The sequence below is a fragment of the Oryza brachyantha genome, chromosome 4, assembly GCF_000231095.2.
Source record: "Oryza brachyantha chromosome 4, ObraRS2, whole genome shotgun sequence".
Taxonomy (NCBI): domain Eukaryota; kingdom Viridiplantae; phylum Streptophyta; class Magnoliopsida; order Poales; family Poaceae; genus Oryza; species Oryza brachyantha.
The window spans coordinates 10,320,370-10,460,001 of NC_023166.2; the positions used below are offsets into that span (position 1 = coordinate 10,320,370).

A 139,632-nucleotide genomic window follows, 5' to 3' on the forward strand; every position below is an offset into this window, starting at 1 on the left:
AAGAGGTGAGGGAAAGGAGAGGGAGATGAATAAGAAAAAAGGGGCTTAATGACGAAGAAGATAACCAACCCCCAAACTTTAGATCTTGGATCCATCCCTAGCCTGCAAAGGTCATGAACACATTGTGCATGCGGCAGCAAGCATGAATGGAATTCGGTCATGCACGATCTTAGTTGAAACATTACGAATGTGTTTCGTTGGTACCTACGTCACGAGCAGTTGTGCCTTATATAGCAAAACGAGGGGGTATCAATTACTTCACTTGTTTATACACTCAAATAGTTATAACAAAAATCATATAATTTCTCAATCTTATCCCAAAATGTCACCTACCATCTTAGAGCTAGTGTCGTCACCTTTAAATTGTTACGTCTAAAACTTATTGGAATAAATCATCATGTAGTGAAAATTTAGTTTGGTTACTCTAAAAGTTATCTAATATCGTTCTGAATGAGAACTTGAGTATGTCGGTAGCATTGAGTGTTTTGTATGGGAATTAAATTATTTTAACATAAACGAAAAGGGTCATAAATTATCAGATAAGAGATCAGGTCAAATTTTATCATAAAAATCATGGATAGCATAAGTATACCCCATGTGCCCAAATTAGGGTGTGGTTTCTCTCATGAATCCGAAAAGACAGTCACAAGTAGTTCTGACTAGTGGATGGGCACCAAGTTCATCATCATATTCCTATCACCAACTCATTCATCAGCAAACTACACAACAATGACGGTGGCTTGTTGCCTCTTCCTCCAGTCCTGCCTCCTTCTCCATTATGGTCGAGCCCTGAAGGATGATAACGTTTCCCATGCAGTAGACCAGGTTGCTTTCATCGCTGGCTACTCACCCCCTCCTTTGCGCGATCGCCAAGGGATCATTGTTGCTCCCATGCAATCAACCAAATTTGTCTCCGATGGGTCATCATCTCCTTCTCCACCCTCATCTCATTACAACGCCTATGGGATCCCCATTGTCAAACAAGTAACTACCGTTGTCGCTGCCAACGACGAGTTCTTGACAATGTCGGTCTACTAGCTAAGCGGTTGCTTGCATGGACTTGAAATGGGTTGAAATGGTTTGGAGAGGTGGATTGAATACATAAATAATATATAGGTTGGGTTGGTTTAGGCTAAAATAAAATATGGGTTGGATTGGTTTGGATTCTAAGAAAAACATAATGGATTAAAGTGGGTTGGAGTTTTGTATCTTACTACTTAGGTTTGGTCTGGTTGTGGGTTGGATTTGAAATGATTGACAGGCCTGGCAACACCTCGCCTAGTGGAGGTGGTAGGTAGAGGTTAGGGGCTAAGAATGTTGTATAGAGTCTCACGTTGCTAGAGGGGGACCATGTTATGGAATCACGCCGCTGAGGGAGGGCATTGCGTCGCGTCATGTCGAGGGAGGACGGAATAAGACAAAGTCTCACACCAAGAGGAATGATGCCATGGGAGAGTGCAAACGCTATCGTTGTTGGCGGATATGGGAACATCATCGTTGTTAAGTCGAAACAGAGCCAGAGAGTAGTGCTGCCACTATTGTTGCTAGACAGGTGTTGGTTTCCTTGACATGTGTGTGTGGGTCGAGGGGGGCTAATTCCATTAGTGGTATGAGGACAAAGGGCTGTCATTTTTTTATTTTGGCTTGGATCTTTACATATTACATAAGGCCTTATTTTTATTAATTTCTTTTGCATCAATTCAAAAGTTTATATTTAGTTTCATTGAAGACTTCTTTCTAATTTCTATAGCGATTGCTTATTTTCACTATAGTAATTTATGCATGCTAACACAAACAATTCAAAACACCTAATGAAAACCTAAGCACTCCTAAGCTCTAGGTGGCGGGCCACTAATTAGCACCTAGCGTACTTTTGCAACCTTGAGTGGAGTCACCACTTTTAGGGTTATATGCTTCTCTTTAATATATTAGTCAAAATTTTGGATGTATATAAAATATACCCATTAGATGATTTTATAAGATATTGCAAGCGGCTTTTTAGTCAATATAATATATATTTACACGTTCAACTTACATGCTTCTTTAATTTGAAACACAAATGTAAAAATCTTTATCCCACGAGATAAATATTTCCCCAAACCATCACGCATGGAGCCCCATAAAAATTAAGATAAAAGGACCCGATGATATGTAGAATATAAAGACCGCTTCGCTAAATACACATTGGTCCACAACATACATAAATGGGCGACTGTTTGGCTTTTTCATATTTTATGAAAAAAACCAAATGATATATCTGTAAGCGAAAAGTAATTTGGAAATAAAACTTTTATATACAGGTTCTTAACGATTTAAAAGCTAAAACTAAAAAAATAAAATCCAGTGAAAAGCCCTAAAATTAACTTAAAATATAAAGTAAAAAATAAATAAAATTTGGGGTTATAAGCATGAACTGGAAAAAAATGTTGGGACGAAAAAAAACACAATGATAAAAAAGAAACAATGCACCACACTGACCGCCCGGTCCCGCGCATGTTCATCTGGTTGGTCCATACGCGTATTTGCACGCCCCCTCCCAGCTCTCTCCAACCAACCGCAACTCCCCCCGGTCCGCTCTAGTACGCCACGGTCGGCAGCCGGAAAAACCAGCCGGATCGAGCTATCCACCGTTCCACCAAGGCATCATCAGGCTCCCCACACCACACAGCTGCTGCACACGGGAGAGCGAGCGCACGGAACGCTGGACAAAGATCCAACCGCCGTTCGGTCCACCGTGACCAGCAACGAACACGTCCCCCCGTTCCGTGCGTGTGCGTGTGCGAGTGCGAGTGCGAGTGCTTTAACCCATTCATCGTCAAGCGAAACGCCCTCGGCCCCAAACCGGAAGTCCGTAGCGAAATCTCTCCTCCTCCTCTGTCATCACTCTCTCTCCCCCCTCCTCGTCGTCTCCTCGTCCAGATCCAGGCAGGGCGCAGCGCACCGGGCCGGCGGGGGGGCGGGCATGGCGAGCGACAGCGACGTCGACGAGGACGAGCTCCTCCAGAGGGCGCTGCAGGAGCAGGCGGCGCGGGACCTCAGCCACCAGCGCCCCGCGGGGGCCGGCAAGCCCGTCGTCAACCTCGTGCGGCCCCCCGCGCCCGCGTCCCGTGGCGCCGGGGCCAACGGCCGCGCGGGCGGGGGCCGGGGCCCGGCCAAGGCGCGCCAGCCCAGCCGCGGCGGGGGCGGCGACGACGACGACGACGACTCTGAGGTCGAGATGCTGTCCATTTCGTCCGGGGACGAGGACGTCGCGCCCTCCCGCGAGCGCGGGCCCCCGCCGCCCCGCGGCGGCGGGCGCCCCGGGGCGCGGCGGGCGGCGTCGAGGGACGATGGGGATTTCGACGACGACGAGCCCAGGAGCTGGAAGCGCGTCGACGAGGCCGAGGTATGGGGGATCGCGGAGATCTCGATCTCGGGCGCTCGTCTTCCTTGCTGGTTTTGGGGTCGCATGCTTTGATGATCCGATAAATTTGGTTGGTCTCGCTGGTTTCTGACGCAGCCAGTTGAGTAACTGGTTTCTGGCAGGGTCGAATTGTGGTTAGTGCATTTAGCTAGTCGTGTGGGCCTTGAGCTTTATGCCAGCTTGATCATGCAGTTTGTTTCTCTTCTAATGGAGATTAGCTGTGGTGCTGCAGAGTAGAGCTCCTTGTTGGGGGACGAATTATGGTTAATTGCTAAAACTTGGTCATTGGTGTGAACTGTAGGTGCTAGTGTGTTTCAATCACACACATTGTATAATGCATCTTGGTAGTACATATGATATATGGAGGTATAATAAGGGATTGTTGGACTTATAGCCAGGGGTGAAGCTAGGCCTAGCCGCGTAGGAAGTTAGGGCTTGAGCCTTCCTTAATGCCCATATAAATTCTGTAAAAACCATATTGTTTCTGAAAAAGTGACTCTATTAGCAACCTTAGGCGTGCGATTTTCCTGGCTCTGCCCCTGTTTATAGCCAGCATTTTTACAAGTTCGCTAGTGTGACAGTGACACACAATGCCTGATGATCACATTAAGTTGCATTTTTACTATTATTGTTTTGTGCAGCATGCATTTCTGTCAGCATGAGCTTTCAGTAAAGTTCATTTTGACTTCCTTCTACCTGCAAATTAACATTATTCTAACCTCTCTCAGCTTGTTTGAATAGCATGATTTTCATTTTCTATTGTTACATGTCTTCACGAATCATTTCATACCTGCATTCTCCATATAATATATGTTAGATGCACCACATATAAACTTCTACTTTAACATGTTATCTTGTACTGAATATGCCTAATGTCTGTCTGCCTTTGCTCCACCAGCTTGCTCGCAGGGTTCGGGAATTGCGTGAAGCAAGGGCAGCTCCTACAGTTGATCAGAAAGATGCTGCTACAGCAGCTCAGAAGGCACTTACAAGCATACAGACTTTACCTAGAGGAGTAGAGGTTTTGGACCCTTTGGGCCTTGGGTAACTATCTGCATCATAAAACTCACTCAATACATGACATTCATCATCTTCTTTTATATATGTTTCCACATTAATGTACCACCTGCTACTTGATAAACATTGTATAAAATGCAATCTCCTCATGCATTGATAGTATGTAGATAGCATTAGCAGACACATTGGTTCTAAAGGTTTTGAAAGTGAGCAGTACATGCCGCCGAACCTTACCAAAACATCAAACTTTCTATTATCAATATATTTTGGTAGCAAAGAATGTTAACCTCATAGACATTAATAATGTCGCTCTCTGCATTGCCTAGTACATGGCTGGTATGCTCTTTATCACATGAGGATTAAAATTACTAATTTAATTCCCTCTCTACATTCTTTTTTTAAATAATATTTATTCCCTTACCAGAGTCATGGATAATAAGTCTCTGCGATTAATCACTGATGCCTCCGTAAGTTCTCCTGTTTCAAGGGAGAAGGCTCAGGGTTTGGACCCCAATATGCGAGGTACGATTTTGTTCATACATTATTTCGTTCTTTTATCTGTTCTTCCATAACAAAGTGCATGTTTCTATTTGCAGAGAAAGTTATATATTCTTCTCCAAATTTCGACCCGAAGGTTTTTCTTTCATGGGTTCACAAAGACACAAGTGCTGCTGACTTAGAGTCGGGTGCTCTTACCTTGAAAACTGATCTCAAAGGGAGAACACAGCAGAAAAAACAATTAGTCAAGGAGAACTTTGATTGTTTTGTTTCGTGCAAAACCACGATAGATGGTATCTGTTCCTTCTTTTTCTTCTGCTCTATTGCAGATAAATTCTTACTATCTTAACTTTCTCAGTTGTTTTTAATACCAGCTATTTTTCTGCAGACATTGAGTCGAAGCTGAGACAGATAGAGGAAGATCCTGAAGGTGCAGGGACTGCTCACTTGTACTCAGTTACCCAGAGAATTAGTGGTGTAGCAAATCGTGCATTTGAGCCTCTATTTGAGAGGCAGGTATACCAACTAAATTTTCCCTAGAACTTCATTTCACTAACCGTGATTAGCATTACTGTAGTTCTTGAGTGCAGTAATGTAAACCCTTGTGCAGGCCCAAGCTGAGAAGATCAGATCTGTTCAAGGAATGCTTCAGAGATTTCGGACATTATTTAACCTGCCGAGTGCAATTCGCGGGAACATTAGAAAAGGAGAATATGACCTAGCTGTCAGAGAATACCAAAAGGCTAAATCTATTGTTCTTCCTTCTCATGTATGTCAACTTCATTTAATCTGCGCCTTTTATTTAAATGCATTAGAAGTGATGGGAATGGTTGGGATGGGTGCCAATTGGTCATAAGTCATAACCCAGTATCTGGGGTACATTATTACAGTTTTAGGCTACTTCTAGTGTAGTAACACAGGGAAACATGTACGTTCTTTTTTTATTTGATGGTTTTGATCTTTCAAGGTTCAAGTCGTAACTTTGACCATTATTTCTATAGATATATTGATACATACATATAGTATCATGAGAGTAGCTTGGGATGGAGAAATCTAGCATTATAGTTTCATATAGCCAAGCTAGAGTTTTCATATATTGATGGTAAACCTTTCAAAAGTTTAACAACATAGGTTATAGGACGTCAAAAGAAAGGAAGAAGTATTATCTTACCTATTGAGTACCTTAATTGTACATAAATATCTACAGTTGGCATGGGTTTATCAGGGCTTTAGTGGGGTTGCTTTAATATCTCCATTCCTCTTTATTTGCTTGTTTATGTGGGAACCCTTAACCCGTATGGGGAAATCATGAGAAAAGCATGAAACAATTTTCTGATTGATATTTTTGAGTCTGAAAGGATTTTAACACTTGCTAACTAGATAAAATGGGATGAAATAGATATGTGGATTAGATTCTCTTTCTTCCTTTCATGCTGACAGCATGGATTATATACCTGATGCATGCTATATGAATTTCTTCATTTTCCAAGATCAACTGTTGTCTGCATCTTTAATCTTTTCTTGTGAATCGAATTTGCATATTTTTCTCTCTGTGTCAATTGCATACATATATGCATTAGATAATTAGTAAAACATTATCCGAACTAATAACATTACATGATTGATTCGCACAAAGCTTGTAAAAATTGAAAGTCTTGCGATATACAAATCTACTCAATACCTTTTTGCTCATGCTTGTCACTTGCTTGATTTTCCTATCTGTTTATTGTATGATTTACAACATATTGAGTGTTCTGATGCAGGAGTAATAGGGACTAAACATTTAACTATTGTCCTGTGCCATCACTTCTATTTAGGCACAAAGCACCACAACATATTGTTATTTTAAATGCGTTCAATATTTTTACTATATTTGTTTATGATGAATGACTGACACAGGTGGGGATACTAAAACGTGTACTTGAGGAAGTGGAAAAGGTTATGCAGGAATTCAGAGGCATGCTATACAAGTCCATGGAGGATCCTCATCTTGACCTCGCTGAGGTTAGTCAAATCTGTCCAATTTCGGTGTTGGGGATTGGAGTTCCCTACTATTGTTGATAGTTAATTATCATGTAACTTGCAAATTTTGTTAGTCCCAGGAAGTTACTAGATAACTTTATGTAGGATGTTGCTGGCTATAAATTGAACAACCTGATCACTTAGTCATTAGTACTTGTGCTATTTATAGATACAATTTTTCCAATGATTCCGTTCTATCTGCCTCCTGATTTTCTTGCCAACTGCCAGCTTGAGAACATTGTCCGGCTGCTGTTGGAGTTGGAACCTGAGACAGATCCAGTGTGGCATTATCTTAATATTCAGGTTACAGCTCTTGACTAAAAGCTTCGTGCTATAGCCTTCCTGATATTATCTCACTAAATTTATCTGTGCTCTGTCATGTCTGTACTTGCTTGTACTTATATGTTTTATCTTCATATTTTCTATCAGAATAGCAGAATTCACGGATTGTTTGAAAAGTGTACCATAGATCACGAAGCACGAATGGAGGTTTTGCAGAATAAAATTCGTGAGAAAATGCTATCTGATTCAAAATGGAGGCAGTTACAACAAGATTCAAATAAATCAGTGAGTAGTTTGGGTTCAGCAGAGCAGTTATTTGAGCCCCCTATCTTTTCGCTTATGCTTACGCTTATAATCCAAATTCTGAATTTAAAAGTTAAATTTGGAGTTGATTTGATGTTTTTTCATCATAGTTTATTTTCCGATTTTGCTTTAGATCGCTAAGAACACGTATGTAAAGATTTTACCCACACATTATTTTTTAATTGGTAATAAGTGAAATAATGAGGCTATAATTATCTACTTATGGTGTTACAATTTTACATGGTATTTGCGCCTCTTCTTGCTTAACATGGCACATGTTCCTTATGTTCTCCAGTTGGAAGTTGATTCTGCTACCGGTGACTCTTTTCAAGATGATCAACTGTCAGCAAACATTATGGCTGATGAAGCTGATAACTTAAGGGCAGCCTACATTCGCAGGTTAACTGCTGTACTTATCCAGCATGTTCCTGCATTCTGGAGATTAGCATTATCTGTCTTCAGTGGAAAATTTGCAAAGGTATGATCAGGCAGAACCATATTACTTGCATCATATATATGTGTAAACTATGTTTTTAGCAAATTGCCTTAAGCTGTTACATTTGCCCGCCATTGTTGTTAGACCTTTCTCCAAAACATATAGTAAACTATGAACCCTTGCATCCCACCTCTTGTCCTATATCGTAGAGTGTACTAAATGAGATCTTATATAATTTTTTAGATAATGCCATTCTAAAATACAATGCATGCTTCAAACCATCTCATGAAAAATGATCATGCCATCTTATGTGATTATGAGAAAGACTTGCTTTGATTTATTGACTATCTTTTGTTTTCAGGCAGCTGCTGGAAATGTACTTTCTGATTCTGACATGAATACAAAACAGAGTGTAAATAAGACTGATGATAAAGGTGGAGAAGCAAAGTACACAAACCATACTCTTGATGAAGTTGCTAGTATGGTTCGTGCTACTGTATCTGCTTTTGACACCAAGGTATAATAACTGCATTTTTGAAATTTTAACATTCGATCAGAATCCTTAGTGATTTGATTGTATTAGTCATTGCAATATGTCCGTATATCAACAGGTTCAGTGTACTTTCCGTGATTTTGAGGAATGTAATATTCTTCGTCCGTTCATGGGTGATACTATAAAAGAAATAGCTAAGGCTTGCCATACTCTTGAAGGGAAAGATTCATCTCCAACTGCTGGTATATTTAGTGCCCTTTCTTAGAATTTCAGATACATGTCACTTGGTGTTACACACTGAATGTGCTTTTAACAATAATTCCAGTTAAAATGTTGCGCACCCTTCATTTTGAAATGACGAAACTTTACATTCTACGACTCTGTTCATGGATGCGGGCTACCACTAAGGAGATATCAAAATATGAGACTTGGTTTACTTTAACCACCCTCGAGAGGAACAAATCTCTCTATGCAATTTCAAGCATGCCCTTGGAGTTCCGTGATATCACAATTTCGGCAATGGACCGAATTGATTTGTAAGCATCTCTTTTGTTCAATATTGCATTTTGTTAGAGTATGATATCCCCATGCATGCTTTATTATTTCTGAGCTCTCTAAACCTCCAAAGTTGCCCTTTTCTTATATGTTTCCTTGTAATGGTCTGTTAATATTTGCATCTGGAAATCTATTTTCGGTTAATTATTGTTTTTCCTGCCTGATTAGATGCCTAGAGGTATGTTCATTTTTGTAAGCATAATAGGACTGATGACAATAAAGTGTGGGCAAAGTATTTTTCATTAGTCATATATATATCTATACTCCTATAAAAAGTAGTGGTGGTGCCCTGGTGGGTGGTGAATCTGTCACCCATCCCACCATCAACTCTCTCTTATTTTTAAAAGAAAACATGATCGTAGGACCCACATGTCAACCACTCCCATTAACTGTCTACTTCCTCGGCCCCAAAATAAGTGACTTCTTTGGGCGCGTTCGAGAGAGCCTATCCGGTATAATAACTACCTATTTTTCCGCGCGCACGCTTCCCAAACTGCAAAACGGTACGTCTTTTGCTAAAAAAGTTTATTTAAAAGATTTTTTAAAAAATCAGATAATTCATTTTTATAGTTTATAATAGCTAATACTTAATTAATCATATGCTAATGGTGTTTCTCGTTTTGCGTGCGCCATTAAGTCCAACTCCAACCTCTCCTCTCGAACGCGCCCTTTGGCTAATTTCAGACAAATTAGTACTCAAGTAAAATGACCGTCGTAGCCTAGCTAGTTAGCACTTTGTTGATGGAAGAATGTGCAATAATTGTGCATGCCCTTATTAATCTGATTTCTTTCATTCTAAGCCCCAAAGTTAGTCACTTATTTTGGGATAAATTGTTTGGCCAATTATGGTCACTTATTTTGGGATGGAGGTAGTACTCTCTTAAAAAGAAAAAAAAAGTCTGTGGGACCAATGGAACCACATGTCAGTAACAAATATATGCAGCAATTAAGAGATAGTATATGCAAAAACAATAGTAATAACATGTCAATGAAAATTTTCTTTAATAGAATCCTGTTGCAATGCTAGTATATGATAACAACTTTATACACTTGTTTTATCTGTCGCATCAATCTCATTGCTGCAGCTATCATTGTTTGTGTTATTAAGGGCTCTTTTGTGTCCTTTTCCCCCAAAACACAGGACTGCACTTCATTTCATTAAGAAGAAAAACTGTACAACAGAGTGATCCAAAGAACCCCTCTAGGACCATCCAGAAAAAACAAAAGAACCTCAAAAAAGTGTCACACAATGAAACACCCCCTAAGAGAACTAGCCGTCCAAGGGGAGTGATCTACACAGAAATTTGTGGAGCGCCTTAGCTCGAGCAATACACCATAGAGAGCTCTCTCTAAGCCACTTTTGCAAAACAGCCCAGATGCTAGGTGTAGCACAGTAATATTTTGCTTTTGCTGCTACAAAAATTGCATCCAACTAATTGTTAGTTTGTTACACTGAAGTAGAAACAAAGAAGTGTTTTTGAAAGCCATGGCAACAGCATCCATATAATTGTTACATCGAAATAGAAACAAATAAGTGTTTTTGAGTTTTGAAAAGCCATGACAACGACAAGCGTGCCATTCTCTTATATAAATGAATACTTCTGGTTTGTTCGCACATATTATATCTTGGATATGAAATCAGTGAATCATTGAGATTTTATGGTTGGCCTCTAGGCCTATTCCCTGTAAGAGGCTGAATACCATCTTCAACATGTTAACAAAAGTGATAATAGATATTGAATTATATATTGAAATAAGTTCCTGTGAACTGTGCAATTTTTCATTCAAGATCAATGCAAATATTGATGTGTTGATGTTTTTGAAACAGCCTCATTCTTGTGCCCCATTTTTTATGGTTTTGATCTGGCTCCTAATCCGTGTTTTTCTATTACAGCATGATTCTCAATCTGAGGAATGAGACTGCCAAGTCTTATGACATTTCTCAACAGCTCCTGGAAATTCAGGAATCTGTCAGACTTGCATTCCTGAATTCCTTTCTGGATTTTGCAAGTATGGATTTGCTTTGTAGCATAGTTACTGAAGATCTTCCTAATTTTGTATCTAATTGTTGCATCATCCTTTATTAACAAGCTGTGTAAATTCATCAGGTTATCTTGAGAGGTTTGGAGGGGAACTAGCTCAGGGCAGATCAAATAAAGAAAACAACCATACTCAAAATGGATATGCAAATGGTATCGACAGAGAAACATATGCTAGCATGGATGGAGATTTGTACAAGAAGCTGTTGGTTGTTCTGAGTAACATTGGGTATTGTAAAGCTGAACTTTCAGATGAACTGTATACCAAATACAGGCACATTTGGTCCCTAGTCAGGTACCTGATGAACTTCTCTTGTTTTCTGCTAACAGTGTCACTGCCAAATTTGACCTTTTCTTCTTGTATTTGCTTTAAGCCCTGAATAGTTTGTCTAAAAGCTTATTATTTCATCTCGAAGCAACGCTTCCATATATTTGCTTCTCAGTGACAGTGTTTTTCTCAGGGATAATGATGAGCGTAGTGCTGACATGCGAGATCTGATGACTTCTTTCTCAGCAATTGAGGAGAAAGTCCTGGAACAGTATACTTTTGCAAAGGTATGGTGGAAAATCCAGAACTTACTGATTAATCATTAACAGCCAAAAGATTTAAAAACTATAACCATGTTAGCTTTCTTCCTTTCATGACTTTGTATGCAAAGTTATCTGTGATATTTACTGTTGAAAATTTGAAGCACTTGATATAGGCCACTACTTTTATTCAGTAGGGGTATGTTAAAGAAAGTAGTCGATGATAGTGACTAGTGATGGTCACCTCATCTTCTGAAGTTGTATGGATATATCTACATAGACTTGCACATGTGTCTTTGCACTTACTAGTTGACCTGATTTTTATCATAGATGTTTTTCAGACTCAAGGATATCCTGTTGTATTTTGTTTAAGTCTGGAATTTATTGCATATATTTATTCAAGATCCATCACAAAACAATGGTATTCTAGTTCTAGAAAAAAAACAATAGCTAGATACAAATATGCATAGTTCTGACTTTTGTGGCTGATTCTTATTATTGGCACCCTGGTTAATGCTCTAGTTTTTGGATCTGTTAGTACTGTGGAATATGTCAGACGTTTATCAACTCCATAGATTATCAATATTTTTTTGATGATTTGGACAACTGTAAATCTCACACATTTGTTTGAGATGCCTATTGTTCTGATGGAAGTGTTAGGAATTTCATATATCTATATCTATCTATATCTATACTCCTATAAAGATGAGTAGTGGTGGTGGTTGTCGGTGGTGAATCTGCCACCTACACCACCACCAATTCCCTCCTATTTTTTGAAAGGAAAAATAACTAATACCTATATCAAACCATTTTTATTAACTCTACTTTAATAACATGCTAATGATATTTTTTAATAAAATATCGTTGCAACGCAAGGACAATATGCTAGTCATGCTTGATATTGATAACATGATATTTAAGGCTATAAGGTCTTAGTCTTTGCACATTTTATCTGCCTTTGCTTTACCCTGACTTTTTTTTTTCCTGTAGTCAAACTTGATCAGAAATGCAGCGACAAACTATCTGTTGGATTCTGGGATTCACTGGGGAGCAGCACCAGTAGTAAAGGTATTTATCATAAAGGAATTCAACCCTACTGATGTTATGTCTTCCAAATGTGTATCCTAGAAAAAATATTGAAATGACCAATAGTATATATTACTGATAAATAGTCTGTAGATGAGTTCAGAACATGTCTTATATACTCACGTTCCTATTTGCTACAAGACCAGTTACCAACTTACCATAATATGTTTGGTCTACACTGCTATGTGCTGGCCATGGCTGGTACTTAGCTTGCATATATTAATGGCAGCCTCATATAGTAGTTTTATGATTGCCTTTTGTTGCCTTATGTGATATTATTATCCTGTTCCTTTTGTTGCCTTATGCGATATTATTATCCTGTTAATTCTTCCGTGGCATGTACATTTTAATACGAATCATTCCCCTTGTAGGGCATCCGAGATGCAGCTCTTGATTTACTACACATCCTTGTAGCCGTACATGCAGAGGTTTACATTTCTGTTCTACCCCTGATTATTAAAAATTTTCATGTGATATTACTGTCTTCTTCACACTGGATATACATTAATTACTGATAAATCATAAATCTGCTTCATTTGCTCTTCATAAACTTCCTTCTTTGATGTAATTCTCTTACCCGTGGTTTCAGGTATACTCTGGTGCAAGGCCTTTGTTGGAGAAGGCGATGAAAATTTTGGTCGAGGGTTTGATTGACATCTTTCTTAGTATTTTCCATGAGAATAAAATCAAAGGACTTAGACTGTTGGATGCAAATGGTTTTTGTCAGCTCATGCTCGAGGTAGTAATTTAGTTCATTTTAGCTTTTAGTTGCATTAGCATCTTCTGAGTCTTGCTTTTAAATGGTTCAACTATGAACTTAATAGTCGTTACTTTTGTATCATGCGTGCAGCTTGAATATTTTGAGACTATACTGCGGACATACCTATCAACTGAGGCAGAGCAGGCTCTGAGATCCTTGCAAGAGAATTTGTTGGAGAAGGCCTGTGAAAGTGTGGCTGAAGCCTTGGAGAATCCTGGACATCATCGTCGGCCAACTCGTGGCAGTGAGGATGCTGCATCAGATGATAGACAATCTATATCACCTGATGATTTGCTTGTAAGTTCTAAAAGATGTAAAACATATGGATTCATTCTGGCATCAACGCAATTGAATAACACATCTAGTAGGCTGCATTACATTAAATCTGCTGAATATACATGCCATATGTGCACCCTAGGTATGTATGATCATATGACCCTGGATTTTGGAAAGCACTAAGTTAGGACTTCTGTTACTCTGTTCATCTAACAAAAACTATCTTTATTGAAAGTTCCATTCTGTTTTTAGTTAATTTAGTAAGGGAACGTGCTAATCAGGAAATATTTGTTTCCCCCCTTTTTCCAGGCTCTTGCTCAGCAATGCAGTAGCGATTTGCTTCAAGGGGAGCTGGAGAAAACCCGGTTAAATATAGCGTGCTTCATGGAGTCAACTCTCCAATCAACACCTGCACCGGCAGGATCAAAACCCGCTGCTTATCATTCATACCAGGCACCTGCGGCACATCAACCAGTTCAAGTGTCCTCCCCTAGTTTTAGAAGGCAACAGACAAGTACAAATTCACCTGTAATCTCGAGGCGACGTAGATGAAGAAAATGTTGAGAACCATTCCTTCATCCACATGCCTCTTGCCCAAATTCTCTATTTTCTTTGTTTATCTTGCATTTGCTTTCGTTTGTTACATGTAATTAGCATCATGTTGTCATGTATTATGAATTTTGATCCATTCTTTTGGTGTTGTAAGATAAAAGGGATGTACAGGGGCTGCTGTACGGGACTATCTACTTGTATAATTTCCATGAGCCTGGTATTATTGTTGTCATGTTTTCTGAAGATACCATCTAAACTTAACCTTCTGCAACCGAGCGTCATATTTGTTGGTGGCTCATTGCCTTGTTAACCCACGAACTCAGTCCCACTTTTTGAAAGTCATTTCTGTTTGTGCTGTTCATTCATATATGCAGTATTCAGCGTCCGTGGAGACAGTCTAGAATGCAGGAATTATGGGACTATTTCTGTGTGTTTTGGGTACTGCAACGATTGATTATAAAGTCTGCAATTTTTTACAGCTACACTTAAGTTGTCTGCTCCCTCTTAAAGTGTATTTGTCTAAGACCGGATACTGAAATGCCAGCTACAGCATGCAATTGATCTTATTTAATTCGTTAAACTGAATGCCTTTTTTTATTGCAATGTAACATGATTTTTCCTTTTCTGATCTATCATTGTACATTGTTTATTCTCTAGGGCATGTTCATTTTAAAGGAAAAAAAGAGATGATTTCAGGAGGAAATGAACTATTTTCTATGAAAATCCTGCAATACGATGGAGCCATAAACGTAGAAGTTCCCCTTGTTTTTTCCGTTTGAATCGATTACATCGTTGAATGTTAATCTCTTCTTACCTTGCTGTCAAATTCTGAAAGCCCTGCACGTACACGGCAACTACATTACCATTACACCACCTCCAAGATTCGGTCATTGCACCCACGTTCTCTATGCATGGCTGCACCTGCATTTGTCGTGCGCCCTCGCACATCACATGCCTCGCGATCCATGAGGCCCTCGTCTCCATTTTTTTAATTTCCCCCCACGACGCAATCTGTTTGAAGATCTTAAAGATTATGCTGTATCTATTTTATAATATAAGATTTTATAGTGCCCATGCGTTGCAGCGGGGAAAAAATTTACACCAAGAATTCATATTATGTAAATGATGAAAAATAGCTTAAATAACCAATTACAAACGCATTTGTCACGTTATAGGAGCATTGCATATAAGCATAAAAGTTTCACGAACTACAAATAAATTGTGCTAAGATAGGGTGTCATTATAGAGTTACAACCGAAATTAGATAGAACAATACAAACACATACTTAAACAAATGACGCAGTGAATCATAATCTACCAAGCATGCTACATTTTAAATAAAAATGTTCACTTCTTTCAACATTTAAGTTTAGCTTTTAAGTTTAGCTTCTAGACATGAGAAAATTAAAATGCAAAACATGGCTGCATGGAAGAAATGTACAATTTTGTTCCATAAAGGTTTGCCCTATCTGCACACGCATTTTTCGAAGAAAAACGTTGTGCTAAGGCCTTTACTAACTATTCATGCACTCGGTCCAAACTCACATTATATGCACTCAGTTTTTTTTACCTGATAATAATAAAGATTAACATAAATTAACAAGGACAGATCGTCTTACCTTGTTCACGCTTTGCTCTAAGCATGGTTGCTACAATAATAGGTTGCTCATCAGAGCATATTGCCTATTTAGTCAAATGGTTGATAAATACTTTGTCCTTAATGACTAACTTCACAGGTTTGAAGCTACATAAACATAGATATGTCTTAAGAAAGTGAGAAAAATATACATGTAGGCAAAATACATAATGCATGCACTGACTGTAGGTAAAATAGTTAATGGCACTGAAATGCAATAGTGTTATGTATGGAAAAAAATACTCATGGTTCAAAAGGATGATTACAGTGGAGAAATATGGTAAAATCATCAAAGGTTGCCATACTGACTATACAAGTTGATCAATAACTCTAAAATATAAATAACGATTCCATAAGTGTACATATATTTTAGCCTTATGATCACAAATTCAAATAGAATTGCAAACAAAGTCTATAGTGTTGTAGGCGTTCTTACAAAAGAAAAATAAAGAAATGCCATCAAGAAAATAAAGAAATGCCACCTAATAATGCACGGAAAGTATGTAAGAAAATGCAGCAGTTTTAGTTTTCAAATAAACTATGATGGACAACAATAAAAGCAAGAGATGGGTTAATGGCATTTCTCAGCTATGACTAATTCAGCATGGCAGCATCTCATAACCAACACCAGAGGACCTAATCATACAAACAAAAAAAAACATCCATCCACTCTCACGTTTTGTGTAGCTTTTAGGCTAGCATAAAACTAAACCTATGAAAAAATCATTTTTTATGCAAGATTGTCAACTACAAAAGAAAAACTACAAACTAATCATAATTAAATCCTGTTGCAACGAACGGGAAATATGCTAGTGGTAGTAATTAGTGAAAGTTGCATAAAGAAACATGTTGCTGTGTGTGAAGAGGATAATCTAAGTACAATACCAAATATATATGTGCATTGGACAAAATCAACCTTAGCATTCAGCTCTCCATCAGTACAGCCACGCCAAGTGAAATTAACTAATTATGTCCTTTCATCTAGTAAAAAACATTGCAGTAGACTGTGCGGTGTGTAGGTGTGAAGTCAAATAGGATGATGAATTGCAACTTGAGAGGGGAAACGACATATATGCTAAAACTGAATAGTGCGGACACTAATAGAGCCATCAGGGTAGATGAACATAACAACACATGAACAATTTCCTTTAGTCCCATCAATTTTGGCTGTCCATCAAGGATACTGAAAAATCAAGAAAAAAATACATGAATTTGAGTATAGGTAAACTAAACCAGCAGTCTGGAAATAGTGGCAACAAAGAAAGTGGACAGTATAATCACAAGTTTATAGTGGCCTCAACAAACCAAGTTTGCAAACTCAAACAATGAGCCCTTTGTGCTCATCTCCGCTTGATGCAAGCTCAACGAGCAACCTCGTGCACACCCTGGTGGACCACATCACGAATCCCATGCCAATCCTCGCTACTGGAAAGGAGGAAGAGGAAAGGGCCAGACAGGTCGACGTCCGCATGGAGGGAGGGGTCGGCGGAGCGGAGCGGGTGGAGGATGGAGAGCGTCTTGCTCCGGATCTGGCGCGTGTTGATGCCGAGCTCCTCGAGGAGCGGTGGCTTGTCGTCGAAGGAGGCGCTGGAGCACGGGCAACGGGTGGTCGCAGGGGCACGCGATGGCAACCGGGAGGTGCGTGGCCAAGAGGTCGCCGGAGCGTGGCGGCGGCTGGGGTGCGTGGCCGGGAGGTCGTAAGGGCATGGAAGGAGCGGTGGGCGGTGAGCAGCCGGGAGGTCGCCTGAGTGCGCGCGGTGGGCGGGGCGTGTCGCCGGGACGCGCAGATGAGAAGGCGCCGTCTTGAGGCTGGGATGCTTCCACCGACATGGCAATACCTGTCCACATGTTAGGGAGAGAGGGCTGACACCCCTGGCCCACACGTCAGCGCCTGCTATTGGTGGTGGCAGACTCACTGCCACCAGCCACCACCACTAGCGGGAGCAGAGATGAGCTAATAATCAATATTAATTATATAATTAATAGATAAATTTAAATATGGCTAAAAAACATCTCACGTGAAAATAACGGAGAGAGAGTAAGAACCAGTTATTGACAAATTAACTTCTTATAAAATCGGAAAAAAAGAAACCAAGTTTTTTAGCTTTTGGTTCTTAGTTTCATTTCTTGAATTTGAGTAATGTTTAAAGACTTCTGACTTCTATAGTCTCTGCTTAGAGCAAGTTCAATAACATAGCCTACTATTAGCTCTAAATTATCTATAGCCAATCTAACAGTCAACTCATACGATAGGTACCTACGAAATATATATTAAACTATTAATATCTAGTTCTACTTATCATACATACTGTGTTTCTTGGAGTTTATACTGTAGCTGTTCTTCTCTCTCATCTCTTATCGTCTTAAAATATATTTATAATTATAATTGCTTATAGTTTGCTATCTTTTATGTCACGGTCTCAAAAAAAAAAAAAGGCCTCAGAACTGTCGCATGTGGTCATGTGCCTGCTGGTTGATGCTCGAGCAAATCAAGAAGGCATCGGGATTTAGAGCCGATTTGGCCTCTCAACTCTTGCCTCCCGCCAGCGCGCGACGGCGGGAGCGCAACGTTATCCTCGTAGATGTGGCCACAGTTTCTGCAGCCGGACGCGAGCCTACCACCATCTCCCACATGTGATGGCCACGCCCAGTTATCAACTCCTCTCCTGACGTCTCGTCTCGTCTCGTCCCGCATGGGAGCGCGCGGAGGCGGCGGGAGGAGGAGCTAGCGCGGCAGCAGCATGGTTCAGCAGCTGAGCCGGCAGCACCGCGACCCCACTCTATAGCCTGCCTGCCAGTGCCAGACATGGCGGCCTCCGCCGTCGTCCTCCTCCTCCCCTTCCTCCCGGTCGTGGCGCAGTGCTGCCGCCGCTGCGGCACCGTCGCGCCGACGAGCACGAGCGGGCGAGCGCCGGCGCTCCGCACCTCCTCGCGCGGCCGCCTCGAGCCGTACGCGTGCTCTATCCGCGGGCGACGACCGCGCCTCCCCGCGGCGAGAGCGGCGGCGTCGTCGGTGCCTCCCGAGCAGGCGCAGGCGGCGGTGGGGTGCCGCAAGGGCCTCGGCGACGCCAAGGCCGCGCTGCGCGCAGCTCTGGAAGGTTTCTCTTCTCTCTCTCTCTCTCTCTCTCTCCCTCGATTTGCTGCACTGCAGCTTCTTGGTTGTGAGTTCGCTGTTCTGATCCTTGGAGGTCAGGCGTCAACAGAGGCATATTCGGGATGACGTCCGAGAAAAGATCGGAGATCCATGCGCTGGTGGAGCTCCTCGAGGCCCGGAATCCGACGCCGGAACCAACCGACAAGCTGCACGACAAGGTATCCATGCCAGTTACTTTTACCAATGCACTTAGGAGGTGTTTGGATTGAGAAAATTTTTGAGAGAAGTGTTCTGTCAAATGTTTAACCGGATGTCGGAATAGGTTTTCGGACGCGAATGAAAAAATGATTTTCACGGCTAGTCTAGAAACTGCGAGACGAATCTTTTGAGCCTAATTAATTCGTCATTAGCACATGTTGGTTACTATAGCACTTATGGCTAATCATGAGCTAATTAGGCTCAAAAGATTCGTCTCAAGATTTCTTTCATAACTGTGTAATTAGTTTTTTGGTTCATCTATGTTTAATGCTTTATTCAGGTGTCAAAAAATTCGATGTGATGTTTTTGGAGAAAAATTTTGGGAACTAAACAAGGCCTTAATTCTAATCAGTTTGACAGTGTCCAAAGTCTGCCGTCTCGTCTTTTCGCTTACTCTTATGAGCTAAAATTTAGATTTTTAATCTTAAATTTAGAGTTGGTTTTAAGTTTTTTCATCAAAGTTTATTTTCTAGCTTTGGCTTTTAGACAGTTAAGAATACATATATAAAAATTTTATTCGCAAATTATTTTTCGTTTATAAATATACTGTGAAAAAGCCAAACAATGTCCTAATCACTTGATGTTGATCAGGGTTCATCTTATGAATTCATGATAATACTGCTCCAGTTAAGTTCAGTAATAGCAGGGATAGTTCGATACTGGTGTGATAGCTTGATGGAATAGGTGGAAAATAGATGCACTAGTTCAAGATTAAGAAATGTAGCAGTATGGAGTTTGTCTCTTTTGTAATGTTACTGATTGTATGTTGTTGAGAGGATGGAAGGTGGATGGGTGCTGGAGGCTCATCTATAGCACGATTTCGATACTGGGGAAAAGGAGGACAAAGTTAGGACTGAGAGATTTCATCAGCTTGGGTGATTTCTTCCAGATGATTGATGTCAAAGAGGTTAGTGAAGGTTACTGAAAAATTTTGTCATGCTAAATTGTTAGTATTGGCGGCTTGGAGCTGCGCCGGTCTGTTCTATTGCTTGTTCATAGTTTTTCATCAGTGCCTTTTCCTATGTTTTATGCAAATTTGATTTAGTACGATTTGATTTTAGTACTCCTCGATTATTGGACAATAGCAAAATGATCAAAAGTTATGTTAGCTAATGGTTACTACTACAGAAGTACAGCATTAATGCTCTGTTTTCTAGAAAAACAGAGTACTACAAGCCTATAACCATGAAGTAAATAGTAGTGAAAATGAACCATGAATATTGTTACACAATTTTTATACTGGCAAACCAAGTAAGTTTTGATTTTTGATATATCTTGAAATAAATGGAGATTTAGCATCACCTTCTCTACACCCAAAGGAAAAGGCGATAAATGTGATAAAATTCAGTGCAAGGGCGTTGAAGATATTATCTGGCCAACTTACTATTGAAGCTTCATACAGGATCACTAGTAAATCAGTAAGACTTCTATCTGCTTCTCATCAATCGTTACACTGTTTTTGCAACCCGACCAATTAAATTTTGAAGTACATTAATTTTTATTCTAATTCTTATTTTCAGAGGGTTGATATCACTCTTGAGAGTTCGACCATTACTCCTGATCAGGTACAATTCTTCACTGAGAAATTAGCTTCATATACATAATTAGTAGTGTTGGCTGGGTAGAGTTTCGAGTCAAAACTTTTAGAACAAATCTGTTTCAAATAATCTTGAGCAGAGGCACATTGTTTTCATTCACAGGAATGCGCGTGCAACAGTGTGTGGTTTCTATTTTCTTTGAGGGACATGACTAACCATTTTACTTGCAACATGTAAGCAGCTGTAATTTCTCTAATGTTCACTCTGGACTGTCATGTGCAGCTGATGAATATCTTCCAGAAGAACTATGATACGCTCCTTGCTATATTCAACCCAGAAGGCTGGCTCGAGATAACGTATCCTTTTTGGCATACACTGCTTGTGTGAAACATTTTTGTTGTTCTATTTTGGGAGTGGATTTTACAATAGCTGCTACAGATCACTAGTTTCAGTACGTTTCAAAATTTTCTCTAGTAGTGGCACGAACACTTTTAATCACCAATATGATTTCAGTTAGCATATATGTAGCACCAGATTAACCCAATGCGCATCCAGAGTTTTCCTCAAATTTCTGGCAGATATGTAGATGATTCTCTGCGGATAGGAAGAGATGACAAAGCAAACATCTTTGTGCTGGAAAGGGCAGACCCCTCGGAAGTTTGACAGCATTTGAAACAAAATGCCTGCATATACTGGTAGTTTTCTGACGACGAGTACATGGACATTCCGGCAAAGATACCTTGCACATATCCTTCCTGTAGCACACGGTGGTTTTTGAAAGCTCGGTGCGGATCGTCTGCTCAACTTTTCGTTTGTTGTTAGATTATACTACTTCCATTTTTTTTTGTACGGAGCAACAAGGCATTTTCCCTTTCCGACAAAATTGTGCAAGCTGGGAAGGCTCGTGAAAAAGTTCAGTTACATAGAGAATCGGTACAATAAGAACTGGTGTACTTTGAAATACACCATTGTTCAATTATTCTTCCTTGTAACACATAATGGAATGATTGTACAGCTTGGCAACACACTTTAAATATTTTTTCTTTTAATGATCTCTGGTTGATGCCTTGCATCTTCTTTCTTCCATCGCCATGCGTTTTTCATAGGAGGGAAAGAACTGGATGAAGAAACAACCTAATGTGCGTCATGTAATTTTGGTGGAGCTTAAACCTTTGATAGCACAAATTCTCTTTTTTTTCATTACTATTTTGCACCGCATGCAACAAATGTTTTAAAAGAAGTATTCATGATGAATATGTTCGATTTAGATGATCCTGCGCCGCATGTATTGTTTGTATGGCTGTACTGTAGCTCATATATTTTCGTTTTTGCATGAGCACGACTGCATGTTTCAGCTTGAGTGTCGTATGTTCTGGTCACGTTTGTGTTCGGAGCGCGTCTTTAGCAGTAGACCGTGCCAATACTCATGTAATTTGCTTTATATATGAAAATTAAACCAAGAAAAGCTGCAAGTAATGCACGCAGCACCAAAAACTTTCCCGGGTCGAACACTTTGGTGATTTCACTGTTCATCATCATCTACCTCCGACCGTGTGCGAGATTGAGTGAATTGAGGGGGGGGGGGGGGGGGGGGGGGGGCTGACAGAATATATTTTAGCAAGAAACATCTTTATATATGATCTAAAGGCACATCATTGGTTTTCTACCGTCAACGGATATCTGGCAAAAAGCGAAAGGGCCTATAGCCTAGTAGTTACAAAGGCCTCAGTAGTATCTCCTCGTTGGAGCGAATTTTTCAGAATTTTCTAATGGCTTTGTGCTTTCAGTGAGATCTGAATGAAAGCAAGATATCTAGCAAAAATGCTCCACGAAATAAGCGAGGGTGGCCTGCATAGAGTAGCTGGGCTGCCAGGGGAGCCCGTATTTCTTGCGGAGATGATGAGTTTTGGCCCAGCCCAGATTGCTTTCTTACCAAGGCCAGCGATCCAATTTCACTTTCATTCGCAGGCCGAAATTTATGGGCCGCACGGTGAATGCGCTACCGCAGGTAAATTCTAGGGCCCAAAATAGGTTCACGCGCCGCTGCAGTGCTGCCGGGCTGCCGGCTCCTCACCGGCGAACGCCGGGGGAGAGTCTCCGGTGGCGTCAATCCACGGCGGCGCCGCCTGAGCGATCACGAGGAGCAGTACGCCGGTAGCAGTGCGGAAATCGATAACAGACTTAGGCCGCGTTCGGCAGATGCTGCTAGTTACCTTATCTCCCTCGTTTTCCACTCGCACGCTTTCCGAACTACTAAACGACATATTTTTTAAAAAAATTTCTATATGAAAGTTGTTTTAAAAAATCATATTAATCTATTTTATATTTTTTTAATAATTAATAATTAATTAATCATGTATTAATCTATTACTATTTTTTCATGTCGAAAATAAGTTAACTTATCCATTCCTACCGAACGCAGCCTTAATCGGCTGTGGAGGTCCAGTCAAAAAGAGGACGGCCATGTACCCATGCTCTCGTTGCAAGATTGAACTTGAGATCCTAGCTAGATCCAACCAAACCCATTCTCAAGCCACATAGCGAGAGCATTATTAGGAGGCACATACGTGTGGTGTGATCTGCTGCTACGTCCTCTCACTTGTCTTCCCAAACAAAACAAGATACAAACAACAGAAACATGAATAATGGAGAAGGCAAACAAATAGCTCTACGTTTGCGATGGTTTGTTCAGATTTTTTAAAGATTATTTCTTGCCTTTTGCATGCGTATTTTCTGAACGGCTAAATATCATGCTTTTTTACAAAAAAGTTTTTAGTTCATTATATTACATTTCTAAAGTAAATTTTTTAATTTTATAGTAATTAATTTCATCCTAATATCATTAATAACTATAAAAAATCAAATAATTTTTTTTGTTTCATGTTTCATCTGTAAAACGAAATCAGATAATCTTATATCTATCAAAAACACATTCTCTTCTAGTTTCAGAAACGATGCGGCAGCTAGCACGGCGGATACATAGAACAACGTGCGGCGCATATTTTCATCCATGATCTATCTAGCGGTGACCGCGATCTTCATGCCCTTGTCGCAGTGCCCAGGGAAGCCGCAGATGAAGAAGGCGACGCCGCGGGAGAGCGTGACGCGGTCGTCGCCGGAGCTGTACGTCGTCGCGTTGGCCGGCACCTTGCACAGCGCGTAGTCCACGTCGCTCACCGCCACCACGTTGTGCGAGCTCGGATCGTACGTGAACACTGCGCACACATACATACGCACGCCGCCGCCGCCATTGCACCGGCGCCGGCCAAACGACCGATCAGTTTCAGTTAAGAAAAAGAGGAGAAGCACAGACGAAGCAGAAGGAAAGATAAGCTAGGCTGCAGAGGAGCGTACCCAGCACGTCGCCGGACTTGAAGGGCTTGTAGTTGGGCCACCCGACGACGCCGAAGGTCCAGCCGCTGCTGTCGCCGACGGGCCACTCCCTCTGCGACGCCGCCGCCGGCTGGACGCCGCGCCGCAGCGCAAGGACGACGTCCAGGAGCAGCCCGAGGTGGACGAAGCGGCAAGCTTTGTCGGCGCCACCACGGCCGCATGCCCGCGACATTTCCGACGTACTGTCCTACACTACTCCTAGCTACTGCGCACTGGCGCAATTCGAGGTGTCCTGTCCCGGGCGAAGAACGAGGAAGAGCCTTGGGTCAAAGGGCTCTCCTTTTGTAGCAACAACTGGCTTCATATTTTTTTTATTTTATTTTTGGTCTCATATTTGGAAAAATGTTCTAAATGACCAAAGTATATACTACCTTCATTCCGAAATAATATCGTTTTTCAGTTTCTACCTCCGTTCTAAAATAAAATTGTTTTTTATACAATGCTTTGACTCTTCGTCTTATTTAAAAATTTTTTACGATTAATATTTTATAGTTACTAGATGATAAAACATGAATAGTACTTTATGCGTGACTAATTTTTTTAATTTTTTTTATAAAGTTTTCAAATAAGAAGAATGATCAAACTTTGGACACAGAAATCGAAAAATAAAGTTATTATGGAACGGAGATAGTACGGACGAGGCATCTATGGAAAATAATGAATATTTGCTATGTTGTTAAAATATTAAGAATACTATATTTTTAACTATGAACATGGATAGGCGTACTGTCCAGGCTCATAGCTAAAATTATTATCTTTTGGGGACAAATACAATATCATATACGGTCGAAATGCAAAAGCTGTAATGTCCAAATTCTGCTTTATAATTTTACAAGACCAAAACCGCCAAATACTCAACCATTACATTTAGTAGGCTATTGGTGCATATATAGTCCAAATACAAAAAATTATCTGCAAAAGAACATAGCACATAGAATCAATCATTCCTTTCTAACTTTTAAGTGGTATCTGTATGTTCCTTTACAAATTTCCTTTTTTTTCCTTGTCTTGCTTGCACTGGATGTTCCACAGCCATCTGTGTTGCAAAACCAGAATGAGACTGGGAACAGAAATTGACAAAAAGGTCATGTTGGTTTTGAACGGAAGATTTTAGATTTCTGTTGGTGTGCCTTTTAAGCTCATAAAAGTGTACTGTTTCATGTAAAACTTTCCTATAAGAGTTTCATGTCTAACCTTTATAAAGTAAAAAAGATCACCTTATGTAGTTAATTTAGTCATTTATACCCATAAAGAGCTATTAAAAAATAAGATAATCCTTCACTCATTCAATCTCAGTTATCTCAAACACTGCCTTCTAACCCACAGATCCTACAAACATACAGTCCAAGGAGAAGACAGTAAATATTTGTCAGGATTTGCTAAAAGCTTACTTCAGGGGCTGTTTGTTTTGAGAGACTAATCCATAAGTCCCTCCACTTTAATTCCTTTTAGCCCCTAAAATACCAAATATGAGGGACTAAAACTATCTATGTCCATAAGTCCCTAGGGAAGGTGCTAAAAGAGACTAAAAGCCTATAGTACAGCTACTCTAGTCTATAGCTATGTGTGTGCTGTGTAGTATTGAATATGTCATTTAATAAAATTTTAGTCTCTTTTAGTCCCTCCAAATAAACAGGATAGAACTAAAACGAACTTATGTTTTAGTCATAGGACTAATTTTTAGTCCTATTACTTATTAAAACAAACGACACCTTAGAGGTGCAATTACGTCAAGGAGATCAGAAAACGTCTGTACTAAAGTGAAGCAGAAAAGTGAAGCACACTCCACCTAAAATTCCATCCTAGTGCCAGTTTATATCCAGCTACCGAGCTACATGATCATGCTTGATATGCTCATATGCTGATATGCATCGCATGACCCCAGTAGACGCAGACCCGGCGGCGCTGGTCTGCGGCATTGCCGTCAAGCGCACGGCGAGCGGCGGCGACGGCGACCCGCACGGTGAGCAGAGCAAGCGGGCAGCGGCGACGTCGCAGGTGGGACAGGACGCCGGTCAACAAGTTCAGAAGGCCGTGTTCTCCGACGAGGGCAAGCAACCCGGCGCTGAAGACGACCACGGCGATGGCTCGGCCCCGGCGCTTCGCGCCGCCAAGAAGATGAAGCGGGACGAAGGGCTCCCCGTCGACATCATCAACAAGGAGCTCCGGGACAACGACTGCCTCGCCATTATCCCGCTCGCCGGCGCAGGCGGCGGGGATGTTCCCCCGAGCCTGCGGCTGCGGCGGCGGCGCCTGCTCGAGATCAAGAAACGGGGCGTGGAGATCGAGGAGCAGAGGCTGGCGCTGGAGCGGCGGCGGCTGAGGTGGGTCGAGGCGTGCGGGAAGGGGGACACGGAGCTGGAGAAGATGCGGCTGGAGAACGGTAGATTGAGGGTGGAGAACGAGCGGTTGTGGATGCGGCTGTTCAGGCGTGGTGAACTGGAGCTCGGCGCCGGCGTCAAGTCGGAGAGGGAGCAGGGTCGTCGCGACGGCGCTGCAGAAATGGAGAGAGAAACGAAGCCTCTAGCGTAATGTCATCTTTTCCCTGTGTTAGCTCCATTTCACATTTCTAAATCTTGAATATACAAATATTGCACTATCAAGATTCTTTGACAATAAAGGACGAGACCGAAACAGTCTAATTTATTCTTAATTTCTATAAAATACAAATAGAAACATGGCTTGGAAAGTACTACCTTAAATGGAAATCCAATTTATTCCTTCTATAAAAATCATCCGAACATGTGAAAAGCATTTTTTTTAAAAGTTTAAGGTGGTTACGGTTTGGCATTTTTAGAGAAAATAATTTATGAATAATATTTTTTTATATGTGTGCTTAGTAGTTTAAAAGTACGGATTGAAAAATAAAATACGATAAATAACTAAAAATTAAATCGAAATTTTAGATTAAAAATTTAAATTTTAACTTATAAGCATAAAAAAACGAAAAGAAAAGATGAATCTCTCAGCCTTCTCGGCCAGCCCAGCGGCTAGCGCCGACATGTCATTCTCCTGGCCCATTCGTCTCTGTAAGTCGCAACCGGCCTGCCAACTAGTGTGCCCCTCGCCAAATCTCCTCAGCTGGTCACAATTTTTCTTTCTTTGCCTATAGATCTATGTGGGGTTCATTTGGAACAAAGTAGTTTTGAGGTAATTTTGAAGGATTCGATTACTGTAGAAAAAATCCTATATGAATTCTTTCAAACAAAGAAATGCCTCTTCTAAATTTCTTTGAAATTCCTTAGTAATACCTCAAAACATAGACACTTTTCTCTCTCTTTTCTAATTCCTACATTTTTCCTGCACTCGATTCAAATGATTATTTCCTGCAGTTTTTATGTATTTATTCAATCCATAGAATTTGGGTTGATATGCTCTTCCAATTCTATATTTTGTTATGTTAGTATGTTCTGATAATCATGCATTTCAAAGGAGTACTTGTTCTACATTAAAAGCTGTGGAATTCATGCCCTCAATATATATGTAGTTCTTTTAGGAGTAAATCTCACGACTCCGATTCTTGATCACCACTTAATTAACCCCTTTAGAGCAAGTATAATAGCACTCTGCAAGTCAGCTAAATCCTGAGGTGAAGGAAAGATGGGAGGAGATAGCGGAGAAACGGCCTGCAAGCTTATAACCAGCTCCGACAAAGAACCAAGAAATTCTACGAGAGAGACAAATGTATCATGTATTAATGATGAATAGCTAACTACTATATAGTTAGATTGAGAGAAGACAGTAAAAAGTCTTACAACCGACTTACCGGTTATATTATTAGCCTCGCTCATACGGTAACTCATCATTCTCTTGTAACCTTTTTGTCCAGAGCTAGCACAGGTAATCTTGTCCATTAGCTCTGTCTACAGTTGGCTTGCCTAGCTAGCTGTGTTTCAGGGCCGTGAAAGATGCAACTCATCTAGGCATCTAGCCTACGTACGCAGATATGGTTCCTCTTGGTTCTCCAGTATACTAGCCTTTTTCTATTTATGAACTCGAGTGAATTCGTCCAGACAATGGAGCCTCTCGATCTGTCTCTGGCCTAGATAAAAGATGGATCGAGTAGCTAGGCTGTACCGGTGTTTGGTTTGGTACCTGACGATTTAAGGCGATCGCTAGCAAGCCGACCAATCCTCTCACTCTGTTTTTGTCGCCATGGATGATAAGGTGATATGCCAATAGATGACCATCACTGTCACTGATGGTATTGTCTAGCAATTATTGTTTCCCTGCTTAAATTTTCCACCCCCACACTCTCTCTGTTGGTACCATGGGAGTGATAGATGTTTTCTGCCAGTGTTACTAAACTTAACTGTAATATATATTAATCTATATATATAAATCTATATAGAACGGAAAAATATGGGAAGCAGCTACATACTCCATCCGTACTAAAACAATTTTATTTTTCACTCATCACATACGTAACAATACAAAAGCTAAAAGATAAAAATATCTTTCACTTTATCAAATCTCAATTAACTATCCCATACTTTATTTATTCACAATACATCTATTTCTTATTTTTACAAACCCGCAGTTATTACTCTAAAATAAATATATTTTGAGACGAACTAAAATGATTAAAAATAATCTTATTTTGGAACGGACGTGGTACTTAAATTGTTAGGGTAGGTAAGTGAAGACCTAAAAACACATGTGAAATGTGTGCCTAACGCAAACGTTTAAGCTGATTAGCCCGCCAGTGTCAAGAAACGTGCTGGACCTGCTGGTAGCTTATAGCGATCGGGGTGAGCTCATCGATCGGCTTGTCGTGTCTGCAAGGAGGCGAGGCCACACCGCCACAGCTAGCCCACATCAAGCGGCGCGGCGCCGAGGCATGCATGCATGCAGATGCAGCTAGCTAGTGCCCGCCTCGACAGCTATCCCAGTAGCGGATCCACGGGGACGCCCGCCACCTGTGCCGCCGCCTGGCTGCCCCGCCACCTGGCCGCCTCACGGCGCGCGACGCGTAGGCGTTGCACTCGTGAACGAGCCCGACGAGACCAGACGGCGTACGGCTCCGCGTCTCCCTCTCTCGATCTCCGGGCGTGCTGGCTCTGGCTGGCTACTACTTCTGCTGTCGCGATCGCAGCGGGCTAGCCGCAGTACCCTCTCGCGCTCTTCTGCGACGAACCAATTAAGCTGCGGCCTGCGCCTGGGCGTGTGTCTGCGTGCGCGGGGAGAGTAGTGAGCTGGAGGAGGGGGGGGGGGGGGGGAGGATCGATCGAGCGGGCGAGAGAGAGAGAGAGGGAGAGAGGGATGGGGAGCGCGGCGGAGGCGGCGAGGCCGGTGGCGGCGATGGTGGCGCTGCAGTTCCTCTTCTCGGTGCTGCAGATCGTCATCAAGCTGGCGCTCAACGACGGCATGGACGCGCGCGTCCTCGTCGCCTACCGCTTCATGTTCGCCGCCACCTTCCTCTGCCCCATCGCCTTCGTCGTCGAGAGGTACTGAACTACTGATACCATCACGCACACTGCTCGCTGGCTCTCAGGCATGCGAACTCCTTATCCTTGTCGTTCTTGTTTTGGGGGCGCTCAATGCATATCCATGGTGGTAACCGGTAGTCTGGTCCTGATGATTGTTCATCTCGACTCCAATACCTTCCATGACTATTACTTTATTGCTGATTTAGTTTACTTGATGGTAGATCATGCCCAAGCTTAATAGAGTTTAATTACGGTGCACTTGATGATTGTTAACATCCTCTACGATGTCTCAGAGCAGTATTTGTTCAGTTAACAATCAATGGTTTTCAGGGGCAGTCGGGCAGAGCTTGAACGAAATAAAGGGAGGTGACACTCAATTGTCTTTTAGTACTTTGAACCGGGTTTAGGCTGCCACGAGTGTCTGAATTTAAATTGAGGGGGTATATTTATAGTGAAAATAGATGAACCATAGTTAGAAAAATTTCTAAACATTTCTGAACTAGATAGGGTCATACTGACAAACCAAGTGAACTAAGATTAATCTGAAGTCTGAATCTCTCCATGTAAAAGTCTTATGATCTTTTCTGGATTGCTTATTTAATTTGTGCTTTGCCTTCTTGCTTACTTAGATCTTTGTACCAACTATTATGTTACAATTTCTAGTCATCTGCATTTTCTTAATCACTCTGCCATCTAATATTGTACATCACTTATCCTGAATTTGCAGCACTGATTAAGTAGCATGCAGATTTAGTTTGTATCTGAAGAGATCCAGCTAGACTTTCTTTCCATGTTCTGCATCATGTAGGGGGTTCAACAATCCATTTTCAGGTCTAAATATAGAATTGATGTTCATTTCATCACTAACAAACATAACATCTGATTTGTTGGCAGTTAATGTAGTGGTTGAAAAACCTACTACGTAAGTATACAAGAAATAAAAAGGGATCGCCTTATGACTTGACAACCCATGTAGCACCACTAAAATAAGGCAATATTTTCATTTTTATCATCACGATGAATAAGAGGAAATGAAACAAAGCCATTTTAGAAATTCTATAATGACCTATAAACTACTCTTAGAATAGAACATTAATTATGTATTCAACTTTTTCACGGCGAGCTAAATACATATTGATCCTAATGACTTTAATTAGGTGGTGTTAGATTTTACAATTAGTAATTCAGTGTTTTGATGCCAGGAAGAAACGACCGCCACTAACCATGAAGGTGGTGCTGCAACTATTCTTGTGTGGATTGTTTGGGTAAGTACTTGCTAATTGCTATTAGAAATCCTATGTTAAAATTTTTGAAGTTATTTTTTTTCGTTAACAATAGGTCAATATCCCTTGTATTTTCTTTATTATAATTGCCTCTATCTAACTGGTGTTTTTCAAGACAAGTACAGGTTAATCCAAAGCTTCTCTATTAGATACTTTCTGTCAGCTAGTAAAGTCTGTCTCTGTATTTTTGTTATGTACCTGAAGGTATAAAATAAAAGTTGTGTTGATTGATCAGAAACACAAATCAAATATCCATGAATGTTCAATTTTGCCTTTTAATGCTTCCTTGCAATAAATACATTATGTTTGTGTATTGCCGAAATGCTCAAGCTTCAAGTTAATCCAACTAATAGCCTAACTGTGTCAGTATCAATAGAATAGGATATTTATCATTTTATTGCACTGTGCCCCTCATACTGCATAACGGAATAAATACATATATCAATTCTGAAAAGTTTCTTGTACTCTCTAAATATTTTTCCTGTGATTCCGATAATCAAAATTCAGATGCAGAGTTCTTTAAACATTTGTGTAAAATGGCTATATTAATGAGTTTCAGGGTCTATGTTTTCCATTGGTATTCACTATTTCTTTGACCAGGAATCGGATGAAGATCTTATAGATCACTTTCACTATGTCAAGGATTGGTCAGTTTGGAGAGACCAAATTCGCTCAACAATATTATCTAGATGAAAAATCTTGAAACAAATGAAAAAAAAAGTACATGAATAAACTTGGAAACCATTTCCTTTCATATAAATGATGCAACTACCAATTATTTTGTTCCATCTTTGTTATTTTAAAACTTGGTCATATAACATGAATTTTTTGGATGTCACTTGGCCGCCACCACTTATGATCATAATTTGACATTGTTTGAGATGATGGCCTGTGTAAATTCTAAAGGAGCACTTCATGTAAATTTTGGGTATTATTGTGTCCAACTGTATACCATGAGGATCATGTTGATCTCGAGGTTGTCACCTTCGAGGTGGCCTCGAAGATATTATTACCTAGCGTAATTGATCCTCAAAAGGTTTTTAGCCCATAGTTACGGATAATATGGTCACGAGACACATCACACCATAGGAATTGCCGACACTCAAACTACCCATGAATCATCTTGAGTTCACAATTCACATGATTCACATGGGTTGTCATGAAGATGTTAATTGTTGGATACACTTGTCAATAGGGCACCACGCTACAACTTGTGCTCTACTAACCATAGATTTTGGCAAAAGTTTCCCAAACAGCCGATTGTTGTTGTATGTTTCCCTAGTCCTAGCCAGGATTTCTCAGGACCATGATGCTGAAATGTATCAAATTTCCTTCCTGCCTCAATAAAATTTAGGCCATCGTCCTTTTGCTACCCTGATGAAATAAACACCATTTCACCAAAACAAAACAACATCTGCTTAAACTTTGAAGGTACGTCGAACCGAAACAAGCTTAACATGGTTTTGGTATGGCTAGTATGGCCCAATAGAGAAATTCCAAAAGCCCGAGCACCTAATTAAGGGAAAAAAAAGGCCCAATACGACAAAAATAGGCTCGAGATTCAGTCTAAACTTGGCTTGACAGCCTGGTTAGGCTACCTAATTGAAATCGGCTAGTTTTGGCTGAAGGCGAAATTCTTTCTCCGCCTATCATAGAAAAAGTAATAATATGGAAGTTGGGTTATACTGTCATGCCACAAGATGGAACATGGAAGGGTTCCTTTGGTGTGCAATGCTTCGAAGTAAATTGCATTTCAATATTTGGGATTTCCATATATTTTAGTATATTACCCTAGTTATATTTATGAGTTTGAAGCTTCTACAGTTGCTATTGTCATGGCTAAGGTATCAATATTATTCCGTTAGATGATTTGTTGATTGCTCAACTTAAAAATCAATTACCATCTTTAGTAAAGTAAGTGCATGAGATCCTACCTGAAATTAGTGTGGAACACAAATTATTGAGGATGGTATTAACCATGGCTTGGTAGCTTGGCATTATGAAGCCACGTTCGTTTTCAAATAGTTTGTTTCGACATTTTCAATTTTATGTATTTTCTTCCAATTAGAGAGGATGAATGAATTGTCCTAGCCATATAGTTCGGAATGATTCTTTTTGGGCTCTCTTATATAGACGTAAATCTCTGACTAACATGTGCTACTTACTGTTTTTCTGTTTACATACTTGCAGATTTTCTATAAACCAGAATCTCTATGTGTTTGCCATAAAGTTGACTTCTGCGACATTTGTTACTGCTATCAGCAACCTAACACCAGCAACCACCTTTCTTCTTGCTATATTGACCAGGTACAGATTTTGCACTTACATCTTATATTTTTCATTTCAAAACATACAAAGATAGTTTATATCTCTTATTATTACTGCATAACAGTACTATCATGTGAAATATATTACTTCAAGAACTGACTAAAAGTAAGTCGAATTTCAGTTACAATAGTTATGTATTTTTGTAGCAGTCAGAACATTTTGTATTTTCCATCTTATTTGTAAACTCCATTTCAAAAGGGTTAACATTAGCTCCATTCTGAACAAAACAACAGGCTGGAGACCTTAAAACTAAAGAAGCCTGCTGGACAGGCAAAACTTCTGGGAACACTTATAGGCATGGGTGGTGCAATGTTGCTTACATTCTACAAGGGACCTGCGATCATGCTAGGACTCCCCCGTCTCAAACTTGCCCACATCACTGAAAATCACCAGTCACACCCAATATCGACAGGAAATCAAATTATTGGATCATTTCTTGGGATCATCAGCTGTTTCACCTATGCAACATGGCTAGTCATCCAGGTCATGATCTTACGCCCACTTTCTTGTTTCAACGGTGCACCCACTCAACTGTTGCGATACGATGTTGTTTGGTATTGATGCTTCATTCACATTTACAGGCGAAAGTGAGCAAGGTTTACCCATGCCACTACTCAATTGCTGCGATGGTGTGCCTCTTCGGCGCACTTCAGTCCACTGTCATGGCAGTTTGTGTCCACAGAGACCTGGAACATTGGAGGTTAGGACTTAACATCAGGCTCTACTCGTCAGCTTACGCGGTAAGTGGTTCAATTCTGCGTTTCATATTTCAGGATAATAACAAGATCGGCTCTTATAATTTCTTCCCAACCAAAAGGGTTTTATCATGCTTCATTGCTTCTTGATTCACACCAGGGACTCGTAGCGTCAGGATCGGCATTCCCTCTGCTGTCGTGGTGCCTGCGAAAGAAAGGGCCCCTCTTCATCTCCGTGTTCAGCCCGCTGATGCTCATCTTCGTCGCGCTGCTAAGCTCGGTTGTTCTCGAGGAGGCTTTGCACCTCGGAAGGTGATATATGCTTTCCCCTCCTTGATACATTTCTGAATCCAAGCATAGCGTTTCAATTTGTACCGTGGACACAGTTTTTTTTTTCTCATGAGAGAGTTCTAATGTTATTTCTGATGTGCAGTGTGCTTGGTTCTGTCCTGATTGTGGGTGGTCTGTACCTGGTGCTGTGGGGCAAAGCAAAAGAGGCAGCTGGTCTGTCTCAAGATGAAAATCTGGGCAAGGAATCCATTCCTGTGACTGCTACCGGTGAGAGTGAAATACAGTGAGGAAAGTAGTATGGATTCGGTCTACAGATTGCTGTATGACAAAAATGTAGGAAATATGTTCATGAATTTCTGATAGAATATACTCCGTTTGGATTAGGCATTGATGTTTCTACATCAATCCACATCTCATCTAGTTCTATGGACGTAGTAGTCCATGAATAATCTGTTTCTGGGACATGTTCGATTGCCATATATTTGCCTTTAGCACCTCTAATCCTACCGCTGTGAATTTAGATAGAAGTAAAAATGCTCTTCATGGTCATCAGCATTTCAGAAACCAGATTGGGATTCCGTGAAACACTAATCTGATAAAATGCATGGGGTTGACGGTTTTCACAAATGCATGGTTAGGACTTCGAACAATCTACAGAGAGAAAGAGCTAGTGATTATAATACTAAAAGAACTACAACTAGTTGCACACTTGTACTCTACCAGAGAGCCCAAAAGAACAGCATCATGGCGAGAGGAAGGGCGAGCTGCTGCACCGTCCTGGCTCGAAGCAGGGTGCCCATCCCCACGACCTGCAAAAGGCGCCACCACCAATCGATCATGGAGCAAATTGCAAAACAAGTCGGTCAGTCAGTCAGAGCGAGGCAAGAAAAGGTGCGATAGATGCGATGCAAAGGGAAAGGTGAAAGCGAGCTCGCAAAGATGCAGCAAAAGCTGTGAGAAAAAAAAAAGGAATCAGATTGTTGCTAGAGATTGGAGATGGCGATGGCATCTTGAGAGGTGAACAGTTGTTAGGCTACCTGCTGTTCTTGGCCCGGGGTGGGCATGGGCAGGACGGTGGCCGAGTCGGTGACGCCGGCTGGGAGCGGCACCGCCGGGCTGCTGCTGATGAAGGCGGTGCTTGTCCCGCCCGACGCGGCGGCAGGAGCCGGAGCGCCCGCATTGCCGCCGGACGGCTCGCGGCCAGGGCTACGCCGCTCCGACGGCAGCGTCGGCATGTCGTCGCCGCCGCCGTCCGAGCCAGGCAACGGCGCGAGCGCCGGCACCGGCACCGGCGCCGGCGCGGGTGTGGGAGCCGGTGCACCGAACGGCGCCGGCCGCGGTGAGTAGTCCGGCACCACGACGGTCATCGGAACCTTCTCCTCGCCGTAGCCCCCGCCACCGCCGGCGGCGGCACGCAGCTAACCAAAAACACAGCACGGTCAGCAACGACAAACACCAACCAGACAGTCAGTGGTAGTACTGCCAAGCCGCACTTGCCACCGTCGCGAAAAAAAAGAACCCCACCCACTCACCTGCAGTGAGACGGACGCGCCGCGCAGGTCGAAGAGCGCGCGCGACGGCTGCAGCACGACGGCGAGGGAGCAGCACAGCAGCAGCATCTTCATCTTCCTCACCGCGCTCTGGCTCGGTGGCCGCCCGTGATATCTTTGTAGCTGGTGCGTGTGCCGTGCGCGGTGGACAGCGTCGCAGTGGTGTGTGCGCGCACCGGACGGACAGTGCAGTTGCGCTGCTGTGTTTGGTGTGCGGAACGAACGGAAAGGCTGCGACGACAAGAAAGTAAAGCGGCCACCTTTCGCCGCTTTCCTCGGTCTCGGGGCGTGGCGGCAAGGAATCCCCGATAATTGAAGCATCGATTGGTGGCGCGGCCACCGGAGCACGTGGCCTCCAACACGCACACGCACGACTCCAAAATGGTCAATGCCTCGTTCGAACGGTTGGGTTCATCGCCATGAGCCCCTGGCTAGCTCTGGCTGATGATGAAAGTGGTAGGTCTCCTCTCTGTTTATTTGTTCCACAGATTCGGAACGGAGCTCTATGGGAAGAGCAATCGATGGCGTCGCGACAGGGTTTGCGAAACCGTGGAACTCGTGAAAACCACGGTACCGCGCACCTATGGATCCCGCACGGATACCGCCAAAACCACGAAACCACGACAAATTTGAATCTAAAAATTTTGAATTTAAAATCCGCGGTTACCGCGTGGTTTCGGCTCAAACCCGCGCGGTATCGGCCGAAAACCACGGCTAGTGTAATCCGACAATTAGGTGCAAATTAATTTTGAAAAAAACTGTAAAAATACAAGAAAAATAGAAAACTAGTACGTAGCTATATTTATGACATTTAGGACATGTTATATGGGAAAAAAGAAAATTTAAACATATTTATTTTCTAAATTCTTAACAAAATTTGGCATCACAAGTATACTTACAATCAAATATTATGTATAAAACTAATACATGTTTACAAACATGTAACCACATTAGTATATATATAATTTACCTTAGTTTGGGTACTGGAAACAAAAAGCCTACAACAAAATATTACTAACTATCTACATCACAAATAGCTAACGCAATAAAAATATGTCTCATGTATCACGTATCAACTATATAGTCTACTAAGTATTGCAAACATTCAAATATGTGTCTCATATATCAAATACATACTTAACTAGGTGCTATGAAGTGTGAACAATACCATTTTTTTATTTTACCTAACTATTTTTCGGTATTGGATTTTTATTCATTCGTAAAAAAATAGTTTTTTCATCAATTTTTTTACCAAACATCATTACAAATCAATCTCTACATCCTATATTTTTTTCACAAATTTCCTTAATTTTTTTAAATTTGGATCAAATTTGCGGATGGTTACCGCGGTATACCGAAGCCGTGCCCCGGCGGAGAGTGCGGTTACCGCGGTAACCGTCGCGGTTTCGCGAACCCTGATCCTGACCATCCTCCAACAGGCCTATCGTTTGGCTTTTTGAAAAAAAAGAGAGAAACCTATATATTTACCAATGAAAAAAATTATGAATAAAATTGTTCTATATGTGTCATTAGCGCTTTAAAAGCAAAGACCGAAAAATAAACTATGATTAAAGGACTCTAAAATTAAATTTAAATTAACATTTAAAATTTTAATACTTTGGTTTATAAGCGAGAAAATAATGCTGCAGATAGTTGGCGTCACGATAATAATGTGATATACTGACGCATATGTACTCGCCTAGACTAAACTGGACTAATTGGATGGCCATTGTTGGACTTGCATACTTCGACGGGGGCAGGCCAGCAACGAGCAAAGTCTCTGGGACATCCACACCTGGAAGGGTGGAACAGGCTCCTCTGACTTAAATCACAATGGCTAACACACAGGTCTTATGTTGGCATGGCTTTCTGATCTTGGAGAAATCAAGTGAAGCGGTCGGCCTTAGTCGAATCCATCGAGATCTATTGGACTGAAAACCACATTAATGAAAACGGATTCATCTCTTAGGGCGTGTTTGATTATAAGATTGGAGTGAGTTGGGTTAGAGCCATCTCGTTTCGCTAGTGTTTGATTTGTGGATTAGATAGGTTGGGTAGGAACTAATAAAAAGTAATCTGTCCACATCCGAGGGGTACCGGTCCGCCAAAATTGAGTTCATCGAAGCATTGAAAGATCGGTCATAAACCCCTCGTCAAACACCAGGTTTCCCCCAACAAAACTCTTTTCCGACTACACAACGTCGACAACAAGTCATCCCATAGATCAGAATTATATACTACATGCAAATTTGGTTGAATTGCATCATTGGTTATGGGTCCTATAATTAGATGTAAATCCATTTAGGAGTTAAGGTGCCAAGAGTTGGGTGGCAGTGGAAGGATGCCACCGATCCAATAGATGTTTCTCTTCCGAATGGTCCAATAAAATCAGAATACTTGTGTTTCTTTTTCTATGTGGGAAAGAATACCTGTTTCACCAAAACGCTGGCAACGCATGGAACCAGATCATGCATACGCACACATGTAAAAAAGAAAGCATATTTCCCGTCTATTATTCCTGTCGGTAACACAAGATACTAAACAGACAGTGTCATCTATAAGAAACAAACGGCAACCACCGTAGTGCATTTTTACAATGTCGTTGGACCCACCCAGCACTATCAACGGCCGTCTCCATCGTCCCAGGCATCGTTTGAAATAGCCAAAAATTTTGATTGACAGATTATATGATTTTTATAGCTACTCGAGGGTAAATTAGTTAACTGTTATAAACTTGAAATGTTATATTAGAAAAAAAATTCCAAAAGAAATTTTATCCTATTTTTTTCACAAAACATATCCATTTACGAGCTTAGCGTGTAAACAAAAATCCAAAATCAAGAAACAGAGAACAACATGTAATCAGAGTATCAGACACCAAAACAACAGAGCAAGAGGACTCAATGATTGATCGTTGCACTACCAAGAGGGAGAAAATCTTGTTGGATTTCTACTCGTTATGTCACATAAAAAAAGAAAAATCAGTGAGCCAGTGACAGTGATACACACATCTCTCTATCAGAAAGAAAGAATCGTGTAGCATTGGGTTCTTTCAACTTGTTTTGCTAGCTCCCACATGTCCACGAGCTGGCAGCTCACCTGGATCGTGCATATTCTACTGCACCACACAGGAATTTCACTTCGTCCTAGATCTGGCACACCCACCGAGGCGTCCGGCGTCGTGCGAATTTTGAGGAGCTAGCTAGCTGCGACTGCGAGGGTGATGGGCGGCGCCGGCGCAGAGGACGTGGAGGCGGTGGTCGTGGGCGCCGGGATCGCGGGGCTCGCCACCGCGCTAGCGCTGCGGCGCGCGGGCGTCGCGCGGGACGTCGGCGGCGGCGGTGTCGTGGTGCTGGAGCGGCACGCCGAGCTGCGCGCCGCGGGCGCCGCGCTCACCATCTTCCCCAACGGCTGGTTCGCGCTCCGCGCGCTCGGCGTCGCGCGCAAGCTCACCCCTCGCTACGAACCCTACGAAACGTACGTACGCGCGCGAAAGGTCGGATTCGTGAATCGCTCCGCTGAATTCTGCGTGCGTGCGTGTGCAGGTCCGTGGTGACCAACCTCGAGTCCGGAGCGACGCAGGTGTTTCTCTTCGGTGGGCACAAGAGCAGGTTCGATTGTCACTTTTCTGCATGTGGTTTGATTCAATTCGTAGTAAATTTTTCTGTTGGATTCTTCGTCTGCAACTGAAACTGATTCGAACTGAGTTCTAAATTTGTAATGAGTGATCTGAACCTGTCGATTTTTGTGGCTCACCTCGACTGGGAATTGAAGGAGCGGCGAGGTCAGGGTGAGGCCGGTGCACCGCAGGGCGCTGCTGGAGGCGATGGCGGAGGAGCTGCCGCCGGGGACCATCCGGTTCTCGTCCAGGCTCACCTCCATCAGCACCGAGCCTGCCGCCGATGGCTCGTCGCCGGAGCTCGCCGTCGTGAGGCTAGACGACGGCAGCGTGATCCGGTCCAAGGTGCTGATCGGGTGCGACGGCGTGAACTCGGTGGTGGCGCGGTGGCTGGGCCTCTCGGAGCCGGCCAGCTCCGGCCGCTCCTGCGTCCGCGGCCTCGCCGTGTACCCCGGCGGCCACTCCGTGAAGAAGGAGCTCAGGCAGTTCCTCTCCCACGGCCTCCGGGCCGGCATGGTGCCCATCAGCGACACCGACATCTACTGGTTCGTCGTCAACAACACCATCCCCGCAGGCAAGCCCCCAGTGAAACTCACCAGTGCAACGCGTCGTGCAAATTCCTCTCTAAAAACGATGATTTTATTGGAAATGTACACCGATTGCTCTCTATCACAATTACAAATTTGCCACGGTTTTAAAAAGATGTTGCAAAATATCACTAAAAAATTATAAAAATATCACTATAACTGTCATTCGAGTGGTATTCTTGCAATTTAGAAAAAAGAACGGTGACACATTTACAAAAGCTCCAAATGATAATCTCCATCTTTTCATTTCTATCCATGCTTATAAGCAAAATTTTAAATTTCAACCTTAAATTTAAAGATAAAATATAGTTTTTTCACCAAAATTTATTTTTCAAACATAGTTTTTAAATCTCTAAAAACACGTATATAAAAAATTATTTATAAATTATTTTTATTTATAAATATACCATCAAACCATCCCCGAATCATATTTGTTCTGATTTTTTTTTGTGTGTGAAGAGAAAGAGGCCGGTGGCGATCCCGAGATGATCCTGCGCGAGGTGACCGACAACCTGGGGAGGCACCTGCCGGAGGAATTCCTCGACGTGGTTCGCCACTCGGACCGGGACAACCTCACGTGGGCCCCGCTGCTGTACCGGGCCCCGTGGGCCATACTGACGGGCCGGGCCGCGCGCGGGCCCGTCACCGTGGCCGGCGACGCGTTCCACCCCATGACCCCCGACATGGCGCAGGGCGGGTGCGCCGCGCTGGAGGACGCCGTCGTGCTCGCCCGCGCGCTGTCGCGGCGCGCCGGCGCCGCGGCCGACGGCGTGGCCGCCTACGTGGCCGAGCGCCGGGGCCGCGCGGCCTGGATCGTCGCCGGCGCGTACCTGTCCGGCTACGTCCAGCAGGGGAGCACCAGCGGCCCCGGCGTCCGCGCCTACGCCGTCAAGCTGTTCCGCGACTGGATCTTCTACAGGTTCATCTTCCCTTTGCTCGCCGACACCATGTGGTTCAACTGCGGCGACCTCACGGCCCCGGCGCCGCCGACGCCGCGCGACGCCGAGGAGGAAGCCGGCAAGAAGAGCCACGCACACTATCAGTAGTACACTTGACTACTCTAGTACAATCACTGCAGGTGGAGCCGGATCATCAGCAAAGCCATGCCATGTGTTGATAACTTTGATGGTCGCTAATTGCAGAAGTTAACCGTGGCACCATCAATCTATTTCAGGTGTACAACGTGATGAATAAGTTTGTTGTGTTTGGGAAGTGAGGTTAGATGAGATGCAGATGTGATGTCACCGCAGTGAGCTACATCTGCAAGCCTCTAAATTTGTTGGGGATAGCTTGATTGTTCGTGAGATCAGCCAAAGATGCTCCTCCTCCTGTGCAAGCAAGAGCAGTGCATTTCCAATGTGGCAACAAAGTGTCACCTGAAATACCAGAAATAATATATTTTTTTAAAAAAAGGAGAGGATGGAATCCACTAGCTTAGGTTTTCTATTTGCTTAGGTTTTCTATTTGCAAAACCGGACTTTTACACTAGTAGCCCATAGATTTATGATTTAGTGGTACTACTACTGCATAATTTTCTCTGTGGCTTGCAACAAAACGTTGCCTTCAGTGTCATTCAATATTTAATCTGGAAGAACGACCTGAACATCTGAGATATATATATATATATATATATATATATATATATATATATATATATATATATATATAACCAATCCGATTCATCACCGGCCTTTGCTCTTCTCACGTGCCAATTAATTAACCTACCTGAAAAGTGGTAATCTGTCCATGCATTGCCCAATTATTTGGTCATTAGGACCTGTCTCTGAACATGTTTTCAACACGAGACAATTGTACGACAAGTACCTAAGCACGCGTACTACACAAGATCAAAATTAGAAGGCCGTGTGTTGGTACAGTCCCATAACCAAACCATCCCAGAGAGAAACCTAGCTGTTTCAGGCAACTTGCACACCTGAAACACCTAAGCTTCTGTCAGGTTTTATTTCCATCTCTATCTTTCGCCTCTGGATGGCACCAGAAACCACCAAGAAATGCTTGCACACAATCTACAAAAGGGAGAAAGGACACCGGAGAAGATACAGCTCGTTGGATCGACATGCAGATATATGGCGGCGATGTGGAGTGCAAGAATCGGCCATGGAAGAAAAAGAACAGCAACAACACGGCCTAAGGCTGGGCATCAGGGAGAGATATTGGCCGGCTACCCTGATATCAGGGGGGTGTCATCAGGGGAGGCAGCTAGACTGTTAGCTAGCAAGTTAGGGCATAAAAAACTTTTGGGTAGTACAAGACAAAGCTTGAGATTTTTTATCTGTCAGGTTCTAGGGGTGCTTGCATATAAAGGCTTCAGGTGAGGTCCATTTTAAGCCAAGGCAGGGCTTGCAATTGGTGCAACTCTCGATAAGAGACGCAATTAAACAGTGCTTCCCAAAGGATCAAAGAACTTGAAGAGGAACAGTTCATGTGCCAATCCAAAGGTAATATCAATCATCAACTGAAACGAAGAGCACTAAAAGTTTTCAAAATCAGTTTATTTGCTCTTGTGTATGCATGCATGTATATATGCTACGATCATCTGCCAGTTTATTGCCTTCAATGGTGCTGAAAAGTTTGTGTTTTGTGTGATGCGAAGCAGGCATGGAGATGGATACGCCGGTGCTGAACGTTGAGGAGGAATACATCAGCACGCTGCACACGCGATCCAACGCGCGGTTCTTCGCGGGGAAGCAGCAGTCGATCGGGAGGGAATCAATGGAGGCGCGGTTTGATCCGCAGCAGCAGGACGTCGTCCCCGCGGACGTGCAGAGGATGATTCACCGGAGAACGTCCTCCGAGATCGAGCTGGCAATGGCGGGATACTTTGACGCCAGCGACGAGGCGTCGGAGATCTGCAGGCAGCTGCTGGTGAACATCAAGAACGCCCAAAGCAACTACCTGTCCATGGACAGCTTCCTTGCAAGCATCTCGGACAGCGTCGCCGTCGCCGCCGCCGCCTATGCCGGTGCCGACGCGACGACTTCTCGGCTTGCACTCAAGCCTTTCGCCGCCAGAAGCAACCCGTTCAGCGCCGCCACGCGAAGCAACTTCCGGCGCATCCATGACAGGTACTCGTCGATCCTCCACGCCATCAAGTCGAGCCACGGGAAGGTGGCGAGGAAGCTGAGGCTCGCCAGAGCGGTCAAGAAGGTCTCCCGGACGTGCCTCGTCGTGGCCTGCGGCGCCGTGGCCGCCGCCTCCATCGCCGTGGCGGCGCACCTGCTGTTCCTCAGCCTCCTCGTCGGGCCCGCGGCGGCGGCGCTGTGCCCCATGGCGCTGAAGCGGAGGGTGACGTCGGCCCTCGCCGGCCGCGCCGCGAGGCGGTCCAGGACCGGGTCGCTGCTGCGGCTGCAGGAGCAGCTCGACACGGCGGCCAAGGGCACGTACGTGCTGGGCAGGGACCTCGACACGGTGAGCCACCTAGTGGCGCGGCTCTCCGACGGCATCGAGAGGGAGAACGCCATGGCGTGGTGCTGCGCGGAGAGGGTGGCCGCCGACGGCGGCGGCGGCGGCAGGTTCCCGGTGCAGGAGATGGTGAACGAGCTGAGGAGGAGCTGCTCGAGCTCGAGGAAGCTGGCCGAGGAGCTGGAGGAGCACGTGTGCCTGTGCCTCGCCACCATCCATAGGGCTAGAGTTCTGGTGATCAGAGAGATCTCCAAGCAAGCTTAACATGAAACTTACTGCAAGTTTTAATCATAGCATAGAATTCCATGTTTAATTAGGAGTAGCTGATGGATGATTATATATAGCATGTAAATATATTGCTTTTTCTTCCTTATGTTCCTTATGTTTGTTCATTCACATGGTCAGAAATAATTTTGGAAAATTGCTGAAGATTCAGGGTTTATGCAATGATCAGAGAGTTTGGTTTTATTGGCCATGACTTCCTACCATTCTTCCAAAATTTAGCAGACAGCATTTTAAATTTTTTTTAGCAGAGAGTTTGGTTTATGCAATGATCAAAGATACTTTTAGCATGATTTATAATTTTATATATTTGCAAAAATATTAAATAAAATCAATCTTTAAATATAAATCTAAACATCAACACCGCTAAATAAAAAATATCAAAGGGACTACCCTATTTGTCCCATAATTTCATCGTCATAAATTGTAGATGATCCCTCACGCCATATATTTGGCCATATCCTTCTTGCTTCTCCCATCTCTGCGTTTCTTCTTTCTCATTTCACTATACCACTCATCTATGTATGGAGCTAATCAGCTAAGAGCATGACATTGGAGGAGGTACCGCTGGAATCTGATTGTGTTGGTGGCATGTTGGATTATTGTGCGCGACCGTCGCTGACGGCTTGTGCGATGTCGGTGTCGGTGTGTTGTCCTGGGGAACTTCGGCTGGAACATGGCGAAGCTCGTCGATGGAACGGGGAAGATGAAGAACGATGCCGATTCACCACCAAGGCCCTATGGGCGCAGAGGTGTGGCTTGCTCTGTTCTTGGGCACCTTGCTGTTGATTTGGTGTTCTTTTTCTTACATTTTTTTTTCTAGAATTGATTATTTGTTCATTTTTCTTAAGTTTTTTTATATATGGTTTTGTTGATATATTGCTGATGCTGAAGTGATTAAATAATTATGTGCAGGTGAAACTATAGATTTGGATGAAATCTTCAGAATTTCTTGACTAGAGAAAAAAAAATGATGTTTCGAGAAATAGAGACTAGAGAGGAATGAATAACCATGGGCACCTCGTCGGAAATCCTCAATCCCAGTAACACCGCTGCCTCGCCGTCGCCGTCGCCTCTCTCCCGGACACACTCCGCTCATCCCCCACTCAGGCATGGCGGCGCCAACGCCGATGGCGCCCTGCCGCCAAATGGATCTCATTCGACTCAACGGCGACTTCTCCAAGTGCATCAGGGAGGACGACGCGGGGTCGCTGACGCCAGAGGCCATTGCCGACCGTGTTGGTCCGCCGCTCGGAGCAACGTGGTGGCCGTGGCTCACCGGCCTTATTTTGTAAAGGGAATTAACTGGGCCGAATTTAGTTGAGGACCGAATTCTTTCATGAGAATACAATGGGCTAAATTTACACTTGGACCGAATTCATTGATGCCAAAAAATTAGGCCAAATTCACGCGAGGGCCGAATAAGTTGACGGGAATTCGGTGGACCAAGCTATCGTGTCGGCTTAATTTGTTGATGGCAATTTAGAAGGCCCAATTCATAAGTTGGCCAACATGGTATATGGGACTTCTGTTGTTCACATTCAATCTGGGCCCAAATCTGTAGACGACAAATTGGTGGGTCGAAACTTATATTGGCCCGTGATTGTGGGAGCGAGTTAGGGCCAAATTCTGGAGGATAAGTGGGCCAAAACCATTGGTTGGGTCAATTCATTGTCCGAAATTAGGTTGGCCAAATTCCGTCGTGGACTTTGGTGGGTTAAATTTACTGTGGTAAACTATGGGCCAAATTTATATACTCTTTGTCCAAAATTAAGTAGGCCAAATTTGAAAAAAGTCAACTGTAGGTCTCTGAACTTGAAGCTAAGTTTGTTTTCGTCCCTTAACCGGAATATCATAAATGTCTACCCCTAAACTTGAGTAATCCGTCTAAAGTAGATTACTCGGTAGCATTGACTCATTTTTTAACTGGTTTTACTGATATGGCATTCGGTGGGTCCAACATATCAAGTTGTTTTATTTTTTTTCTCTTTCATTTCTTTCTTCCCTCTCTTCCTTACTCTCCTCTCTCTTATTCCTCTCTTCCCTGTTACTCTCACGTCTTGGGGCGGTGGGCGCCGGGACACGGACGGACGGCGGTGGGCGAGCGGCGGCGGACTAGAGCGTCGTCGTCGTCAGATTCATCAAACTCGTGAGATAGATCGAATTCGATATATTTTAGGTGCTCATAAATTAAATCAAAAAGAATCAGAACAAGATGTGATGACAACAATTTTATTAAAATGGCGACAATGGGTTAATTAAGCAAAATAAAAAGGATTACAAGTGATACAAATGGTTACAGCGAATCAATACCAAAGCAAGCAAATAGCACAAGAATAGCTTATTCAGGCCGAATTACTCATGCAAACTCGATCAATGGCCATTGCACGAGATTAAACTCAATCAAATACACGACGAGTACGCATATAATTTAGCAAGTGAAGTCGGAGGGACAGGTCTTGCCGCACTTGTTGAGGATGAGGCTGAGGTCGACGGGGATGTCGAGGTTGACGCTGAGCACGTTGGCCTTGATGGCGGTGCACAGGCAGACAACGGCGTCGACGTCGGTGATGCCGGACAGCAGCGGGCAGCAGTCGTAGGGCCCGTGGCCAGCGTTCACGCCGAGCGCGCCGTTGAGCATGTTGGCACACACCCTCAGCTCGAGCACGTCAATGGGGCAGTTGCCATGGCCGCTGTGGACGGCGGTGGGCGAGCGGCGGGCGGCGACGGGGGCTAGGGTGCGAACAGCGGCGGATGGGTGGACCGGGACATCAAGAAGGTGACAAGCGAGATGACGCTGCTCATCACCACTGCCACGGAGCTCTTCCTCGGCTCCCTTCCCGCCGGCGCCCACAGGGCCGCTTCCTGGCACGGCCGTCGCGCGGTGCGTGCCGTGCACGTGCGGGCTGCGGTGTGCGAGCACCGCCCCACCGTCGACTTCCTCGATTGCCTCGCCGTCGCCGAGGACGCGCCACCGGCACGCGCGCGCCAATCCCATCGGGGGCGATGGAGGAGAGGAAAAGATGGCACCCCTAGCCCGCCGGCCGTCGCCGCCGACAGTGCCCCAGTCCGCCACCGTCCGCACCCCAGCCCCGTCGTCGCCCGCTACTCGCCCACCGCCGTCCGCCCCTGCCCTCGCCGCAGCTGGTCGACTGCCGTCGACCCCAGCCTGCCTGCCACCGCTCGCTCACCGCCCCAAGACAGAGAAGAGAGAGGAGAGGAAGAAAGAGAAGGAATGATAAAATAACCTGAAATGTGGGACCACCGGATGCCACGTCAGCAAAATCAGGCAAAAAACGAGTCAATACTGTCGAGGAAACTATTTTAGACGGATTATGCAAGTTTAGGGATAGACATTTCTGGTATTCCGGTTAAGGGACGAAAAACAAACTCAGCTAGTTCAGGGACCTTTATTGGACTTTTTCCGCCAAATTTTGTTGTGGACATGGTGGGCTAAATTTTGCCATGGTAAACCATGGGCCGAATTTTATTGGCCATGTTAAGCAGTCTGATTTCATTTTGTGGCCATTGCTGGGCTGAATTCTTTGACTGGAATGAGGTAGGCCAAATTTATTCGTTGGCCACAAAAATTTTACGCGCCGAATTGATAGCGATTCCGATGAGGGGATTTTGACTAATAACAATCATAATCTGGTGTTTTGTGAAAAAAAAAAGACTAAGGGAAGAATTTGTGACCGGACTGATATCGCCGCCGTCGTCGCCGCATATCCGTCGCCACACTCACCGTCGCACGCCTCCTACTCACCCACCTCTCCACACTCCACAGGGTTCAGCGCCGCTGCTTTCTTGTGCCGCCCATCGAGGTGAGGGGAGGACGGTGGCGCCCAGGAGGCAGCTCTCCTCGCTGCCATACTGCGGCGACAGCAATGCACCAGCACCGTCCGCATCTGAGCTTCTGCTCTGCCCGCCCCCTCGTCGGCGCCAGTGCCGATCTCTTCGCCACCGCCTTTGGCGAGAACCCTAGGAAGGATGGCATGGACGACGCTGACGTCGGTGTGGCGGAAAAGTTCTGGTCCGGTGGCCGGTGCCGGCTGCCATTGCTGATCGTTTTCGGAGCACCGGTGGTGGCTCTCCGGCTTTGCGGGAGGATCTTCGAGTTGCGGAGACGCGATGCGGGGACGAGCAAGGAGAGCATGAAGGATCGCCGGCTACGGCGACATCGGCGTCGAGGCGGAAGGACGACGGCGGCAGCCGGCAGCCATCGACGGGAATTTCGTCAAACGTGAGTGCATTGCCCTAAAACCAGAAATGTATATTCTTAAACTCATATATACCGTTTAAAAAAGATTCTTCGGTAGTATTGGCTTAAGGTTTGACCGGTTTTACTGACGGTGTCATGAGGTGGTCCTCGTATGTCAGATATTTTTTTCTCTTTCCTTCTTTTCTTTTCTCGCCCGGCCACCGCCCAGAGTCGTCGCACACCGCCGTATCAACCTGGCCGCCTCCTTAGTAGCCGCCGCTCGGCTTGGCTCGACCGCGCCCACGCCAGCCACTCCCCGGCCGCCACTCGCTCGTTGTTGGCACGCCCGACCCGGCCTCCAAGGCCAAGCCTGCCGCGCCTCGGAGGGGCTCCTGGGGCCCCAAGAACCATGCCGCAATCCTCGCCTCCCCCAAGCTCATAAGGCCCCCCACGCTCAACTTCGACGACAACAGGATGCCCTTCAAGGCTGCGCCCTCGCCGGCCAGGACCACCGCCTTCGTCATGAAGCGCAGTAGCGTGTTGCCTAGGATGACTAGGAGCAAGAGCTTCGTGACACCAAAAGATGACCAGGGTGTTTCATTCAGTAATCTCAGAAAGGGAGCAGGGTAGGGAACATCTTTGGAGTAGAGCACCAACATGACACCAAAAGATGATATCTCTATCTCCTCCAATCAGTCATAACACAAAAGCCTGAACCAATCCATGAAGAAGCCACATCACATAACATCAGAAAGAATTCATATCTACAAAAAAAAAAAGTACACTCAACACTCATATCATCATCAAAAAACACCAAATCGATTATGTGCAGAGATCATCATCATCATCATCACTGATGTTACAAGTTACGACGTTGAATTCCTCACGATTAGTTCATGCATCGATCATCAGTAAGCTCTGAACTCCATTGGCATGTCGTTGAAGCTCCAGAGACCACCGATGTTCACTGCATCCTGAACGGCTTCGGCACCGAAGAGAGCATCGATGCTGTCATACGTGCTCCCTTCAAAGTAGCCCAGCTGCATCATGTAGTTCGGCTCATAGTACGTGAAATCATCGGCAATAGCTGCCTCTGCCTGATGAAGTGATGAGCAAATGCTCCGTTCGTGTCTTTGCATCTTGCTCCGTCAAGATCGTTCAGCTCGAACGCGTCGAGCCATGCAGCCGCCATTGGTAGAGGATCTGTCTCTGGCAGCAGCTCGAGCTTGACGTCGTCAATGGCAGCAGCGGAGTCGGTGCTGCTGCCAGCCGAGCTAATGGAGTTGGACTTGGACCTGTCGCTGCTGAACTTCACGTCGCCGCTCCCAGCCTAGTCGTCCCCTCGATCGCCGTCGCCCTCGCTCGGCTTTGCCCGCGCCCGCGCACTCCACCGCCTCTAGACCGGCCGTCACCTCTTTTGCCGCAAGATCGGCCGCCGCCGCCCTCGCTCGGCTGTGCTGTCTAGCTGCCTCGGCCGCCTCCAACCCGGCCGCCACAAGCCGCCACCACCCGCTTGGCCGTCACCGCCTCCGCCCGCGCCCTCCACCGCCCACGCTCCGTCCTGCAACCTGCTGCTTCCCGCGCCGAGAGATTAGAGGAAGAAGAGAGAGAGGACAGCACGCGAGAGGGAAGAAAAGAAGGAACAAAATTTTTTCTGTAAAAAAAACTGACACGTGGGACCTACCACATGACAATACTGGAGGGACCTGAACGATGGCACATATTTATGATTTTAAGGTTAAGGGATTTCGGATAGACTCCCTGTTAAGTTGAGGGATCACATGTAAACGTATTCCTTTGTGTGACAAATTGTGGATGGGCCAAATTAATCGGAGGCCTACTCAGGAAACTTAACTGGGTCAATTTCAAGTATGGTCTTAATTCGTTAATGGGCATTGGGTGGGCCAAATTCTATGGCTTACCAAATTTATCAACGAGAATAAAGTGGGCCAAATTCATGTCAACCAAATTTAACTGGGCCAATTTCAAGTGTGGTCTCAATTCGTTAATGGGCTAAATTCTACGAGAATAAAGTGGGCGAAATTCATGTAAACGAGGGTAATTGGGCTGAATTTAGATATGGACTGAATTTGTCATCGAGTATTCAATCGGCTGAATGTAACGTCGAGTGGAATTGGGTGGGCCAAATAAAAAATTAGACTTGACAGGAAATAGATATGGCCAAATTTCTGTGTCGCCCGAATTCATCTACTGGACTTTAATGCACTAAATTTAGTAGAGGGCCGTAATTTTGTTGATAGGAGTTTCTCGAATAAGTAGGCCAAATTCATCGCTCGGCCGAATTTGTAATGGGGTTGTGAGCTAAACTTCTCTTGGGCTGCATTCGTTGATACGCAGTAGGTGGGCAAAATTCATTTGTGAGCTAAATTCGTTGATGGGTATTAAACGAGCAGAATTGGTACATGGGCTTATATGGGCCGAACTTGTTTGTTCACCGGGGTGAGATGTGAGTTTAGTGGATTGAATTAATTGTGGCCTGGATTTTTCGACGTCACTTAAGCAGGCCGGATTCTTTCGTGGCCGTCGGTGGGCCTAATTCTTTGATTGGGTTGAGATGCGCTGAATCCTTTGACGGGCCAATTCGTTGAGAAGAATTAAGTGAGCTGAATTAATGTTTCGTTAGATGAGAATTTAAAGAATTTACCATCAAATTTGCGTGCCGTGACATTTTTATCACCTAATCCGTGTGTTCTCTATACTATATAATTTGGACTGTTAACTGTTTGGTATCACTTTCTATATTTTTCATGTATTTTTTATTTCTTAATTTTATTTATACATTTTATGTAGGCTTGTGGACATTTTTTCCCCCCCGGCTCACCTGTTAGATCCAAAGAGAGAGATTTCTCCGTCCAAGCATCCGCGCCGGTCTTAGCCCTTCGCCGCTGTGACGCGCTACAGCATCGCCCCCACCACCGACGAGCATGATGTGCGCCATCGACGCCTCCGCTCCCAGCTGGACGCGCGACCGCCCCCGTCGCCGAGTGTGCCAGCCCACCACCCTGCAGCTACTGTGTGCCACTGCCCACGTACGCCGCCCGAAGAATGTGCACTGCGTGAGTAGTATCATGGCAAGGAGGAACCAACCCTTGGATAAATATTAAGAGACATAATCCTTGTATGGCTTCGGTCCAATCTCTCCCAGCTCTCCTCTCCTTTTCTGTCAGTCGAACATTACAGATTGATTTCAGGTTAACGGTTGCACAGTGCTGCTCTAACAACATAGTTGCAATTTTCTGACAGCATGCATGCATCCGTAAAGAAATGGCGGCATGGTGGTGGCGCACGGTGGCGGGGTGGTGGGTGGCGATCGGCGATGGGGGTGACGCTGAAGAGAGCGTCGTAGCGGCAAAGGGCAAAGACTGGTGCGGCGCCTGGACGGATCGATCGATCCAAACAGACTCTCTCTTTGGATCTAACAGGTGGGCCCGGGGCAAAAATACATGAAAAACGGAAAAAATGGTACCAAATAGAGTAATTAGTAGTGATATATTATAGGAAACATGTGGATTAAGTGGTAAAAATGTCAAGACACGTGAATTTGATGTTAAATTCTCCTCGTTTGATAGGCTGAAATGTTATTGGGAATTTGTTTGGTAAGAATTCATTAGTGTAAATTAAGGAGGCCAGAATTTTTTTGTCGGTCGAATTTGTTGGCTCGTATGATATGGGTTGTATTCCCTTGTGGACCTTCTCTTTTGACGGGAAATAAGTGGGATGAATTCATTTGTGGCCGTAGGTGTCCGGAAGATAAAATTAGTCTGAATTCAGTTGACATGAAATATCCAGGCCCAATTACTGGTTGGTCCGAATTCGTCCACTAGAATTTAGTAGTGGACTGAAATGGCTGATGGGAGTTACAAAGGTTGATTTTATTATGGGGTTAAATTTGCGCACGTTAAATTAGCAGGCTGAATCCTTTCATTAACGTCGCTGCTCCGAATTCCTTGATTGGGTTAGATGCGATGAATTCTTTCATGGGCCTAATTTGTTCATAAGAATTAAGTAGGCTAAACCCGTCGTGTCATTTGATGGGCTAAGTATGTCATTGGAAAATCTTTGGGCCGAAATATTAGTGGGCCAAAATCGCTGATATGAATTTGGTAGGCCAAATTTATCTCCAGGTCGAATTTAATGACGGGGAGTATGTGGGGTGGATTCCCTAATGGGCCTTATCTCATGGCCCAAAATAAGTGGGATCAATTCATTTGTGACCATGGGTGGGCCGAAATAAGACCCTGTAAGGGGATGTCAATTTTCTCTATGGGGATGGGGCACATTTTGGCTCAGCGGTATTCAGTGTCGGGGCCTATGTTTTGGTGGAGACGGGGATGGGAGAGGGTTTACACCCACGGGGACCTTGGTATGTATATCAAACTTTAAAACCTAGTACATTGAAGGTCCAATAATAAAAAAGCCTACTCAAATAACAAACCTACCCCTGGTCCTATTCTTTCTCACTCTCTTTGGTTCCTCAATCTCATGTCTCATTGTATTCACAGGCACGTGGCAAATCGACGGTGGCACGGAGGGGTGATGCGGTAGGAGGCGACGGTGCGGGGACCCAGTGCGATAGCGCGCTGGCCAGCGTCCTCCGTGCCCTCTCCGATGACAGTGAGTCTCGTACTTCATTTTCTATCTCTCGGTGCATTGCTGCGTCGGAGCCCGTATGGGATGGGATCTACTGAGGTCAGGGCTGGGGAAGAAGTTAGCCCCATTTTCATTTTTGGGGCCGGGGCTAGGGAAGGATTTCGGGGTCAGGGCCTTTCTTGCCTAACCCGACCTTGACCTGTCCTGTTGCCAATACTACCATATCACCCATTATTGGGAAAAACATTATCGCAAGCAGCCAAAAAATGGTCTTTGCAGGCGGGGCGGTTGCCCACCTGTACGAAAACGATTGTGAAGATCGCCAATCTTCGCAGGCGGGTTGGCCGTCCGCCTGCGAAGATAATTTTCGCAGGCGGACGTTGGCTAGTCTGGCCCGCTTGCAAAAATAGGAAACTGTCGCGTGCAAAAAAAAAAAGAAATCCGCATGTGAAAATAGGTAGAAATTTTTGAAATTTAATAATGGTTTGCCCGTAAATGTAATAATAATTTGCCCGTTAATAGAAATTCTTATAGGTAGATTATTATGTGAATATATTGGAAGATTATCAAGCATTTGGTACTGAGAAATTTACATATATTACATAACTCAAAAGTATTGCATATATATATATATATATATATATATATAATTTTTGTAGATGGTGACTTCAAATACGCCATGTAGTTACACATCCTGCAAAAATTGAACATACCATCCCAATTTCATTCACATATCTCCCACATTTCCCAAATCACATTCACAATTAACACATAGCCCCCACATGCACATATAACCCCCAATTTCATTCACATATCACCCTCATTCCCAAATTCACATTCACAATTAACATCACATATTACCCACCCCTCGTTCCCATTCACACCAACATGCACACACATATAAAAAACAAACACCCACATGCACAAACGTCCGTGGACGACGACCGGCCAATGACGTCTTCGCTCGTGCACACACACCAGCCGATGAAGTGTGGCCTTGGAGGGGCCAGCGGCAGGGGAAGGGCGGCGACACGGTGGAGCTAGCGGCGGTGATGTGGCCAACGGCGATGGAGGCCGGGGCCGGCGTTGGAGCTCGCGCGCACAGGGTGAAGCGGCCGGCAGAGGCGGCGGTGGAGGGGACGGCGGTGGAGGCTGGCGACGGTGGCGGGGACAACGGTGGAGACCGACGGAAGTGGATGGGCCAGCCTCGCGGTGGAGCTGGTGGCGGCGATGTGGCCAGTGGCGGTGGAAGACGGGGTCGGCGTTGGAGCTCACGTGTGCGCGGTGAAGCGGTCGGCAAAGACGGCGGTGGAGGGTTTGGCGGTGGAGGCCGGCGATGGTGGCGGGGACGGTGGTGGAGACCGACGGCAGTGGATGGGCCAGCCGCACGGTGGAGCTGGCGGCAGCGATGTGGCCAGTGGCGGCGGAAGACAGGGCCGGCGTTGGAGCTCACGTGCACGTAGTGGAGCAGCCGGCAGAGGCGGCGGTGGAGGGGCTGGCGGTGGATGGGCTGGCGGCGGCGACCGAAAGTAGAACGTCGGCGTGTACGGAGGACGGCGGCGGAGGACGACGGTCGGAGGGCGATGGTGCAGGCGGGTGGCGGTGAAAAAATTTGGCAGCCTGACGGCGCCAAAACTTTTAGGGTTCCTACCCGGACTTAGAAATTTTGGGCCCGCAAGTGGGGCCGTATATAGGGAAACTATCTTTGCAGGCGGGCGGTCCGCCTATGAAGATGATTTTCGCAAGCGCACCGCTCGCCTGCGAAGACCGTTTTTACTATCTTCGCAAGCGGTCCGTCCGCCTGCGAAGATGTAACCCCTACACGGGCATAACTATTTTCGCAAACGGTCCATCCGCCTGCAAAGATTCTTACAGATGTGAATATATTTATTTCAAAATCTTTGTTAGTTTATTTTGTAATTTGATAATGTCTACAATAGTTGTCACAAAAATCGTAATTGTACGTACAAATATACAAACCTTAATATTATTATTTTTGTAATTTGATATGTCTATAGTAGGAGATAGATGTGATAGCAAAGTAAAAAAAATTGAGAATTCATGTTACCACACTAAACCACTACAACAAATACACATACATCTAACATCAACATATGAAAAGAAAGTAAATTAAAAAACATGGAGCTTTCCCTTCACAATTTTGCATGCATAAATCCATCAGAAATTGAGGTCTAAAAGCTTAAAAATTACATACCTAGTATGGAAATGAGTAGATCTGAGCACCGTAGAAAAATCCTCCGAAGATTTGAAGTTCAAAACCTTCTCCTATATTTAAGTCACTTTAGGAGAGAGAAACTTTAGGGAGAATGAACCTGGCTCGGGGAGGAAGAAGACTATATAGGAGGATCTTTGCAGGCGGGCCATATAAGTGGCACATGTAAAGATCGATCTTTACAGGTGCACGATACCTACCGCCTACGAAGATCGATCTTCGCAAGTGCTGCTTATATGGCCCACCTGCAAAGATCGACCTTCGCAGGCGGACCGTCCCCTCCACCCTGGGTGCATTTTTTGCTGGCGCGGTTTTGGCTCTGAAGAACATGCCCGCCTATAAGAATTGAACCACTACGACAACGAAAATGAGTTTTCTAGTAGTGGCACTTAGTTAGGTGGAGCATTTTGCTAAGCACACCATCGGCCCCATTTGTCAGTCAAACACCTTCTTAATTTACTTGTCAAAAAAGTAAAAAGAAAAAGAGAGAAAATGACGAGACCCGCCGTCCCTTTCACCGTTGTGCTCTATTGCACTGACTGAAAAAGTCCCATGTCTTCCAATTGTTCATAATGCTAATCATCATCTCATTTATCTCAATAATATATCATCATCGTAACCATCAGCAAAGCCATGCCATGTGTTGATAACTTTGATGGTTGCTAATTGCAGAAGTTAACGTGGGACCATCAATCCATTTCAGGTGTACAACGTGATGAATAAGTTTGTTGTGTTTGGGAAGTGAGGTTAGATGAGATGCAGATGTGATGTCACTGCAGTGATCTACATCTACAAGCCTCTAAATTTATTGGGGATAGCTTGATTGTTTGTGAGATCAGCCAAAGATCTCCTCCTGTGCAAGCAAGAGCAGTGCATTTCCAATCACGGCCGTGTGTTTGTACAGTCCGATAACCAATCCAAACCATCCCAGAGAGAAACATAGCTGTTTCAGGCGACTTGCACACCTGAAACACCTGAAACCACCAAGTTTTTTTCGCCTCTGGATGACACCAAAAACCACCAAGTTTTGTCAGGTTCTAGGGGTGCTTGCATATAAAGGCTTCAGGTGAGGTCCATTTCAAGCCAAGGCAATTGGTGCAACTCTCGATAAGAGACGCAATTAAAGAGTGATTCCCAAAGGATCAAAGAACTTGAGGAAGGTTTGATCCGCAGCAGCAGGACGTGCAGAGGTTGATGGACCGGAGAACGTCCTCGGAGATCGAGCTGGCAATGGCAGGATACTTCGACGCCAGCGACGAGGCGTCGGAGATCTGCAGGCGGCTGCTGGTGAACATCAAGAACGCCCAAAGCAACTACCTGTCCATGGACAGCTTCCTTGCAAGCATCTCGGACAGCGCCGCCGCTGCCGATGCCGGTGCCGACGCGACGACTTCACTCAAGCCGTTCGCCGCCAGAAGCAACCCGTTCAACGCTGCCACGCGAAGCAACTTCCGGCGCATCCACGACAGGCACTCGTCGATCCTCCACGCCATCAAGTCGAGCCACGGGAAGGTGGCGAGGAAGCTGAGGCTCGCCAGAGCGGTCAGGCGGTCCAGGACCGGGTCGCTGCTGCGGCTGCAGGAGCAGCTCGACACGGCGGCCAAGGGCACGTACGTGCTGGGCAGGGACCTCGACACGGTGAGCCACCTGGTGGCGCGGCTCTCCGACGGCATCGAGCGGGAGAACGCCATGGCGAGGTGCTGCGCGGAGAGGTTCCCGGTGCAGGAGATGGTGAACCAGCTGAGCAGGAGCTACTCGCGCTGGAGGAAGCTGGCCGAGGAGCTGGAGGAGCACGTGTGCCTGTGCCTCGCCACCATCCAGAGGGCTAGAGTTCTGGTGATCACAGAGATCTCCAAGCAAGCTTAACATGAAACTTGCTGCAAGTTTTAATGATAGCATAGAATTCCATGCTTAATTAGGAGTAGTTGATGGATGATCATTCACGTGGTCAGAAATAATTTTGGAAAATTGCTGAAGATTCAGGGTTTATGCAATGATCAGAGAGTTTGGTTTTATTGGCCATGACTTCCTACAGCTTATGACTCACTCAAGCTGATTAAACACAAATTCATACATCTCTAGACCACTGCATCCTGGTCAAACTGAATCTCTCGCACATCTAGTACTAGTGCACTGATCAATCAATATTTGAACTAGCTAACTAAATTGAAGTGGTGTAATGTAGATCGGCAATCAAGTTAAATGACCATCAATACTTAGGGAAACACTGGGCTTGTGGGCTGCACTTGTGTTCCTTCACATATTTGTTCCTCTCTTTTGACAGAGTTTGCCTGGGCTAAATTTTAACTAGCAGGGCAGCTCATTGGATCACTCGTTGGAGGGCTAGATAAGATCTTGACTGACGTGAAACTAAACTCTCTGTTTTTTTTCTATTTGCCACCATTTACTTCTAATTTTATGTTTAATTATTTATTTAATTTAAAGATTTAAATAATTATTAATTATATTATTGTGATTTGTTTTATCATCAAAGATACTTTTAGCATGATTTATAATTTTACATATTTGTAAAAAATTAAATAAAATAAATCTTTAAAGATAAATCTAAACATCAACATCGCTAAATAAAACAAATTGAAGGGAGTACTCTATCTATACCATAATTTAAGAGTTTTCGTTATAGAAATGTATAGCCAAAATCCTTTATATTTTAGGACAAATGTATTTACTAGTACACCTAAAAGTGCATGTATTTTTTTCTTATGAAAATTTCTCTTAAATGACCCATCCAATTATCGATACAATTACACCATTATGTTAGTAACAATTAAATCTTTATAAAAAAGATCTCACAATCAATACAGCTGTAGAACTTAAACCACAAATGGGCCAGCTTGCCCAGCTAACAAACTAAATAACATACATGACACTTAACTGTGGATTGGCCAGCATTGCCTGGTTGATTAGTGCAACAACTATCAGCACGAAAAACTTACCTGTGGAATTTCAGCCACATCATGTGTGCCATCAACAGTGGGAACCATTGATGGTTGCTAATTGCAGAAGTTAACCGTGGCACCATCAATCCATTTCAGGTGTACAACGTGATGAATAAGTTTGTTGTGTTTGGGAGGTGAGGTTGGATGAGATGCAGATTTGTGGTGTCACTACAGTGATCTACATCTGCAAGCCTCTAAATTTGTTGGGGATAGCTTGTTTGTTTGTGAGATCAGCCAAAGATGCTCCTCCTCCTGTGCAAGCAAGAGCTGTGTATTTCCAGTGTGGCAACAAAGTGTCACCTGGAATATCAGAAATAATATTTTTACAAAAGGAGAGGATGGAATCTACTAGCTTAGGTTTTCTATTTGCAAAACCAGAGTATTACACTAGTAGCACATAGATTTTGCACATGATTTAGCACTACTACTACTGCATAAACTTCTCTGTGGTTTAAAACAAAACGTTGCCTTCAGTGTCTTCTACTGTAATATTTAATCTGATATATCACTCTGTTGTTAATCTGAAAACCTGTCTGATTCATCACCGGCCTGCCTTGCTCTTCTCACGTGCCAATTAATTAACCTACCTGAAAAGTGATAATCTGTCCATGCATTGCCCAATTATTTGGTGATTAGGACTTGTCTCTGAACATGTTTTCAACACGAGACAATTGTACCACAAGTACCTAAGCACGCGTACTACACAAGATCAAAATTAGAAGGCCGTGTGATGGTACATTCCATAACCAAACCAAAGCATCCCAGAGAGAAACATAGCTGTTTCAGGCGACTTGCACACCTGAAACACCTAGGTTTCTGTCATGTTTTTTTCGCCTCTCTTTCGCATCTGGATGGCACCAGAATCCACCAAGTTTTGTCAGGTTCTAGGGGTGCTTGCATATAAAGGCTTCAGGTGAGGTCCATTTCAAGCCAAGGCAATTGGTGCAACTCTCGATAAGAGACGCAATCAAAGAACTTGAGGAACAGATAAAGTTTTGATCCGCAGCAGCAGGACGTGCAGAGGATGATGCACCGGAGAACGTCCTCCGAGATCGAGCTGGCAATGGCGGGATACTTCGACGCCAGCGACGAGGCGTCGGAGATCTGCAGGCAGCTGCTGGTGAACATCAAGAACGCCCAAAGCAACTACCTGTCCATGGACAGCTTCCTTGCAAGCATCTCAGACAGCGCCGCCTCCGCCGCCATTGCCGGTGCCGACGCGACGACTTCACTCAAGTCGTTCGCCGCCAGAAGCAACCCATTCAGCGCCGCCACGCGAAGCAACTTCCGGCGCATCCACGACAGGCACTCGTCGATCCTCCACGCCATCAAGTCGAGCCACGGGAAGGTGGCGAGGAAGCTGAGGCTCGCCAGAGCGGTCAGGCGGTCCAGGACCGGGTCGCTGCTGCGGCTGCAGGAGCAGCTCGACACGGCGGCCAAGGGCACGTACGTGCTGGGCAGGGACCTCGACACGGTGAGCCACCTGGTGGCGCGGCTCTCCGACGGCATCGAGCGGGAGAACGCCATGGCGAGGTGCTGCGCGGAGAGGTTCCCGGTGCAGGAGATGGTGAACCAGCTGCGGAGGAGCTGCTCGAGCTCGAGGAAGCTGGCCGAGGAGCTGGAGGAGCACGTGTGCCTGTGCCTCGCCACCATCCATAGGGCTAGAGTTCTTGTGATCTCCATGCAAGCTTAACATGAAACTCACTGCAAGTTTTAATCATAGCATAGAATTTCATGTTTAATTAGGAGTAGTTGATGGATCATCATTCACGTGGTCAGAAATAATTTTGGAAAATTGCTGAAGATTCATGGTTTATGCAATGATCAGAGAGTTTGGTTTTATTCGCCATGACTTCCTACCATTCTTCCCAAAAAAATAAAATCAAAGATTTAAAAAATTATTAATTATATTATTGTGATTTGTTTTATCATCAAAGATACTTTTAGCATGATTTATAATTTTACATATTTGTAGAAATGTTAAATAAAATGAATCTTTAAATATAAATCTAAACATCAACATTGCTAAATAAAAAAAATGATGGGAGTACTCTATCTATCCCATAATTTAAGAGTTTAGTTATAGAAATCCATAGCCACAATCCTTTATATTTTAGGACAAATGTATTATTTCATAGTGAGTATATTTCATCGTCACAAATTATGATCCCTTTATGCAGCTTGAACATTTAATTTAAAGACTATTGATCTTTCTGATCACGTAACTGAAAAGTTCAATTCTTTTCTCTTCTTTGAGAAATACTATTGTAGATGATCTCTCATACAGTATATTTGGCCATATCCTTCTTGCTTCTCCCATCTCTGTGTTTCTTCTTTCTCATTTCACTATAGCACTCATCTATGTATGGAGCTAATCAGCTAAGAGCACGGCATGGGAGGAGGTAGCGCTTGAATCTGATTGTGTTGGTGGCATGTTGGATTGTTGGGCGCGACCATTGCTGACGGCTTGCGCGATGTCGGTGTCAGTGTGTCATCCTGGGCAACGTCGGCTGGAACATGGAGAAGGTCACCGATGGAACGGGAAAGATGAAGAACGATGCCAATTCACCACCAAGGCCCTATGGCTGCAGAGGTGTGGCTTGCTCTGTTTGTGGGCATGCACCTTGCCGTTGATTTGGTGTTCTTTTTCTTATTTTTTTCTAGAATTGATTATTTGTTGGTTTTTCTTAAGTTTTTTTATAGATGGTTTTGTTGATATCCTTGGTGATGCTGCAGTGATATCATGGTGCTCTATTATCTTGTCATGATACCTTAGTACATTTATGTATCAACTAGTACCTAGATATTACGTATAGAGGGATTTATGGTTCTTGAGAAGGTACTACGTACTAAAAAATACCAAATAAATCTGCCTAAGCTTCTCAGGGGACCTCTTAGGCTCAAACCGGGGAGGCTGCACTATCGGCACCTCGTCCCTTTAGGGATCCCTCATATCCCTGTGGAACCTATACGTGGGCCTCTCCCTTCTTGGGAAGTAGATTGGTCCCCGTTGCTGTGAATATTGGTCAGGGGCTCCATCGGCTACCTGTCGGATCAGCCCTGACAGCGTGTTTACCAGTATCCCAACTGGTTGATCAGTGTGTGGTGGACCGCCGAATCGACCATGTCCTGCAGATTTGGCGGGTTTTCCGGGGGTGGGTTGCTGCCCTGTCCTGGCTCCAGAGTCAGCGTTGGGAGTTGGGATTTCTGCACCGGGCCGCCCCTGGTCATGCCGAATGACTCAAGGCATAGCTTCTGGTAACTGTCCATGTGTTGCTGCACCAGAGCCTTCTGTTCGTCAGTGTGTTTGTCGAGAGTGACCGGGAGGATGTTTTCGGAGCTAACTTCCTTTGCGACCATCTCTTCCGTCTTGAATGCTTGAACGCGTGACTGGCTTGTGGTTGAACTACGTCTTCTTAGCACTGGTCCCACTAGGCATACCAAAAATGTGTTAACGCTGAAAATAATAACAACGTGTCACGCATGTAGACCTGGGACTTACTCTAAGACCACTCCAGTACAGGACCTAATTCTTAGCAGAAAGCTTGGTCTGCCAGTCAGTTTGATCCTGTAACTGACAAGATATAACATGGAAAATAGTCAAACCCGAAACTGCTATCGGCTAGATAGCTGATACCGTCCCAGGACCCTAGCCGATGAGCTAGACAATTGACTTTACAGGAATTTCGTGATGGTATATATAAATATGCTCAATCGACCGAATCGTAAGTAGGGTAACCACCGAGCAGACCAATCAACTAATTAATCTTAAAAGAAAGGATTCGACCAAGACAGTTTTAAGATTAATTAGACCGATCTAGCGTTTATCACACATACAATCACCAGCTGATAGGAGACTAAACATGGAATTTAAGGTAGACCGGATTGCTATACCAATTACTAGCATAAAACAATAATAATTAATCGCATACATAGTCACGCTAAACCTAGAAGATCGGACTCAACCAAGACAGTACAGATCTAAGCATAACTATGTATGAAATCAGTAAACTATTGCGGTATACGAATAACAAGATATCAAACCGGCGTAATCTGTCAACCTAATTAACCTCAGCCGATCGGACAGATTCCTATAAGCAGATCGAACTAAACACGCATAGATTAGACCTAACCAAGGCAGTATGTGATCTAGCATAATACAATTATGGGAATATGAAGATCGATGAACTTAATGAATAAACCAACAGATTACTTGGGATAATGCTGGCTAGAACTCCAACGATAAGCCCTCATGAGAACTCGATCCAATATGATAACATAAATCTAGCCTACTAGATTGATTGGACCAAACCGAGACAGAATTAAGTTGACTAGATTCGTGCTAGCAGATCGAACATAGGAACTCGCGAGGATTTGATCGAGAACTATTACTACTTCAAGCTAAAAACAGATTAAAGCAATAATAAAACTCAACCCATCGATCAACCAGGCAGTAGATCGGACTTAACCGAGACAGTTCTGTTCTAGCTAATCGACTGGTTTTGACGAGCATGAACTTATGTTGCGAAGCTGACAAACCTCGCGCCGAAATCCCAGGCAAGTCAAGAAGGCCAGCGATGCGCTGAAGATATGTTTTTAATCTAATTGATGATTTACAATGACCCCGGGCACACATATTTATACCCTCGGATCTAACTAACCTAACCAAATAAGGATTCGTATTAGCAACTAACTTATTACATCCGGACTTTAATTAACTCTAAAATCCTAAACAAACTCTCAGATAACAGCTAACTAATTTACACGGACTCGCAACTAATATCAAATCCATCTCTAAGTTCCGGGTCCAATCGAACTCTAATTCCTGTCCGACTCAAACTCTATCAGCTGCATCCGTGCCATCCTCATTTTTCTTTTCTCAACCGATTCGTCCTTTCTTGTCCAATTCGATCTTTAACTGCGTTCCAATCCATAAGAGTGATTTTATCAAAATCCGGCGTTAACATCCCCGACAAGGCGCAGGGCAGGTGCGTCGTGCTAGAGGACACCGTCGTGCTCGCCCGCGCGCTATCGCGGCGTGCCGGCGCCGCGGGCCCCCCGGCCGACGGCGTGGCCGCCTACGTGGCCGAGCGCCGGGGCCGCGCCGCTTGGATCGTCGCCGGCGCATGCCTGTCCGGCTACGTCCAGCAGGGAAGCACCAGCGTCCCCGGCGTCCGCGCCTACGCTGTCAAGCTGTTCCACGACTGGATCTTCTACAGGTTCATCTTCCCTTTGCTCGCCGACACCATATGGTTCAACTGCGGCGACCTCACGGCGCCGCCGCCGCCGCGGCCGCGCGACGCCGAGGAGGAAGCTAGCAAGAAGAGCCACGCACACTATCAGTCGTACACTTGACTACTCTAGTACAGTCACTGCAGGTGGGGCCGGACCAAATGTATCATCGTACCATCAGCAAAGCCATGCCATGTGTTGATAACTTTGATGGTTGCTAATTGCAGAAGTTAACTGTGGCACCATCAATCCATTTCAGGTGTACAACGTGATGAATAAGTTTGTTGTGTTTGGGAAGTGAGGTTAGATGAGATGCAGATGTGATGTCACTGCTGTGAGCTACATCTGCAAGCCTCTAAATTTTTTGGGGATAGCTTGTTTGTTTGTGAGATCAGCCAAAGATGCTCCTCCTCCTGTGCAAGCAAGAGCAGTGCATTTCTAATGTGGCAACAAAGTGTCACCTGAAATATCAGAAATAATATTTTAAAAAAGGAGAGGATAAAATCCACTAGCTTAGGTTTTCTATTTGCAAAACCAGAGTATTACACTAGTAGCCCATAGATTTAGCACATGATTTAGCACTACTACTGCATAAATTTCTCAATGCTTTAAAACAAAACGTTGCCTTCAGTGTCTTCCAATATTTAATCTGATATATCACTCTGTTGTTAATCTAAAAACCTATCTGATTCATCACCGGCCTTGCTCTTCTCAAGTGCCAATTACTTAACCTACCTGAAAACTGATAATCAGTCCACGCATTGCGCAATTATTTGGTCATTAGGACTTGTCTCTGAACATGTTTTCAACACGAGACAATTGTACGACAAGTACCTAAGCACGAGTACTACGCAAGATCAAAATTAGAAGGCCGTCTGATGGTACAGTCCCATAACCAAACCAAACCAAACCATCCCAGAGAGAAACATAGCTGTTTCAGGCAACTTGCACACCTGAAACACCTGAAACACCTAGGTTTCTGTCAGGTTTTTTTCGCCTCTCTTTCGCCTCTGGATGGCACACCAGAATCCACCAAGTTTTGTCAGGTTCTAGGGGTGCTTGCATATATATATAAAGGCTTCAGGTGAGGTCCATTTTAAGCCAAGGCAATTGGTGCAGCTCTCGATAAGAGACGCAATCAAAGAACTTGAGGAACAGATCAAGGTTTGATCCGCAGCAGCAGGACGTGCAGAGGATGATGCACCGGAGAACGTCCTCCGAGATCGAGCTGGCAATGGCGGGATACTTCGACGCCAGCGACGAGGCGTCGGAGATCTGCAGGCAGCTGCTGGTGAACATCAAGAACGCCCAAAGCAACTACCTGTCCATGGACAGCTTCCTTGCAAGCATCTCGGACAGCGCCGCCTCCGCCGCCATTGCCGGTGCCGACGCGACGACTTCACTCAAGTCGTTCGCCGCCAGAAGCAACCCATTCAGCGCCGCCACGCGAAGCAACTTCCGGCGCATCCACGACAGGCACTCGTCGATCCTCCACGCCATCAAGTCGAGCCACGGGAAGGTGGCGAGGAAGCTGAGGCTCGCCAGAGCGGTCAGGCGGTCCAGGACCGGGTCGCTGCTGCGGCTGCAGGAGCAGCTCGACACGGCGGCCAAGGGCACGTACGTGCTGGGCAGGGACCTCGACACGGTGAGCCACCTGGTGGCGCGGCTCTCCGACGGCATCGAGCGGGAGAACGCCATGGCGAGGTGCTGCGCGGAGAGGTTCCCGGTGCAGGAGATGGTGAACCAGCTGAGGAGGAGCTGCTCGAGCTCGAGGAAGCTGGTCGAGGAGCTGGAGGAGCACGTGTGCCTTTGCCTCGCCACCATCCATAGGGCTCGAGTTCTCGTGATCTCCATGCAAGCTTAACATGAAACTCACTGCAAGTTTTAATCATAGCATAGAATTCCATGTTTAATTAGGAGTAGTTGATGGATCATCATTCACGTGGTCAGAAATAATTTTGGAAAGTTGCTGAAGACAATGATCAGAGAGTTTGGTTTTATTGGCCATGACTTCCTACCATTCTTCAAAAATTTAGCAGACATCATTTTTTTTAAAGGAATTCATACAGCATATGACTCACTCAAGCTGATTAATTACAAATTCATACATCTCTAGACTACTGCATCCCGATCTAACTGAATCTATCGCACATCTAGTACTAGTGCACTGATCAATCAATATTTGAACTGGCTAACTGAATTAAGGTGGTGTAATGTAGATCAGCAAATCAAGTTAAATGGCCATCAATACTTGACCCAAAACACTGGGCTTGTGGGCTACACTTGGGTTCCTTCACATATTTGTTCCTCTCTTTTGACAGAGTTTGTCTGGGCTAAATTTTAACTGGCAGGGCAGCCATTGGATCGCTCGTTGGAGGGCTAGAGAAGATCTTGGCTGACGTGAAACTAAACTCTCTGTTTTTTTCTATTTGTCACCGTTTACTTCTAAATTTATGTTTAATTATTTATTTTATTGATAGATTTAAACAATTATTAATTATATTATTGTGATTTGTTTTATCATCAAAGATACTTTTAGCATGATTTATAACTTTACATATTTACAAAAATAGTAAATAAAATGAATCTTTAAATATAAATCTAAACATCAACACCGCTAAATAAAAAAATTGAAAGGAGTACTCTATCTATTCCATAATTTAAGAGTTTTTATTATAGAAATGCATAGCCAAAATCCATTATATTTTAGGACAAATGTATTATTTCATAGTGAGTATATTTCATCGTTGCAAATTATGACCCATTTATGCAGCTTGAACATTTAACTGAAAGACTAATTGATTTTCCTGAAAAGTTAAATTCTTTTCTCTTCTTTCAAAAATACTATTGTAGATGATCCCTCACACAATATATTTGGCCATATCCTTCTTGCTTATCCCATCTCTACGTTTCTTAAATCTCATCTCACTATAGCACTCATCTATGTATGGAGCTAATCAACTAAGAGCACAACATGGGAGGAGGTAGCGCTGGAATCTGATTGTGTTGGTGGCATGTTGGATTGTTGGGTGCGACCGTTGCAGACGGCTTGCGCGTTGTCGGTGTCGGTGTTTCGTCCTAGGAACGTCGGCTAGAACATGGAGAAGCTCACCGATGGAACGGGGAAGATGAAGAACGATGCCAATTCACCACCAAGGCCCTATGGGCGCAGAGGTGTGGCTTGCTCTGTTTGTGGGCACCTTGCTATTGATTTGGTGTTCTTTTTGTTGCATTTTTTTAGAATTGATTATTTGTTAGTTTTCCTTGAGATTTTTTTCTTTTTATAGATGGTTTTGTTGATATCTTAGTGATGCTGCAGTGATATCATGGTGCTCTATTATCTTGCGCTGATGGTTTCATGATATCTTACTACATTTAATTATCAGACCCACGATACATATATGTACCAGGTACTTGGTCTAGTACCTAGATCTTATGTATATGGTATCTGATACCTAGTACCAAATCTTGTATATAGGTATCATTTATCAGGTTACCTGATATCTCATACGGTTTGGATTCGGTAGGTCGCGTTCGGCTGTCCCAATTACATGTCTGGATTCCCTCGTTTTATGTACGCATATTTCTCTGTCTTTTTGCTAAATTTTTTTATAGGAAAGTTGCTTTAAAATATCATATTAATTTATTTTAAAAAATTTATAATTTATAATTAATTAATTAATCATGTACTAATATATTACTCCCTCCTTTATGTATGACACCGTTGACTTTTAGGATTACGTTTGACCATTCGTCTTATTCAAAATTTGTATCCAAATATACAAAATTATAATGCATACTTAAAATTCCTATAATAATTAATCATATTATAATAAAATAATTAATAATTATATAATTTTTTTAAATAAGACGAATGGTCAAACGTGAACCTAAAAGTCAACGGCGTCGTATAAAAAAATATGAAGGTAGTACTACGTTTTCACACCAGATAACTTACCCCAAAACCATTCCAAACTAACCCGGCCGTTGGTATCAATATCTAGTATCTAGATTTTACCACTGACTCAACATCATTACTAATCCGGTTGGTTGAATGGAATGACTACTGTAGTTGTCCTCTTTCTTTCTGCATATCATTCTTTTTCTTTAGCTTGCGTATCTTTAAAAAATGACTCATATATATATATGAGTCTGTATTACAGAAATGTAGGTATCATCCGCTTCCTTTATTTTAGGTATACGATGTTTTGGTTCTATCTAGGTTATGAATATGTTTAGATTCATCAATATCCATATGAATATAGGAAAAATCAAAGCATCTTATAATCTAAAATAGAGTTAATAAATGACGCCACTGAATTTGCACCACACGTTCACCATTTGCTTTATCAAAAAACTTACGTAATTACAGTTTATTTAGGTATGATTAAATTTATTATTAAATTTTATTTAATTATAAATTATATTTTTTTGCATATTTACGTAAAATTTTTAAATAATAGAAACAATTAACATATAGAGGTCATACCATTTAGAGGATGTGTTAGGCTAGTCCATTCATTCCTTCATTTTAAAACTAGTATTAGGGCTGGGCCCAGTACAATTCATGGGTATTTTGTATTCAGATGTATATCCATGATTTTTAGCAAAAAAAAATACATATATATACTGTATATACATATGTATATTCAAAAAAATAAAAAGAAAGCACATATTCAGCCCAAACAGACAAAAATAGACGTGGTGGGTCATTTTTCTTACTTTTGGGCCTCTCCACCCTCTAACCCACGTTCCACGACCCATTCGGCCCAACATTTTCTAACCCTAACATGAGGGCTGTGGAGAGCGTGGAGGCTGGTTGTGGCTGGGGTTGGCGGCCGGTGCTTGCGGACTGACAGCGGCCAGCGGCGGCGAGGCTGCGCGGATCCAGGGAGGCGGGAGCGGCCAGCCGGATTGGTCAAAATGATTGTTTTTGCGTTCATTGAAACGGAATTCTTCTCGTAAGTAAAGAATAAGGACATCTTAACTTATTTTCAAAATACGGAGCATCGCAAAGTTGTTCTCTAAATTGTAAGAATTCTTCTAATTTTATCGTTTTTCATCCTTTACATGTTTCACATGCTTTCACTTTCTATAAGTTGAACAATGTTATGTTGTTACTAATTCAATGAAATATGACTTTAGACTCAATTTAACATTTTGTATTATATATGATATATATTGGACAATCACATAGTGTTCGATGTTATTCAAGCCAATTAGTGTGATTTTAGGTATAATATTGTTTACACCGTTACATTTTAAATACCAAAGATGAAATCGTGCACCCGCCACTGAGGTATAGTATATTGTCTATATGCTACAATAAAATTTTATTCAGAGATAGTTATTATTATTAACCCAAGTCAAAGGTGTATACAAGCATGTGGCAGAAGAACATGTACGTACAGAGAGCACAGACCCTCTTATACAGTACAAACCCTGCAGGCGCAGCAAATACACGCATACGTACGTAGTACTCTCATATACACGAGCACATACTGAGCCCGTACGTACAAAAGCTCAGGCTCTTATTCAGCTACACGCACACACAGTCGCACACACAGTCACAGACGCCACGCGCGCGCGCCATGGCGACACCACACGTACGGACGCCGGCGCCGCCGCGCGGGCATGCATGCATGGCGCGATCAGCTAGCCGAAGAAGTGGTGCTTCTTCTTCCCCTCGCCGCGGCCGGACTCCTCCTCCTCCTGCTCCTCCTCGGCGTCCTTCGCCGCCTGCTTCGACTCCTTCCTGTCGTGGCGCTCGTGGAACGCGAACCCTCCGCTGCCCAGGGCCACCGCCGCCGCCACGCCCTCCTCGATCTTGTGCCGCTGCGCGTTCTCCGGGTCCTTCTTCACCTGCTGCCTCTCGTACTGCAGGTGCACGGCCGTCGTCATCAATGGCGGAGGCTTGGCTTGATTTGAGGAAACTGATATATAATTGATATAGCTAGGCGCGTACCATGGCGAAGGCGCCGGCGGCGAGGGCGCCCACCTCGCCGAAGCGCTCCTTCTTCTTGTGGTCCTTCTCCTCCTTCCTGTACTTCTCCGAGTCGTCCCGCGACGACCCGTCGTACTCGTCGTCGGCTTCGGCGCTGGGCTTCCTGTACCCGCCGCCGCCGCTGCCGTACTCGTCGTCGCCGACGGGCTTGTCGTACCCGCCTCTGCGGTCGCGGTCGTAGTCGTCGGTGCCGGACTTGTTGCGGCCGTACTCTTCGTTCCCTGACCTGTCGTACTCGTAGTCGTCGCCGGCGCCGGACCTGCCGTAGCCGCTGCGGCCGTACTCGTCAGCCATCACGACACGATAGAGTTAAAGGAACTTGACACGATCGATCGATCGAGTTTGTTGCACACTTGCACCGTGTTTCTAAGAACACATCAACGTGAAGTATTTATAGCAGGGAGCAAGCTGATCAAATTTAATTAAGTCTTGGATTGCTTCAGAAATTAATCACATGTAGGGGTAGTAGATTGTGGCTAATACGCTGCACACGTAATGCCGGAATCAATCAAATAATTACTGGTAAAAATCAGTCATAACCTGGATATTTTTTTTGCAAACAGGAATTAGATATTTAGATATGGTTCTTAGTTGCATGTCGGCGTCATTTGGTTGGGCCACAAAATAATATTAATGTTGGATGGGGTTTATTCTCAGCATCAAGGATTAGTTGCTCTAGATTATGCCATAAGGACCAAGTAATGAACAGAGTATATAGAATAAAATCTGCATACATAATGTTGAGTGAGTCAGGGATTATATTGTTTTCTACGACAAAATCGGGCTTTTCACACGATTGATTTGAGCTCCTGACATTCGCGATCGACCAGATGCATGGTGAAGTGACAAATATACTAGTACCAGTGTGTTAGTGCCTTAGTGGAGATATTTATTCAGAGTAATTAAGCTTTGCTTGCTTGGCAATGTACACCATCACATTGGACCGTGGATATTAATTAACTAATATAACCATTGCATATGTACAGGTTCAATGACAGGCGATCAGGATTATCCAGTTCCTATGCAAAATGTATTCAACGCAATGTTTGCTATCACGCATTCACGACCATCGCAGAGAGGCCAAATTAAGTATTTTTTTTCCTTCTTGTTAAGTATTATATATAGGATAGGAGTGGTTCAATCCATAGATTATCCGTGGCCGAATCATCCTTGTTGACACCTTTTTAAATTTGAATGCACATGCTTTTCTCTCTCTTTTGCAGATGTTCAAGGTTTATTTGGAATTTTTTTGAGAAATAACATTGTTTTAATAGAAAATCGTAAGATTAGAGACCATCCGTGAAAAATCATAATTTTAACACCCTGTCGAACAGTGGGTACGTGTTTAATTAGGACCTATCGAACAACAGCAGCTCGACAGGGGACCCTATCGAACACCCACCGTTCGACAAGGCCTACCACCTAGCGCTGAGGGGCCTGTCGAACTACTGAAGGTTGACAGGCCTCTCTGTTGAACTGCTGAAGGTTGACAGGTCCCCCACCACCCTAGTCAAACGATGGTGGTGTTCGACAAGCGCCTGTGGAGGGTCTGTCGAACACCACCAGTTTGACAGGCCCCTGTCTAAGGCCTGTTGAACTACCCCTGTTCGATAGGCCCACTCGCCGTTCGATAGGGTACAGTAGTTCAATAGGCCCCTAAAATTTCTGATTTTTCATGGATAGACTTTAATCTTGCAATTTTTCATTAAAATAATGTTATTTCTAAAAAATCGTTTGCTTGGACCCGCAACAGTTAAACTAAAGGGTTTTTTTTTATCATACTTGAAAGGTACTAAATTATAGTAGCTCAAGGTATTAAAATTTTACATTGAAAAATATAGTATCTTGATGTACTTTTTAAGAACGTTAAAAAAAACTCTAAACTAAAAGGTAGGGTAACTTGTCTTGTGTTTAATTTCATCGTGATGGCTGTAGTTTGGTCCCGAATAATTAATTTAGGATTGGTTTAGTTTAACTTAAATAAACATGTTTTTATAAAATTTTAGTTTATTTAGTTGAACTGAGTACCTGAGCTAAACTACTCATGGGTCAACGCATGTCCATCCCTAATTTACCGTTTATTTAGTCAGAGCTATAAAGCATGTCAAGTTCGCTTCTCACACATAGCATGCACCTTAGCCTAACCATCATCACCAGACAATTGTTTACCTATATAAGTTTACCTATCGCCACGAAGTTGTGCTCTAAATATGATATATTTTGTTTGTACTTTCTAAAAAGGAATTTTCAACCCAAAAGAAGTAAATGTTTACGATCCATGTTGTGTGTGGATTATCAGGCTTGAACTTGCGATTATAAGGAGAGCCGAGATAAGCTATATTTGTAGAGCAATTTTACCATCCTTAGTAGGTACCATGAGGTACCAGTAAAATTTGATACCTCTGGATACCTTAGATACTATAAGGTATTAAATTTTAGATAGAAAACAGCGCATAGTACCTTTTAAGAATGAGAAAAATGCTCATATTTATAATCCATTAGTTGAGTCGTTAAACTAGCGAAACCAAATAAATTGGGCTTTAACGAGCCATATCTATACCTATCTCTATGACTATTCCTCTAGCATGGCAAAGCGACTCAAAACGGACCTAAAATGTCAAAATTAAGGTGCCCTTTAAGTTGAAAATTTAGCTCCAACCTTCTCCCTAATCAAACTGCCAAAAAAATAGCATCCTCACATGTCTATCTCACCATTTACAAGTTACAAGTTAAGTAATTAACGAGAGCATTGAGCGTGGGCTCCCAATCACATGGGGAGGGGAACATTGAGCATAGCCTCCCAATCGCTTGGGGGGGGGGGCAATTTATGTTTTTATTGGTATCGTGGAATGAACCCGTGTTTTATAATTAGTGTTCTGAAATGAGAAATTTAGAAGTGGATTTTTGGCTATAGATGGTAATACGTGTAGGATCCGTATATAGCTCACATGTACTACTATTTGCCAGCGTAAAGCTAGATGACTAGACGAGATCGACAGAGGAAGACTGGATCGAGCCGGCCGGGGAGGAGATAAGCTCGATCGATCACACATGATCACAAGCATGTAGCCAAAACGCCGGCCCCCTGGAATATCAGAGCCGGGGGCCATGCATGCCCGTGCGCGAGTTAAGTGTGGACGTCATTCTATCGGCCGGCGAGTCGTCCTCGAGTTGGTTGGGTGGCGCCAAGGCGAAAACGCCCTGTCGGCCAAGGCATGCAATTGCAGCCGCGTCGGTGTCGGCAACGGGAGGAGATCAGACTTTCGCGCGCGCGGCGCCCGCGGCATATCCCGTGTAATATCCAGCATGCGTATCCATCCCCCGCCACCGGCCCGGCCCGATCGATCGAGGGGAGGGGAGGGGAGGGGACGGACGCGGTCGCTAGCTGATCTGACAGCCGCGACGGCGACGGCACTGCCCCTTGACCACGTGGAGCAATCCTCCAGAGGCCTCCTTATCGTTTCGCGCTTTCTCTCCGTGCACGTTAGACTTTCTGACATTGGCAATATTAATACGTACGTGTGCTAATGAATCTTGATTAATATACATTAATACATAGATGAATCTAAATAAATCCAAAAAAATCTTATAATATGAAACGGAGGAAGTAGCATGTTAACAATTTAAAAATGCTGCAAGGGTGTTGTTATGTTTCTATGAGCGAATGTTATAAAATAAGTTAAGATAGGAAAGAAATAAAATCAACTTCAAAATTAAGTTTTAAAAAGTAAAATATTGTTTTATGATTATAAGCCGTTACGAAAACGACGACGCTCTGCACATGTTGCTGCTTCAAATAATAGGGAGTAGTTGTTGCCTTCTGAAGATTTTGTTAAAAAAAATTGCACCATTTTAATATTTACCTATAAAACTTATTTCTAAAATCTGTACCATTTAATGACAACATCTCGTCTAGCATGATGAATATAATACCGTCACATTGTAATTTGCGCGTAAGTATCATTCTATACCTGTATGCTAGCTGGCGTTACAAAGCCCTTCCCAATCCCCACGCTAGTCCTGCTAGTGTGACAAATCATTAAAATAAATAAATATTAAAAAGGTGTAAGAAATTAAAAAAACTAAACCCCTAATAATTACCTATATTTTCTATAACGGAATTTAATCTAGCCACAACTACGAATTACAAAATATTAAAAAAAACTATTTAAAATAGAGTTTTTTTTTATCATCCTTAAAAAAATACCTAAGGTAATTTGTACTAAAATTCGTGACATCTTGAAATACTTTTTAAGGATAATTAAAAAACCCCTTTAAAATATATCGGTTTAAATTCAGAGGGAGTCCCTACATGGTTGCGTGGATATATACGTGCACGTATTACCCTGTATAACAGGAAATTGCTTACATATAACAGCATCAAAGAGTGTATCCGTACTTGTTTGCGTCATTGCGTGAATATATATATAGCCTTGCCTGCTACTTCTGCATATATCACGTTTTATTCATGTGGAAACAAAGCAGAGCCAGAGCAGTACATCTTTGTACATGTATCAGGTTCACGGCTACACTGGTACATACAAACATAAATCCAGAGCATATACATATTCGGAGACAAATTAACCCATGCTGTGTAAATAAGAGGGAGTACACATATGAAACCCTTTAGTAATGGTGTTGGAGCATCAAGAGTGCCCTGATTCGGCTTCTTGACAGTACTTGTTTAGTAGTCATCGGAACCGGCCTTGCCTCTCCCAGTGGCATACTCATCGGTGCTCGACTTGCTGTAGCCACCGCTGCCGTCGTCGCCGCCGGTGCCGTCCGTGCTTGATTTGTTGTAGCCGCCGCCGCCGCCACCATAGCCATCGGTGGTGGATTTGCTGTAGCGGTCGTCGCCATAGCCACCGGCCCCGGCCTTGTCGTCGTAGCCGCCGGTGCCGTAGTTTTCTGTGCTTGATTTGTTGCTGTAGCCGCTGCCACCATATTCATCAGTGTTAGAAGTGTTCTTACCACCGTCGTAATCGCCAGCGTTCGACTTGTAGCCGCTTCCGCCGTAGCCATCATCATTGCCGCTTGCCTTCTTGTATTCGTAGCCACGACCACCATAGTCACCGGCGCCAGAGTCCTTGTAGCCGCTGCCATAGTCGCCGGCACCGGACTTCTTGTAGCCGCCACCGCCACTGTAGTCATCAGTGTCGGGCTTGTAGCCACCGCCACCGCTGTACTCATCGGTGCCAGATTTACTGTAGCCACCTCTGCCACTGTAGTCATCAGTGCCAGTGCCGGATTTGTTGTAGCCGCCGGTTAAGTCGTCGGCGTTGGATTTGTTGTAGCTGTCAGTGCTGCCATATTCATCGGTGTTGGTGTTCTTGTAGTCACTCTGATTGTCACCGTTGCCGGACTTGTTGAAGAGACCAGTGTCCCGACCATAGTCATCACCACTGCAGCCATAGCCTCCAGTGCTGGTCTTGCTGTAGCCACCTTCCTTGTCGTCGTCGGCACCAGACCTTCTGTAGCTGCTGCGATCATACTCATCAGCCATTTTAAAATGAAAGAGATTCACACAAGAAAACACAGGGAGATGCTCAGTTGCACTATGCTTTCAAGAAGCATACAGTAGGGAGGTACTTATAGCAGCTGATAGCTAAATTTAGGTATTTTGAGAGATAATTTGTTCTACCCGATCAGGGCTCCAGCGATCAGAATTACAGGTGGCGATATAATATGGTGCACAATTAATAACTGAAAGCAGTTTGTTTGTAGCCTAGGTGAGGATCTTTTTGTGATATTTGGAACCAGGGGGCAAATGGGTAATTGGAATTGGAGCAAAATTCACATGACCACAAAAATAGATGCTTCACCACAAAATTTTCAAATGCACCACATATTATTTTAGTTGACGTAAACACACTTGAAAACCACTTATACTGTCCACATGTTGGAAGTGATTTTTCCCATATCTGTATTTGGGTCCTATATTCGTTAATTGATCATTATCACAGACATTACCTACAGACCAATGGAAAATCACATCTTGCAAAGTGGATGCAGAAATTGCTTAATCAAAGCAAAAGAGAGAACTTTTTTTGCCCTAATCAGATAAAATGTTCTCTCGTGTAGTTTCATTATAATAAGCCCTCATAATAAATGGAAATTAGATGACAGGTCGCAAAATCATGACATTTGGACAATACAGGAAATTTTTTTCTTTAGCAAACTACAACCGTTTATGCACTGAAGTAGTTTGGTGCAAAATCTTAAACCATGATAGAAAAAACAAACCCTACGCACTAATAATATTTCAACACAGCCCAACCAGCTAGCTCGTATTTCAAAGTGAATACTTGTACGTATACAGCACATACACACATTGTCATGCAAGTAGTGATATCTAAAGAAAATAAGGGAAATACACATGCATGAGAAATTTCAGATTTTTTATCAGCACCACTAGCTCAAAGTAGACAGGTCTGTGCTGGCAAAAAGACAAGCCGGCCCATTAATGTAGACAGTTTAACTCCCCACTCAATCTGTCAGTGGAAGAAACATTGCAGACAAAGGAAAAATGCGAAAGCATATTCCAACAATTATTTGTCACCAGAATCAGCAATGCTACCAGGGAAATTATGGCATTATCATGAATTCAACTTGCTATCATAGTGTCATCTGTTTACCAGCAACTGTAGTTGTTTCTTTTGTGGCTTCAGGCTGCAGTTAAATCTAAATGACCAGATAGCTCAACCTGATACCTAGAACATGCACCTCAATTATTTAGAATATTGCTACTGAAAATTATTGAAGCTTGCAATTCCATAATTCAGTAAAAAGTTACCTTCACTTACTCTGAAGTTAAATGATGTGGGAATGAGCAAATAACGAACACAAACTAGCAGCTCAAGGCTTGCAGTTGTATCAAACTGTGTTTCATATTGATACCCGAACGAATTGCAACTGATAACCATTCATTTCGCTTACATATTTTCAAATTGAAGATAATATCCCTGCAGATATGGTTAAATTTGATTGAAAGTTAACTAAGAATACCGAATAAAGAAAAATCTATTGATCACACCTAAATTGGAAGACAGAAAAGAACAGGAAATAAATAGAACATACCACATGACTCAACAGAAAATCCATGATTGTTGTCCATTTGTAAGGATTTGAAACTGTTACAAGTCAATGTCGCTTCCAAAGAGTTCAGACTGGTTAATTTCATCCAACTATATTGAATGAGACCCTCTGTTTTATGCATAACAAACAGCTGCCACATTGTCTTCCAAGTCTGAAACAATTATTGTTCTAACTTGAAGAACATATCAGCCTGTCAGAAGTGTTTCTCATAGGAACCATTTTGCGCCTTGGAAAAACTGAAATATCAGTTCCTTGAACCAAGACATACTTGTGACTAAAAAACAATGCTGTTCTTCTTTATTTCCCTTTAAAATCTACATTTGCTTTTCTCAATTAAATATTGCAAATGTCTTGAATTATTGCTAGATGGAATGATTCTTCCATGAGCTGCCGACAACAAGCAGCTTACAACCAATGAATTGAGAGCATCTTCCAATCACAAATAGCTGACTCTTACTAAAGCAATAAAGAGAGTTTTGTTTTGGGCCTTTATTCTTGAGTAAACTTTTGCATCATTATTCAAATTGAAGATTATTCCATTCTTCCATGAGTAAAAAACAAGATTTGGATACTGACCAAAAAAAATGTTATAAATAGAACAGGACAAGGAACAACCATTATGACATGTACTGTGATTAACTTCAGATAAAGATGTTTGGAAGACCTCGGTGATTCCTTCTGGAAGAGGTACTGTAACTTTAAACTCTTCTCCTAGCTGAAATGATTGGGAAGAGTTCTCGAATCCATAAACAATAATTCAAGACAATTCTGCTGCAGTGCTAACATAACAATAGCTGTATGCAACAGACTGTTCCCATAAACTCACTGAGTCACTGCTAATATGTATTAACTTCGTTAATCACAATAAAACAGAAAGCAATAATAGCATCCATGTAACTTCCCCTTGACAAAAATGTAGAGAACTTCTGTTTGTAGATGAAACTATCAGTTCGATCCTACAGCAAACTTGAAAGTAAGCTGCTCACCTCAATAAACACAATAGATCACATCAAATGTCAATTCCAGGGGTATATCTTATAAACACATACCTAAGCTGCCACAGAGTGATCATTGTACAATATTGATACATTCAAGCAGATATTTAGCACGATCAGCCAAATAATGCTGTGGACCATAGCATATATCTGCAAGATATTTGCTGTAGGTGATGCAGCAAACAGCTAAGCTCAGAATGCACTCTTTCTGTTCCTTAATGAGAGTTGCTGACCCATGTTTACAAGAAAGGTTGGCAGAATCTTCCTCAGAAAGCTGGAAAGCCTGAAATATTGCTGGACCAAGCCAACTGAAGTCTATGGGGTTCTTTATCTTTTCCAGGCAGGGTAAGCCTTGGGCTAAAAATGGCCAGCACCCTAATGACAAAGAAAACATATGCTTGCTGAACTTCTCACAAGTTGATCTGAATTGATCGTACTGCACAGTATCATGTTTTGCTAAATTTGTTGACGCAAAGCTAAAGATAGTTTGAGATATGTTTTTCCTTGTTTCCCTCTTTATACATTCAGCAAAATCTAACATGGACTGTCCAGTGCTTAGCAAAAAGTGCGACAGAAGGGTCATAAAGGAACATTCAGATAAAAATAAGTGATGTGTAGCCCCAGCAAGAACTAATGAATAAGCTGCTGCAGCTTTTGTCATTCTGAAAACAACATCACAATTTTCTCCATGCAAACTATCAGTGCTTGATTTTAAGGCACTACACCGGTATGCAGAGGCAAGTACCATGAAACTGCTGATACTGATGTGATGTAGAGGGTGTAGTATGTATTTCCTTGGTGACTGTTCCTCTTGCTGCAAATTACTCATCAGGTTTTCTGAAAGCATGCTTTCAATTACATCGCAGCAAGCTTTAGGGTCATCAAGAAATGAGCATTCAGAGATTGCCTGCTGTAAGATATTGTCCAAATCCTTAATTGCTGGATCTGTAACAGCATCATCTGATGTATTCAAGTTCCTAGCATCACACTTATCAGAATAGACATGTCAGCATGGAGAAACCAATAGCCTTTTCTTTCAAAAAGATAATTTGCTATTTTTAAACATGAGTTTTAGAAGACCAAAAACATTTTCTTAGCACGAATGCATAAAATCAACTAAAATTGTTTATATTATTAACTGGCGAATATATAGCTTATTGGTTCAACTAAAGTTGGGGTGAGATTTATCTAGAAGTTCAAAGGCATAAGTTCAATTCGAAAGCATGGTACAAAAGACATTTGAGATTCAAAAGATTCTCAGTTCTCAATGGCTAGAGTGATCCTCATGGCAGAGTAGCAATGCCGTGAAACTTCCATAACAGTGTGTAAATGCATTGTGATAAAATCAAATTGCAAAATAAAAGTGCATGGCAAGGTCCAACTGCAATGCCAACATTTTCTTCATAGTTTGAATCTTACACTCAGAATAAGATCCCCGTACGGTTTTGGTACTGCAGTACAACGCTCGCAAGAACAAATGAATTTATACTTGGACCACAGATCTGAAAGCCTTGCTTCCTGGAAAGTTTAGTTATGAGTGTGATGACAGTATCACAGTAGGGAAAGCGTCAGAAACTACTAGTGCAAATAGTTAGGAAAACAAAACTTTCTTTTAACATCATACAATATACTGGACCTAAATTTAGCAAACACCACTAACACTAGCTGTTATTAATTCATTAAGTCAATCACTATGCATCAATTGATTGTCAATGAGATAAAGTGGTGTAACTGTGTGCATCAGCCTATGCTAAGATATTGAAATGTAAATGTATAACATACATGCACTCTGTTATGGGCAAATGGGATTAAGATCCAAGGCTCCAAGCAAGCCTTGTGTGGGTACTATAGCACCATGGTACTGTTTGCGTGGGACTAGCGTCCTCTATTGGAAATTACTCAATATAGGAAGTTTTAGAGCTGTACATGGGTATTAAGAAAGTAGGTGAAACTAAATGGGGGGAGGGTTGTGATTGGTCAAGAGAAGGAATTAGGTGGAGAAATTGAATGGTGAAAGCTTGTGATTGGTTGAGAAGAAAATATAGGTGGAGAAGTTATATTTTGGGACAAATTTCAAATGCTAGAAGTTGCTATATGTTGGGACAGAGTGAGTAGATGTTATGCCTTACTCAGGTTACTGTGTTCCATTAAATTAGAGAATATCTCCTAGGGGTTAAAGTAACCAAGTTTATACTTGAACACTGTATCAGTCTCTAGTATTAGTGTATCACCCTCTCTGTCAACGATTTCACTGTGTTCATACAGTGCTATACCCTTGGTCCTTGGACTAAGCAAAGAGTGCCCTACCTTCAGGCCACCAACTCAATTCCGTAACACACTCCCTTACAGTTTTTCTATATATAGTAGGTGCACATAAAATTACGTTTTCTACAGTTTTCTGAAATCAAAAGGGAAAATCTCATAATCTAAAAATTAATAATTTGATGTCTCAGAGATTAAAGCAGGAAACAGATTACAAGTGCACGGAACAAGCAAAAGAAAAATAGTACCCTGGTCTGAAGAAGATCAATGTATGTTATGAAAACTTCATCTCCCTTATTGATCGACTTTGTGCAGCGAACAACAACTTGTGGACCATATCTGCATTGAGCTGAATACAGTGACAGTGAAGTTTAAAATGATTGTTCTGTAAGTTACAAAATCAAATTAACATGTAAAGAAGTACCATGAGCAGAATCATCTTCTTCAGACTGCCAAGCATGCCACTGCAACCAATATGGAGTTCAATAACTCACTCTGCAGTGTGTAATAGATATCTCCAAATGATGCAAGAAAAAGTATTGTGGATACTAAATCAAACCATCAGTTAAACTCCATTACCACATCTGGTGCAGCTCCTTTGCAAATAGGGACTACACAGGATTCTGGTTTGTCTGAAGTACAGTCTTCATTCCGTGAAGCCAATACAAATCGGTAAGAAGCATTAGGACAGCAGCTATGATTGAACCATGAGAATCTAGGGCCATAAACAGCAATCCCCAGAGCCCTTCCTTCACTAATCTGCACCTCAACACTATCTGTCATCACTGCCCACAGTGCCACCTTCTCTATTGTCAGACCGTTGGAGAAACCAAGTGTGGTTTGCATTCGTAATTTCCTGGCAGACAACATCAACAAACTTCCCTCCATAATCATCTCGGCAATCTCTCCACCTTCCTCCATAACTTGCCCAATACCACTTGCCGAAAGTCCACCGATTCTATTGGGACTGCTGACTGAATCAAATGAAACAAGATCACGCATCTCAAGCGAATAAAGAAGGCGCAGGGCAGCACGGATATTGCTTGTTTCTTCCGTAAGATAGGAGGGGGAGGCTTCCCTGAGATGGTTCGCAAAGAAGCAACATTCTCCAGAAGATGAATGCACTTCACAGTCTGATATACAGCAGTCTGAGCAGCAGTATCGAACATAACCACACGTCATACAAGACATGGCATAGGGGGGTTGAGTCGGTATGTTGCGGAAACATGAGGAACAATGCGAGTGGAGTAATGCGTCGTGCAGGGCGGTAGCATAAGGCGCAATCGCCTGAGATAGGTCCTCCGACATGTCCACAGATTTACTGGCTCTCATCCCCATTGCCATGTTTTGTGAGACCTCCTGCAGCGAAGTTTTTATTTTCCACAAAATCAAATTCATGACTAACAAAATCACCCAAACACTAATCAAAACTGGACAAGGATCCCCCCCCCCCTCAGGATAATCTATAAAACTGTCCAGCCATAAATTCAACATCTGGCTATAAGTCAATCTCCAGCATTCTTACTGCCTACCTTTTGGCCCTAACTGACCTTACAACCATACCAACAACTCCTCAACAAATCTGGCCATCTCCTTTCCCTCTAAATCTCTACAATACCCTGCCTAACCATTTCACTTCAAGCGAGAGAAGAAAAGAAAAGGGCACTGACCCTGAACTTAACAAAACCATTCTAGTAACCCTATTTAACATCAGGTGCGCCCGCGGTGGAGAGGTGAGGGGTTTGGTTTGCTCACCTCGAGACCGACAAAACTTGCTAAGAACGAATCCGCCGCGACCGCACCGGAGTTAGTGAAGTATGGGAAATAGGGGAGGGGTCGATGCGGTGGGTGCGCCGTGCGCCCCCGAGCCCTCGACCTCCCGGAGACGGAGAAGACGAGAGAGAGAGTGTGCTGTGGGGCCTACAGGTCGATGGCCACCTGTCCGCCCGCCCACCCGTCCATTGCTAGAAACGGAGACCGTCCGATGCGAGATGCGCGGTGCAGATCGACGGGGGAGTAACATTTACTTGGCAAACTCCAGTTAAATTAAATAATACTCTCTCTTTTTTACGCGGTTAACTTTTTAATTTACATCTAACATTTTTTATATTTAAAAATTTTATCCAAATATATAAAATTATAAACCACACTTAAAGTTACTTTAATAATAAATCAAATTATAATAAAATAGTCAATAATTATATAAGTTTTTTGATTAAGATGAAAGGTAAAACATAGATCAAAAGGCCAACGACATCAAATAAAAAATCCGAGGGAGTATTACCGTAATTTGTACCTACGGACGCCGTAGGAGATATTGGTCATGTCTGTGAAGGATAAGATTTGAAGAAACAATTGTTCACAGTAGAAGCTATAGCCTTATCTTTTTGCTTTTATTTTTGTTTATAAGCTAAAATTTAAATCTTAATCTTAAATTTGAAATTAATTTTATGATTTTTATCATTGTTTATTTCTAAGATTGTCTTTAGATCACTAAAAACATATATAAGAATTTGTGTCATCACCGTATACATTCCTTAATCTTCTACACCTCGGGTCTTCTCCGGTGCCTGACCATGGCGGTGCCCCCCGCCACCCGGTTGCCTGTCTCGGCGGCGGTTTCCGTCGCGACAGCACCGCGCATCCGAGCGCTCTTTTCTGAGCTGCCTTGCCCTCATGTTCCGTGAGATCAAACAGAAAGATGCTAAATTCCACGGAATTAAGCCGCTTTCTGCAAGGAGAAATCATGCCTGAGCCTCACAGTCACAGGTCTGTTGAGCTCAACTCAAAAATGTGTTTGGTTCTTTTGTTTCTTTCCTCCTGGTTTATCTGTCACGCTGCAGCATCATGATTGAGAGAAGACAGGGAGATAGGATGGTAACATTTCATAGGATGGTAACATTTCAGAGCATCCATGGTAGAATTAACCAGATTTTTCCATTCAGCTGTAAATCAACTTTTGCCCAAAACTCAGTACATCACTAGTCTGAAATTCTGAATCCTAATGGCACCAGCTCAATGTTACATCTCTGCGGAAACCATGTTTCCTACAACAAGCAGCACTCGATGATCTGAATCTAGAGAAACAACACTGCAACCCCAGAAAATGGGCTGACAACTCAGGGGATTCCAGGAAGGCTAGCGGAAATCACCCGTCGCTGGTTAATGTTAAGGCAAGGACGACACAAGTCAGGGTGAAAATAATCGTAGCGGCAGCAAAGGCCAAGATGGCCCTCTGCGAGACGCCCTGATTTTCTTGGCCAGCGAGCTCAACCTCTTTCAGGAGACCTCTGATCTCGTCAATGTCTGAGTCCTTCGCTGCATGGATTAGCCTGTTCTGAACCTCATCAAGCTTTGCAAGCCTCCTAGCGCGGCTAGCTTCTCTAGCAGACCAGATGAACTTCGTCATCCTCCACAGGAGTATACCGACATAGATTGCCACAACACAGTCCACAGTGTAATGATGGCGTTCACGAATCTCCCTCTGTGCGCTATGCAGGACAAGAAGCCATATTGCGACGGAGATCCAGCCCCCATATGCTTCCTATGAGAGCACGAAACAAATTCAGAAGAAGTTCAGAACTCAGATGACATGGATTGCAAGTATCTCTAACATAATGCCATTGCAAACAGAAGACACTATCTCGATGATGGGTGACTCTAATAAGTATTAAGTAACTTAGTTCCAGCTTCCAGAAGAACAGGGCAGACAAGATACTTTCATGTTGTAACAGGGATAAGGTAGAAGTATAGCATACCGTCCATGCCATTGCAGTAAGTACAGCAACAAGCATGTGACCACTGTACATAAGATCATTGCAACCACCACTAGCTTTCTTCAGCAGATGGTACCATGAAGGTCCCTCCCCATGAGTTGGCCTTAAAATGTCTACTAGGAAGCTCATCCGACCCCAGTCAGGTCTATACTCACCAGGGTAAGACTGAACAGCAGCTGTAAAGTGCAGGATGATAATTTAGTTTCTCAATTTACCAAACTGACATTTTAATTAGGTGATAAGCCAAGTGCAAGGTGATAAGCCAAGTGCACTAACCATAGGCCACATCATCTCGTATGACTCTACGGATAGCATCGGAGTCTGAAGCATATGGAACATAATATTTTTGTGCCCAAGGATGAGGATGCCCAGGTATTTGATACCGAGCTGCAGTGCACCAAGGTCTTGCAGATGGAAGAATAGTAGCAACAAATGTTACTGTTCGAAGCAAACGTCCAATTGCCATAGTGAACATATATCTTGTGGCTATTCCAAGACCAGGAGCTTTGATGCAGTCAAAGAGCACTGAGAAACCAAGCATGATAAACAACATCAAGTAATGGTGCAGAGTGATAATATGGGCTCTCAGTAGATCAACCACACTTTGAGGAAGCTTCTCGTTCAATGCTAAAAGCAGCCATTGGCCAGTGTCAGGAAGTGGAGCAGCAGATCTGTTAAAACAGTAGAACGGACTTCAGTTAACAAAAATTATGATGACTTGATGCTTCGACATATGAATTTATCTGAGCGTGAATATGAGCACATGCAAATAATTACTTGAAACAAGGTACATATTGTAAGTGGTAATGTATAAGAGTTGTCAAAATCGAAAAGGTGTTATTGTTCTTGAAAGTGAAAACCCAAATCTGAACGAGCCATAATCATTTTATAAGAATATCAAGTTTGTCTTCACAATCTATTTGTAGGCTTAAGATAACTAGCTGATGTACACAGGACTAAATTCAGTCAAAAAGAATTTTCAATGAAGTCAAGAAAGGAAGCATCAACAGACAAGGAATACGCTGGATTAAGTACATACAGATGCTTAGCTTCCTTCCCACTGGACTTCTAGATGGCCCTTTATTCCAAAAGGCCATTTATTCCTTACTTAAACTGTAATCCGGCAATCAGCATTAAAGCTTTTTATTCGCTGCACCACCAAATACTATAAACCCGATCTTTGTTCGAAAGTTGAAAAGGCAAGATGTTAAGAACCACACAGAATAGCAAGGACACAACAAACGAGCCATTGGACTATTGAGAAACTGAACTCTTGAAAGCACAAGGTTACCATAATGAAGAATCTGTGCCACAAATCAAAATTCACAATATCGTCTAATCAAAACTAGTATGTCTACTCTAGAAACAAGATTCAGTAACAAAAGTCACCCTGCAAATTGTAAGTTTTTAAACTGCATGATACCTTCTTCATTCCAGCAAACTAAAATTAACTATGTTATGATTTCCCCAAGGTGTAATATACATAAACTTGTAAAACTCTCTCTTCTATGTTATGATTTCCCCAAGGTGTAATATACATAAACTTGTAAAACTCTCTCTTCTATGCTCAAATTTCACACCTAAGCTTTAAATATTACCCATTAAACAATAAATCAGCTAAGAAAGGGATGCACCCCTACGAGCAAATATCCGCAAGACCACACCATAAAAAAATCCTTCCACAATCAAATCAAATTCAAAGCTACTAGCGCTAAGGGAGATCCAACTGAACAAACGCAATAAATAGCAATTAAAGAGCATAAATCAGCTCGATAGCTCCCAGGAAAGAGTGGGAAGACACCGACCTGTGCCACTGGAGCCCCATCACGGCGGAGACGAAGCGGACGGAGATGGCCTCGCAGAGGAAGGCCCCCAGCATGAAGGCGATGGAGCCGAGGAAGGGCAGCGCGGCGCGGAGCTCGGCGGACCAGTGGCGGTAGAACGGCGCCCGCGCGGCGGCGGCCAGCGCCAGCGCCGCCCAGAGCGCCGGCATCAGCCGGTCGTGCCACGCCGGGGAGAGGTACCGCAGGTAGTCCACCCCGACGTAAGCCGCCGCCGCGACGCCCAGCCCGCCCACCCCGAGAAGCCTCCGGCCCGCCGCCAGCCCCCGCGAAGGCCTCAGCCTCGGCCTCGGCGCCTTCCCCCTCGCCTTCGCCATGGCCCCTCCCTCCCCTCCCCTCCCCTCTGCGCCGCGCGCTCTCCGCGGGAGCTCGTCTCTCACTTGGTCATGGACTGTGGGAAATGAGGTCAGCTCAACGAAGCTCGGAGATCCGGGGCACCTTGCCCTAGGTTGCGGGTGATGTTCTGAACCGTCCGATTGGAAATCAACGGCCCGAAAACCCCACCATCTCGATCGGGAAGACGACCAGCGTGTTGTGTTGGTAGAATTTTTTTTTGCTAAAAATTCAAAAATAGATTTTTTTAATCAAAATATTGCAAACTCAGTGTCCTAACGCACATCTAGTGGCATGAAATATAACACGCTCCTGTAACTAAGCGTGGAATCTGATGTGGCGGTCAACGATAGGAGGTAAGACGATGGCCGTTGGACGAAGGATGGCACATCTACATGTGGCCCCATTGATGCTTCTTATAACTAAGCATATTGTCCCCGACAAGGGATCATCCATAAATGTACAGGGGACTAGCCATTTTTACAAGCGGATCCCTTGTCACCCATCACTTAGGCATCTTATGCCCGAGCTGCCAATTCCGAGAGGCAAAAAACATTGATTCAAGTGTTGTTACTTCTAATAGCGGCGATGACATTCTCATATGAACTTGGAATCAGGCAAACTTTATATCCATGGACATATACATAAAAAAGTTACATTTGTCTCTTCTTGGCTTTGTGAAATCGTGAAATTCCGCTTGTAAGATTATGTTTTTTTAAGTGAGAAGTTTCGAAAACCCATTGGATAGAGCTTTGAAAAATCTACAAGCAACATAGTTTGTCCATTTGAGATCATATTTTGTGTGGTTGATTACTGTATGCTCCTAGATGAAAAGAATAGAATAAAATAAAGTTGACTCCCTCTCCAGTAGAGAGAAAGCCTTGGTTGTTTTGTAGGCGGTCTCCTGCTCAGGCTTAAAATGCCATCTTATCGGGCGGGTAGGGGGTTGCTTGCAAAATAGTTAGGCCCCACCCAGCTTGTTCCACCGTTTGTCATGTCAGATTTCATGCCCAGCAATGGGTGTTTTATATTTCTTGCCCACTAACTAAGTGTTGGAGGCGTAGATTTGCTAGTTTTTCAAAAACAAAAATATACTTTTGAAATTTTTATTAGAAAATAAAAATAAAACATGTGTTAGTAAGCATACCAATAGGCCCAATAAAAAGTTCACCATGACCAAAAGGCCCATTATGCATCTCTCTCAGGCTCTCACACATGCAATAATGCAGAGGCAGAAAAAGTATGCTTTGGGTCCTATGTTTTAATCATGTCTCTAAACCGCAACATCGAAAATCTTGACCCTACAACTTGCAATGAGTTTTAAAACAAAATATATGTATCCATATGTTAGTCAAACAAAATATAAATATAGTGAGACCAATATGTCAATGGGCTCCACTCCCTCCACCTCTCCCATCTCTCTCTCATTTTCTTTCTCTGCCGGTGGGCAGGAAAAGTCGATGACAATGGTCAGCCAAGAAGCAGGGAACTCACAAACTTGTCAAACCGAAGCAAGAACTAGACAATTGGAGTGAAATAATCCCCATCGATGATCCTCAACCTAGGGTGTTTGGTATGGAGCTTCTCTACTACTCCCTTGAGCATTGAAATATGCACCCATGAGAATATATTGAATAGCTTTGAGCACCCACTACATGAACCATACCCCTCATTTATTTCTTTGTTTATGGTCAGGTACACTGGAAAGCAACTATTGTAGATGGCATCGCTCCAAGCATAGTCAAGTCATTTGCTCCCTCAACTAATAGTGGCCGCCATATGCATAAGGAATTAGAGCAAAGCTCCACGCAACAAGCACTATGAACAACAACAAGGGAGCAGTTGTCACCTCAACACCATCGAATATGCCCTAAACGACATAAGGCATCAGATTGTAGGCCAACCTGATATCCTTCACGGTGAATAGTGGCACACTACAGTCATTTCTACTAAATTTACCTACAACAAACAAAGACTTGGAGAAGATATCCTTGCAATCTCTTTAACCAACAAACGAGGGGAAACATCAAAATCACAAATAAACATCCATGGAAATGGAATGCAGTAGGTATAGAAACATTTTTTTCTCTTCGGCATAAACTTTGGGTGGAGTTGCAAAAGGGGGGGTTTGATGTCATGCAACCATTGGATTTGGGAGTTCCAAACCGTTTTTCTGAGATCCCTCTTGCCAAAGAATTCGGTGTCAAGCCTTGTGGTGCCGATGATGGTGAAGTTGGTGCCCTATGCAAAGTTGGCATACTTGGCCTTGGAAGGGGGCAACAACTGTATTCCGAACCAAGGTTTCCAAAACCACAATAATCATGGATATCGCCAGTGCATGGCATCGGTTTTGGGTAGTTTGCTCCAATAAAAACCGTGTGAATTCAAAAAATTGAAAAAAAATGGTGAAATCCAAAAAAATCATGGTGATAGTTATGAAATTTCTAAACATAGTGGTGAAGAATTTTTTTCGAAATAAACAACATAAATCAATCAAAATATGGCATAGAGTGATTACAATTCAGTTTAATCGAGAAAAAAGGAAGGACACAATACTCGCAATCCCCCCCCCAAATCTCCACGATTTCAAGCCCTTATCATGCGATTATCATTGTGAAAACCGTGATAATCGTTTTGACCAAATTGCTGCAATTATCATTGCATGTCATGTGATTCTCGCTCGGTACCACGTGGTTTCTTTACCAAAAACCACAATAATTTATTTCAAATGTTTGGATTCAAATTTCCACAATTGTTATCACAATAATCATGATTATTGTCGATTATCGCACCTTCGTCAGGTCATGGTTTTGACCCCCTCCACGATTTTGCAAACCTTGGCGTGAACTTGTGTGTTGGGATTTAGGGCAACCACACACATTTTGATGTGGAGAAACACATGCAAAGGAAGAAAAGAAACACACTAAGGAATGTATATTATTGATGAAATCAATGACGAACCGACCACCGAAGTATCAACTAGTGAGATAACCGAAGTAGGTATGTCCATAGTGCGACGGTGGTGAGGTAGTTTGAGAGCCCTTCGTCACCAAGTTGTTGATGTCCCTTAATGAGTCCCCGGAATTAAACACTGCTTGGTATTTCATCGTCATCGACGCTAACGACATCGAAGGTCCCTGTAATACCACTACAAGAATTGCCACTACATACATGCCCACATAGCCCTACCTCTCCCCTCACTTATGGACATGGACCAACCAGGGAACCGGTGAACTCGAGCTTGGCATCTCGTTCGTGGCAAGGGGATGGTGGCGGCTAACAAGGAAGACGATAGTGGGGAGGAGGGAGCCATGGCACCCGACCTCTTCAAGCTCCCCCATCTCGCCACCAACCAAGAGGACATGAATGGAGTGGAGCTGGAGTGTTGCCGTTGTCCCGAGCACTAGAGTCACATGTCAGCGCGGGAAAAGAGAAACAGGGAGAGCGAAGGAGAAAGAGATGGGTCCCACTAACATATAGGTCCCATATGATTATTTTTTACTTTTTTTTTTTGCTAACTAGGATGTCACGTTAGCGAAATCAACCATCTATACTCCCAAAGGAAGTAATTTAACCCGATTTGCAAGTTGGAGGCTGAGATTTACGATATCAGACTAGATGATAAGAGGAGGGACATTTTCATACAGTCACGCAACCTGTCAAATGCAAAGGTAGAAAGGCTGTTTAATTCAGGGTTAAAAACCGGTGCAGTGTTTGTAAGCACTTCTATTAATTAAGGAAGGTACGCAAGGGGAATATATTTTTGGAGGAAGAGAGCTAGCTAGTACACTAGCTTTTAGGTGCCAATTAAGCTAAGCAGATGCACACAATTTCGATTAGCCGAGTGCCTTTGATTAACTAACGCTGTCTGCTTCTGTACGTGTAACCGATGATCGAGCAGCTGAGACCAACATGGTGAAGTGCAGAGGTTGTACTTGCCCCTGCAAAAAAGAGGCTCTAATGGAGGAGGTGAGCAAGCATGCATGCAGTCATGCTCGAAGGATCGAGCTGGAAAGGTCATTACCGGCTCCCTCAAACCCCCTTAATCTAGCATTATCATGCCGTGATCTCACCTCTCCTATCATTCTGTTCTTCGCGTTCGCCTCCTATAAAATGACGATCACTCTCCCTTGACTCCTCACGCAAATCAACGTACACAATTAAGCAGCTAATTATCTGTAGCTAAGCTAAGATAAGCTAAGAAAGCTACTTGAGATCGATGGCGGCGACAATGCGTTGGGGCCGCGGCGCGCTCGTGGTGGCGGCGTTCGCGGCGGTGGTCGCGGTGTCCGGGCTCGGCGTGGCGGCGAACTACGGCGCCCCCGGCGGCGGCGGGTTCTTGTTCCCGCAGTTCTACCAGCACACGTGCCCGCAGATGGAGGCGGTGGTGGGCGCCATCGTGGCGAAGGCGCACGCCGAGGACCCGCGCATGGCGGCGTCGCTGCTGCGGATGCACTTCCACGACTGCTTCGTGCAGGGCTGCGACGCGTCGGTGCTGCTCGACGCCGACGGCAGCGGGCGGTTCGCCACCGAGAAGCGGTCCAACCCCAACCGCGACTCGCTCCGCGGGTACGAGGTGATCGACGAGATCAAGGCGGCGCTGGAGCACGCCTGCCCGCGCACCGTCTCCTGCGCCGACATCGTCGCCGTCGCCGCCAGGGACTCCACCGTCCTCACCGGCGGGCCAGGCTGGGAGGTGCCGCTCGGGAGGAGGGACTCGCTGACGGCCAGCCTCAGCGGCTCCAACAACCTCATCCCGGCTCCGAACGACACCCTCGCCACCATCGTCGGCAAGTTCCGCAACCAGGGCCTCGACCTCGTGGACCTCGTCGCGCTCTCCGGCAGCCACACCATCGGCAACTCCAGGTGCGTCAGCTTCCGCCAGAGGCTGTACAGCCAGAACAACGACGGGAAGCCCGACTTCACGCTGAACCCGGCGTACGCGGCGGAGCTCCGGGGCCGGTGCCCGCGCTCCGGCGGCGACCAGAACCTGTTCGCGCTGGACCCCGTCAGCCAGTTCCGGTTCGACAACCAGTACTACCGCAACATCCTCGCCATGAGCGGCCTGCTCAACTCCGACGAGGTGCTGCTGACGCAGAGCCACGAGACGATGGAGCTCGTCCACCGCTACGCCGCCAGCAACGAGCTCTTCTTCCAGCAGTTCGCCAAGTCCATGGTGAAGATGGGCAACATCTCCCCGCTCACCGGCCACAACGGCGAGATCAGGATGAACTGCAGGAGGGTCAACCACTTCTAGAGTTGACCTAGGCCACTCCAAACCCATTTGCTTCTTAATTTATTTGTTTTGCATGTTTTGATTTCTGCCCTTGTGTTTGTGTGTGTGGTTGCATTTCGACAAACCTGCACCATAATGGTTGCTTTGTGATTGTGTTTTGCTTTGTTCCTCTCCTCGTTAAACTGTTGATATAGTTTTCATGAGTGTAATTTCTTGCAAATGTATCGAGAAATGGCTGGTCCAATAAAAGTGCATTTCTATTTGTTTCTGTCACATGTTCAATGTTCACGTACCGCCCGTTCTAGATTTTGGCACGGAGACTTGCACTTACGGCTAACTATTCTTTTAGTGGTTAATGGTAAACCCTTAATCGTGATACCTAAGTGATGACTTTGTCAATTTTGAGATGTACTGGCATGTGATGTGTATATGTGTCCGTTCATAATAACAATGAGGGTGTTCACACATATATAAGAGTAAACATTTGTAGTATTTTTTTTAAAAAAAATGGGCTCGACTACAAATCAGATGCACGCTTATTTCTGAAAAATCGGGTGCTATTTCATACCATGTAAGAAAATGTTTTGCTGCTAGATCAAATGTTTGAAGCAATCAAAATGGTGAAACACAGTTGAATCATGGTTGAAACATTTTGCTCTCACATGTGAAACATTGAGCTTTAATTGTTGAAACATCTAGGAACCTGCAAGAGTCGAAGATAAAAAAATGAAACCGTTCAAAGCTTATAGCAATATTTTAACCTACATGTCCTACACTAACTTACATATGCTAATGATATATTAATTAGGCTTAAAAGATTCGTCTTGCAGTCTCTTGCCGAAATCTATAATTTATTTTATAATTAGACTATGTTTAATACTTTAAATATATATCCGTATATCTAATGTGATGTTTTTGAAAAAAAAAAATCTGCAACCTCAACGCTGGTCGGTGAGGAATGGTCGGGGAGCAATGCGAGTGTTTTGGAACGATTTTGCTGCAAGCATCGGACGACCGATGCTGGATTCTCCAACAAAAGTGTACCAAGAATGTTACATCCCCATGGTCTATAAATGCTATGTGCCCATAGATGGTAGCCTTATTGTTTGGTTGGAATTAAGCATAAGAGAAATATCTCATTAACGAAAAAAGTTACGTGCAAAACTTTTATATACTGTTATTAGCAATCTCAAAAGTAAATATTGAAAAATAAACTACCAATGCAAAAAGACCCCAAAACCAGCACCAAATTTAAATTTTGGCTTATATAAGTATAATCATCGTGAGTGAAAAGATGAGTGCGTAAATTTCCCCGCAACTGTTGTGTTGGGCTGATTATGGGCCATAAACCATTACCACGTGAATGGCAACCCGATGTCTGGTTCAGGTAGGCCGGAATCTGATACCCCTCATCGAATACCGGCCCAAATGGAGACAGATACCGCTCAAAAAAGCCCATCTCCTAACCCGGTTCATGGGCCTCCAATTTAGACTGGTCCCAGCCATTTACGCTCTACTGGGCTTCCTGGAGATACGGAGCTCGGCCGTGCGCTCCTCGAGTGCCTCCCCGTGAAACAACGACGCCGCCGCCGCCGCCGCCCGCCACCGCCGCGGCGCCGCCGGTCGCCGCCTGTCTCGACCGCTAGCTCTCTCTCCCTCTGACCATCTCTGCACCTGCACCGGTCCGGCGTAAGGTAAGGAAGGGGGCGGTTTCCCCGGGCGAGAAGAAGGGCGGGGGGCTTTGGTGCTGGCGCGCGTGGAGCATCGACGACAAGCGGTTGCGGGCGAGCTCCCCTCCCCCGCCCGGAGGTTCCGAGGTGCACGGAGAGGGGCGCCGAGGAGGCTCTGTTGCTGTCGACCACATCGTAGTTCCCTCCGGTTCTTCGCAGGTGGGCCTCTGCCGCCGTTTCCAGGCCGGGGCTCACTCCCCTAAACCTCAGAATCTCTCTCGCCGCGGGGGGGCTGTCCCATGGCGGTGGACAAAGCCGGCGGCGGCGCCTCCTCCTCCTCCGGCGTTGCCACCTCCGCCATGGATCGCTTCCACAAGATCGTCCTTAGTTGGGACTACGTCCGCCTCGCCGCGGACTCCAAGGTACGCGCCGACCGAACGACCAGCCCGCCCGCCGGCGGCAACAACTGCAACATTTGCAATCATGGGGGGACCTTGATTTTCTATGGTTCGTGGGGGCAGGGCATGGAGCAGGCGAAGGGGCTGCGGCGCGTGAAGAACACGTACGCCTCGGTGGCCGAGTACCTCGCCGTCTTCGAGCCGCTGCTGTTCGAGGAGGTTAAGGCACAGATCGTCCAGGGACGCAGCGACGAGGAGGAAGGTGCCAGGCTCCTCTTCCATGTTGCTCCAATTTGCTGCCGGCTCATTTAACAATGTTTACTGTTCTATTTGCGGTTCTGTGTGGTACGAGCAGAGGCCGGACAGGACTGGCAGAAGGGGATTGTGGCATCGTGCACCGAGTCGGAAGGGTTCCACAAGGTGTCCATGGCGGTGCTCGATGATTTTCGGGATATGGTGTCGGAGAATGACCTTCTGCTGCTCTCCAAAGAGAAAGTAAGTGGGGTAATTTGGTAGCTTAGTGTATGTTAGGGCACTGGTGTGATAGGGAAGTGTTCAAGGCATAAATGGCTGGAGAATTTAGCAGAACCTGTAGTGTGTGAAGAACTTGAGATATTGTTAGTTATGTGCACTCCTACATTTGAAAGGGCTATTGAGAGGATGAGACAGAGTTTTGCACCAGAAAAAAAAAACTCCTTTTGCTGTGCTTTCAATGGTTTTAGATAATATGCCAGACTAGCGAAACAGTACATAAGTTTTACTATGTGGTATTTCACAAAAAAATGCCATGATTGAATTCATCATATTAATATGAATTAAATGCTAGCCATATTGATAATAAATAACTAATGCTTTTGATATACGTGCACCTTTGCAGTTTGAAGAGGGAGCGACTCCCAGTGCATACGCCTTTGCCTTAGTGGAACAGCGGGGTGGCAGAGACATGATTTCTCTTAGGACATTTATGGCAGGTGAAATAAAAAATCTTAATGTAGCAAAACCTGTGAGCTGTTCTAGGCTGCAGCGTATTGCTTCCATTTTTTCAACCACAGAGAGCTTCCTCTGGATTTTAAAGGTGAGTGCTACTAAAGAATGCCCGAGTTTTCATGGTTGCATCATGTATTGATTACACTCATGAATTTGATATTTTCTTTTCTGGTCAAAATTATCAGATTTGCAGCTTGTCTACCATAATGCGAGAATTCTCGGCCATGCACTCTGTAGCATCACTTCCTTTTAAGGATCTGATTCTTTCAGCTAGTGAGAAGAATAGAGACGGAAATGATCAAAACCGTGCTTGGAATGTCCCTGAACCACTTATGGATTATCTTAAAACAAACCTTAATGATTCACAACTAGATGCAGTCAATGTGAGCATTCTTCTTAATATTCTGTTCTGTTGCTAACTTTAGTTCTAAGAAAAATCACGTCTGATTGACCAATGCATTATATCTTGTAGGCAGGTCTTTCTCGCAGGTCCTTTGTTCTCATCCAGGTTTGTTTTCTTATTCCACTTATATTATATTTATTTATTATTATTATTTATTATCATTTAATCTATTGAAAACATGCAACTGTTGGAGCTATTTTAGATGTATGCTTTTTTCTTGAGAACTAGAGTAATATGCAAAGCTACATGTGCTCTACTTGGTGTCACACACCATTTACGAAGAAGTTCATTGTATATTTGTAGGGTCCCCCAGGAACAGGAAAAACACAAACTATCCTTGGACTACTCAGTGCTGTTCTCCATTCTGCTCCTGCAAGAATGCAAACCAAGTAACTTCTTCACCTTTGTATTTTATTTTACCGAGTGAAATATAGACTAGTATTTCCGTTGTGGAGAGGAGACACCTTGATACCAGAAATGAGATATTAGAAGATAGAACATAAATATAACTTTTGAATACAGTTTTCAAAAGCATATATCCCTATTTGTCATAGTAACCATTCTTATACGAAGGACATGTATCTGATATGCTTTATGTTCCTGTCATGCAGAGGCGGTTTTGATGTTAAAAAACATGGGCAAGAGCTGGACATTGAGGGCAAGTATGTTAATGAATTGGCTCTTTTCAATTAATTCACCCTTCGCTATTTTTCTTGTATCCTTCTGCTTGTTAATTTTCCTTGAAACAAGTTCTGTATGGTGTTTAAAAATAACAAATTCACCTCATTTCATGGTACTTCTCTTAGGGTTTGTTGGAGCGAGAAGATTGTAGCTATTTCTATATTTGTACTATTGTATATAGTGATTAATCAGCATATAGAATTTATATGTTGGGTAGGAACTGATTAAGAATTTTTTTGTGTTAGGGCCCGTTTGATAGGGCTCTAAACTCCAGATCCTAGCTCCAAACTCTAACTCTAGTGAGAGCTGCTCCTGTGGGAGCCGGAGAGCAGATCAAAACTGTTTGATTAGCTTGGTCTGCTCCAGAACTCCTAAAAGAGAGAATACGAAGTAGATTGACAATAATAGCCTTGCGGATTATGTGTAGTCATGATTAAACCATAATTTAATTATGTTTCTTTTCATGTAATTAAATACTGATTATTTTTCTTTTGAACTTCAACAACACAACTATATGGTTATAAAATACTATATGATAGTTAACACACAATATAAATATTTACTAATAATATATAGTAGCATGAGTGGTAGATTCAAGTAATTACAATAAAATAATAAAGGGTAGTGGGTCTTTTGGCATGGAGTGGAGCTGTGGAGCAGCAAAAACCCAGCTCCACCCATATAGTTCATTTTTAAGGAGCAGCTCCGCCAACTCCACTAAAAAAAAAAATTAAAATCTGTACCGTTTGGCACAACTCCGGCTCCAGTTAAGTTGGAGTTGGGAGCTGGAGCTGTGCCAAACGGGCCCTTAGTTTGCTTCTTCTTCTTCGGTGGAATTCTGCAGTTCTTCTATTTGCTGCACGATAGTGTTGCAAAAATTTGTTGGCACCATCTTACCGCAGAGCTCATATGATAGGCATGCACACTGGATGAAGGCCTCGCCTTGGCTGCTTGGTGTAAATCCTCGAGATTTAATTATGCCTGTAGATGGTGATGATGGTTTTTATCCTACTGGGAATGAGCTAGTATGCTTCTGCACTTTGTATTTTTCTAAGTTCTGCCATATTGCCTGGATGAATTTCCTGACATGATAAATTCCTGTCTTGGTAGAAACCTGAGGTTGTAAGTTCCAATCGCAAATATCGGGCCCATGTGTTGGTCTGTGCTCCATCCAACTCAGCACTTGATGAGATTGTGCTACGTGTTCTTCAAACAGGTAAAGGGGTTTCTGGAATTCTGGTGCTGACTGATCCAATGCAGAAAAATGTTCTGACAGTAAAAATACCTTTGCAATTTCACCCATGTAATACAAACTAAGCATTTTATATCATCTAATCACTAATTTATTAATCAGAAAATCAATCATCTAACTCATTCTTATTTTTCTTCCTTTTTTTTCCAGGAATACGTGATGAGAATAACAACACCTATAATCCTAAGATTGTGCGCATTGGACTGAAGGCACACCACTCTGTGAAAGCAGTTTCCATGGATTATCTCGTAAGTGATTTTAGTTGCTAGGCATTTTCTGTCTAACTCAACTATAGTTGCATTGAGTTCATATCTTTGCAGATACAACAAAAACTTTCTGGTGTGGATCGTTCATCCGATGGTGGGAGACGAGGGGCTGGTGAATATGATCGAATTAGAGCTTCAATTCTTGATGAAGCAGCCATTGTACATTCATTTGCTTACTTTCAGCATTCTAGAAATCATTTAATATTTCATCCTGACTGTCAAGCAAAACCTGCAGGTATTTTCAACGCTAAGTTTTAGTGGATCATCCATTTTTAGCAGGATGGCCCGTGCTTTTGATGTTGTTATAATTGATGAAGCTGCACAAGCTGTGAGTGTTTGTTTTATGAAGACTATTACACCTTGGAGCATTTTGCCACTCTCAGATTTAGATAATGGTATTTATGTATTTCTGTTATTTTGAAATTTCTGAAGTTTGGCATATCCTCTTTTTCAGGTGGAGCCAGCGACTCTTGTACCCTTGATCCATGGGTGCAAACAAGTTTTTCTTGTATGACATCCACCTGTGTCATATGATTTACATTGCCCTTTTTTTTTTCTTATTGATTCTTTGTGCATATCTCAATTTTCAGTGTGTGTACACACACTGTTTCTGTAGATACCATGATACACAAACCCCTTCAACTGAGCTGATTGTGATCTCACATCCTAACCTTTTCTTTAATATCTCATCAGGTTGGTGACCCAGTTCAGTTGCCTGCTACTGTAATTTCATCTACTGCTCAGAAGTTAGGGTAAGACCTCTCTTCTTTTCTATCTATATGCTATTGATGTAATGTTTTGCAATATTCTAAATAATACTAATGAATCCATTAGGTATGGAACTAGTTTGTTCAAGAGGTTTCAGGCTGCAGGTTTTCCGGTGCAAATGCTCAAAATTCAGTATCGCATGCACCCAGAGGTAATATCGCCTAAATTCATCAAAATATGGATATTAGAATCGTTTCTTATTTTATTAATCCACTTGAAAACAGATTAGTATATTCCCCTCAAAAGAATTCTATGAAGGGGCCCTAGAAGATGGGGAGGGACTTGGCAAGAAACGTCCATGGCATTCCTACAGCTGTTTTGGGCCATTCTGCTTCTTTGATGTTGATGGGATTGAGTCCCAACCATCTGGAAGTGGTTCATGGGTGAATGAGGATGAAGTGGAATTCATAACTCTCTTGTATCATCAAATGGCCATGCACTATCCTGAACTCAAATCTAGTTCCCAGGTAGCTGTCATATCACCATACAGGTATCAGGTGAAGCTCTTGAAGGACCATTTTCGATCGACCTTTGGTGATCAGTCTAAGGAAGTGATAGACATAAATACGGTTGACGGATTCCAGGTTTGTTTTTCATGTATTTGCAGATCTGCTCTATGTATTATAGATTTGTAGCAAATCACAATGATTATAGCTTTGCAATGTTTACTTCTTGATCCCATTTATAGGGCCGTGAAAAGGAAGTTGTCATTTTTTCATGTGTTCGGTGCAATAAGGAGCACAAGATCGGGTTTGTTTCTGATTTTCGACGAATGAATGTCGCCATCACCAGAGCTAGGTCTGCTGTATTAGTAAGTAATGTTTATGCAAACTCCAAGTCTCCTGCTCTTGCATATAATTCCTGTTTCTTCATGGTTTGCAGTTGATCAATACTATCTTTTGCATAATACAAATTGAGTATGCAACTAATGAGTACAGAAAGAGACATGTTCTAGCTCAATAATGGAAGAGTTCTGCATCCTAGTAAAGTGTATACAAAGCAAGGAACATTTCTCTCATACACGACTGCTAGCCATGCTACTTTAAGGTGGCTGCTGCAATTTTTGTTCTGTCATGTGAGGCTGTAACTTTAGGTTCATAACTTGAATTTGCTTACTGAGACCAATTAGCTGTGCAATATGAAAATTTCAGTTCATGGATTCCATCCATTCCGCAGGGGTTAGCGTTGTAAAAGTAAATCATAGACTACCCATCTAGTCAATTAGTCTTGACTCTGGCTATATGAATATTTTCTTATGTAATTAACTTTGTTGGTTTAATTATCAATCCAAATAATAATTTGCATGCCATAGGTTGTAGGTTCTGCTTCGACGCTGAGGGAAGATAAACACTGGAACAACCTTGTCGAGAGTGCCAAAGAGCGAGGTCGCTATTTCCAGGTCTGTTTTCTGCCAATTTTTTTTTATTTCCTTTTGTTCAAAGCGTAGGACGTAAACATTTGAATGAAACTAACTATGAGCATCTTGCAGGTTCCAAAGCCATTCACTGCATTCTTTGTGGAGGATAAGCTAAAAACCATGAAAGTGGAGAGAGCTCCTCCAGAGGTGAGGAATGTGCAAGCACTCGAAGCAATAAATGAAGCAGTTGTAAGGCAAGAGCTCATGGATGTGGATGATGCTGGGGACCAAGAGGATGAAGGGTACGATGATGACCCCTTGGATGTTGATGATGGTGGCGGTGATGACTAACCGTTTTACTGCCATAGAGGTATATAGTGGAGCTAACCTTTTTAGGTGGGCATGGATTTTGGTACCCAGTACCTGAGGTTTCAGTTTAGAAATTCAGTGCCGTGATTGTTTGCTATTGTGGGTGGGAGAGGTGGCTGAATGCGGCTACATCTTATCTTATGTTCTGAATTATGTAATACGAGCCCCATGCACCAAAAGAACTGAGAACCGCTGAACTGGCTTTCATTTGCCTGTGCTATAATTACACGGCAGTTGTGCATGAAGGCAGTTTGATGGCATTTTGCTCGGTTGTTCGTGTAACCTGTGATCTATCATATTTTTACGTATACTTGCAGTTAGTGAAGAAAATGATGTTACCTCTATTTCCTATGATGTTCTAGCTCTCTTAGATTCATATTGATGCCAATAAATTTGGAGTCACATGTATTGATCCATGTATGAATCTAAATAGACGAAAACATCTTATAATATAAAACAGATGAAAGAGTTTGCTTTTCTTCGTGAAAGCCAAGTGCAATAACCACCGACTCTGCCTGGGCGGCAGCACTTGCATGTGAACGGACAGATAGTATTGGCCTTTACAAGGCAGTGCAACTGCTCATATACACAGAAACACAAACCAAGTAGAGAGGTGTATCAGTGTATGTACCCGAGAGGGAGGATGGTCACCTAGGCAGTTTGGGTTTCTCCTTTTCATGGATATATAAGCCATAAGGTAAAAGTGAGCTGGACATTCTAAGTTAAAGGAGTCAGATTTCTATATTCGTTTTTGCCCGAATGGCTTTCATCTTTTCGTCTATACTTATAAATCAAAATTTAAATTTTAAAAATAGATTTAAAGTTGATTTTAGGGGTTTATCATTGTAGCTTATTTTCTAGCCTTTGTTTTTAGATCGCTAAGAACATCGTATATAAAAATTTTATCAACAAATTATTGATAAACCATTTCACTTGTGCTTAATTATAGTGAAACATTGACGCGGTAAGACTGGGAGGCACTGGGACTTCAGGGAATGCTGCATTTCCGGCTCCATCAGCTATGGGTGTGGTTGCTTCAGTACATAAACACCTGGCTGGACGTCAAGCACAACGAGAGGCTCTGCCATGCTTGTGTTCATGTCTACACCAAATTGCATATAGATTTGATTATGAAATCTGCGCAAGAAGTGGGGGAAGGTTTGCAGTCCGGTAGAAGCAACCTGCGGATCAACCGAGCCAAAGAAGATGAGAGAGTTATGGACTTACGGTCATTTCATCAGGACTGTCAATTTTGTTGTTTATAACGGTAAACAAATGACCATACATTTTACATTTCAATGTAAACAGGCTTACGTACACAGATGTGTTTGAGTCATACCTCTAAATGGATAATGTATGGCCATTTCAAATTTGTTTACGTCGGTAGAAGCATGCGTTACGCAGTACGAACAAGTGTATCAGAGGTGCTGTGCTGGCTAGGGTTTAAAGATGCTAACAATTTATTGGAAAGTTAGTTGTGAAGGTGAAGATCATGGCATCTTTGTATATGAAGATCTGTAGAAATTCTCACATATTTTTTAGACAATATCGAAAACCATAGTGAGGTTTTAAGGTTTCCAATTATTAGTGCTTATCTAACTTGCATCGAGAAGCATCTAGATGAAAACCACATCCAGATTCTCTGGATGGGCGATAGCGGCACACTTGCATCGTAACCTCTGTGGAGGGGTCATTTTTGGAGGCTTCGCTTAGCAATGGTCGATGTAGCTATAGGTTCCTACCTTAGTGGGTGGTGTTTGTTTGGTTTGGTTGACACATGGTTCCTGGGCGTGCGCTCCTGATCTCCTGTGAATGGCCAACCTTAGCCACTTTCCATCATCGTAATCTGTAACATTGTAACATTTTTTCTCCCAATCTTAATACCATTTGGATAGCCCCTTCTTGGCCTTCCCAGCAAAAGAATATGAGTGCTTATAATTCCATACTCCAAGTATCTCTGTGTGTGTTTCATTGTCTTCAATTGTTTTTCAGGAAGGCCTAATATGAAGTATGATCCATAATCTCTAAGAGCATAACACAAATACTGCAAGACCATTTTCCAAGCATCTCTTATCTTGGGTGGTTGTGGAGGTTAAATAACCTCAATACTGCTAGACCATTTGCCTTTCTTTAGGGCGCTACTACCTCCGTTTCATATTGTAAGACTTTAGTATTGTTTAAATTTACAATTAATGAATGTATATAATTTATATATATGTCTAGATTCATTAGCATCCATATGAATCTAGACAAGGCTAGAAAGTCTTACGTTGTGAAACAGAGGGAGTAGCTTCAGACGTTATAAGGCTCATTTGAGCAACCATATCCAGCTGCTAGGAGCAATATATGAGAGACACTGAATGGCGACAGACAAAGTTATTTGCTGCCTTTGTGGATTCATTCCTTGAAATGAGCTGAATTGTGGGATTGGGAGGCACCGGGATTTTTTGAGCTACAGACGACACTGAAGTATAGCAGATGAAATATTTTTTATTGTTGAGTTGCATCTATTTGAAAGGTAGAGCTGTGGAATTCTGGATGACTATGCAGGCTTGGCATGGGTTTGGATATGTTAGGCCCAACACCCGGTTGGAGTTCCCTGTCCATGATGTCTCTGGTACCAAGTGATGTTCGTCGCACACAAGAACAAGGTCTGAATAGTCTTACAACTCCGAGATCTACACGATCTGAAGATACACGTGCACCTTCGTTCTCTAATAAAGCTAAATTTCGCAACGGTGGTGCTGGAAAGAAAATAGCCAAGGATGATTGTGCCAGAGCTAGAGATGGAACCTGATAGAAGAAATTGAATCAAATTCTGGTAATGAATGGTCAACTTGTTATTTAATTCGTGCATAAATTATGATAATTTACAATTTGATGTGCAATTCAAATTTAAAAGTGAGAGTCAATAGCCGATTTGGCCTCCCCTAGATGAGATAGGCAGTAAATTGCTGCCCTATGTATTGGTAAGGAGCAATAAATTGTCTTTTTGTTGGTACGGGGTTAAAACAACAGCTGAGCTATTCAATAATTTGTAGCATGTGAGGTGCTCATACTTCACAGAAACGAGAGACCCCTCTCTCAAAAAAGAAAGAAAGAAAAGAAATGGGAACACGGGGGAGAGAGAGAGGGGATCTCACTGTGCAGTGTGGTAGAGCTGGGTGAAAATAGTCATGGAAATTCCCAATCTACCAAACACCGTTTTCATAGACATGTTTTTATTTCCAACTTTTTTAGCCCCATATAGAATTTGATTTTTATAAATTCTTTCGGTGTTGGATTACCCTCACCACTAAATAGTTAGGGCTCCTTTGGAATGCATGATTTGAATATGGGAATAGAAAAATATATGATTTAGGATGTCATACTAACTTACTTCTATGGAATACCAAAACACATGAATTTCTCAATCATGTTGTTTGCTTTACAGGAAAATCGTATATGAATTTTGAGAAAGAGTGACATGAAGAAAAAAAATTTCTTATAGGTTTGGGCTCTGGTAGATTTCATCCAAAATTTCTATGTTTTAGGTCATTCCGTAGGAATTCTAAAGGGTTCATTCCTTTGATCCAAATGAGAGAAATTTTTCCAAAGGATTCATACCATACAAAATTCCTCTAAAATCTCTGTTACAAAGCGAAAGAGCCTGTAGCCTAGTGGTTACATAAGGTTTTAGTAGCACCTGAGGTCCTGGGTTCGACTCCTCGTGCCCGTGGTGACTTCGGGGTTAGGTGCTCACAGGAAAGAGTGTGCGTGCGCTGTGAGCGTCTGCGTTACACTGTGTAGTTTGATAGACATGGTACCATTCATTTTCACCCCTCAAGCTGTGTACCAATTTGCTTTCTAGTCAACTTGCACTGCATATTTAGATTTGGAGCAATCACACTTGGCAGACTTAGATACTAATCTGCATAGTATTGTGCCTGCTTGTGTTGAATGGTACATGGCTCATGGCCCGCCCTGAGCCTGCTTCTGTTGATCAGTTTTGATGTTATGACTGTAAATTTTTCATCTATTGCTGTGTACAGAAATATGGAGTATATGATATGCTGAAGCTGTAAATTTGAAAGAGGGAAGAGGAAACAGGAAATAATTACTTGACTTTTGTAACAATTCTGACCTTGATATAGTTAATACAATTTCTGAAAGTATAGCCTTGCTCATATTATTGCTGATAAGTTTGGCCAGATGTATTTTCTTTTGCAGAAACTTGTTTAGTTGTGTTTGACTATTGTGTATGATGCTAAAGATAGGCTACTTTATGTCCTGTCAACTGTTGGGCATATTATTGTAAATTCCAGGGATTGTCTCTGTTTTAAGGATTACTGTTGTTCCATTACTCCCACGCTTATATCAAACAGTACTTTTGGCTGGGTGAGTTGGCTGAGTCCCCTTTTTACCTTTTCTTTCTGCCAATTTGTAATTACTGTACAACTCCATACATTCTAATTTGAGATATCTGTTCATGTTTCTATTTTATCACATAAGAAAGTTATGCAACAAGTGTTGAGGTACAATACAATCCTCATGTATGAATAGGAAAAACATGTAAGTTGTTCAATTTATTAATTATATAAAGACTTTTTCAAATTAAAATTAATTTGAAGATTTATTCACTTCACAACATAAGTACTTCACATAATTTTTTATTGGAATGATTCATGCGGTAACCTTACCATTCAACACAACAGATGACTGAACTCAGATCAAAATCATCCAACCAAACATCATTTTCTGGATACAATATCCATAGATACAACCAACCAAACATGATCTCAGGTCATCCAGAACAAACTCATACAGACAACTAAATAACCAATTGCATGACTCTAGCCAGACTGAGAGCAGTTAGGCTAGAGGATACATACCAGACTGGGATCATACAGATAACCAAACAGACCCATAGAGACTTACAGTGGGAGTTTGAAACAACTCACCCACATAAATTTGTGTGTGGACCAATAAATTGAAGGAGAATGCAAAATGATGACAGTTTTTTAGATGATGGATTTTCATTAATCTAGCCCTTATATCCACGAAGATATACACAATCAAAAGATACATGAGTTCTTAGAGTATAAACCTCAATACCGAGGAACACAGAAGAAACATAGAAGGAAGAAAAAGAAGAGTAAGCTTCAACCTTCTACTAAGCATAAGCTCTAAATTTGATTGTAGTTGCTTCGACACCTTCCAACTCTTCACCGCTATCTTCCTTCCACGCGGGGACCTCCACCGCTACTCGAGAGAGCTAGAAAACAAAGCCTGTATTTGTATTGATCTCATTTCCATGACTAATTTACATATAAGGGTATATGTCCTTATATATAGGACTCACGAACCACCATGCATAAAAGACAACTGACCATTAACTAAGCACTAGCTAGTAGTCAATTGCTAATTCACTTGTATAATTCTAAGGCCTTGTTTGGTTCAGGTGACTAATATATTAGTCCATCTACTTTAGTCTCTTTTAATCCCTAAAAACCCAACCAAGAGAGACTAAAAGGGATTAAAATTATATTAGTCTATTAATCTCTTCTACAAGCACTTATTGGGACTAAAACTTCCTTTCACACATACCCCTTAATCAAAATTTCTATCCATGATGTACTTTTTAGTCTCTTTTAGTCCCTCTAACCAAACAGTATGGACCAAAGATTCTAGTCCTTAGACTAATTTTTAATCCTAGGACTAAAGCCGCGTTCGTTTCTAAGGCCGGTAAGTTAACTTGCCCTGGCGCAGAAAACGTAGTAATAGATTAGTACATGACTAATTAATTATTAATTATTAGAAAAATATAAAATATATTAATATGATTTTTAAAACAACTTTCCTATAGATAATTTTTGTAAAAAATACACCGTTTAGCAGTTTGGAAAACATGCGCGCGGAAAACGAGATGGACAAGTTAACTTATAGGGAGGCCGAACGCGGCCTAAAGAACCAAACACCACCTAACTTAAGAACTAAGCAACAACCAAAATGTAGTTAGTGCTTTAGATTCATCTTCTTTATAACTCATGGGACAACTACATAATGTAAATATTAAGTACTTACCAGAAACTTCGGATACTCAAATCCATCTTTACTAGCTAATGCTAGCTAAGGAGTAATTCACGGAACTAGAAGTCCCATTTTCGCTTACCTTCCTTTACCAAACATCTTCACACAAATATACTAACTTGATTTGATGTAAAATTAAGGTGCTTTTATATAAACTCTTTTTACTTGCAACATGACTGTGTGTGCCATGTTAAGAGATGGAGAACATCGTATATACCTAGAGCAGATTTGGACACGGGAAATTTAACTTTTTACCACTCCTCTTTCATGAGCATTGTGAGAGAGATTGAACTCTTCATGTGAAGAGTGGAAAGAAAAGATAAAAGACCCAGTCTAGGCACTGCTGTAGGCCGAAGTTTAGTGCCTACGTAGTGCATAAGACTAAGGAAGTAGGCATGATTTTGTTCTCAAATTTTGAATAAATTGCGGGCTTGGGATGTATCAAGAATTCAAGTGTGTCTCTATTGTTGGATTTTGCACATGCAAAGGAACTACCAAGCAGGTGCCTTCCTACTTCTAGGGTGTAGGTGGCGATTGTTAGCTGACTCCATCCATCGTTACGCTAGCAAATATGATGATAGAGAGAAAAGACAAAAATCATATTATGCATGGCAATGGCTCAGAGTCGATTGTTAGCACAAGAGAATTTTATTAGCATGTGGTAAATAAAAAGGAAAGGAATGTAAAACAAAATATTTTATTATATTAATAAAGAAACCATGCATAACTCCTACTTTGTACACACCCTTGAAAGATGTGTGCTTGTTGCTGATGTAGATTCGAGAACAGTCGATACTAGGCTCTATCTTTGAACATGTGTTTAAATCTCGTGGTGAATGAATGACTAATGAGATTATGCAACTAGTGAACAATATAGGGAGATACACACTAGGTTGCCAAATTTAGCTACTTGATTTTTAGGTTTGGCAAGTGAGATACCATGGCTATCCAAATATCTATAGTCTCACCTTTTTGCTTATGCCTATGCTTATAAGCCAAAATTCATATTTTTAATCTTAAATCTAAAGTTCATTTTGATATTCTTTCATCGTTGTTTATTTTTCAATCTTTGTTTTTAGATCGCCAAGAATACATTTATAAAATATTCATAAATTATTTTTATTTTGCAAATACGCCATTTCATTTTTTTCTCCAAAACCCCAAAAGATGACCACCATGTTTTTCATGCTAGGTTACATCTTTTATAGAACGTGAGATACTCCCTCTGTCCTATAATATAAGCGGTATTCTTTAGTTATGTTACATAATATAACAAATTTTGTCATTTTGCAGAATCCTTTATTCACCACCTATTAATTTTATACTACTTCATACATACCAATTTTTATATCACTTTATTATTCGAGTACTAACTTTTATATAGTATCTTATTGTCTCATATATTCTCTCAACTTGGAGCACATGGCATGGTCTGTAATTTTAGCACTTTGTTAATTTTTTAATAAATAACATAATCTCTTAATCCTCCATTTCGTATTATAACACATTTTGGTCTTGCCTTAAATCATCTCTAGCCCGATAATATGTGCACCCCTTTAGTATAAGCTATTCTACATCCCCTTCCTTCCAAGGCCCATCCCACCTCCCACCCTCCTCTCAAGGCCAAAAACACCCCTACCTCATTTAAAGGCTGGTCAAAGGATCAACCCTGTGGGTCAACCCCTTTATGGGTTTCCTCTTATGTCTATCTAAGCTCAAGCTCAGCTCTCGCCTCACAGGAATTGTGTAGTAGCACGACGACAAAAATGCAATAACACGAAGACTAATTTGTAGTAACAACGTCGAAACATATCCATGAGGGATTTACTTTTTTAAAACAATTTTTTTCAAATAATATGGTACAAAGTTCTTAAAAAATAATATATGAGGTGAGAGATAAAATTGTTTAAAGTTCAAAATCTTAAGAAATATCTATAAGTGCAGTAACGATACGCATTCTATATAGTAATAACGCTATGTTACTATAAAGTATGTATACTGCACAATTGCAGTAACATCGCGATATACGTGCAGTAACATGTGTGTTGCACAATTGCAGTAACGTCGTGATAGAAATATAGTAACATCACGATAGAAATACAGTAACATCATGATTGTATATTGTTGCTACAGTACAACTAATGCATGTGAGAGAGCTAAAATATTGTATTCCCAATCTTTAGAGAGCAATATCTCATGTGTTTTATATTATTTTTCAAAACCGTTTTCACCATATTGGTTAAGAAATAAGATTTAAAAAACTAGATCCGTCACGATTATATTGACATTGTTACTGCATTTTATAAGGCATGTTACTGTATTTCTGCCTTCATGTTACTGTACTTTTCAGATAGACGGGAGTTGACAAAGGTAGGGCGTGGAGGTAGGTCAAAAGACGGATTTGACCGGTGTGGTAGGGTTTTGATCAGGCTAGTTAAGAGGTTTTGGACCCTTGGAAGAGGGCGGGAGGTGGGTTTGGGCCATATGAGTAGAGGGGGCATAGAATAGCTTCTAAGGGGAGTGTACATATTAGTTTTGCTATATATATATATATTATATTATATTATATTAACATCTACATGAATCTAGAGAATGTATAAATATACTGTAATATGAAATGAAGTTAATAACGGATGAGATCGAGGGAGCAGTTAACGTTTTTTTTTTCCGAAACTGCTCATAGCATCTCTGTTTGAATCGTTGTAAAAAATATGAGAAAATGGTATCCAGTTAAACAGAATAGACCTGAGTCTGAGTCTGTTTAGTTCACGAAAATAAATTTTTTGGATGTCACATCGGAGGTTGGATCGGATGTCGAAAGAAGTTTTCGAACACGAATGAAAAAACTAATTCCGTAACTGTAGCACTTATGATTAATAATCGACTAATTAGGCTCAAAAGATTCGTCTCACGATTTCCATGCAAACTATGGAATTAGTTTTTTCTTTTAATCTATATTTAATGCTCTATGCATGTGTCGAAAGATCTGAATGTGATGTTTTTGGCAGAAATTTTTGCCAACTAAACATGCCCAATACATGTATCGGATCTCATAAGTAGTTGTCAAACATATTTCTTCTAAACCTTTGGACATCTAAATTGAGCATTAAATATAATGAAACAAAAAACCAATTACACAGTTATGAGAAAAATCGTGAGATGAATCTTTTAAGCCTAATTAGTTCATAATTAACCACAAGTGCTACAGTAACCTATATGTATTAACGATGATTAATTATTCTTAAAAGATTCATGTCGCAGTTTCTAAGCGAGCGGTGAAATTCATTTTATTATTCATGTCCTACAACCCTTTCGATATCCAATCAAACGTGTAACGTGACATTCAATTTTTTTTCTCAACTGAACACCCTCGGATGGGACGCTGTTCGGTACTACTCTCCCTCTTTTTGAAAAAAAACTATTTGAGTGGGCTACAGAAACGAAAAAAAAAAGCCCGTAAAATTTGGCCTCGACGCCTTGCGCTGCGCCCAACTCGACCTCCCCTCCCTCCCCACTCCATTCGGGCCTCGGCTCCCCCGCCTCCCTCCCACCTTGCGTGCTCCTCCTCCCGCCGCCTGCGCCGATCTCCCTCTCCCTCCAACCCGCGGGCGGCGCCCGCCCTGCTGCTTCCGCTGCATCCTCCCCGGGGTCCCCGTCCCGCCAGCAGCGGTGCCGGCGGCGCGGCTTGTTGCTGCTGCTGCTTCTACTACAGCTTCCGACGCGTCCTCTTCCCGCTGGTGAGCACCCGTGCGCGCATCCTCTACCTCGTCCGTCTCGATCTGAACGCCTTTGCTCATTATTTGTTTTGTTGGCCATAGTAGTAGGTTAGTGGTAACCAGTTTGTTCCCGGAAAAAAAAAGTTTGTGGGGGCGGTTCAAACTGCCCACCACGTTAGGTCTGGCCCTGATTTGTATATGTGTGTATCTCAATGACATTGCTTAAGCAGGTTTGCTGTTCATTAGGTGGCTGAAAACTCCAAAATAATTAGTTGAATCTACTCACTATTGACCTAGTGCGAGATTCGTGCTCTAGCCGGCCTCCTTGGTGAAAGCGCCGCCGCCGCCGCGGCTTGTCCGGCGATTGGGTGATGGTGGCGGGGCGGGCGGCGGCGGCGTCGGATTAGGGTTCGTAGTGGACTAGTGGGGTCAGGGTGGTGGTGGGGGGGGGGTCTGTTGGCCTTGGAGGGATGGGTGGGGCAGTGGTCGCCATGGCGGGTCCATGAGGCGGTGCCTTGGCTGCGAGAGAAGATGAGGGTGGTGAGTTGGATTGGCTACGAGGTGGGGGTGGCGATGGTGGATCTGGAGGTTTGAGCCGCCGGAGGCGTGGGAGGAGAGATGCGGCGAGGGAATCTTATGGAGTTGAGGAAGAGGGCAAGACAGTGGTAGCTCAAGTGGTCGATGAGGGGGGTGGCGGGGAGGGCTTGGCCAGCAAGGCAGAGGGCAGCGGGACGCTCATTGGCTGGGCGGGGAGGGATTGATGGTGTGAGGGGGTTGAGAGATGGAGATGAAGAGGTAGGTTTGTGAAGGCTGCACGAATCTTGGAACAATGCTAGCTATCCAAAAATTGCTGACAAAATTCAGTTGACGGATGAATAAACAAGACCTTGTTTTAATACACTCACATTTGGTAATTTTTCTCTCTAATTTGAAAATAAGGAAAGTTAGTGGCATGCTGCAAAAAGGATAGGAAATTATGGGGAACATTAAATATGATTCTTGAGGCATCGCTGAAGTGGTTAGGCAAGTACAAGATCAATTTGTGAACTCCCTCTTGCATTTGCGTCTGCCTTGCCTATCTGAGAGGCGAGGGGCAAGAGGAGGGGAGTAAGTTCACCCCAGAACCGTAGGGCCTTGGCGGGGGATGATGCTCCCATCTCACCATGGATCTGCGCTGCCATTGCATCTGGCACCCTCTATATCTTGGCATCATCCTATCTGGCCCATTGCATTTGCCAGCAAAGTAACCCTTCACTCCCATCCATCGTCTGCTCAGTGCTGGTTCGCTCCTTTCTCTCTCCTCCCCTCTTTCTTCCTATTCTCTTTCTGTTGCTGCTGGGCTGCCACCATTGCTGCTTGCTACTGGCACAATAGTGCTAGAGAGTGGTGGACTAGGTGGAGTAGAGGATGCTGCAGAGATAAAAGGTGAAGGAGTGGAGGTGGCGGCTGCTCTGTATAGAGAAATATTTTGTTACCATGCTAGAGAACCCTGTGCCATGGCAGGAGAGGAAAGAGACCTACGAGCGCTTTAAATGGGCTATTCAGCTGGGCTTTATTGTATTGTACGTGAGCATTACAGTGTGCTGGTGTGCTGATTGGCAGAATGTAGTTTTTGGCTCATATCTTTTTTCTTTGCTATTTTTGTCTTTTGATAGGAGACATTGCCTCGCCTTATGCCTTACTAGCTTACTGCTTAGGGTGTAAGGTGGCTGTGGGTTGCCTTGCCTCATCTTGCAACCTAAACCAGGACACCAATGCATGACACATTTGTTGTTTAGATGGTGCCAACTAAGGTAGCATTCTGAGTAGATATTCGCGGATGAAAGCTGATGGATTATTTACTTTGATTATAGGGATAATGTAAATATTGTATATTATAAACCTCGTAAATAGCTTACAACAAGGGGTCTAAGCAACCAATGTTATCAAGTCATCTGATTAGTCACGTTAATCATGATTAGTCAGCTTAACTGGAATCTGTGGCTCGATCATGCATCTCGAGGCGATCAGCTCGATCAGGAAACTAGTCGTCCAATTAGTCATTGATTAATCATGGTTAGTCATGCGATTAAGAGGTGGACGACTAGTTTGAAAGAGGCCTCAAAGTAGCCAAAAAAAATACTTGCTTTATTTACACGTATTTATAACAATGCATTTGTTTAGTATAGTAGTAATATAATGTATAGTTATACTTAAACATACTATAGTATTATACACTTATACAGCATAGAAGTTACTAGTATACAACTACAAATGTAGAACACATGGCCTAGGTAGAAGGACGACTAGACACCGACTAGCCCCTACTAATTGAACCGGATTGACGACTAATTGGGACTAATCGTCTGATTGCCCCCCTTACAACTAGCCTCAACTCTACGATTTGAAAACAACAATCTGGTGAATACACAGAAAAGACTGCAGTGTATGACTGTATGTTCGCATCTTTTTTGCAAGCATGATTTCATATGTTTGTCCATTGAGGATACAAAGAGTAATTATTGCAACATTTTCACCCTCAACCACTATTTTAATTGCACGAAAGATGTTGAGTAGCTGTAATATGTCATTAATAAAGCTATGTATGGTAACTCTTTATTAATTTTTTCTTGGATCTAGTTCTTCCCTAGTTTGGGTGCGCACATAGTGGGTTTAGTAAAACATTTTGTTTCTGTACAATCATAGTGGGTTTGGAAAATATGTAAAATGGTGAGTATTGTTTACACATTACCCACCCCAAAATCCTCTATCCTTCTACATATCATTCTATCCTCTTCTCTCTCTCTCTCGCATTTGTCCCCTCTTTATCCTCCGTTCTTGTGCTACTTGTACTCCCTCTTACACTATTTTAATCACTTTGCCTATCCAAACCACATTACAGATCTGTCCAGGAAAATATTCTGAAAAGTTGGGAGTATCATTTAAATGACTCTCCCCAAAATCCTCTATAGATCTGTTCCAGGTGAATAATGCTACATGCGACATCTGCTTGTCGTCATACGTACCTTGTTTCTGCATTTGCCTATTTCTTGTCTTGGGGATATTTCAAATATTCATATATTGTCTTCACATTTCACTATGTGAATTTTGTGGTGGATCTGTGACTACTTCTGTACCTGTTCATGATCAACAGCGATTTGGATCAGAATCTGCAGATAGCATGAAAAAAATGGATATGAAAATTGGGGGAAATTTAGGTTTTCCTTGTTGGATCTCGCTGGACACGCATAGTCCATTCATTATACTAAAGTCTGCCCCACTAGCAAACATAAAATAACTACATAGCAAAATCAATGACACACTGAGATTTGCCCCATTTTTTTTTTCGATTGTGCAGGAGATCTGCATATCATTCATTAAGTGTGAGGGGAAAAAGAGGTGGAAAGTGTAGTTAGAAACCTAACACCCACCCCAGAAAACCTTACAAGTAACACCTTGGGCTAGGGTCCTTCCAAATTTCAGCAAAATTCTTAGATCATTTGGAGCAAAGCATCATTTGGTTTCTTCAAAATTTCAGAAATTGTCATAATTGTAAGAAGTTACTTGGTAGATCAAATATCTTACTATTCCCTTGGTGCTAGACTGTTATCTTTAGCAATTCTCATTTTCTGGGCCATACCTTTTTCTTAACAGATTAGATACTTCACCAGTTCTTATTTACATTGTTTCTAACTTATTATCCAGGAACTTACTCATAGGAATTGGAAGGAAGGATTACTACATTAAGGTTGAGGCATCTCGTTAAGCAAAATTTCAGCAGTACACTGGTATAACCTATAAGTATGAGAGCTACTTTTTATTTGCAGCGCAGACATATATTTGGCACCAAAATTTATGTTGCTTGTGGTTACATGTGGTTAACAGATGACTCCAAAATGGACTGAATGCTTTCCTAATAGTTATAAAGAACTATCTTCAAATGAAAATGGAGAGATCAAATCATCGATAACAGAAGCTGTGCCTTCGTCTACAAGCTGTTTTGGTTCGCCAGCTGTTAACAGAATGTGTTCCCTATCTGCAAAAAAGAAGGATGTCAATGTCTATAAGAGGATGAAGATGGATAAAGAGTCAACTTCCGTTACAGCAAATGGAGAATTTAAAGAAATGATGGCTCAAAATTGCACTTCTTCTGAAGACCACTCTTCATTACTGCTACCTGTTAGCTTAGATGCAATGATTTCAAATTCGACACCACCTATCCTAGAGCACGATGAGCCTGCTGGAGTTTCGCTGGTGCCGAATTCCGCTGTGAATGATAGATCTTCAGTATCTAGTATGCTGCCACATTTCATGATGTTAGATAAAAAAGATGCTACTGAATGTTCCTCCTCAAATATAGGTCCTACAGAACCAACGACAGGCTTCACATCGGCAAGGGATCTTTGTATTGCCATACTGAGGGAAGATGGACTCATAACTGAATCAAGAACTAAAATCACTATACAGGAATTCACCGATTATGATGCCAACTTATTGTTCCCATGCAATACTTGTGGGGAATCAGATCATCCACTAAAGATGCTTATATGTGATTCGTGTGAAGCAGCATTCCATCTGTCTTGTTGCATCCCTCGCGTTCGTGAGGTTCCAACTGATGAATGGTATTGTCCGCCATGCTTCAGGAAGAAACCGAAGGGTCTCTATGGCAAGTTGTCAGAGGGAAAGGTCAGGCCTTCAGGGAATATCAACCAAAGACCTCATGGCATGAGTCATATAGAGTTCATGTTAAAAGATACCGAACCATATGTTACTGGGGTTCGAATTGGTGGAGACTTTCAAGCAGAAGTGCCAGAATGGTCTTGTCCCACTTCCAGGTGTGTTCATATAACCACTGTTAGTGTTTGTATCTGCATTAAGAAATATGGTAGATACAGTAAATGACAAACTTAAATTTCTGAAAACAGTTGCAATACATGGAAACAAAGATGATTTAACTTTTTTTTTTGGCTATGGTCATAACAATCTGAAGTCTTGTAACACACAGTGTTTCTAATGCATTTTTTCTTTGTAGTGGTGATGTTTATTTTGAGGAACCCTCTGAATTTTGTCCTGCTGACCTCACTAAATTGAATGTAAGATTTACACCTTCCAGTTAGTAGTTTCCTGTATTCCCCTCATAAAGTTTCTTAAGGTAGTTCCTTGCCTACACAGTGGTCAAAAACAAATATTCAAAATAGACCTTCAATTGGTAATTGGATACAATGCCGCGAGATCTTGAGTGGAGGGGATTCTGATAAGCCAACAGTCTGTGGCAAATGGAGAAGGTAAAGAAAATCAGTTTTCTGCATTCCAGTTTATATTTTATTGATGTGCATTGAAAATTATGTTTATTCTGTGGCAACTCATGATATCAGTCTTCTATTAAAAATTTGCAACTCAGATTCCCATCATTGCCTCTTTTTTCCAAGGCACTGCATCATAGGTTTTGTTTGTGGTTCCATTTTTATGTAATAGGGTTATTAAAGGATGTTAGGATTTTAAGATTACATAGTGTGAGAATTTCTTCCTGTCCTGCAAGGTGGATATAGTGGTTCTCAAGTGAAACTAGGTAGGAGTTTGTTGAACAAGTTGAACATGTCAAACTTAGTCTATTTATAGCCTGATGGTGCACAAAATATAACATGCTTATACACATGTTTTTCTGAAGAAAATTCATATTTTTTGGTGAGCATAATCCCAAAATCCCAAAACTGATAAAGATGATCTTATCTCTAGACTTCTCTACACTATTTGTACCAGACTGAACCAATGCTGTTAGGTTATGAAGTCAAGTCAACTTGCCAGTGTGGTGATTTGTTGTCTTGATCGACTATATGACGAACAGGTCTCTATTAGCCATGACTGATCTACTGGCTAGTCATCAGTGTTTTAACGTTTAAGTCATTGAATCCATCCTACTTCAGTCCAGTTCGACTAGCAATGTGCTTAATAGTTTTGTGAGTGAAACACTAGTTATTTACATACCTTTTCTGTAATCCTGCTGCTTTACATTAATTTTCTCTTTCCTTGTTCATGTTTTGTTGATTTCTCTATGCTTCATGGAATCTCCTGTAGGGCACCTCTATTTGTTGTCCAGTCAGATGATTGGGATTGTTCTTGTTGTCTACCTTGGGATCCGGCTCATGCTGATTGTGCTGTTCCACAGGTAATATTTCATTTGTTTTGCTAAGTATTATATTTGTTGCGCAAAAATGTGGCAACACATGAACATAAGTCGCACAAGACAGTTCTTTATCATCAACTGTACAGTTCTTTTACATTCTTACATTTAAGAAGTGCATAATTATTTACATATGGTTTAAAAAGGTTAGCCTGCTGCATTTATTTGTCCTAAAGTTTCTTTACTTCATTTTTTTACCTGAGGTTTTTCTGCAATTTCTATTTCTGGGAAAGATGTCTGCAATTTGCATTTGTGGAATTGTCGATATGTGTCTTTATTGGTTTGAGAAAGTTTGTTCTTATTTGCTCTGCACCTGATCTTGTGAATTCTATACATCTAATATCTGTTTGCCTACTGGTAACAGTATTTTCAAAGTGACTTTTCTTTTTCCTGAAATTATATTGTTTGCTGCAGGAATTGGATACAAATGAAGTTCTAAGGCAGCTGAAGTATGTAAACTTGGTAAATTCTAATACTTCAAGTTAGTGCATCTCTATGTGTGTTAACTTTCTACATGTATTAAGTGTGACTACTTTTGTCATGTGGATACAAGACTGGAAGAATTGGTAACTAGTAAGTATTAAGGGTGGTGAGTTTCTTGAGACGGGAAAAGGGTGCACTCTGAGAGTAGCACAGCATTTTTGGAATTGGGTTTGCACCTAACATCATAAATCTGTGCCCCTCTTTACTGCACTTCTCGTCATGCCTCTGTTGGTGGAACAATGTACTGGTGCACCATGTTCTTGTTTGTTAGAATCATCATCAAATTCTGCATGCACATTCTTAAATATGTTTTCAACGGAGTGTTCAGTTCATGTAGTTACTCATACTTACTATAGTAGAAAAGCCTTCCTGATGACAATACAAAACTGTTGCTATTTACTAACCTGGGTACAGTATTTCTTGTTTTTGACTGACCTCAGGTGGCATAGCTGTCAAACTTTGGTTAGGGCAGTTTTTATTTTTCTTTTATAGTAGGGCATCAGTTAAAAATGCTGCTCCCTCCATTTTATATTGTAAGTTTTGACTTTTCAAAGTCAAACTTTAAGTTTGACCAAATTTGTAGATACAACCTAGCAACATTTTTAACACAAAACACATATACCATAAATTCAATTATTAATTTAATTAAACTAATTTAGTGTTGTAGATGATGCTACATTTTTCCTTTAAAGCTGGTCAAACTTAGTTAATTTGGACTTAGAAACAAGTCAAACCATCTTATAATATGAAATGAAGGGAATATATAATTATTGACTTTATCAGTTGGCGAGTTAAAAATAGTTCATATGAAACTACTTCATGCAATGAGCTAAAATGTTTGAAATCAACTGACATCCTTTTCTTTCATGAATATTCAGCTGAAGAATAGGCTGGCTTATCGAAATCACAAGCCTAAACTTCAGGGATGATACAGCCGTAATTCCTATCATCCAGTAAGAATGGTTACCACCCACAATGTTGTTTGAGTGGAGCCGCTTTTGTTTATACGACACCTGCAAAGCATGTTGTAGCTTTTTCCATTGTTCGTCATCCTTTGTATTGTCCTCTTCGGTTTTCATCCAAAATATTTGTATGACCTTGCAGTGTAGGCTTGTTCATGCAGTTCCCAAAGTAGTATCTGCACAACTACTGATTTTAGCTGCTGCCAGACAATCCTACGATCCTCCAAGCGATTTTGGATGATGTAATTTTTGGAATATAATAGGGAAGACAGGAGTATCTGTAATGACATTTAGTATCTTGTGAGCATTTCTTTAATGCTGCCATCTTAGCTAAGTGGGATTATTCCATCTTGTAATGCCTGTCGTGTTGTAGAAGCAGTAGATACTGTGTTCTATGCAGCCAAGCAAATATCTTTGCATAAACAGTCACCATCTTGTACAAAGGGGAAAAAAGCAGAGAATCTGAATTGATATTTTGGAAGTGCTTCTACGTTGTTTACATACCTTTGAAACTACGCTACTGATTCTTTTGATAGTATTATCTTCGTTTCATATTGTAAGACTTTCTAGTCTTGTTTAAATTTATTAATTGATGGATGCATATAATTTATATATGTCTAATAGCATCTATATGAATCTAGGCAAGATTAAAAAGCCTTATATTATGAAATGGTGGAAGCACTTCAGAATCATCATTGCCAAGTTTGGAGGATGATACAATATAGTAACGAGTTGAAGGTTGCGACCAATCCTTGCGATAAACCAATTTTATTTGCTTGGGGCATAGAACCTCCCATGTGGTTACCCGAAGGTAACTGCAAAATTAAAAGGAACTGACTTAACCTTTTCGTTTTCTAATGAACAAAGTTAAATGATATATTTACAAATAAAAAATAATTTATAAATAAAACTTTTATATATGTATTTATTGGGATCTAAAAGTCAATACCGAAAAATGAACTATGATAAAAAACCTTAAAATTAACATCAAATTTAAGATTAAAAATTTAAATTTTAGCTTATAAATATAATTAAAACGAAAAGATGATTCCTACATCATATGGACTCGAAACTTAATAAGGCAGCAACACGGAACTATACCACAGTGTGAATATGTGGACCTCCAGTTTCTGCCATCGGAGCGGTCGTTGCTAGATGGAATTTGAAGACATAAAAGTGACACTATTTATACTCTACCCCACCAGCTGATTTTACTTATCAAAATCATCACGGTAAGATTGGACAGCTAGGACAAACTTCATATCTATATATTAGAGACTTTATAAATTACAAATTATCTTGCAAATTATAGAATTCTCATATCTAAAATTATCTTTACAATTAAAAATAAGACAAACACTTTGAAAACAAGGAAAACACTTTTTATATATTAGAGACTTTATATAAAATATAAATATAAATATATACATTTTTAAATCATAAATTTTCTATAAATATACGCAGTATACCTTTAGAATCGCTATTTGATCGCAGTGTTGGCACGACATGTGTGGTAGCACAAGTCGACACTAGATATCGAAGGATAGGAGAGAGTGAGGAACACAAGCCAGGTGAAATGTGATGGTTCTCAATTGTGACATGCATACTGGGTTTAGGACTAGGAGGTATCAAGAACTGACATTTGCGTAGTCGAAGTGCATCCTTGATGAAATGGAAGGCTGGGATGTTTCTTACCCTTAAGGAAATGGTAAGCACATGTCCTAAATCTGCTGTATTTAGCACGGGAGAGGCTTGCCTGATCCCGTGTGATTCTTGCATCCATCCTCCACAATGCTTCGGCTGGTTCCGGCCTGTTTGTCAGGGGATGGTGTTGCAGCTTCTCTCCTCTTATCTCTTAATTCTGGTTTTCTTCTTGGCCTTTCCAAAATCAGTAGGTAGAAGTTGGAGTTACATATCAGCATTGAGGAGGAGACTTTCGTATGTGTGGCACATTAGTTTGTTTTTTTCTAAGTCATGAAGGTCGAGTGAATCCATTAGTAGAAAAAAATTTATAATGTGCTCCTAAGTTTCTCCTATTGGACACTATGATGTTATTAAATAAACTATTCTATTATGATATTATATTTCTAGATCCATTTGATAAATACAATCCGGTAGAGCATTAACATTCTAAGCCTGTTGTTGCAATGACAAGCACAGTGCATTAGCCAACTACATTGATAAATGGGTGAACAAAAGCTACCAAGAACAAAAGATTGAATATTTTTACATAAGATAACTTATTATCTGGAGCAAAACTACATGAATATTTATTTAAAATTAATTATGTAGAAGAGGGGAAGCGGTATTCGACGACCCGACAAGGTATGGCAAGCGCCATACATTGCCACCATTGTCCTCTACCACCGCGAATCATGGTGGTCATTGTTTAACTTTTTGAGAAAAAAGTGGAACTATATATATACAAATAAAAATAATTTATGAATAAATTTTTATATACATACTCTTAGCGATTTAAAAGCAAATGACAAAAAATAAACTATAATAAAAAAACTCCAAAATCAACTTTAGATTTCAGGTTGAAATACAAATTTTGGCTTATAAGCATAAGAAGAAAAAGATGATGTTGATAATTCTTCTAACTTCGTCCCAAAATATATGCAGTTTAGGTTGTCCAACGGAGATTAAGGTTGAAAACAAAGAGTACATCATCTTTTAATTAATGAGAAATGGATAGCGGTTAAAGGGTACATGAAGGCAAAATGGAAATAAATTTTGAATGGGAAGTGATCGATAGAAAAACTAGTAGTACGAATAGTATCAGAAATGTTTATATTTTAAGATGAGATTCAAATGATAGAAATGGTTACATTTTAGGATGGAGAGAGATGTTTGCCAGAGTGTTAGGAGTAAAAGAGAAGGCTTTCCTATCACTGCAATATTAAATAGTTTATTTTTTCTTTCACCAAAGAAATCAAGTGACTGCATCATGCTAGAGGAGAAAAGAAATTATGTGTGCTCCCAAACTATTTCTAAATCAATTGGACACTCACGTGTTTGTTGGAGGAAGAAAAAAATATTTCGATATCGCTTTCCTAGATTCCTTCTGATAATCTTCGAAGGTTGACCTGCAGGGTGCAGGCCAATTCAACATATATCGCTCTAACAACCAAACAAGAAAAGAAAAGAAAGAACTCAGTTTGGTTCGATCGGTAGTTGGTTTGTGGTTTATTTCTATCCGTCAGATGCGATCACGACGGGGTTTTTGATATGTTGCTGCATTGTTCTTCAATGTAATTTAATGTGATGAAATTTTTTGACTTGTTAGTGATTGATTCTAGACTAGAAAGGCAGCGCCGCTTCGCCGCGCTGTAACGTAGATGAGCAGTTCCATTGGACCGGTTAGCCCGTCCGGGATCAGATGTGAAATGCTCTTCCTTCATCCTAAATTAAGATTATTTTTATTCCTCTTGTTTGTCACAAAATACATTTCGTTTTGAGCTATTATTGTATTAGAGTTTATGAATGTTGGGAATAAATACATTGGATTTAGATAAAGTCAAGATAATTGCACTGGAATTTGATAAAGTGAAATGTATAATAGTCTTCATCTTTTCTATTGGTATGTGTGAGATGGAAGAAGAAAAAAATTATTTTAAGATGAACGATTATATATTCTTCTGTTATAGGTAATGACATACTTCCTCTGTCCTAAACGTTTAGATTTCATTTTTAACTTGCCTCACATGTAACTATACAAAGTTATAAAATCGAGATGGCCTCATTTTTGTAAATCATCACGCATGTCTCCTACTTTTTGAAATTCCAGTACATTTATCTGCTACTTTTTAAAATATCAATGTATTTGTCTCTTACTTTATCAACTCAGATGCAATAATTACTCAAAAATAAAGTCCTTTGTGGAAAATAAGAACCAAATGTGAATTCTTTTTGAACAAATATAGTGTATATGATGACATATTGATTCTTATAGTTAGTTATGAGGTTGTGGCCTACGGCATAATGAGTGATATACAATTTGCTAGTTTACAGGTTTGGAGGATACTTCGTCGGGCCCTAAAAGACTTTATTTTTATATTTTTTTAGACGAAGAAAATATAATATATACTACTATTATATCCATCCCAAAATTGTGATATATGATAATTTCTAAAGATGAATATGGGTATTAAGAAAGTACATGAAAATGGTTGAGGGAGGTTGTAATTGTTTTAGAAGTTAAAATAGATAAAATTAAACAGGGAATAATTGTGGATAAAGGCTTTACTTCTAGTAATTTTTTGCTAGAGTTTGGTAAAGTAGAAGACAAATGCATTAAGATTTAAAAGGGGACAAATGTATGCAAGTTTGAAAAGGTATGGGACTAATATATTAAAGAGTAAAGTACATGGCCGGTCCTTAAACTTGTGGCGCGGTATCACTTAGGTCCATAAACTTAAAAAATACACATTTAAGTCCATGAACTCGTTTTAATATCTAAAATCACAGACCTGGATGGTACATTAAAACGAGTTTATGGACCTGGATGATACATTAAAACAACTTCATGGATCTAAACATGCATTTTTTTAAGTTTATGGGCCTAAGTGGTACCGCGTCACAAGTTTAAGAACCAGCCATGTACTTTAAATAGATTTATAAAGTGATGAGCATTCTTATTTGTCTACCATTGTATAGGTATATGTGTACGTGATAAATTAAAAATAACGTATTTTTGGTAGTAAGGAGGGAGTAACCGTTAAAAATAAATAAAATGGTTTATAAGCAGTGCTAGGCACAACAGTAAGCAGGGGCTATAGCAGCAGCTTTTTTTGGATGGACAGATGTAGTCAAATGGCTGATGATTGCTGTGCCACGTGGACACACCCACCGTCTATGAAAATGGTTGAGGGAGGTTGTAATTGTTTTAGAAGTTAAAATAGATGAAAAAAATTAAACAGGGAATAATTGTGGATAAAGGCTTTACTTCTAGTAATTTTTTGCTAGAGTTTGGTAAAGTAGAAGACATAATTAAGATTTAAAAGGGGACAAATGTACGCAAGTTTGAAAAGGTATGGGACTAATATATTAGAGAGTGAAGTATATGACCAGTCCTTAAACTTGTAGCGCGGTATCACTTAGGTTCATAAACTTAGAAAATACACGTTTAAGTCCATGAACTCGTTTTAATATCTAAAATCATAGACCTGGATGGTACATTAAAACGAGTTCATGGACCTGAATGATACATTAAAACAACTTCATGGACCTAAATGTGTATTTTTTAAGTTTATGGAGCTAAGTGGTACCGCGCCATAAGTTTAAGAACCAACCATGTACTTTACTCTATATTAAAGGTTTATAAAGTGATGAGCATTCTTATTTGTCCATAGGTATATGTGTACGTGATAAATTAAAATAACGTATTTTTGGTAAGGAGGGAGTAACCGTTAAAAATAAATAAAATGGTTTATAAGCAGTGCTAGGCACAACAGTACGCAGGGGCTATAAGCAGCAGCTTTTGTTGGATGGATAGATGTAGTCAAATGCCTGATGATTGCTGTGCCACGTGGACACACCCACCGTCCGAGAATTTACATGGAATTCGGTATTAGAGATGTGGTAGTTTGTGGATGGACAGCTAAAATTTGTTCCATTTGTATTGTTTGTGGATTTGCAATATGATCTAGGTTTAAAATGCTCCAGTGTTATCAAGCACGCGAGCTCGATAGTTTTCTCCAAAAACCCCTATCTTTTCTTGTTCTAACATCACTAAACTGCTTCAGTGTTAGTTGTGTTTATACCCCACCGGTTCAAAAATTGATGGGTAATTTTACCAACATTGAGAATATATCTAAAGGTGCCACCATATTTTTAATATAAAACTCCACTAGTTCCTATATAGCTAGATGTATTAATATTTTATATTAAAAAATGGTATATTTAGATATTTATTCAAGAACCTCAAATAACATCCTAAGATTTTTTTTTCAAAAACCAACATTTCTCGGCATAGATACCGTTTTTCAACGGGAAGTGAATACTTGTGCTGATATCAGTTTTTGATTTTATTTTATGCCTCGCAGGACTTTTTGTTTCCTAGTCTGTTGATCGAATTGACCTTTGAAACTTAGACAGATAATATATCATAGACGATGTTACTAAATTTGTTCAGAATACCTTATCATTTTTCCATGAACAATATCTTATTTTTGCTCCCCTCCATTTATTCAGGAAAAAAAAGGGAAAAATCAATGAGGGGATTGTATGACCTGATATTTTCATTTTTAGGACACCTGACATTTTTTTTCACGGGTTTACAAACCTGCATCAAAAGTGATAAGAGTTTTTTTTTACCATTCTTGATATGTTACCCTTGATATGTTACCCTTAAGGTATCATATTTTCTAGTGTAAAATTTAACATATCGGGATACTAAAATTTTGTGGGTTTTCTCCCTTTAAAATGTATCTTTAGTTACCATATTTACCAGTGCAAATAACTCTAGCTATTACTAGATATCTAGTGGTACCAAATTACACAAATTTGGTACTTCTATGTACTTCCACAATAACCAAAAAATTTGTTAAATTTTACACTAAAAATTTAGCCTCTTTACATACTTTTTTTATGACTGTACAATTTCGCCAGTGACAACTATTTCCAAACGTGCCACACTATATAAACGGAAGCCACCATCAGGAGAATGAGGCCTAGCTCAGAACAAGCATCTCAAAAGGGTGCAAGATTGAACGTGTTTAGATGCACAGACTAGTCCTGTTCATGCAAAAGAAAACCCATTAAGTTGTCCATCTATTGTTTAATATCTAAAACAAGAGTTGCAGCATGTAGCTAGGTCTGAGAAGCATCAGGATGGAATTTGGATTGGGTGCAGTCACTATAGGCCATGCAACTTCGACAGTTGCGTCATCCAAGGTGTGCCAAACACTATTAGTGCTCCATCGCCATCAGCTCAAAGAATTAAACAGTAGAATTCATGTCTATCCAACGCAAGACCATGCTGTGTCTAAGCACGAATCACTTACTAAGTGTAAGCATGCATCAGTTACTACATGTAAGCAAATATGATATATCCCGGTAATTTTACGACGATGATAAAATCATCCTCGTTCGGCAGTCTAAAGAGCCATGCACTTGTCCGTCATTAGTGTTAACAATGACGGTATCATCGGTGCTTGCAGCTCGCATCTCTGCAGACACAACCACCTTTGGCTGCTCTCGCCATGTTCAACATGAAGCATATCGACATAACCACGAGAAAATCAGACCTTGCCATGTTTTTCATCACTGATGTCACTACTTTTCTCATGATTTTAGTCATGGATGTGTAATAAAGCATCGATCGGATCGTTGGACATGATCATTCTACATTATGTCAATGGCATTACGGTTATTGACACATGGGTTCCATTCTCCTACTGATAGTGGCGTTCCTATATAGATCTAGCCGGGGTCCCGGGACCCTGGGTAGATTCTAATATTTAGTTGTTTTAGTCTATATTAACTATATTATTAGTTAAAAATAAAAATATTTTATGTGTTATGACATGTACATGTAGGACACCGGTAATTTTTTTTTTGGTTCGCCTATGTCTACTGGTTCGTATATATGTCAGTGATTATGTCACTAGTATAACGATAGAGGATTTGAATCTTCGGAATATTGTCATGAACTAAGGATCCCATTTTCATTCTCATCGGTGCATGGTTAGAGGCCGAGGGCCAGATCGGTCCTGGCCGTGTGGAGTCATGTCCAAACCCTTTACCGTTACCCGTTGTCTGATTGGGTACCGTTCGATTCAACTTGGATGGTGCAGATCAAGCTACTGCCAAAGTTGCAGCCGCGGCATATGATCCAGATCCATCGGGGGGAGGCCACTCATGTGAGAAGTATTCCGGCGTAAGGCTGAGGCTGCCGCTTACTTTATCCAAAAACCAAATATTATGATACTCGAAACTCAAGATATTAAACTTGTAGTGTAAAATTAATTTTGTATCTTGTATTACTTATTAACAGTTATCAGGTCTTTTACACCATAAAAATATAGTATCTCATGTTACTATTTTAAGGAGAGTAAAAAAAAAAAATACTCGTTCCAAATTGGAATGATTCGACGTGCCACTTTGGACCAGCAAAACACCTTCCTGTTTGGCTCCTGCACTAATCCCTCCCTTTGGGATTTAATTCAGGTAAAGTGAGTGAACCTAAGTTTACTGATCTGCTTTTAGCATTGCTACGGCCCATTCATACTGACCGGATTCCCTCATTTTTCGCGATGCTACGAGTAAGCAACGGATGCCATTTTGAAATGAAAAAAGAACAAAGAAACAAACGTAAATGAGTCAGACAGACCACATCGGTACAAACGATACATATGAAACCATCCTATTCACTCGATATTTGCCAGATCAGCTTCATGGGCGATCTTTGAAATTGATTGACCCAGCAATAACTTCACCGATCCCGGCCCATTTTCTTCTATCCAGTGATACAGTCCTACTTTTTGTACTTTGCACAAGAGCAAACATGTCCACACACCGTGTGCAGCCTATATGAACCGGCATAAAAGAGACTCACCATTCACCAACACAGGTTGCATTTGGCGCACGCATATCTTCTAAACTGCTAAACGGTGTACACTTTAAAAAGTTTTCTATAGAAAAGTTATTTTAAAAAATCATATCAATCTATTTTATGTACTAATCTATTAAAAAAATCATATAATTAATTAATCATGTACTAATCTATTACTATATTTTTCGCGTCGGGGTAAGTTAATTTACCGGCTCTCAACGCGGCCATAGAAGTCCAACAAGAGAGGTTCACCACCAGCAACTTAAAATGGTTCAGAAAGCCATGTAATTGATAGTCTTCAAAGCAGACACCGGCAATTTTGGTCTCTTTAGAACCAACGTCAGGGCAGCAATGCACTGCAGATCAGCATGCACATGTGCTTAGGTTTGAGAAGCATCGGGAGCTACGCTATGCCTTGATCATTGACGAGGCCGCTGTCATGTAACCGAGAGTGTACTGTATAGAGTGAGTGATCTTCAATATCTTGATATGATCCATAAGATATTATCCATAACTTAGGGCTCGTTCAAAACATAGAAATAAAAAGAAACATATGAATATGAAAAATGTAAGAACATGATAATATTAAATATGAAAAACACAAAATTTAAAAATACTAAAAACATCATACATGTTTTTTGGAACACAGGAATATAATTGAGTATAAAATATAGTTCTTATTGATTTGATAAATGTTTAGATTATGATTATTTGAAGTTATATGCATTGATTTGTATTCTTTAAGGAAAATAAAAAGGAGCTTCCAATGAATGTGGTTTATTCCAATGAAATCATGGGCAAATATTTTCCCTCTAATCGAAAGGAGTAATGGTAAACAAATCCTATATAATTGAATCCTTCTATTTTCCTCCAAACTTCATAAAATCCAAAGAGGCCTTATAGAGAAATTGTGCCAAGTGGGTATTTCCAACCGCAAAAGGAAAATAGAAACGTAAATAAAATTGACATAGCACTCGTTTTAAATTCTCTGATATCAAACCATCATGTTCGTCCAATATTCGCCCGTCCATTCAAGGAATGGTCATTGAAATGAATCAAGCCACCAAGAACAAAAATGTACTGGTTCTGCCCTAAAAAATATGCTATTTGACCCTATTTGAAAAGTAATTATGAAAACCACTGGTTTTAAAATTTATTTAAAAATGATCCGTTTTGCTTGCGCCATCTGTAAAGGTGGGGAGGTTCTTCATTTCCACGGCAGGGCTTGACGTGGACCTTGCTAACTTAGTGTTGTGGCGGCCAGCGCATCCATGTGCGAGAATCTCCATGCTAATCCCCTGGAGCAAAGACGAAGGAACTCCATGTCATCGGAACTGGCGGGGAATAAACGGTTTATTTTTTAAAATAGTTTTCAAACCGATTCATTTTCATAATTTATTCTCGAAAAGAGTCAAATAGTGCAAAACCAGTGTTCTGCCCTATTGGGAGAACGACTCTAACCTGTGGCCACACCCACAAATTTTCTTCAGAAAGACTTTGTAAGTCCCTAGGGAAGAAGGCCACTGGAACCTACCAACCCAGAGGATAGTTGCCTCTAATGGTCAAACTAAAGATAGGCCTTTGAGGATCTCGAGGTCAATGTAAGTAGTGTTTATGGTAATATGAGTGGGGCATTCAATGCTCCCACCTAACCAATCGATTGAGTGTTGGATATACATGAGCGGTAGTGGAGGTCATGGATCGTGGATGACATGTCAGTCACGGGATTTATAGTAACCGTCAAAGGGTATGTAATCTGCTCTCCTAAAAGAGTGAGACAAACATAATAAACTGTTTTAGTACTTCTCAGTTTCTCTAGACACAATTGTTGGATTATTATCCAGCATGCTCAAAACACCAATACAGAGAAAAGGCCATGTTCTCTGTACCAGAATAAATGCTCCTAGTGTTATTAGCAGTTGAAGTACGCTCCTTAATATATAAGTTTTACTACCAGTAGGAAAAACCGTTCTAATAATCAAATTTCAGTGGTAGTATAAATAGGTACAACACATTTTAATTATAAGAGACGCACCGAACAAATTAATTTCTCCCACCAGTTAAAACAATTATAAAATACCTTTACAACATTCACACCGCCATCTTTTGACTTTTGCTTAGGTTTATAAGTCAAAATTTAAATTGTCGAACTTAAATTTAGAGTTGATTTTGAGGCTTTTTCATCATAATTTAATTTCCAACCTTGGCTAGTTCTTTTCGATCGCTATGAACACCTATACAAAAGTTTTATTCGTAAATTATTTTTTCGAATGCAAATATACTGTTTTGGCCTTTTCGTTTAAGAAGCCACGAGACGACTCCCTCAAGATGGAGGTCAACAAGAGCAGCTCTCATCTAGTCTAGCAGCTTAAAATGGACCATGAAAACGCATGGAACACAATCTGCCAGCGTGAAGCAGGCCGGAGGTCCTCAAACCAACACGGGCAGCAACGATTCTACAGGTCTGAGAGGCATTAGGGGCTCCATTACCCACTGCTTGGGTTCCGGTTACCACTAGCCGTGACCAATTTAGCATCGGCAAGCAACGGTGTAGAGCGCAGTGCAGATTCCCGGTTCCTACCGGTTCACTATGCGTAGTTCAGAGCCCTTGCAGCTGAGCCTTCACCCGCGAGTAAGCAAATCACCTACCTTTTCTTCTCCTTGATTTGCGTTTGCACAATTTCGCAGATCACCCAAAGGATGCGAAACCAAATAATGTTGGCCATGACTTCGCGATGGTTGAGCACCGTATGAGTAGTGTCACTGTACTTGCTCTGTTCTGAAATATGAAACTATAAGTATTTTCTGTTTTTATGATTTGTAGTACAATATAAATACTTTTAGCCATTGATTTTACTGCATTGAAATCTGTATATATAGTTTCAACCAAAATCTGATGCTTGGGAATGAGATCTAAGCAATCTACAATTTAAAAAAACTAAGTAATGAGGTGGCTAAAACATTATCTTTTGCTATAAACATAACATTCTCAATGGTGACAAACTGTTTCTAGAGTGAACCAAGCCGATAAAGTTAATCGGTTCTGCCTATATATGTTCCTTTGACTGCCAGGACGTCCCTGCCTTTGCCCCTGTTTAGTTCATAAAAATTTTCACGTTCACCCGTCACATCGAATCCTTGACAATGTATAAAATATTAAATATAGCTAAAAAATAAATTACATAATTTGGAATGAATTTACGAGACAAAACTTTTGAGCCTAATTAGCCCATAAATAGCCATAACTGCTACAGTAACTCACATGTGCTAATGACGGATTTATTAAGCTTAAAAAATTCATCTTGTGGTTTCCTAACACCCTATGTAATTATTTTTTAAATAGTCACTAAAATAGTCTTCCGACATCCGATCAAACATCTAATTTAACACCCAACCCAAAAATTTTTATGAACTAAACAAGTCCTTTGCTGCACAAGCGACACAAAATTAAAGAGAGCCACCAACACAAGGACAAGGAGCTAGAGCAGCAACTCACCTTGCGCAGCTTAAAATGGTTCAGAAGGTCATACGGAAATGGAATAGCCTGCTGCCTGCCATAATAGTGCTTCTCAAACCCTCATGCATGGGAAGCAAATGCAAGGAAGTATTATGATACAGGCAGAGGCAGAATGTGTGTTTAGGTTTGAGAAGCATCAGGAGCTCAGCTACGTCACTATAGTTCTTTCTCACGTCATTATCAAAGCAACTGACCTCCGAAGAACATGATTGCAACCCTATAAATACAACCGTTGGTTGATGTATCACACTTTGGAGGGACACAAAAGCTTACATAGGCCTTGTTAGTTCTCAAATTTTTTTTCCAAAAACATCACATCGAATCTTTAGACACCTAAATAAAGTATTAAACATAGATGAACAAAAAAAACTAATTGCACAGTTACGGAAGAAATCTTGAGATGAATCTTTTGAATCTAATTAGTCCATGATTAGCCATAAGTGCTACAGTAACCAACATGTGCTAATGACGGATTAATTATGCTCAAAAGATTCGTCTCGTGGTTTCTAGGCTAGCGGTGAAATTTTTTTTTCATTCGTGTCCGAAAACCCCTTCGAACATCCGGTCAAACATTTGACGTGACATTTCTTCCAAAAATTTTCTCAATCTAAACACCACATAGTACTTTGGTGTTGTTTTCGTGAGATGCAGCATGCAGGAGACACCGAATAAATTAATTTCTACTACTAGTTGAAACAATTATAAAATACCTTTTTCTCTTTGCACAAGAAAACATTAGCACCCCCATCTTTTGGCTTTTGCTTATGTTTATAAGTCAAAATTTAAATTGTCAAACTTAAATTTAGAGTTAATTTTGAGGCTTTTTCATTGTATTTTGATTTCCAACCCTGTCTAGTTCTTTTTATCGCTATGAACACCTATACAAAAGTTTTATTTGTAAATTATTTTTCGGTTGCAAATATACTGTTTTGGCCTTTTTCCTTTTAAAAGCCAGAAGACAACTCCCTCAAGATGGAGGACAACAAGAGCAGCTCACATCTATTGGTCAAGCGCTCGAAAGAAAATTAAAACATCGGTCGATTTTACAAGACATTGGATTGAAATCAAACAAATATAGCATCAAGGCAATAAGCACAAATCTTGAAACAAATCTAGTGGACAGAAAAATCGATGGATAGAATAAAAATTTTGAAGCGATCGACGAAATATAGCAAATCTGCTACAATAAAAGTTAGTTTCACCTGCTGCCGTACATTGTTATCTAGTTCCACTGCTGCCTCGGTCTTTGGCTTCCTTTTTGCACCGTGGCGCTATTTAATCTCTTCCACTCTATGGAGCCCCGAGGACAAAGTTCCCAACAATCAGCTTCAGCGAGATACATTCATATACGTAGCTAGGCATGGGAGGCTTCGGGAACACAGCCGCATCGTATGTTGAGGCTTTCCTCCCAAACGGGGGAGCGCTGTCACCGGCTTGCTGTGCCCGTTCGATGACCAGTGTCGACTGCTCGTACGCACCGCACCATCCTAGCACCGTGAACTTTTGAATCCATCAAAATCATGTTCGCTGCATCGCAGGTAGGAAATGATAGACCACGAACGTTTCTTTTGTACTTAGTACCACCTTTGTTTCTGTTTCCGTGGTTTTCGTGAGGTGCAGCGTGAAGGAGTGATATTAGACTATTATTATTATGGAAAAGTAACTCCGGCACATGGCAAACAGTGCAACGGTGTATTTTGTTTTGCGGTCTGTAGATTGAGTTGAGCTCTGAAACTTAACTAGACGAAAAGACCATAATGGATGATAGTATTAATATATTACTTCAGAATATTTAGAACTAACTTCCATATATTTCTTCCAACATTATCTTGTTCTGCATTCGCTAATCTTAGGTTACTTGGTACGTCTAATGTGAAATTTTGGTATCTAAACATGATTTCTCATGCATAGTAAAAAAATACTCGTCCTACCCAAAAGCATATATTTTTTCATTTAGATTTAGCATTTAATCTCATCCATGATTTCACTTTTAGTGATCAAACTGTTGACAAGAGTCAAATGCTTAAGAGCTGTGCATATGTAGTGCATATGTAGGAAGCACGGTCCTAAACACAACATCAACAATTTTATCTGCCCAGAATTTGCATGTAGCCAGGAGGAATAATCAGGATTAGCACAGTTGTCAATCAATTTCAATAGTAAAAATGGATTCGAATTAACAGCCCGAATAATTGCCATATAGTTTGAGGAATTACCCCCAATACCATTATAGCCATCCCTTAAACTCTTCAAACCGGACAGAATGGTGCCCGCGGTCACATTTTTCATAACTAAGCATCGGCTTATTTTAAATACTAGCATATTCATCCTTTCGCTTATGTTATAAGCCAAAATTTAAATTTTTTACCTTAAATTTTAGAATTGACTTTGGGGTATTTTTAGAGTAGTTAATTTCTTAGTCTTAGCTTTTAGAACGCTAAAACATATATATATATATATGTGTGTATGTATGTATGTATAAGTTTTATTTAAAAATTATCTTTTGTTTACAAATATACCGTTTGACTCTTTTCAAAAAAAACTAAATAATCATCCCGTAGAATAGGGGGCTACCTATGGTCAAGCGCTTGAAAGGAAATTAAAACATCGGTCGATTTTACAGTACATTGGATTGAAATCAAACAAATATAGCATCTGGGTAAGCAGCACAAATCTTGAAACAAATCTAATGGATAGAAAAATCAATGGATAGAATAAAAATTTCCAAGCCATCGACGAACAGCAAATCTGCTACAATAAAAGTTTCACCTGCTGCCGTACGTTGTTATATATCTAGTTCCACTGCCGCCCCGGTCTCTGGCTTCTTTTTTGTACCGTGGCGCTATTTAATCTCTTCCACTCTATGGAGCCCCGAGGACAAAGTTCCCAACAATATAATTAACATGATCATCTGCATATATATGCATGCGTACTAATTAATTAACCCAATAATCATGCGACTCATGCGATGTGGCCGTAGACGCATAGATAGATGTATCAAAGTGCGTAGGCATAAGAGACGTCAGGAATGTCGTGGCCTCATTTTCTCGTCAACTAGGCACAGAGATGGCACCTGTGGTGCTCGGGGAGCCCTCTCCATATAGTGTTACGGTGTATCTGCGTCTTTTTTTTCTCTTATGTCAGTATCATTTGTTTTGTTGCACACATGAACAATGTTGTCTTCAGCAGGGTAGTTTTTTTAATTTAAATCTGTATTGTAAAAGACTGGATTTAAAGTTAAAAAAAATTGTTGATATTCCCAACAGCTAGCTCACAAGTCACAAGATCTAGTTTCTCTGACGACTTCCAAGATGTTTGAGATTTTCTTAATAGGTTTTTAACATGGAAAAGCCGAGCATGTATATATAAATGAACAAAATCTAAAATCCATTAAATTAATAAAAAGAAGCAAATTCTCAAAGTAGAAATCTGAGATAGAAAATGTATGTGATAGTGAAATTTGTTTTTCCAGTATCATCTCACACATATCACATATCACTGGCAAAATATCCTTCGGTTTGCAATGAATTTCAAAAGGAAAATCTGAAGTTTTTGAGATTGGAGATCATATATTTATCAGGCAAAACATATAGATTTTCCAAGCAAATGTCCTATCAAAAAATGCCAAGCCACACACATAACAGATATATTCATGCAGCCTTGCAACATCCCACCACTCGAGAGGATGGCAGATAAACAACCATCTCGGGTTTTTTTTTTATGTTAGAGATACATCCTGAAAAAAATTGTGAAATGATAGATGATTTCTTGTTACCTATGTTACAACTAGGTTTTAAGAAAAAAAACATAATTTTTTTTATAATATGATGTGTGGGTTAAGAGCTCTTTATTAATCTAATTTCAGATGCACCAAGTCCTTGGAATTTATCTGTACTGAATCTTCCACTTAATTAAGTGAATGTGAGGTAAATGGAAATAATTTAAATTATGGGTGAGCATTTGTTCCATATTCATTTATACTTAGTACCAAGCCTTCCAAGCTTAGACGCACGCTAGACCCAAAACATACAAATCTTGGTGTAAACAACTGATTTTCCTTATATCTTATTGGGAATTAAAGAGATGTCTTCTCCCCAATAAAATAGAACTAGGTGCATCCACAATACGTAAATACTTCATATATATTATATGTATTGAGCTGGGGCCTATATAGATAGATAAGGCCACAGACCATTTTATATATGCGGTGTCTAGCAGTCCTTCGATACCATAATTAAGGGGAGCCATAACCAATAAAATTTGGGAAAACCTAAAGAACGGAATACCGTTCCGACGGGATCGTTAAATAAATTTTTGCCGTGCGCGCCTTTGCAGCTTTGTCGCAGTGTGGTAGGGCAACGTGTAGATGCGTGGATGTGATTTGTTTTAATTATCCCGTTCGTATGGGATAACGTCGCCTAGCAGTCCTCATAAATTTATGTTTCTACTCTTTTACGTGATAACCTTAGCCCCCTCCACCATTTGTAAACGGTAGGATTGTTGCAAACAAATCAGGTAATATCTGATCCGATCTGCTCCGAATCTGCCCGACATAAGGATTTTGTACAATTCTTTAGATATCTAGCTTATATGGATTCATATGCGGATAGGTATGCAGACCTAGTATGAGTAATATTCGACCAATGCGTACTATCCTATAGTTATTTTGTAGTTAATCCAGCTTTTAGGCCATGCAACCACTTTAGCCCTCAACCATCTTGCTCAATGTTATAATGTTGAGTATTGATAATTGAAGTCCACAACTATAAATATTTTTCTTCTCTCGTATGCTATGTATTATTGTTTATAGTTACAAGGTGCATCTTATTAGTTTGTTGTATTTATATGGAATGATGACTGAGAATAATTGGACATCATGTAGTGCTATTATTTTAGCGTCATGTGGTTAATTTTTGTGATATTGTAGTTCAGTTGTTGCCTCGTAGTAATGACTTATCAATGGCATATATACATCATATATGGTAATTTTAATCCGCTTCAAAACTGGTTCCACACCGCATCCGCATCCGAAATAATATGCTGCATATCCACATCTGCACATCATCCGCACCGTCTCTAAATCCAATTTATAATTGTGGTCTAGGATACAGTACGATGACTATCCGTCCGAATTCAATCTGTTTGCACCTCTAATAAAAGGCATCACTTTTATCTGATGGAAAGATCAATTTGTTCTTTGGTTTGCATAGGCCTGCTCCCTCCAATATATAGGGCCATTGCCACTGAAAAATGATTATGTTAGTACACCTCAATTCATACACCGTGGATGCTGACTTACTAGTTTTGCTTTTAGCAAGCCTTGAAAGGCTACTTACCAAATTCCAACTACACCGACATGTTCAAGAATCAACACTCAAAAACAATCCCATCAACAGCTGTTCCCTGTCACTAACTAATCTGTAGGTATAGTGCTAGAACTGAAATAATAACAAATAATCCCTCCATCCATTAATAAACCAAACTTTTGGTTTTCGTGCCCCACGTTTGATCATCCGTCTTATTTAAAAAAATTTAATGACTTAAAAAAATTAGTCACATATAAAATACTATTTATAATTTACCATCTAATAAAAATAAAAATATTAATCGTAAATTTTTTTTAATAATCACCATGTCTGAAACAATAATCACGATGGTTTTCTCGAAATCGATAATCATGGTTTTGTATAAAAACCACATGATATATCGTGATTATCGTGATATACGTCACAATCATCACGATATATCACCAAGATTTTTTGTTGGATTTTTCTTTCAATTTTTTTAATTCTTTATATTTATCAAACCAAACTGTGGTTTACTATCCTTTCCTAGCGATATGACCAATAATAGTGACGATTATCATGATATTACAAACTCCATTCTTTATCACCAGTGCACACAATTTTCCTTGATTTCTAGAGCTACTGTGCATATATATACAGCTGCTGCGTGAGGGCACCGAAACAGAGAGGCTAGGCTATAAAGAGCAGCCAAGATAGGGCAGCAAAAGATGTCGATCTAGAACAAAGCTATCTCAAAAGAATCAGTCGTCGCTATCAGGCCATCTGGGTCTGGAATACTGCCTTGATGCTCATCAGGGATGAAACGGCCCTTTGAAACAGTGTGGGAATTGGAGAGGTCTGAAATTTTTGCTCCACAAGCGAGCTAAATTAGACGGGCTAAGGACGGCCAACACAACAAGTGTATGATGCGTGATCCAGGAGATGCATGTAATTTCAACTGAAACCGTCGTGCGTTTTTCTCAACTATATAAGCTTTTGCTTATATTTATAAGTCAAAATTTAAATTTTTAGCTTTAAATTTAGAGTTGATTTCGAGATTTTTTTTACTAAAATTTATTTTATAGCCATGACTTTTAGATCGCTATGAATATGTATATAAAAGTTTTGTTTGTAAATTATTTATATTTATAAATATGTCGTTTGTTCTTTTCTTTTAAAACCTAAAAGATGAATGTTTGTAATTAATTGCTGTTCATAGTTTGGTGAAGCCGCAGAAGAACCATGTGTCCCGCGCGCGCTCTGTGGGATGATGTGGATTTACACACTTCGCTAGGATATGATATGAGCGCATGCTTCTACCGATACACGGAATTACGGAAAGGCCCTAACTGGATCCCTTTGCCTTCAAACTAAATCACCATATTACTAAACTACCCTTTTGATATTATGGCAATTTCCAACCTACGCTTATTTGTAGTGATAATATATACTGCCATCATCGCATGTGTACCATATAAGTTCTCAAAATACAAACAAAAGACAGTACTCCAGTCCAATCTATATATACATAAAGGATAGTGTTCCAATCCGGTGCGCATACATATAATAGATAGCTGAGTGGTTCTCTCATTTTGGAGGGCAACCATATTTGACGTGATCGACCCACCAAGGCTTGTAGGGCATGGGAGATGTTGGGAATTACTCAGTTGCCTCCTGTCGTACCATCCTGCACCTGGTGTTGCGGTGCTGCACAAGCAAAAAGACACAAATGACCTGATCTGTGCTTCGTGGAATGTTATTCTTGTTCCAACGTTCGTTGTGATGTGATGAGAGCGCATGCTTCTACATACATGGAGAGATGCTCTGCCTCAGTGATCCCTTTGTCATGCTGGTTGAGGGATTGAGACAGATCATGAGAGGTTGAGACGGATCATGACGTATCATGGTTGCTTAATCATACGAGGACTCGTGACAATTTTAATTAGACTGCCGAGCATTTTTGAACATAATTAGCAGAATTGGAGATGATTATTTTTTAGTGAACTAGATACCAGATACGATACAAAGCCCTTGATATCTACTCAAGTATTGACTATTATAGTGCTACTAACAAGTGAGTAAACTAGAGACCATCTCCAATACTAGAAAAGAGAAATAGAGAAGGAAATGGAAAATAAATTTAATAAACCACTTCGCTATAAAGATTCTTCCCTACCAAACCGTTGTGTTCCATGGAAATCTTTGTGTCCACTCACATTGACAGTTTTTATGATTAATCCTCCAGCCTCGCTTCTGACTCATTTTTTTTGTACACGCTCCAATTTTATAGTTCTCGTCATTTTGGATAAGAGTGCGATCAAACTATTAAAACTATGACTATCAATAATTTTAAAATAGTAAGTTTGAAAATACTAGCACAATATGTATAGATGAGTCAGAAAGATTGCTTTAATGCAACTAAATATTTGTTTATTATATATATATATATATATATATATATATATATATATATATATATATATATATATATATATATATATATATATACGCACACAATAGAAAAATCCTTGTGTGTTGCACCGGGTTATGTTAATTTTAACTGTACAAATCAAAATAAATTTTGAAAATAAGTTTAAAAAACAATTTACGTGTTGAGATGGAAATAATAAATATGCTCGTATACAATTGATTTGGGAAGCCTACATTTCATCGAAAAGCTTATAATGGAAAATAGTAAATTATACTTAACATCACAAACAAATTAAATAAAATGAGTGATCTTTCGATAGCAAAGAGATATAGGGGCACATTAAATCCTATTATCTCATTTTCAACTAATTTCTCCGAGTCCTACTCTCTTTGATCTTTTTATTTGAAGCAAATATTTAATTGCGTTACTACAATAAAAATACTAATTGTATTTATACTTAAATATACAAACTGAATTTCAAAATAAATTAAAATGCATCCGAGGAAAGCGGACTGTGTTCAAATACGCCTGTGCTGTTACTGAGCCATTCAAATGGCATGGCTACCAATGCAGAAAAGGGAGTAAGAGGAGCAATTTTAGGTCCTTGAGCAGTACTGAGAGATAAAAAAAATTTAATGTAAAAATTGGTACCTCTTGTTATCTTAGGTAAAGCCCCGCTCGTTTCCCCCTTTATCAACCCCAAATTTCCTTGTTTTCACGTGCATGCATCCTGAACAGCTAAACGGTGTATTGTTAATTTGTAAAACTTTTCTATAGGAAAATTGCTTTAAGACTAATCCATTTTTTTATTTTTTATATTTAATAATTAAATAATCATGTATTAATATATTACCGTATTTTCCGTGTCGGTTAACAAACCCACTCCCGAACGCAGTCTAGGAGGTACCAAATTTTACACTAAAATTTTAGTAACTCTCAGTACCCATTCAATAACTATAAAATTACTCATAAGAGTAACCTCTATCTTGATAGCAAGGCACCTAATCCATTGAGCCACAACCTTACATTGTACTTCCGTGAATGCAAGTTCTATTGAGATTCGGTCTAACGGCAGCCGAAGCACACAAGCGTGCGGACGCGATCGGGAGACAGACGACATAAGTACTGTTCTTTTTTATAATAGTACTAGATTAATAGAAAAACATAATTAAAAGACAGATTTAGAAGACCGTGCTATTATCCAATACGACCAGAATTATATATTAAACTAGAGAGATTGACCGGCTCTCTACAAGAGTATATATATATAATATCTGTACACGTATGTGTGCAGGCTCGTAAGATTCGTCTCGCGAATTAGCCTAAGATTATGGATGAGTTTCATTAATAGACTATGTTTACTATTTATAATAAGTGTCCAAACATCCGATATGACTAGAGGCTAAACTTTAGCCCTAGAAACAAACACCCCAAAAAAGATCGAGCCATCATCAAGACTTTAGACATCTCAACAGGAGCTCAGAGCTCTAGGAGCTTAAAATGCACAGTGGCCAGCATGCCTTTGTTAATACGTATGAGAGGCATCAGGAGCATCGTTATGCCCTGCTTGTCGCGACCACCGTGATCGCTGATGAATGCACCATCTGGCTTGGCCACGGGTACGCCCGTTGGCTTCCAGTACGCTGAGAGCTAACAGCTAGGTCTTGCTTTTTCTACCAACCGTTTGGCTTTCTTTTTTGCCCCTCGACCAGCGGCCGACGTCGATGGTATAGATTTAATATTACAAGATAACGGGACAACCCTTCTGTTTTAATTGCATAGTTTTATAGAAAGTCTACTTTTAGCATTCACTCTCTCTCAATTTTGCTTGTGATCATAATAGTTTAGAGAGATCCAAGGCAGTTAGAAGGTCGCTGGTATGGTCGCTGTCACGAGTGGAGTTACAATGCTCGCATGCGTCACTGCCTGTACTTTGGGATATGCAAGTGCATAATCCGTCACCGAGTCTAATCTAATAAAATTGAACTAGCTAGATTCGATCATATATTAACTATGGACCGACCTACGCGTATTCCTACATATATGCACGGTAAAAGTAAGCAGTTCTTTTAACAGTGTTACTTCACAGGTACAAAATTGTAGGGGCACAAGGGTTTAGATAATGAATTATAGTCTAATCGTTGGTCAAAAGATGAATTATAGCCTAATCATCTGAAATCAAATCCCAAAAGCCCATTCGAACTTTCAAACATAAAGGCCTTGAGTACATCTCCAAATCCAGTGAGGTGTCACCGCCGTACGTACCATCCTAATCTGATAAAAAAAGCAAACAGTCTAACAAAAAATACCTCGAGATATTAAATCATTTATTATTAGATCTAACTGAGTAGTATGTGCGCTGTTAGATCCAACGATCAGAAACGATTTGGTACCGTGAGGTACCGGTACCTCGAGGTTCTTTTTGTTACTTTTTATTGGACTATAAAATTGCTCTTGTTTTATACACGAAAAGATGGTATGTAGCGAAAACAGACGAGGCATCGGGAATCCCGTGGGGTCATTTTATTGTCTGGAGGCCGTCTCCAGTAATCATGCGGCCTCGCTTTTGGCTCATTTTCTCATGCTCCTAGTTCTAGTTTTACAGTTCTTGTCATTTTGGATAAAAGTATGAGCAAAACTTTTAAAATTATGATTATTATAATTTAAAATATTTAGTTTAAAAACAATGAAACAATATGTATAGATGAGTTATAAAAAATACTTTATTCAAAGTAAATATTTATTATATATATATATTAATAGAACATCACAACCAAAGATAGCTTTAGAATATTGTGTCATTATCTTAAAACAACAAGAATTATAAAACTGAAGACGGTAACCGGTTCTACAATTCCACCTTTCATAATACCGTGCACAACACTAACTCTACAAGAGTATATACATATATAACATCTATGCACGTACGTACGTATCTACATTTTTGTGAACCAACATAAAAGAATGAGCCATCGTAAGACATTAGACATCAACAGGAGCTCAGAGCTACGAGCTTTCTAAAGCATGCTTGTTAATACGTTTGAGAGGCATCATGAGCATCGCTATGCACTTGTTGCGAACACCGTGATCGATGATTAATTAATGTACCATCTGGCATGGCGACGGGTACTGCCGGAGGATTCCAACTCGCCGGAGGGAAGCAGATAAGTTTTGCTCCTTCTACCGAACGATTACCAGCTAGCAAGGCAACAAATGCACAAATTTAAGATTAGCAGATGCCTAACCAGCCTTCAGTTTTAATTGCACAATTTTATAGAAAATTTACTTTTTAAGTTCCTCCTCTCCCGATCGATTTCCCTTGTGACCTTAACAATCTAGAGAAGTAAGCTCGCTGGTATGGTCGCCGTCACTGGTGGTATTGGCATGTTTGCAGGCGTCAATAATTGAACTTAGGGATATGCGCGGGTCGTCGCGAGAGTAATCGGTGACCCACTCTAATTTAATCAAATTGAACTAGTTAAAGTCGCTTACAGGTTACCTGGGCTGTGAACTCATCCGTGTCCATCGATCCCTATCCAAACAGTAAAACTGTAAAAGTAGGAAGTTCTTTCAACATCGTTACTTCACGTGCACAAAATTGTACGGGCACGAGGGGTTTAGGTAATGAATCATGGTCTAATCATCCGAAATCAAATCCCAAAAGCCTGAACGTGAGTCCAGCCCATTTGAACTTGCATACATAAAGGCATCGAGTAGAACATCTCCAAATTCAGAGAGGTGCCACCGCGGTACGTACCAACCAGCCTAATCTGATCACAAAAATGAGAACGAACGTCTCACACGCTTGTGGTGAGTCTAGGCCATCTTCCAACCGACACCCGTAGCATCGATAGAACATTCAGGGT

The 139,632-nt window shown here is 41.7% G+C and overlaps 18 protein-coding genes and 1 pseudogene across 23 annotated transcripts; 12 read left to right on the forward strand and 7 right to left on the reverse strand.

Moving 5' to 3' along the window:
- The first annotated feature begins 2,962 nt into the window (after positions 1-2,962).
- Positions 2,963-14,521, forward strand: LOC102713820 (exocyst complex component SEC5A-like). Its single transcript, XM_040523307.1, has 21 exons — positions 2,963-3,385; positions 4,302-4,447; positions 4,845-4,942; positions 5,017-5,211; positions 5,307-5,434; positions 5,529-5,687; positions 6,818-6,922; positions 7,169-7,243; positions 7,370-7,507; positions 7,821-8,003; positions 8,323-8,478; positions 8,573-8,696; positions 8,780-8,990; positions 10,904-11,019; positions 11,118-11,343; positions 11,510-11,603; positions 12,567-12,644; positions 13,034-13,090; positions 13,252-13,401; positions 13,513-13,719; positions 14,008-14,521. Exons 1-21 carry the CDS (start codon positions 2,963-2,965, stop codon positions 14,248-14,250), a joined length of 3,312 nt encoding a protein of 1,103 aa, XP_040379241.1. The 3' UTR covers positions 14,251-14,521.
- Positions 14,522-18,506: 3,985 nt separating this feature from the next.
- Positions 18,507-21,853, forward strand: LOC121054221 (fibrillin protein 5 homolog). The gene is made up of 7 exons (XM_040523308.1): positions 18,507-18,984; positions 19,080-19,198; positions 20,023-20,145; positions 20,558-20,656; positions 20,759-20,803; positions 21,059-21,132; positions 21,355-21,853. Exons 1-7 carry the CDS (start codon positions 18,693-18,695, stop codon positions 21,437-21,439), a joined length of 837 nt encoding a protein of 278 aa, XP_040379242.1. The 5' UTR covers positions 18,507-18,692; the 3' UTR covers positions 21,440-21,853.
- A 1,819-nt stretch (positions 21,854-23,672) lies between these two features.
- On the reverse strand, positions 23,673-24,390 carry LOC102714370 (basic blue protein-like). The gene is made up of 2 exons (XM_006653329.2): positions 24,131-24,390; positions 23,673-23,991 (listed from the first exon to the last, which is right to left on the reverse strand). The coding sequence occupies exons 1-2, from the start codon at positions 24,339-24,341 to the stop codon at positions 23,792-23,794; spliced, it is 411 nt and encodes a 136-aa protein (XP_006653392.1). The 5' UTR covers positions 24,342-24,390; the 3' UTR covers positions 23,673-23,791.
- A 1,654-nt stretch (positions 24,391-26,044) lies between these two features.
- LOC107304014 lies at positions 26,045-26,701 on the forward strand. The gene has a single exon (XM_015835968.1). The coding sequence runs from the start codon at positions 26,045-26,047 to the stop codon at positions 26,699-26,701; it is 657 nt and encodes a 218-aa protein (XP_015691454.1).
- Positions 26,702-29,406: 2,705 nt separating this feature from the next.
- LOC102714641 (WAT1-related protein At1g09380-like) lies at positions 29,407-34,504 on the forward strand. Its single transcript, XM_015836352.2, has 7 exons — positions 29,407-29,616; positions 30,801-30,863; positions 33,072-33,188; positions 33,443-33,692; positions 33,791-33,949; positions 34,065-34,216; positions 34,338-34,504. The coding sequence occupies exons 1-7, from the start codon at positions 29,432-29,434 to the stop codon at positions 34,480-34,482; spliced, it is 1,071 nt and encodes a 356-aa protein (XP_015691838.1). The 5' UTR covers positions 29,407-29,431; the 3' UTR covers positions 34,483-34,504.
- Positions 34,505-34,774: 270 nt separating this feature from the next.
- On the reverse strand, positions 34,775-35,907 carry LOC121054247 (skin secretory protein xP2-like). 2 transcript variants are annotated; one of them, XM_040523472.1, is made up of 3 exons: positions 35,728-35,907; positions 35,233-35,613; positions 34,775-35,004 (listed from the first exon to the last, which is right to left on the reverse strand). In XM_040523472.1, exons 1-3 carry the CDS (start codon positions 35,818-35,820, stop codon positions 34,912-34,914), a joined length of 567 nt encoding a protein of 188 aa, XP_040379406.1. In that variant the 5' UTR covers positions 35,821-35,907; the 3' UTR covers positions 34,775-34,911. The 2 variants fall into 2 exon arrangements, with proteins under 2 accessions (XP_040379406.1, XP_040379407.1); XM_040523473.1 differs by having other exon boundaries at positions 34,775-35,146.
- Positions 35,908-38,754: 2,847 nt separating this feature from the next.
- On the forward strand, positions 38,755-57,794 carry LOC102715202 (monooxygenase 3-like). Of its 3 annotated transcripts, none has more exons than XR_005811711.1 (5): positions 38,755-39,222; positions 39,291-39,356; positions 39,520-39,938; positions 40,411-41,125; positions 57,758-57,794. XR_005811711.1 is itself a non-coding variant. In XM_040523750.1 (5 exons), the coding sequence occupies exons 1-4, from the start codon at positions 38,969-38,971 to the stop codon at positions 40,995-40,997; spliced, it is 1,326 nt and encodes a 441-aa protein (XP_040379684.1). In that variant the 5' UTR covers positions 38,755-38,968; the 3' UTR covers positions 40,998-41,029; positions 41,126-41,541. The 3 variants fall into 3 exon arrangements, 2 of the variants coding, with proteins under 2 accessions (XP_040379684.1, XP_040379682.1); XM_040523750.1 differs by lacking the exon at positions 57,758-57,794 and adding an exon at positions 41,126-41,541 and having other exon boundaries at positions 40,411-41,029; XM_040523748.1 differs by lacking the exon at positions 57,758-57,794 and having other exon boundaries at positions 40,411-41,541.
- LOC107303410 (putative UPF0496 protein 2) lies at positions 42,571-43,638 on the forward strand. The gene has a single exon (XM_040523192.1). The coding sequence runs from the start codon at positions 42,571-42,573 to the stop codon at positions 43,636-43,638; it is 1,068 nt and encodes a 355-aa protein (XP_040379126.1).
- On the forward strand, positions 55,932-56,567 carry LOC121054189 (UPF0496 protein 3-like). Its single transcript, XM_040523193.1, has one exon. It carries the CDS (start codon positions 55,932-55,934, stop codon positions 56,565-56,567), a length of 636 nt encoding a protein of 211 aa, XP_040379127.1.
- A 930-nt stretch (positions 57,795-58,724) lies between the features above and the next one.
- LOC121054190 (UPF0496 protein 3-like) lies at positions 58,725-59,354 on the forward strand. The gene has a single exon (XM_040523194.1). It carries the CDS (start codon positions 58,725-58,727, stop codon positions 59,352-59,354), a length of 630 nt encoding a protein of 209 aa, XP_040379128.1.
- Positions 59,355-64,127: 4,773 nt separating this feature from the next.
- LOC121054191 (UPF0496 protein 3-like) lies at positions 64,128-64,757 on the forward strand. The gene has a single exon (XM_040523195.1). The coding sequence runs from the start codon at positions 64,128-64,130 to the stop codon at positions 64,755-64,757; it is 630 nt and encodes a 209-aa protein (XP_040379129.1).
- A 3,431-nt stretch (positions 64,758-68,188) lies between these two features.
- LOC102715754 (abscisic stress-ripening protein 5-like) lies at positions 68,189-69,274 on the reverse strand. The gene is made up of 2 exons (XM_040523439.1): positions 68,859-69,274; positions 68,189-68,770 (listed from the first exon to the last, which is right to left on the reverse strand). The coding sequence occupies exons 1-2, from the start codon at positions 69,189-69,191 to the stop codon at positions 68,549-68,551; spliced, it is 555 nt and encodes a 184-aa protein (XP_040379373.1). The 5' UTR covers positions 69,192-69,274; the 3' UTR covers positions 68,189-68,548.
- A 4,307-nt stretch (positions 69,275-73,581) lies between these two features.
- LOC121054192 (stress protein DDR48-like) lies at positions 73,582-74,400 on the reverse strand. Its single transcript, XM_040523197.1, has one exon. The coding sequence runs from the start codon at positions 74,398-74,400 to the stop codon at positions 73,582-73,584; it is 819 nt and encodes a 272-aa protein (XP_040379131.1).
- A 2,846-nt stretch (positions 74,401-77,246) lies between these two features.
- LOC102708428 (protein SET DOMAIN GROUP 41) lies at positions 77,247-81,124 on the reverse strand. Its single transcript, XM_015836633.2, has 7 exons — positions 81,005-81,124; positions 79,829-80,608; positions 79,674-79,713; positions 79,498-79,598; positions 78,407-78,505; positions 77,733-77,975; positions 77,247-77,362 (listed from the first exon to the last, which is right to left on the reverse strand). Exons 2-7 carry the CDS (start codon positions 80,591-80,593, stop codon positions 77,345-77,347), a joined length of 1,266 nt encoding a protein of 421 aa, XP_015692119.1. The 5' UTR covers positions 80,594-80,608; positions 81,005-81,124; the 3' UTR covers positions 77,247-77,344.
- Positions 81,125-82,167: 1,043 nt separating this feature from the next.
- On the reverse strand, positions 82,168-85,276 carry LOC102716033. The gene is made up of 4 exons (XM_006653333.3): positions 84,831-85,276; positions 83,302-83,696; positions 83,008-83,201; positions 82,168-82,793 (listed from the first exon to the last, which is right to left on the reverse strand). The coding sequence occupies exons 1-4, from the start codon at positions 85,181-85,183 to the stop codon at positions 82,398-82,400; spliced, it is 1,338 nt and encodes a 445-aa protein (XP_006653396.3). The 5' UTR covers positions 85,184-85,276; the 3' UTR covers positions 82,168-82,397.
- Positions 85,277-86,669: 1,393 nt separating this feature from the next.
- Positions 86,670-87,488, reverse strand: LOC107304015 (annotated as a pseudogene).
- Positions 87,489-89,418: 1,930 nt separating this feature from the next.
- On the forward strand, positions 89,419-90,684 carry LOC102708707 (peroxidase 72-like). Its single transcript, XM_006652222.2, has one exon. It carries the CDS (start codon positions 89,419-89,421, stop codon positions 90,454-90,456), a length of 1,038 nt encoding a protein of 345 aa, XP_006652285.2. The 3' UTR covers positions 90,457-90,684.
- Positions 90,685-92,061: 1,377 nt separating this feature from the next.
- LOC102708985 (probable helicase MAGATAMA 3) lies at positions 92,062-98,977 on the forward strand. The gene is made up of 20 exons (XM_006652223.3): positions 92,062-92,527; positions 92,627-92,765; positions 92,859-92,998; positions 93,381-93,578; positions 93,676-93,873; positions 93,963-93,998; positions 94,197-94,282; positions 94,505-94,555; positions 95,491-95,599; positions 95,685-95,790; positions 95,977-96,074; positions 96,147-96,251; positions 96,328-96,420; positions 96,547-96,600; positions 96,786-96,844; positions 96,927-97,011; positions 97,085-97,444; positions 97,549-97,671; positions 98,173-98,259; positions 98,350-98,977. The coding sequence occupies exons 1-20, from the start codon at positions 92,405-92,407 to the stop codon at positions 98,566-98,568; spliced, it is 2,469 nt and encodes an 822-aa protein (XP_006652286.2). The 5' UTR covers positions 92,062-92,404; the 3' UTR covers positions 98,569-98,977.
- Positions 98,978-108,250: 9,273 nt separating this feature from the next.
- LOC102709267 lies at positions 108,251-116,324 on the forward strand. Of its 3 annotated transcripts, XM_015835851.2 has the most exons (9): positions 108,251-108,392; positions 112,056-112,138; positions 112,236-113,185; positions 113,383-113,443; positions 113,523-113,635; positions 114,426-114,516; positions 114,946-114,993; positions 115,893-115,967; positions 116,119-116,324. In XM_015835851.2, the coding sequence occupies exons 3-8, from the start codon at positions 112,236-112,238 to the stop codon at positions 115,941-115,943; spliced, it is 1,314 nt and encodes a 437-aa protein (XP_015691337.1). In that variant the 5' UTR covers positions 108,251-108,392; positions 112,056-112,138; the 3' UTR covers positions 115,944-115,967; positions 116,119-116,324. The 3 variants fall into 3 exon arrangements, with proteins under 3 accessions (XP_015691337.1, XP_006652287.1, XP_006652288.1); XM_006652224.3 differs by having other exon boundaries at positions 108,252-108,392; positions 115,893-116,324; XM_006652225.2 differs by lacking the exon at positions 108,251-108,392 and having other exon boundaries at positions 112,138-112,151; positions 115,893-116,324.
- The last annotated feature ends 23,308 nt before the right edge of the window (positions 116,325-139,632 follow it).

Bases quoted from the DNA above. Each gene is read 5' to 3' on its own strand.
- LOC102713820 (XM_040523307.1), top strand. From the start codon at position 2,963: ATGGCGAGCGACAGCGACGTCGACGAGGACGAGCTCCTCCAGAGGGCG. The intron at 8,479-8,572 runs GTATAATAACTG...GTATATCAACAG, and splicing joins TATCTGCTTTTGACACCAAG to GTTCAGTGTACTTTCCGTGA. The intron at 13,091-13,251 runs GTTTACATTTCT...CCGTGGTTTCAG, and splicing joins TTGTAGCCGTACATGCAGAG to GTATACTCTGGTGCAAGGCC.
- LOC121054221 (XM_040523308.1), top strand. From the start codon at position 18,693: ATGGCGGCCTCCGCCGTCGTCCTCCTCCTCCCCTTCCTCCCGGTCGTG. The intron at 19,199-20,022 runs GTATCCATGCCA...AGAGGATGGAAG, and splicing joins CCGACAAGCTGCACGACAAG to GTGGATGGGTGCTGGAGGCT. The intron at 20,657-20,758 runs GTAAGACTTCTA...TCTTATTTTCAG, and splicing joins ACAGGATCACTAGTAAATCA to AGGGTTGATATCACTCTTGA.
- LOC102714370 (XM_006653329.2), bottom strand. From the start codon at position 24,341: ATGTCGCGGGCATGCGGCCGTGGTGGCGCCGACAAAGCTTGCCGCTTC. The intron at 23,992-24,130 runs GTACGCTCCTCT...ATGTGTGCGCAG, and splicing joins CAAGTCCGGCGACGTGCTGG to TGTTCACGTACGATCCGAGC.
- LOC107304014 (XM_015835968.1), top strand. From the start codon at position 26,045: ATGACCCCAGTAGACGCAGACCCGGCGGCGCTGGTCTGCGGCATTGCC.
- LOC102714641 (XM_015836352.2), top strand. From the start codon at position 29,432: ATGGGGAGCGCGGCGGAGGCGGCGAGGCCGGTGGCGGCGATGGTGGCG. The intron at 29,617-30,800 runs GTACTGAACTAC...TTTTGATGCCAG, and splicing joins ATCGCCTTCGTCGTCGAGAG to GAAGAAACGACCGCCACTAA. The intron at 34,217-34,337 runs GTGATATATGCT...TCTGATGTGCAG, and splicing joins GAGGCTTTGCACCTCGGAAG to TGTGCTTGGTTCTGTCCTGA.
- LOC121054247 (XM_040523472.1), bottom strand. From the start codon at position 35,820: ATGAAGATGCTGCTGCTGTGCTGCTCCCTCGCCGTCGTGCTGCAGCCG. The intron at 35,614-35,727 runs GTGAGTGGGTGG...GTTTTTGGTTAG, and splicing joins GCGCGTCCGTCTCACTGCAG to CTGCGTGCCGCCGCCGGCGG. The intron at 35,005-35,232 runs GTAGCCTAACAA...CGCCTTTTGCAG, and splicing joins CCCCGGGCCAAGAACAGCAG to GTCGTGGGGATGGGCACCCT.
- LOC102715202 (XM_040523748.1), top strand. From the start codon at position 38,969: ATGGGCGGCGCCGGCGCAGAGGACGTGGAGGCGGTGGTCGTGGGCGCC. The intron at 39,357-39,519 runs GTTCGATTGTCA...TGGGAATTGAAG, and splicing joins TTCGGTGGGCACAAGAGCAG to GAGCGGCGAGGTCAGGGTGA. The intron at 39,939-40,410 runs GCAAGCCCCCAG...TTGTGTGTGAAG, and splicing joins CAACAACACCATCCCCGCAG to AGAAAGAGGCCGGTGGCGAT.
- LOC107303410 (XM_040523192.1), top strand. From the start codon at position 42,571: ATGGAGATGGATACGCCGGTGCTGAACGTTGAGGAGGAATACATCAGC.
- LOC121054189 (XM_040523193.1), top strand. From the start codon at position 55,932: ATGGCAGGATACTTCGACGCCAGCGACGAGGCGTCGGAGATCTGCAGG.
- LOC121054190 (XM_040523194.1), top strand. From the start codon at position 58,725: ATGGCGGGATACTTCGACGCCAGCGACGAGGCGTCGGAGATCTGCAGG.
- LOC121054191 (XM_040523195.1), top strand. From the start codon at position 64,128: ATGGCGGGATACTTCGACGCCAGCGACGAGGCGTCGGAGATCTGCAGG.
- LOC102715754 (XM_040523439.1), bottom strand. From the start codon at position 69,191: ATGGCTGACGAGTACGGCCGCAGCGGCTACGGCAGGTCCGGCGCCGGC. The intron at 68,771-68,858 runs GTACGCGCCTAG...GTGCACCTGCAG, and splicing joins CCGCCGGCGCCTTCGCCATG to TACGAGAGGCAGCAGGTGAA.
- LOC121054192 (XM_040523197.1), bottom strand. From the start codon at position 74,400: ATGGCTGATGAGTATGATCGCAGCAGCTACAGAAGGTCTGGTGCCGAC.
- LOC102708428 (XM_015836633.2), bottom strand. From the start codon at position 80,593: ATGGCAATGGGGATGAGAGCCAGTAAATCTGTGGACATGTCGGAGGAC. The intron at 78,506-79,497 runs GTACTATTTTTC...TAAACTTTCCAG, and splicing joins TTGATCTTCTTCAGACCAGG to GAAGCAAGGCTTTCAGATCT. The intron at 77,976-78,406 runs GTAAGATTCAAA...TATTCTGATAAG, and splicing joins ACGGGGATCTTATTCTGAGT to TGTGATGCTAGGAACTTGAA.
- LOC102716033 (XM_006653333.3), bottom strand. From the start codon at position 85,183: ATGGCGAAGGCGAGGGGGAAGGCGCCGAGGCCGAGGCTGAGGCCTTCG. The intron at 83,697-84,830 runs GTCGGTGTCTTC...CTGTTTTAACAG, and splicing joins ATGGGGCTCCAGTGGCACAG to ATCTGCTGCTCCACTTCCTG. The intron at 83,202-83,301 runs GTTAGTGCACTT...TGCACTTTACAG, and splicing joins ACGAGATGATGTGGCCTATG to CTGCTGTTCAGTCTTACCCT.
- LOC102708707 (XM_006652222.2), top strand. From the start codon at position 89,419: ATGGCGGCGACAATGCGTTGGGGCCGCGGCGCGCTCGTGGTGGCGGCG.
- LOC102708985 (XM_006652223.3), top strand. From the start codon at position 92,405: ATGGCGGTGGACAAAGCCGGCGGCGGCGCCTCCTCCTCCTCCGGCGTT. The intron at 93,999-94,196 runs GTTTGTTTTCTT...GTATATTTGTAG, and splicing joins GGTCCTTTGTTCTCATCCAG to GGTCCCCCAGGAACAGGAAA. The intron at 98,260-98,349 runs GTCTGTTTTCTG...AGCATCTTGCAG, and splicing joins AGCGAGGTCGCTATTTCCAG to GTTCCAAAGCCATTCACTGC.
- LOC102709267 (XM_015835851.2), top strand. From the start codon at position 112,236: ATGACTCCAAAATGGACTGAATGCTTTCCTAATAGTTATAAAGAACTA. The intron at 114,517-114,945 runs GTAATATTTCAT...TGTTTGCTGCAG, and splicing joins CTGATTGTGCTGTTCCACAG to GAATTGGATACAAATGAAGT. The intron at 114,994-115,892 runs GTAAATTCTAAT...ATGAATATTCAG, and splicing joins AGCTGAAGTATGTAAACTTG to CTGAAGAATAGGCTGGCTTA.